The 117,396-nt window shown below is 43.2% G+C and overlaps 6 protein-coding genes, 1 long non-coding RNA gene and 2 pseudogenes across 13 annotated transcripts; 5 read left to right on the plus strand and 4 right to left on the minus strand.

Annotated features, from left to right (window-relative positions):
• Positions 1–1,392: 1,392 nt before the first annotated feature.
• LOC144377116 (uncharacterized) lies at positions 1,393–54,255 on the minus strand. Its single transcript, XR_013437777.1, has 2 exons — positions 54,143–54,255; positions 1,393–2,401 (listed from the first exon to the last, which is right to left on the minus strand). It is a non-coding gene; the product is annotated as an uncharacterized LOC144377116 (long non-coding RNA).
• Mrpl17 (mitochondrial ribosomal protein L17) lies at positions 1,797–3,251 on the plus strand. The gene is made up of 3 exons (XM_040283749.2): positions 1,797–1,970; positions 2,275–2,343; positions 2,673–3,251. Exons 1-3 carry the CDS (start codon positions 1,797–1,799, stop codon positions 2,958–2,960), a joined length of 531 nt encoding a protein of 176 aa, XP_040139683.2. The 3' UTR covers positions 2,961–3,251.
• Positions 31,281–65,978, plus strand: Dchs1 (dachsous cadherin-related 1). The gene is made up of 23 exons (XM_078046565.1): positions 31,281–31,542; positions 45,036–46,919; positions 51,771–51,959; positions 52,053–52,284; positions 52,413–52,649; positions 52,948–53,973; positions 54,202–54,395; positions 54,679–54,775; positions 54,871–55,028; positions 55,229–56,093; positions 56,187–56,426; positions 56,516–56,641; positions 57,270–57,479; positions 58,373–59,251; positions 59,375–59,488; positions 59,644–59,855; positions 59,945–60,099; positions 60,296–60,426; positions 60,543–60,826; positions 61,113–61,251; positions 61,569–65,383; positions 65,500–65,571; positions 65,838–65,978. The coding sequence occupies exons 2-21, from the start codon at positions 45,132–45,134 to the stop codon at positions 64,172–64,174; spliced, it is 9,882 nt and encodes a 3,293-aa protein (XP_077902691.1). The 5' UTR covers positions 31,281–31,542; positions 45,036–45,131; the 3' UTR covers positions 64,175–65,383; positions 65,500–65,571; positions 65,838–65,978.
• Tpp1 (tripeptidyl peptidase 1) lies at positions 65,259–71,417 on the plus strand. Its single transcript, XM_005341119.5, has 13 exons — positions 65,259–65,383; positions 65,500–65,571; positions 65,838–65,977; positions 67,271–67,421; positions 67,612–67,739; positions 67,877–68,055; positions 68,158–68,356; positions 68,507–68,695; positions 68,954–69,023; positions 69,485–69,605; positions 69,709–69,867; positions 70,037–70,162; positions 70,329–71,417. Exons 1-13 carry the CDS (start codon positions 65,340–65,342, stop codon positions 70,467–70,469), a joined length of 1,719 nt encoding a protein of 572 aa, XP_005341176.1. The 5' UTR covers positions 65,259–65,339; the 3' UTR covers positions 70,470–71,417.
• An 8,634-nt stretch (positions 71,418–80,051) lies between these two features.
• Positions 80,052–81,457, plus strand: Taf10 (TATA-box binding protein associated factor 10). The gene is made up of 5 exons (XM_005341113.4): positions 80,052–80,332; positions 80,471–80,625; positions 80,845–80,909; positions 80,995–81,109; positions 81,292–81,457. Exons 1-5 carry the CDS (start codon positions 80,101–80,103, stop codon positions 81,379–81,381), a joined length of 657 nt encoding a protein of 218 aa, XP_005341170.1. The 5' UTR covers positions 80,052–80,100; the 3' UTR covers positions 81,382–81,457.
• On the minus strand, positions 81,430–87,511 carry Ilk (integrin linked kinase). 6 transcript variants are annotated; one of them, XM_005341114.5, is made up of 13 exons: positions 87,354–87,511; positions 86,813–86,933; positions 84,001–84,166; positions 83,753–83,848; positions 83,500–83,596; positions 83,325–83,408; positions 83,135–83,220; positions 82,886–82,995; positions 82,647–82,774; positions 82,436–82,557; positions 82,247–82,346; positions 82,008–82,138; positions 81,430–81,840 (listed from the first exon to the last, which is right to left on the minus strand). In XM_005341114.5, the coding sequence occupies exons 2-13, from the start codon at positions 86,899–86,901 to the stop codon at positions 81,691–81,693; spliced, it is 1,359 nt and encodes a 452-aa protein (XP_005341171.1). In that variant the 5' UTR covers positions 86,902–86,933; positions 87,354–87,511; the 3' UTR covers positions 81,430–81,690. The 6 variants fall into 6 exon arrangements, with proteins under 6 accessions (XP_005341171.1, XP_005341172.1, XP_005341173.1 ...); XM_005341115.4 differs by having other exon boundaries at positions 86,813–86,981; positions 87,354–87,490; XM_005341116.5 differs by having other exon boundaries at positions 87,231–87,458.
• A 22-nt stretch (positions 87,512–87,533) lies between these two features.
• Positions 87,534–91,599, plus strand: Rrp8 (ribosomal RNA processing 8). 2 transcript variants are annotated; one of them, XR_013437776.1, is made up of 7 exons: positions 87,534–87,764; positions 89,040–89,400; positions 89,574–90,027; positions 90,113–90,242; positions 90,369–90,461; positions 90,558–90,654; positions 90,863–91,599. XR_013437776.1 is itself a non-coding variant. In XM_005341112.5 (7 exons), exons 1-7 carry the CDS (start codon positions 87,666–87,668, stop codon positions 90,980–90,982), a joined length of 1,368 nt encoding a protein of 455 aa, XP_005341169.1. In that variant the 5' UTR covers positions 87,534–87,665; the 3' UTR covers positions 90,983–91,599. The 2 variants fall into 2 exon arrangements, 1 of the variants encoding a protein (XP_005341169.1); XM_005341112.5 differs by having other exon boundaries at positions 90,369–90,475.
• Positions 91,600–100,606: 9,007 nt separating this feature from the next.
• On the minus strand, positions 100,607–102,780 carry LOC110597100 (Krueppel-like factor 9 pseudogene; annotated as a pseudogene).
• A 6,119-nt stretch (positions 102,781–108,899) lies between these two features.
• Positions 108,900–109,851, minus strand: LOC101964078 (proteasome subunit alpha type-6 pseudogene; annotated as a pseudogene).
• Positions 109,852–117,396: the final 7,545 nt, after the last annotated feature.

The following is a 117,396-nucleotide window of genomic DNA, read 5'->3' on the forward strand; positions in this document are numbered from 1 at the left end:
CACTAGTATCTATCCCAGTACTACATCCTTTCCCCCACACACACAAAAAAAGGAAAAAAAGAAGCAACCAAATAACTCAAGTGTCATTGTTCATTGTCTGATTTTTGAAGAAAATGTTCACGATGCATTTTCTGATTAAATTTATGGTGCATTTTCTGATGAAAAGATCTTAGTAAAATGTTTTAATTGTGAAAATAATTGAAAATTGACAGAATTGTTCTCAAAGAAACAAGATTATTAATGGTATTCTAAATTCTGGAATTTATTATCAAGTGATTGTGATTTGTATAAACCTCTGCCAATACACCCATATATATACAACTTTTCCTATTTGTATATTTCTTGCTTTGTATGAAACTTTTATCAAAATTAAAATTAAAAGTTTTCTTTTTAAAATTTTTATTGGTACATTATAATCATACATAACGGTGGGATTCATTGTTACCTCTTTGTACATGCACATAACAATATAATTTGACCAATTGCATCCCCCAGTGCTCCACCTTTTTCTCCCCCCTTTCTCCTGCCCCCCTCTTCCAGTACCCTTCCTCTATTCTACTGTTTTCATGAGATCTGCCCCCACCTTTCCCCCGCCCCTCTCTCTACATGAAGTGATTTTTGGTCACTTATAAGTGAAGAAAGAGTGACAAATCTATCTCAGTACTGTCTACCGCATGTGAGAGGAGTGTGTTCTTTCCTAGAGCTGCCATAACAAGTATCACAAACTGTGAGGCTTACTTAAAGCAACAAAAATGTATTGTTTCTTAGCTCTGGAAGTTTGGAAGGGAGAAACCAATGTATCAGGAGGGGCCTATTTTCTGTAAGGATCTAGGGAAGAATCTGCTCTATGTCTTAGTCTTAGCTTCCACTGTTTCCCAGCAATGCTTGGTACTTCTTTATTGAGTTGCAACTGCACAATTACAATTTCCACTTCTGTGGTCACAAGGCCACTTGTAAGTCTGTCTTACCTGGCCATCTTCACCTTGAGTGAAGATTTCTTTATATAAAAGTACTAATCATTTTGGATTAAATGCCCACCCTATTCCAGTATGACTTCATTTGAACTGATTTTATCTGCAACGACTAAGGTCACATTCTGAGAACTGCAGGTTAGAACTTAACACATGGAAGCGGAGGGGGAACACATAATTCAATCCATAAAAGGGGCAATTTTGACAATCATTGTAAATGTGCAAACAAGAAGTCTCAAAAATATGCTATTTTGTTATTGTTTTACTTTAATACATAAATGTAAAGTATGATCTTCCCGCTTTTTGTTAAAAAAAAGACGTCATTTAAAAGCACTAATACATTATTTTTCCTTTTAGGTCTATTTTTCTTTAACTGATATTTTGACCCACGTCAATACAAAAAATGTTCATTATGTGTGTATTTTCTGAAAATTGTGTTTAAAAAGGACGCCCGGGCCGCAGCCCGCAGGCGCCAACGCAGCAGATACTCAGGGAGCTGAGCAGCATCGCTAGGAACGTCTCAAGGAGGCTGACGCAGCTCAGGAGACCCAATGGCCTAATAGCCTCGCTAGGGGGCGCTGGCTCCCTGGCCCTCTATGAAGCGCTAGCTGCGCCAGAAACCCGCCCAGCTCATCCCGTCCGGAAAAGGTTCCCACCCCTTCTCCTTCTCCGCCCTCTTCACACTGCCAACGAGGCAGGCGGTGATACTCATGCGCAAACACGTCCACCACGCTCCGACCCACAGCGCATGCGTAGCCTGAAATTGCTGCTTTCGCCTGGGGAGTTACCAGTTCCGGCCTCCAAGGGGCGGGGAGAAGGGTGAAAATGCGGCTGTCTGTATCCGCCGCTATCTCCCATGGCCGCGTATTTCGCCGCCTGGGCCTCGGCCCAGAGTCCCGCATCCACCTTTTGCGGAACTTGCTCACCGGACTAGTGCGACACGAACGAATCGAGGCGTCATGGGCGCGTGTGGACGAGATGAGGGGCTACGCTGAGAAGGTGAGGCACTGGAGCGCCGTTCGCCGCGCGTTCTGGCCCGAGGGGAAGAGGTCCTAGTGGGTTTGGGAAGGGAGTGGGATCCCACCCCGACCCCCGGCAACTCCTTCCCAAACTCTGATCCCCTAGTACTCTGAGCCGAGCTCAGTCCTTCCTCGCCTGAAATGGGTGAGAGCTGTGGATTTAAGAGCGGCTTCAATTAGTTGCTTTGCCTGTGGAGTAAATGGATCGAGGTCCGGCTTGAGAAGAATAAGATGGGCCCCTCAATTCTTTCACGGGTTGGATGCATGATGTTTTGTCCTCACAGCTCATCGACTATGGGAAGCTGGGAGACACCAACGAACGAGCTATGCGCATGGCTGACTTCTGGCTCACGGTGAGTGCACTTGGTCGGCAGCCCAGTTCTCACTCTGCTCACCGTGGGGGAGGGATCACTGCAGGAAGAAAGACCGGGTGTGTGTAAGTTTAAGTCAGTCACTTATGGGACAGTGTTACGTGAATTAAATTTAGAACCGTGTTTAAGTTAGCTGAACTTCATGCATACGTGCATCTGCACAACTGGTTTAAAACTGACTTTACTAGATCAGAGAGTGGAGAAGATCTATGTGCGTAGATTTAGCCCGCACCTTTAGAATAGTAGAAAAGTTAAATGTCTCTACAGTTATGCCTGACTTTGCTGTCTTTGGGTAAACTCACTCTCTCTAGGAAAAGGACTTGATTCCAAAGCTGTTTCAAGTACTGGCCCCTCGGTTCCAAGATCAGAATGGGGGCTACACAAGAATGCTGCAGATCCCAAACAACAGTCAACAGGATCGGGCCAAGATGGCAGTAATCGAATATAAAGGGAACTGCCTCCCACCCCTGCCTTTGCCTCGCAGAGACAGCAATCTTACACTCCTAAACCAGTTGCTGCAGGGTCTGCGGCAGGACCTCCACCAGAACCAGGAAGCAAGCCTCAGTAGCTCCCACACAGCTCAACCACCAAGGATCTAACTGGAACAGGAAGGTCTGTGACTCTTTTCAGTGCCTGTGATCACAGGCCTTTGGAGCTCTTTTAATGTCTGAGAAGAACTGAAACTAGAATTGTAAAATGGGCAGTCTTAATGGGGCCCAGAACCTTCTGGAGAGCCATATGGCCCTCTTCTTTGCACAGTATATAAAATTCTTTACATGAATATATGTAAATTGATCTTTTTGTCTTTCCCTAGGATTTCTAGAAAATAATAACTATCAAAATGGTCAATCATCTAGGATAATAAATCATGGATATGTTTCTGGCTTGTAGTTGGTTGGTACAGTTTTGTTTTTCTTAATACTAATTTAGATGGGGACATGTAATTCCAAGCTGGATTCCTGAGATGATTGTGTTTCAACATCTAGCACAGGGACCAAACCCACCACCGCCACTCCTTCCTAGGCACACCTCACCTACTTCAGATTTCTCGGAAAAAGTTTGCTTCCTGATGGATGAGGTAGAATGAGCATCTACAAGTAAAACTTCTTTAAAAAAAAAAAAAAAAACTAGTACCATAGGAACTTTTAGGGGAACTTTTCAAGGCCAGGTCACACAATACCCTCATGTTTTCTCCTCAACACTAAATAGGTTTTGGTTTTTTGTTTGTTTGTTTGTTTTAAAGAGAGAGAGAGAGAATTTTAATATTTATTTTTTAGTTTTCAGCAGACACAACATCTTTGTTTGTATGTGGTGCTGAGGATCAAACCCGGGCCGCACGCATGCCAGGCGAGCGCGCTACCACTTGAGCCATATCCCCAGCCCCCTTAAATGGGTTTTGGAGAAGGACCTAAAAGAATATCAACATCGTACCACCCTGACAAAAGGGGTAGAGACATCAAACAGAGAATGTTGAAGATCAGTATAAGCTCCTTCCTCTTGATGTAGGAAGGGGTAAAGGAGAAGGTTTAAGTGAGAGAAGCATTAGAACGTTAAACCTGCTGGGAATTTCCTGGAAGTTTTCATTGTTGTCAAAACTGGGCCTCTGTGAGAACTCAGAGATGGGAAATCCGGTTTCAGAATGGCCAGGATATGTGAGAAACAGGGACTTCTTTATTTTGTCCGCTATTTACTGTGAAGTCAGGCATAGCCCAGCAGCTTGCCACCGCCTTAGACTCAGACTGGACTAGATTGGTAGAGAGCCTTGAAAAGCTATCACCCTTGGCCTGAATGATTGATAACAGGACCTGATAGTTACAGCATCCCTAGTAGAGTGGGAAAAAGAGATTTTATTTTAGGCTGTAGCTTCAGGGTATATTTGGCCCACTGAACCCCTCCATTGTCTGAGATGGTATACATAAGGTTGCAGGGGTCACTGGCTTAGCAACTAGACGTAAGCTTCAGGGACAGTACTGTTCTACTCCTATTTTGTCACAACTACCCAACAGAGCTTTCCATCTCTTTCCCACTACTCTGTTTGTCCTTCACAGTAGTGCCAAAAGCTCTTATCTTTTGAGTGCTCTTAATAGACCTGCAAAACATTTTTCAAATAAAACTGCAGTTCGAATATTTCTCCCCCAAATTTTTTCCCTCTTTCTGTCTTAGCATGATCATTGACCCAACTAGGTATCTCAGAGTTATCCCTGACACCTAGAAAGCACTTCCTTTAAAACTACATCTTCTGTGTTTATATCTTTCTGAGTTTATATTGTCATCCGTCTGTGTGTGATTTAGAAAATAATTAAGAATATGAAGAATTAAAAAAAAAAAAACTACATTGGTGATTTGTCACTAAGTTTTCCTCTTAGCTCCCAGAAATATATCTCTGGGGCTCTCAACAGTTCCATGAGTACTTATTAAGCATATGCCAATGCCCAACAGCATTTTAAGTACTAGAGATATATTTATCAAATATCCTCTCTAAGTCAAGCCCTGGAATGGATCCTAGTAATATAAAATGAGAAGAAACAATCTTTGCTAATAAGTAGCTCACAGTCTAGAGGGCTACTGCCACAGTGGCTTTAAAGGGATACTGTACCTCTTTTAACATTTTGGCCCAAAGAAGAGTACACAAGTCCTATAACATTGCTCAAAGATAACTCCGGGAAAATACAGTATAAGTTTTTACTAATCTGGCCTCTAAATTACCTTGGTCAGTAGAATGTGTTCTAGGTTCAACTAGGTACTGCTTTAATAAATTCCAAACCCAAGAGAGGCCCAGAATAACTGAATTCCCTCACCACTTTCAGAGGTTCTTTGTCTTGTACTCCCATTCTTTACAATAAGGTAACAAAGTAATGCCCTACAACTACCTAAAAGACAAATTAACCTTAACAGGTAATAAAGCAAATCCATTATTTACAATTAGAAAAGGGATTATTCTTACATCTGTCTTCAGAGGAAGTAAGTCATTTTTCAAATATGTAGTTACCCTTCAGAAATCTCAAAAATAACCTATCCTGGATTGCCACAATAACTTGATTCATTTCACACTGCAACTTTTGCAATGAAAACCTGATCATCTTAATTCCCTGGTGCTCACTAATGGCTCATTTCCTACAGATCAGAGTCCTGATTCCTTACTATGACTATATGCCATGACCAGGCATCTGCTCAATACTCCAGGTATATCCCTTCTAATTTTATGCTACAGAAGCATAGAAGTCCTCACTTTGGTTGTTACCCTGTATCCAACTCTTGATGTTCGTGCAATACTTACCATCTAGAGACCACACCAACTTTTACCTACTTAACCTGTACACAGAATTTTGGGTGGTTCCTCTGACCATCCCCTCCCCAAACCTAAGTTTTGTTACTTTGTCAAACTAGATGCCTCAACTGGGCAGAGTAGCACATACCTGTAATTAAAGCAACTTGGGAGACTGATGCAGGAGGACCCCAACTTCAAAGCAAGCCTCAGCAACTTAGTGAGGCCCTAAGAAACTTAGTGAGACCCCCTGTCTTAAAAAATAAAAAGGGCCGGATGTGGCTCAGTGCTTAGGAACCCTTGGGTTCAATCCCTGGTACCAAAAACAAAACACTAGATCTATCTATACTGTTTCTGTAATATACCAAAATCACATTGCATTAGTGTCCTATAATGATTGGTCCTAAACAGCCACCCCAAATTTGTATAAAGCAGTCATATACTTCCATCCCTTGCTGTTGATGGGTTCAGAATGAACAGATCTTAATTAAAATTTGAGTCAGTGAAAATAAAGGCTCTGTTCTGCTGGGAGAATACGTTGGCATGTTACTCAAGAGTGCCATTGGAGGAACTAGAATTAGGCTAAAGATGACACTGAGAATGGCAAAAACTAAAAGAAGCTGGGAATGTAACTCAGTGGTTGAGCATTTGCCTAGCATGTGCAAGGCCCTAAGTTCCATCCCCACTACCAAAAAAAGAAAGAAAATGAAAAAAAAAAATCCCCTAACTGGAATCCTAGTTATATTTAAATAATCTCTAATGATTGTTGCCATTTAAGTGCAGGTTTTCTGTTGATTTTCTGTTAATTGCTAGCAAAAGGAATCTGATACATCAACTTGTGTACCACTGAACCTTCAGTGTTTTCAGAAAAAGTTTTACTATGACTCACACACCAAAAAACATTTTACATCAGAACACAATAATTACAAATATATATAAATGATACAGTTGCATGTGCTTCTCAAAATATTTACCTTTATAAATAACTACACTAATATTTTCTCATTTTTTTTCTAGTTCCTTTTTTTAAAATGCTGCTCCCAATTCATTAAATTGATTTGACAACCCACTAATGGTTTATCACTTGCCTTACTGGTCTTAATCAGTATTTCAATGACTAAGCATCACCTTCACTAGATAAAATCCAGAATTTTCATAATACAAAGGCCTTCTATCGCCTCACCCCAGCTACTTTCAACCTCTTTTTACCATTTGCTACCATCCTTCATAGGAAACTTAGTATCTCATAATTTTGTGCACATTTCCTGTATATAATATTTACCTTCTTTGAAGTCAACACCTCATTCAAATCTACATTCAGAAGTCACTTTTTTGAAGCCTTCTCAGAACTAGAAGACTTTGTGTCATACCTCAAATGGGAGCAGGTGCCCTCCCATATGCGGTTATTTTCCTATGGCCATACACCTATTAAAGCACTCACCACACTATACTACAGTGTCCTGTCTACTTGCCTGATTTCCTAATTCAACCAAGCTTCTGAAGTCAGGGACTATAACTCGTTTTCTTGACAACATTACTGATACACAGTAGGTTCTTAGTATATGTTAATTAAATGAAGAGTGAGCTATAACCCATGTGTGTTAGTTTTTCATCACTCTGACCAAAATACCTAACGTAAACAACTTAAAGGAGGGAAGGCTTCTTTTGGCTCAGTTTCAGAGATTCAGTCCATGTTCAGCTGGCTCCAGTACTTTGGGCCTGAGGTGAGGCAGAGGAAAGCTGCTTATCTCATGGCAGGCAAGAAGCAGAGAGAGGAGAACAGACTAGGGACAAGATATAGTCCCCAAGGGCATGCCCCCAATGACATACTCCACCCATGTTTCATCTGTTTATACTTCATACCACCTTCCAGTTCCATTCAAATGGATTAATACACTGATGAGGTTAGAACCCTCATGATTCAATCATTTCCTAAAAACCCCACCTCTATGTGTTACTGCATCCAGGACCAGGTCTTCAACACAAGAGCTTTTGGGAGACATTCCAGATCCAAACCATAACATATTCAACTCTATCTGCAACTTACAAAACAGTAAACACAGTACTATGTGCAGAGATAGGGCTAAGCTACACTGCTGCATATCCAAGACAAAAGAAATGATCTCCTTGCTCTTCAGGGATTTGAATGCTGATAATGATTGTCAAAAATGTAAGCATATGTATAATTCATCCCCCCACACATTTCATATTCCAATTTCCTGGAATATTTCTAACTAAAGCACAGGCAGAAAACACCTGTACATTTTCCAAAATAGCCAAAAGCTAAAATGATGCCTCTTTTCTAAAGTAAGTATTCACTAAATTCTTCAGGCAAAGCTAAGCCTTATTCTAGTGATCCAATTTTTTTGACGTACCCATCAATGCTCACACTTATTATATGCCGTATATTAGATCCCCAGACTTGTTCATGTTATAACTGAAAGTTGGACCCAGGGTTGAGTAGTCTAGCACAGTGGTAAAGCATGTGCTTAGCACGTGTGAAAACCTGGCACCAAAAAGGAAATAAAAGTTTGAACGCTTTAATTGACTTTGCCCTATTTCTCCCACCCTTCAACCCCTGAATTACTGTACTATTTTGTTTCTATGAGTTTGGCTTCTTTTTAGAAGTATTTGTCTTTCTGTGTCTGACTTATTTCACTCAGCATAATATCCTTCATGTCCATCCATTTTGTCATATATGAGATTTCCTTTTTTATGGCTGAATAAAATTCTATCGTGTGTGTGTGTGTGTGTGTGTGTGTGTGTGTGTGTGTGTGTGGTGTGCATCCTTCTCTTTATCCATTTATGTGTTGAGAGACATTTTTTTTATCTTGGCTATTGTGAATAATGTTGCAATGAACATAGGAGTACAAAATACTGGTTTCTTTACTTTAGATATATGCCCAAAAGTGGGATTTCTGGATCATATATGGTAGTTCTATTTTTAACTTTTTAAAGAACTTCCATACTGTTTTCCATAATGGTTGTCTACATTCTCATCAACAATGTACAAGAGTACCCCTTTCTCCATACTTCATCAACATGTTATCTCTTGTCTTTTTGATAATAGCCATTCTAACAGGTAGGAGATGCCTCATGGTTTTGATTTGCATTTCTTTGATGATTAGTGAATATTTAACACTTTTTCATATACTTCTTTTTGTATGTCTTCTATTTGTATGTCTTCTTTGGGAAAATATCTATTCATATTCTTTTGCTCATTTTTCAGACATGTTATTTTGTTTGCTTGTTTGTTTATTGATTTTGGTGAGTTCCTTATATGTGTTAGATATGAGTCTCCTATCAAATACATGGTTTGCAAGTATTTTCTCCCTTCTGTAGATTATCTTTTATTTTATTATTTCCTTTGATGTTTAGAAAAACCCTTTTTTGTTGGATGTACTCCAACCTGTTATTTTTACTTTTGGGGTACAGCTATGTTTTGGGTGTCATACCCAAAAAAATCATTGCAAAGGTCAATGTTGAGGAGAATTTCTCTGTTTTCTTCTAGGAGTTCTATGGTTTCACATCTAACATTTAAATCTTTAATCCATTTCAACTTAATCTTTATAGATAGTGTAAGACAGTTCCGGTTTCATTCTTTAGCATGAAAAATCCAGTTTTCACAACACCATTTAATGAAGAGACTTTCCTTTCACCCATTATGTGTTCTTTTTCATTCCTATCAAAACTTCATTGACTACGTATGCATTCATTTATTTGTGGGCTCTCCAACCTGTTCCATTGGCCTCTGTGTGTGTTTTTATGTCAACACTGTACTGTTTTGATTACTTTAGCCTTGTAATGTAGTTTGAAGTCAGGGAAGATGACACTTCCACCTTTGTTCTTCACAAAATTGTCTTGGCTACTCGGGTGTTTTGTGGTTGCATTCTATTTTTTTTTTTTTTAAAAAAGCACATCTAGAATTTTGATAGCGATTACACTGAATCTTTAGATCATTTTGGGTAGTGTGAACATTTTAACAATATTCTTCCTATCCATGATCAAAGGACATCTTTCCAGTTATTTATGTCTTCTACAGTTCTTTCTCTAGTGTCTTACAGTTTTCAGTACAAATATCTTTCAGCTCCTCCCTTATATCTATTCCTATGTGTTCTATTCCTTTTAATGCTATTGTAAATTGGAATTTTCTGTATTTTCTTTTCCAGTGGTCTGATTTTCACAACATATAGCCTTTATTACAGCAATGACATAATTATACTATTCACTACCCATCATTAAATAGTGAAATCCTCAAGGGTAGAGAACACATCTAATTCACCTCCCCCATAACCCAGTGAAGAAAGTGAGACAAAGAGGCATCTATAAATGTCTATCAACTAATCAATGTGTTGTAGCAATTGCTTTAGCCTAGATCTGCATTTTGTATTCAATAACACTTCCTCCTCCTGTTTTCTTCTGCTTTATCTTAAAAAGAACTTCCTACAAAGCCAGTTCCCCATTTCATGCCTCCATAATGCCTGTACCTTGCAGGCATTCATTTCCATGCTTTTAAATGCATGGGTATAGTATATATCTCTTCTGACTCTCAAGCATAAATTTGGTAGTTGAATCTTATATGACCTAGTATTAGAAATTGTGTGCTTATATTTTGAGGAAAAGAGTTTCAACTTTTCTGACATTTGCCTTTCACTCCACAATATAGCTGTTTAATATAAAAATAATATATTTAGTTCTTTTAAGTTAAATATTGTACATTATACCTATATAAAACCATCTATCAAAATTGATGTTCTGGAGAGTCAAGATTTGTTTACGATGTAGCTTCCCATATGCCTTGGTACACCACTATTTTGTTCAGTATATGAAACACAGCATTAAAGGAGTTTCATTGCTATTCACTCCAAGAAGATGAAAATACAAACACTGCATTTAGGGATGTCATTGAAAGCTTAATGACATTGTCCTGGCTTAATTTCTAACTGTTTTTCCTTAAAATGGTTGTAGAAGCTTTCCTACAATTATCTTCTCCTTTTATCCCATGAATAATAAAAGACAAGGGAGATAGTTCAGTTTTGTACGTGCTCAGTTTGAGATGCCTGGGACCATCTGGAACTTGGGAATGAGGTCTTTGCTGGGAGAACAGATTTGGGATTTGTCAGCAATTAAAGCTAAGGAAATGGATGGAGTGACTCAGAATGTACATGCAGAAGGAAAGGAGGCTGAGGTCAGACATTAGAAGACAAATAAGATACACAGCCTGTGAAGGAGACTGAGAAATTGTCTTTAATCAAGAAATGGGAACTTACAAAATTCATCATAGTATCTAGCACACTGTTCTCTTTGTACATGGGAGACACTCAAAATATAATTATCAAATAAATTTAGTTGGCATATTTCTTGTCTCTTCAAAACACTGTGGTAGGGAAGGAGAATATAGAAATAATACCCCAGAGGTCCAAAGGACCAGTTGGAAAGACAGAACATAAGTACAACATAATAAGACAGAAGCTATGAATGTGGTCTCACATAAGGCATACTGGAGTACCAAGAAAGGAGGAAGTCATTGTGCAGAATTTCTCAGAAGAAACAATGCTAGCTGACTCTTGAAAAATGAGTAGAGGAATTCATCAAGCATGGAGGAGAGGAAGCAGTTTGGAAGGCTATCCAAAGAGCAAGATCTGCAGGTATAAATGCCCTGAATAATGATACAGTATAGGGTGGTTGAGAAATTTCAAGTAAGTAATTTGATACAGCTGGGATTAGTATTTGAAGGGGAAAAAATGGAATAAAGGAAGAAGGAAAAGTCAGGCAAGATCAGGTTACAAAGGACCCTGTAAGACATGATGAAGTATTTGGATTTTTATTCTAAAGACTAGAGGAAGCCACAGAAGCACTTTTTAAATATAGAAAAAAGGGATCATATTTACATTTCAGAAAGAATATTCTTGCATTATACTGGAAGATAGGTTATAGGGATAAGACTAGAAGTGAGGACACCAAATAGGGCTAGGTAAGGAATCTAAGCAGGATTGTTTGAAAACCAGACTAGGCCAGAGGCCAGGTAGGTGGAGAGAAAGTGATCAGACAGCCATAGAAAAGGTAGAATCCTTTAGACATTGCATGTGATTAAATGGGGTGGAAAAATAAATTAAGATTTCAGGATGATACCAAGTTTCTGCTTACGCAGCTGGAAAGAGAAATTCTATTCACAGAGAATGAGGATAGCAGAGTAGATGCAGATCTGGAGTTACTGTGATAAACTTTCACTAGTTATTCCAGAGCTCAGAGAATATACATAAGCTAGCAATTCAAATTTGAGAGTCACACACATATACATGGAAATTGAAGTAATTGGCCTAGATGAGACTTCCCAGTATAAAAGTAAATGAGAAAAAAAAAAGGAAGACATAGGATAGAGCCAATATATAGGACAGAGCCAATATATAACAGCCAAACAGAAAGAAAAAAGAACCCTCTTAGGAGTCTGAAAAAAGAAGTCTACAACTAGAACACCAATGTCTCAAATCCAAGGGAAGGGTGAGTTCAAAATGTCTATTTGTGTAGATTGTGAGTTCTTTGAGCAGACCAGTTTTTTAAACCCTCAGAACCAGAAGTTGATCAGGCTCTGAAGTAGTAGTTAAATGAATTTCTTTGGCCATTGGACTTAGAAGTTAGGACATTAGGGCTGGGTTTGTGACTCAGTGGTACAGCACTTGCCTAGCATGTGTGAGGCACTAGGTTTGATTTTCAGCACCACATATAAATAAAATAAATGGTCCATTAACAACTAAAAAAAAATTTTTTTTTTTTAAGAAGTTAGGACATTAACTGTTGACCTCTGACTGAGCAGCCTCTTAAAAAGGACAAAATCAGCTGGGCGTGGTGGTGCATGCCTGTCATTCCAGAGATTCAAGAGGCTGAAGCAGGAGGATTACTGGTTAGAAGCTAGCTTCAGCAATTTAGTGAGGCTGTAAGCAACCTAGTGAAACCCTTTTTCAAAATAAATAAAGAAATAAATAAAGAACTGGGGATGTGGCTCAGTGGATCAACACCCTTGGGTTCAATCCCTGGTACCAAAAAAAGAAAGGCAAAATCAGAAACCATAAAGGCAACTCAAGAAGTCTGATGACAATGAAAAAGGAAGACAGGACATAAATACAGCAGCAACTTGAAAGGGAGATACATTTAAAAAGTGTATTTGTAAGAATAATGTATTCATTTATAATGAATACTTTTGCCAGGCCTTAATTGTGCAGACAGACACTTATGCTTGTGTGTTAGGTTCAGGGAACAGTTAAATTCTTGGGTTGAGGGCAAAGGTGGAGGAGGGAGCTTTCTCCTCATTCCTCATTGTAGCTTCTATAGCAACTCCAGCTTTGTGTGAAGCCTCTTCTCTTTTAGGACTCAAGATATTTGTGGTACCACCTCCTGATGGTATTGGCCTTAAGTTCCTAGGAAGGAGGAATCTACAGCCCCTTCTGGCCCAACTCCCAGGATGTCAGTTGGCAAGCTTAACCTAGTTTGTAAACTGCAGATAGTCACAAAATGACTCACTAAACTCAAGTTAATCAAAGACCTAATAGGATAGGCTATAGCAGACAGACAATCATGGACTCGAAACACAACAGAGAAGTGAACATGGGCTAGCAGAGATAGAAGCAAACACAAGAAGGTTAAAGGCCTCTCTGGAGGTAAACACTGAGTATTATACCTTCCCTTTTTAATAAAAGGCTGGACCACACATGCAGAGCTGGGGGTGTTGGGAGTGGGAGAAGACGGCTCCTGATCACTCACAAATTCAGTAGTCTTAGGCTCAGAATCTTGTTCACCATCCCAAGACCTGATATCATTCCATCATGTACTTACCCCACACATGTAGATGCCCCATCTAAGACTCTGGTCCCACAGTTCCATATGATCCTAACCTCCAGTAACTAATCAGCACCTCTTTACCAGGCCTCTGACCCTTTCATGACCAAATCTGATTTAGTCCTCAAATTTTACCCTCCAGAATCTCACTGTGGAAACCCATCCTCTCTCTTCTTGTTCCTCTTGCCTTTCCATGTAAATATCCAATCTTTAACCTCTTATGACTTCAGTTCTTTGGACCATCTCTTTTTTTTTTTTTCTTGTATGTACCAGGTCTTCTTTTCTTTTAAACCCAACATGGATATCATCATCCAGCACTTCAACATTCTCATGCCAGCCTCCATTCAATCCCTTGTTTTTCTTTCCCACCCACTTACTAATCACCAGATTCCTCTATTCCTGTGCTCTCATAGCCAAGCACTCTAAGGAACAACAAGAAAAACTAATAAACAAACAAAAATCCCATGATACAAGTACCGGAACTGGTACCAACAGCACTAGATACTGAGCACAAGACTGGGTTACTCAATCCTGTCACCTCACTGACTCCTGCAATCTTTCTCCACTTTTCTTAGACTCTTTATATGACCTTAACTTCTATCACCACTCCACTTAGCCTTACCAGCTATGTCTCAGAGTAGGAAAAAATGGGAGGCTTGAGGCATAGTCTTTTCAATTTGCTATCCTCTGGACTCCTATCTGCACTTACGAAATAGGCAATTAATTGAAAATGTATTTATTAAAACAATTCATCTACTGATCAAGTTAAACAAAGGCCAACTCACTACATTTTTCAAAATTATCAACTTTTAAAAATTGATAAACCTATAAATTAAAAACAGTTAAAATGAACATTTTCCAACTCATTCTATAAGGCAAGTGTCACCCTGACAGTAAAACCAGATGAAGACATCATAAGGAAATAAAAACACCTCCTAGAAATAATCAAGCAAAATTCTTCAACAAAACACTAGTAAACCAAATATTAGAGCATATAAAAAGAATTACACACAACCGCAAGTGGGATTTATCCTAGGAATTAAAGGTTGGTTTGCTATACTAAAATCAATTAGTATAATACACCATATCATATCAAAATAATAAAGAATAAAACCATGTGATCAGTCTAGGGTGTAGCTCAGTGGTAGAGCACTTTTCTAACACATGTGAGGCACTGAGTTCAATCCTCAGTACCATGTGAAACATAAACAATAAAAATAAAGGCATTATGTCCAACTACAACTATAAAAAATTTTTTTTAAAAACAGCATGTAATCATTTTAGTACACACAAAAAAATTTGACAAAATCTGACACCCTCTCATTATAAAATACTCAATAAACTAGGAATAAAAGGAAATGTTCCAACCTATTAAAAGGTATATATGATAAAAAAAAAACCCTAATATCACACTTAATGTTAAAAGACAGGATATTTTCCTCCTAAAATCAGGAACAAAACAGGATGTTCAATATTGCTACTTTTGTTCAATATTGTAATAGAGTTTCCATCAGGACAGTTAGATAAAAAACACAAATAAAATAAATTTATATTGGAAAGAAAGGAATAGAACTATCCCTAGTCACAAATGACATGATCTTGTATATAGAAAATCCTAATGAATCTACCCCTCAAAAGCTATTAAAATGAATAAACGAGAAAAATGAGTTCAGCAAGGTTAAAGAGTACAAGATTGGTATACTAAAATCAATTGTAGATAAAAATGAATTTTATCTCTACCTAGTAGCAAGGAACAACTAAAACAATTCAACTTATAATAGCAGCAAACAATACAATGCTTGGGAAAAAAATTAGCAAGACACTACAAAATGTATGCACTAAAAACTATAATTTTTTTTTTTTTTTTTTTGGTACTGGGGATTAAACCCAGGTTCACTTTATCACTGAACCATACCCCCAGCCTTTTTTTTTTTTTTTTGAGATTGACTCTCACTAAGTTTCTTAGGGCCTTGCTAAAGTGCTTGAATTTGTGATCCTCCTGCCTCAGCCTCCCAAGTCTGTGGGATTACAGGTATGCATCACCACATTTGGCTACAAAGCATTTTGGAGAGAAATCTTTAAAGGCCTAAATAAATGAAAAGTTATCATATATCCATAGATTGGAAAACTTAACATTATTAAAATACTACTACTCTCCAAATTGATTTATAGATTCAACACAGTCTCCCTATCAAAATCACAGTTAACCTTTTTCCAAAAATTGCAAAACCAGTTATGACATGTATATGGAAATTCAAGGGATTCAGAATTTCCAAACTAAACTTGAGGCCTGGTACACTGGCACAGGCCTATAATCCCAATGGTTTGAGAGGCTGAGGCAGGAGGATTGTGGGTTCAAAGCCAGACTCAGCAACTTAGAGAGGCCCTAAGCAACTCAGGGAGACCCTGTCTCTAAGTAAAATATAGATGTGGCTCAGGGGTTAAGCACCCCTGGGTTTAATCTGTGATGCCTAAATAAGTAAATAAATAAATAAACTTGAAAAATAAGAATAAAGTTGGAAGACTCATGCTTCCCAATTTCAAAACTTACATAAAGTAATCAAGACTGTGTGGTACTAACATAAGGGTAGACATAAATCAATGAAATAGAATTTACAGTCCAGAAATAAACTCCTACATTTATGGTCAATTGATTTTTGACAAGTATGACAAGAAAATTAAACAGAGAAAGAGAAGTGTTTTTCAACAAATGATGCTGGGGCAACTAGATAGCCATAAGCAAAAGAGCAAATTTAGGCCTTGTATTAGTCAGATTCATGTTACTACAACAAAATATCTGAGGCAGTTAGAAAAGTTTTATTGAGCTCACAGTTTTGGAGGTTCAAAGTTCAAATGGCAAAACACAGACTTGGCTTGGGCTGCTCTTGACTGCATCCCCTCAAACCACAGATGGAAATGATGGGGAGCACTTGTTGGAGAAAAATGTTCACATCTCTAACTGGAGCAGAGAGACAGAAGGAATACAGGTGGTATCTTGTAATCACTTTTGAGAGCATGTCCCAAGCCCTAAGGCATCCCACAAGGCTCCACCTCTCTGAGGTCCACCGCACCTCTGATTACCACTTCCATAGGAGCCAACACTTTACATAGGTAAACACTCACCACAACCATGGCAGACCTTGACCTCACACCACATACAACAGTAACTCAAATGGATTACTGACCTAACTCTGTAAGAGTTAAAGTTATTAAAACTTTGAAAATACATAGAAGCGAAACTTCTTGATCTTGCTTTAGACAACTATTTCTTAAACATGACACCAAGAGCATGAAAAAAATTAGATAAACTGAAATTCATCAAAATTAGAAATGTTGTGTTTCGGGCAGGGGTTGTGGCTCAGAAGTAGAGCACTCGCCTAGCGTGTGTGAGGCCCTGGGTTCGATCCTAAGCACCACATTAAAATAAAATAAATATATTGTGTCAACCTATAACTAAAAAATAAATATTAAAAAAATGTTGTGTTTCAATGCACACTAACAAGAAATGAAAAGACAATTCACAGAATTGGAAAAAAATCATTGCAAATCACATATTTGATAAGAAACTAATATCCAGAATATAAGAATTCTTACAACTCAACAATAGAAAGTAACTCAGGTTTTAAATGGGCAAAGGATTTAAATAAACAAAGAAGATGTGTATCTCCAAAGAAGATGTACAACCAATTTCTGGTTTGACAAGAACTGGGAGCCCCAACAGGTTTTCCCATTTCTCATATGTTTCCAGCAGGGGGACAAAAAATAACAAATTCAAAATATATCCAAGGTTTTCTGTTTTGGTTTTGGGGTACCAGGGATTGAACCAGAGCATTTAACCACTGAGCCACATCCCCAGCCCTTTTTATTTTTTGCTTTGAGACAGGGCCTCATTAAGTTGCTTAGGGCCTTGCTAAATTGCGGAGGCTGGCTCTGAACTTTTGATCCTCCGTCTCAGTCTTCTGAGTCACTGGGATTACAGGCATTTGCCTGGCAGCTTTCTGTTCTTATAAGGCCTGCCCTCAGTGGAAAAATTTTTACTAAAACCTAACTGATTTGGGTTTTACCAAAGGCTAAACAAAATTAAGAAAGAGAAATGCCCATCTTCAGTTCCATTTAGTATTTCTATCTCTTTAATATGTGCCTGTGGAGGTGGGATGGCTGAGAAGTACTTTTGAAGATCAGAGCCCAGGGACACAGGCTCATTAAAGACTCAGATCTAATCAAAACACTGTAGCATTCTTCCCTTATCCTTCACACCTTTTCACCACATTAATGGGGCTCCAGCTAAATAACAGGCTATAGTTAAGAGAACTGCAAGTCTCACACACTATTTACTGAGTCTCAAGGAAAACCCAAAGACAACACATAAGACAAAAAGGTGAAGATTTTAAACTCAGCTAAAACCAACAGTAAACCTAGCTTGACTCTTAACCCACTAAACACAAAGCCCATCTCTCTCAGTTCCTTTTACATGATACATCACATCAATTTTCAACAATATATTATAAGTCATGTTAAAAGGCAAAAAATATAATCTGAAAAGGCAAAGCAAGTACCAAAACCAGACTTAGATGTGACAGAGATTTGGAATTATCAGGCTGAAAATTTAAGATAACTATGATTTTATGCTAAGGGCCCAAATAAAAGAATGGACAGCATTTAAGAAGAGATGGGTAATGTAAGCAGAGAAAAGGAAAAGTAGACAATCAAGAGGCAATGTTAGAAAATAAAACCCTATAATGAAAATAACACATTTGATGGGCTTATCAGTAGACTGGACTTGACTGAGGGAAGAAAAAGTGAACTTTTGTCAGTAGAAACTTTTGAAACTGAAAATCAAAGAGAAAAAAATTATTAAAAATTGAGTGGGATATCCAAGAACTGAGAAGCAATAACAAAAGGTGTCATGTATATGTATAATGAAGTACCAGAACAGAAGAAAGAAAAAAACAATGATGTAATAATGGCTGAGAGTTTTCTGAAATTAATAACAGTAACCAAATCACAAATCCTCACAGTTTAGAGAATGTCAAACATGATAAATATTGGGGAAAAAAAATCTATGTTTCGGCATATCATATTTAAACTACAGAAAAATAAAAACAAAGAGAAAATCCTGAAAGAGGTTAGAAAAGATATACAAATGACCAATAAGCATATAAAAAGTTCAATATTATTAATCATTAGAGAAATGCAAATTGAAATGACGGTGAAATACCACTTTACACCCACTAGGATAACTATAATCAAAATATGACCAATTATAAGTGTTGATAAGGATAGGGAGAAATTGGAACCCTCATACACTGCAGTGGGAATGTGAAACAATGGAGCTGCTTTAGTAACAGTTTGAAAATTTTCTTCAAATATTTCTTCAAAAAGTTAAGCATTAAGTTATAACAGGTACACCAGTAATTCTGCACCTAAGAAAATTGTAAAGATATGGCCACACAAAAATTTATTTATTATTATTTTTTTTAAAAGAGAGAGAGAGAGAGGTAGAGAGAGAATTTTTAATATTTATTTTTTAGTTATCGGCGGGCACAACATCTTTGTTTGTATGTGGTGCTGAGGATCGAACCCGGGCCACACGCATGCCAGGTGAGTGCGCTACCGCTTGAGCCACATCCCCAGCCCCCACACAAAAATTTATATACAAAAATCCTTAACAGGACATGCCCCAAAGTGGAAATTGAAATGTCCATAATTATATAAAGAAAATGTATTATATCCATACAATGGAATATCATTTAGTCATACAAAAGAAATTACATACTGATACATGCTACAACATGTATGAGTACTGGAAACATGAAATAAAAGAAGCCAGGTGCAAAAAGTGCTATGTTGTAGGACTCAATTTATGTAAAATGTCTGGAAGAGGCAAATCCATAGAGTCAGAAAGGAGATTATTGATGCCAGGAGGATGGAGGAGAAGAGGGAGTGGAACAACTGCTGATGGGAATAACATTTTGGGTGTGAGTTTGAGGGCATTGGTTTCTTTTTGGATGATGAACCATCCTAGAATTTGTAGTGATGGATGCACAAACTCTGTAAAATCTACTAAAAACCATTGTGAATTGTAGACCTTTAAATAATTAATTTTAAGATGTATATGTTGTGTGTCAAAAAAGCTATTGCTTAAAAAAATAAAGCCAAAGTAAAAACTATTTTGAAGTAGTAGCAACTACATAATCTACAATAAGGATAAGTAGAGATCTTCCTAAATTATAATCTTCCTATTGTTGTAAAAATGGAACTGGCAGCAAAAATATTCTTCAAATGTTTCTCAGATGTCACTATGATAGAAGACCCATTTAGCAATAGCCATCTTTATATCTTAGAAAATTTGTCTTGAAGTAATAAGTTTATAGCAGGATTTATTATAATTAATTCTATACTTTATTGAAGTAACTATTAAACAGTTTTCCAACCAGCATGTAAATATATTATACTCATATTTTAGCCCACACTTACCCATCTATTAAAATTTCAAATGTACAAATAAAGTTAAAGAAAAAGGCAAATTATTGAATTGAAAATACATTGGAAGAGAGAATCTCCCCCCTCCCCAGGATTGTTTATAAAATTTTTGACATTTGAGTCATTGCAAAACACTTAGAGTAAAATGCACAAGAAAATCCCATTCCCAAAAGTCATAATTTCAAAGTAAGGAAAAACTTAGAATACACTGAAATTGGCCAACCATGGCAAAATGACTTCAGTGAAACAGCTGCAAATAAATTAAAACTAAAACAAAGCTAAGCTAAACTTTAAACTGGTAAACTAATACTTTGTAGAAATCTTCAGAAGTAGTTTAAATGCAGATTGTTACAAGCTTTACACATAATTGAAAGAAACAAAAATTTTGGTAAATCAACAAAATTGGTAAACTCCAAAAAAACTGATCACTGTATAAACTGAAATTCAGAAAACTGGCTTTCCTTATTTCTCTTCCCAGAAGATAGGCGTCCTTCCTCTTCACATTTAATCTCTCTACCCTTTTTCTAGATTCCACCTCTTGCTTTCTCAGACTCTTCTCTGCTCTTGGGAAAGAATCAGAAGTTTCCTTTCTTTCCTAGAGTCTCTATAGGGATTTGAAATCCTTCAGATCCTGGAAAACATTCTTACTCTTAAAAGATCCCAAATGTAACAGTGCTGAGTCCAGGCCATTTTTTAATGCTTTTGCTTTGTTCCTCCAGAGTTGGACTCTACCAAGGAGCTCTAATGACATGAGACTTCTCATGACTACTTTGAACAGAGAGGTTAACACTTCCAGCAGTCTAAAACCAAGCCCTGATGCTACCTAGTGTCCCCTTTTTTACTAAGAAGGAACAAAAGAATAAGGGAGCCACCATAAATTTTCTGCCTGCCATCCTGTCTGTTGGGATCATCATTCACAAGGCAGGCCTTTTTGTCATCTTTCATTCGACATTTGAATTTCCCCACACTGATCTGCCTTTCCTTACCCTTGGGATATTTTGCCCTCTTACTGCTTCCCTAACATTTAGCCCATCCCATTGGGTACCTGACCCTCAGTTCTCCCTGTTCTGAAACTGCCATATCACGATGGAAAAACCTTAAATTCTCAGTCGTCTCTATACCCCTGAGCCTCCACTTCATAGAGAGAGATCTGACCTTCACTTTTACACCTCCTTCCACTTATCTGCAGATGAGATACTATACTCTTCCCGCTCTCCAAGGCCCATTATAGAGACAATAGCTTTTCCACCTGTACACCCCAAACTTTGAGATCATATTATATAAACTTCTACCTACTCAGTGTGGTGATAAAATGGCCCTCTCCTTTGTCATCAAGGACTTCAATATAGATGTAGATGTGTCTATATCCTTAGTTTTCTCACTAGCTTCACTAGCTTTGTTTTCTCACTAATCCCTTGGTCCTTTAGTCCTGTAAGAGCATTAGCCAATCTCATGTAATAGTGTCTGCTTTTGCACTGCTGTGATCAACAGACCTGACAAGGACAAATAGACAATGAAAAGTTTATTTGGAAAAAAAAAAAAAAAGAAAAGTTTATTTGGGGGCTCATGATTTCAGAGGTATCAGACCATAGACATCTGGCTCCATTCCTCAGGGTTCAAGGTGAGGCAAAACATCACGGTGGAAGGGTGTGACAGAGGAAAGTGGCTCAGAACAGGAAGCGTGGGGGATCTTACCACAACAAAATATAAACCCCAAGGACCCACCTCTTCTAGCCACACTCTGCTTTCAGTTATCACTGTTACACAATCCCTATCAAGATTGGATTAAGGTTCTCATAAGGTTCTCATTTCAGCTCTAACCTTCTTGCATTGTCTCACACATGGCTTTTGGAGGACACCACATATCTAAACCATAACATGCTGCTCCTGGACCCCCAAAACTCATGCAAAATACATTCAGTCAATTTCCAAGAGTCCCCATAGTCTCAACAGTTCCAGAATTGTCCAAAGTCCAAGTCCAAAGTCTTTTTTTGAGACTCAAGGCAAACCTCTCAGTGTGAGCTCCTGTAAAGATTAAAAGCAAATTTATATATTTATCCAATATATTTATATATTTATCCAATATATAAAGGCACAGAGTAAACATTTCCATTCCAAAAAGAAACAGGGGCAGGGGCTGGGGATGTGGCTCAAGCGGTAGCGCGCTCGCCTGGCATGCGTGCGGCCCGGGTTCGATCCTCAGCACCACATACCAACAAAGATGTTGTGTCCGCCGAGAACTAAAAAATAAATATTAAAAATTCTCTCTCTCTCTCTCTCTCTCTCTCTCTCTCTCTCTCTCTCTCTCTCTCTCTCTCTCTTCTCTCTCACTTTCTCTTTAAAAAAAAAAAAAAAAAACAAGGGCATAAAAAGAAAGGTTGGGACCAAAGCAAGACCAAATCCTAGCTGGTCAAACAGTCCTGTAGCTCTATTTCCAGCATCTGAAGCACAAGGCATTGGTGATGTGCTCTCCTAAGGGCTTGTGTAGCTCCACCCCTAAGGCTTTGCTGGTTGCACCTCTCTTGACTTATGTCTGATCAAGTCCTGTGGCTTTTCTTGTAAGATATTCCACAGTACTGGCATTTCTTAATATTGAGGAGTCTCCACTGCAGCATTGGCTTCCTCCTCACATCTACACACATTGCCCTCTCAGGGCCTGCCTACAAGGACTCTGATCCTGGGGCACTTTGCCTGGCCTCCCAGGCCTTCCTTTAAAATCTTGGTGGAAACCTCCAAGCAATCCTGAAATCCTGCAAAACAAGCACCATGTGGTCTGCCACCATCTAAAGCAGCAGACATACCCCCATGGACCATGGCCATGTTACTGGCAGGAGTTGGGATCAGGTTCAGGTTCCATGGAATCAAAAACTGAACACCACGAACTCCCAAGTAAGCAAGCAAGCAAGCAAGCAAGCAGGAATTTTATTAAAGAGGAAAGTGAGAGAAAGTCTCAGAACTCATGGCGCAACACACCTGGGAGGTGCAAGGGTTCCCTTTAAGTCTTACAGGGTTCCTTCTCTTTTTTTAATATTTATTTTTTAGTTTTAGGTGGACACATATCTTTATTTTTATGTGGTGCTGAGAATCAAACCCAGTGCCTCAGGAATGCCAAGCAAGCACCCTGCCACTTGAATCACATCCTCTGCCCCCAGGGTTCTTTCTTTAAAAAACATGTAAGGAGAAGTTGATAAGCTCCTCTTGATTGGTTTTGGATATTTCAATTGTCCCTCAGTGGGTGCAGGCTGGATTATGGATTATGCAGTTGCTTTCTGAAAGCTGGAAATTTATACTTTCCTGAGAAACAGTAAGTAACTGCTTCATAATATGCCCCGGCATGGTAAGATGGCTATTCTCATACTTGCCCTCCTTTTGTCCTTTACTATCCCTTTCCCTACTTTCCATAGCCTATCCTATCTCAGCTGCAGCAGCCTCTGAATGCCTAAGTAGCTGAGCATGGTAAAACAACTTTCTAGGACCCATGTGTAAGCAGGGTGCCCCACTGGTCTCTTCTCAAAGGAATTTTTACTTTTACACCCTTCAGTCTGAGATGGGTGTGGTCTTGCCAATTCCTGAGATGCCTGCAAATCATCTTTCCTATTGTCTCTGGTCAATGTCTTTAGCATTTTTTTTTTTTTTTTTTTTTTTTTTTTTTTTTTTAGTGGTTGCAATGCCTTTAACAACCACATCTTCTTTAGCCCCAGTTTTACTCAGTTTTTTGGTCAAACTACAAGTTTTTCAAATCTTTCTGAATTGCTTTCTGCTCCTGATTATCACAATAAATTTGGCTAAAAGCTTCCAGCAATATCAATGACACCGCCTAAATGCTTTGCTGCCTAGAAATTTCTTCCAACAGATTAAGAAGTCCATCATCTTTATTTTTTTTTGAAAGAGAGAGAGAGAGAAAATTTTTAATATTTATTTTTTAGTTTTCGGCAGACACAACATCTTTGTTTGTATGTGGTGCTGAGGATCGAACCCAGGCCGCATGCATGCCAGGCAGCACGCTACCACTTGAGCCATATCCCCAGCCCCAAGAAGTCCATCATCTTTAAATTCATCCTCACAGAAAGTCTCAGGACACGGGCAAAATGTAGACAACTTCTTAGCCACAATGTCCAAGTTCCAATAGAGTTCCCCTTCTCCTCTGAAACCTCATGACTCCAGTCTTTGCTGTCCACAGTCTTATTGGCATTCTGGTCTTCTGAACTCCCACCAGAATTGCCTATGAAGGTCCACTCACAACATTTTAAAGCTTTTCCAGATTGAATCATTAAACTTTCCAAAATTAAACCTAACATTGTCTCACACATAAGCTTTTGAGGGATACCACATATCTAAACCTTAAGTGTTTCTTGAAAACTTTTCTCAAGATTTCAAATATAGTGCCTACCTTGTATGTCATTTAACACAAAATCCCAACTCCTCTCCAGAGAGAATGATATCATCAGGTGTGGTGGCCCGAGATTCCCGCCTCATTCCCTCCCCCACTGCCACATAGCTTCATGCATGGTCTTATTTGTATCCTTACCATTTCCCTTTCAGCCTTGAAGAAGCAGTACTTCTCTTTTGTTTAAAACAATCAAACAAACAACCTCTCCTTATTGTCATATCTGATTCCTCAGTTCTTTTTCTCTCCGATGGGACCTGGTTCCACTAGCCACAACCTATCCAATTAGTTCCTTACCTGTGGTATTAAACATGCCCCTATGGCTTTTCTCCAAACAATGTTCCTTAGCCCTTCCCCTCTCCACTTTTCCTTTCAACCCCATTGCCTATATTCTCTCTCCTCACTCACCCCTTTATCTCTCTCTCTTTCTATACTCACTGATTAGCCTTTGATCCTGTGGTCTCATTAATATCCTTTCTTTCTTCTGGAACAACAACCCCCTTAGGCCAGTCATGCAGTTAACAAATACTAACTGAACATCGCCTATATGCAAACACAGTGCACACACCAGGTTTACGGTTTAACAAAGTCTATATACATTTGGTCAAATATCCCCACACCTGAAGATTTGTAATCTCGAAACTGTGATAACTGTCATAAGGGAGAACTACTAAGAACTATGAGAGCCCACAACATGGAGATTCAATCCAGTCAGACAGATCAGGGAAGACATCTGTGAAGGAGTGATACTTCAGCTGAGAACTGAAGGTTAAATGAAATATCCCTTAGAAGGAACCAGAGCTTAACAAAAAGGGAAGTGTACGTCACAGCACTTTTAATAATTAGTCTGAATGGGAGCTGCCATCTTACAAGTGACCCTCACACCTGTTCCCAAGATTGATCTGAATGGGCAGGACAGCCTATTCAGGCCACCCAGTCTTTCCCTAGGATTTATAAACTTATTCTAGGAACCATTTTTTTTAAAGCTAAGTATATTTATAGTACTGATTTGAAAACTAATTTTAAAAATCATGAGAAGAGACAAATGTTCCATACAGAAGAATTCCTAATGGCATAACTGTTATAATATGTATCATATGTGCCCTCTTTAGGAGGTGGAGTCTGTCCCTTCCTGAGTATGGGACTTAGTGACTCACTTCCAAAGAACAGAATATGGAAGAGGGAAAGGGAAAACACTGGGGAATGATATTGGCCAAATTATATTGTTATATTGTATGCATGAAAAAACATGTAACAATGAATACCACCATTATGTACAACTATCAAATACCAATAAAAATATGAAAAATACAGTATTTTTTAAAAATAAATGTCATCATTTATGAATAACTAAAAAAAAAAAAAACTATGGAAAGGAAAAAGGAAGTAGCTTTACAGTGGAGAGACCTGCCAGATACAACCTTAACCCAGTGACCAAGGATAGCTTCACTGGTAGAAATTATATCAGGGGGTGATATTATGCACTCCCTGATATTACATGGTAAGAAATGCACTTCATCTCACTGGGAATCTTTCTCCCTAGTCTAACCATAAGAAAAACATAAAAAAAAATCCAAATGGAGGAAAATTCTACAAAATTGCCTAGCCAGTACACTTTAATACTATTAAGATCATAAAAAGCAAGGAAAGGGCAAGGGTTGTGGCTCAGTGGTAGAGCGCCTGCCTCACATGTGTGAGGTACTGGGTTTGATTCTCAGCACCACATATAAATAAATGAATAAAATAAAGGTCCATCAACATCTAAAAAAATATTGTTTAAAAAAAAAGCAGGGAAAGATGGAGAAACTGTCACAGACCAGAGGAAACTAGCTAAGCCTGATGACTAAATGCAATGTGGTATCTTAAATTGAATCCTGGGATAGAAAAAGGCCATTAGTGGAAAAGCTGGTAAAATCAGAACAGAGCCTGTAATTTAACCATAATGTACCAATGTTTGCCCATGTTAATTAGAGAAAGCTGGATGAAGGGTATATGGGAATTCTCTTTGTACTATCTTGGTAACTTTTCTATAAATCTAAAATTACTCTGAAATAAATTTTCTAAGAAAATCAACAGGAGAAAATGAACCTAATAAGCAAAGTGAAATGAAAAGAAAAACATGAACTGGAGACACAGAGAAAGTCTTGATGGTATTTCAGTTTCTGTTTCCATTCAGGTATGGTTGACTTCTCTCCTAAACTAATTCAAATTGAGTTTCTTGTACATGTAATTAACTTTTCACTCTTACACACAAACACCACTGTTTTACTTCCCCCTCCTATCCTTATCTCCCTGTGGTCTAGTATCTTTTCCCTTCTCTCCTTCATCAGTGAGATCATCAGCTATATCTGATGCTAAAATCTAACAAGGACCTGTCAGTAATTTTACTCAATGACAACTCTTATTCTAGTAGCTTTTTCTTTCCTTGGCATCTATGATAACACATTGGACTCTACTGTCTTGTCTTGTTTTCTTCCTACTTCATTTACTGTTTCTGCTCAATTTCCTTCATGGCTCTTTTGTTACCCACCCCTCCAGAAACTGTGCACTCTCTATAGGTGACCTCATTGGATCTCACGGCTCCATTTACCCACTTACCACCTATATACCTTTTTTTTTGGTACTGGGGATTGAACTCAGGGCACACATACCTAGTCCTTACTTATTTTTGTTTTTTTTTAATCAGATTCTCACTAAGGGACCATGTCTGTCCTTGAACTTATCATCCTCTTGCCTCAGCCTCCCATGTCACTGTGATTATAGGCATGTGCTGCCATACTCAGGAACCACCTATATACTGATGGCTCCAAAATATCTATTCTCAGCTCTTTTCTAAGTTCCTAATTTTATACTTTACCACTCGAACTTCATTTTTCTATCTCATCTACATCTTAAGTTCATCATATCCAAAACCAAATCCATCACCTTACCTCTTCCCACAAACCTCCTCCTCCTTTTTTTCCCTCAACCTAAGTAACATCACTAATATCTAACCCAGGTTGTGGGAGCTATATCAGGATCCTCCTCCCTTGCCACACCTCTCACTACTAGTCAGCCACCAAGTATCATAGTTTTATCTCTGCAATTTTTCCCATATCTTACTCCTCTTTTCTAACCCTACTACCACCATCTTATAGTTTAGATTTCCATTATAAGTAGACAATTGAAACTCATTTCTATCTGGTCTCCTTTCATCCTCAGTATTATAGGACCACCACCACTGTTACCTCTATACCAGCCTACATGTGCAGAACTATTTCCTTTCAGCCCCTGTGATTTTGAACATGGTGCTGTTTATTCCACCTGAAAGTCTTTTCTCCAACTTCTCCCTTCTGTTTTGCTTCTACTCATCCTTCAAGAGCCAGTTCCACTACTATCTTTGTGATGCTATTTGATGATGTCCCATCCCTGGTCCGCATTAAGATTTCCTTCTATGTCAACAACCTCATGACTTCCTCTATTGTATTTCTGGTGCCAGTTTTCTTTTCTTTTTTTTTTTTTGAATTTTTAATATTTATTTTTTAGTTCTCGGCAGACACAACATCTTTGTTGGTATGTGGTGCTGAGGATCGAACCCGGGCCGCACGCATGCCAGGTGAGCGCGCTACCGCTTGAGCCACATCCCCAGCCCTCTGGTGCCAGTTTTCAAGTCTGTCTTTCCAGCTTACTGTGAACTCCTTAGTCCTGTCTTAATTACCTATGCGTCCTTTGTATAAAGCTACACATTCAGTAGGTACCCGAATGTGTCTTCAACAAGTGAAAGATGCAAGAAAATAAATACGTGTAGGTTGCCCTATTTAAAAACACTCTTTTATGCCTAAAACCCCTGTCTCCTGTACCCAACAAGTCTCTCTCCTTCCCTGGAGTCAAGTCCTTATAGAACAAGTTCTGCTCCAAATCTTTACCTCCTCTCTTCCCACCCACTCCTTTATTACTGAGTGCTGGCCGGCTTTCATCCCTACCACTGTATCTACCCTGTTGTCTCCAAGGTCAGCAGCGCCCCCCCCCCCAAAGCCCCTGAACAAATTCAGAGGATACTTTTTAGTCCTCACCTCCTGGCTTCTTCTGTGTCAGTCAACCCTGATGACTACTCCCTACATCATGGTTCTTTTAGGCCTTTCTTCCCTGGTACCACTCACCTCCCTGTCTTTTCTCTCTCTTCCAGGCAATGCTGTCTCACTTTCCTTTTAGAGCTGTTTCTCCTCTTCCCAACCTTTTAGTGTTGGAACTTCTCAGGGTCTGTCCTAGACTTTCTTCTTTTTCTAATGTGCTTGCTCTCCCTGAGCAATCTCATTCACTCCCTTAGTTTCCCTTATCATATCACATTTACCATATAAGGCAACCCAAACCCAAGGAGATTGCTCATTTTCCCAATGAGAAAATCTAGAAAGATTTTGACCAGCCTGAAAATGTACACAAGATGAAGATGAAGCAATCATGGGTTAAATTTTATATGTTTACATTCATATATGTTTCATATGTTTAAATTCATATATCATATGAAATAATAGAAGTTACTAAACAATATTAGTAACGTTACTCTTAAAATACACCCTAAAAAGTAGTGTCTTTCTCATCAGTAGGTCACTTTTTCATCTATCTTATACCTTTCCCCATGTCAGATGACTTTCTCTTCAGTCTAAGTGAAGGATATGGGAGAGGACACAGCAGAGTTTGAATCCAGAGATGATGCAGTCATTGGAAACTTTATCCCAAGTCACAAGTCCCATTTGCATCACACTAGAGTAGTTAGCTTTTGGCATGCATCTGCAAGAGTATGTTCACAGAATCACATGATGTATTGTGTTTCTAAGATCGTTTTTTTAATTGTTAACTTTTATACCGAAGTACAACATTTATACAGAAAAGGGCACAAGTCATATACAGTTCAATGAACTGTCATAAAGTGAAACATCCATAAAACATCACTCAGGTCAAGAAATAGAACATTTCTAGTATTTCAGAAGCCCCTCCCAAGTACTCTGAACTGCTTTTTAAAGTAATCTTTTAAAATATATTTAGAGACATCCAACACATGCAGTTGTGTGAGGTCATACTACCGGGAATAGTTAACAAAGCTGTGTTAAATTTCTTTGACCAGGGATTCTGTGGCAAATGACCTCTACAAGTATCCAAATAGCATTGTTGAGGACATTTCAGGCTAATAGGTCTTGCCCAAACTAGCAAATGTACTTAGCATTTACTGGGTACTAACTGTGTGCCAGATACATTGTGCTTTGCCTATATTAAATAATTTAATCTTTGGCCCCATTTTAGAGATGAGAAAACTGAGGCAGAAACAGGTTAAATAACTTTTCCAAAGGCACACAACTCAAAAATGGCAGCATCTGGACCCCGAGCCAGGCAGTCTGGCTCCAGAGTCCACAAGCTTAGTCACCATACCATACTGCCCTCTTCAGTGGTTTGTTGTTCAAAATAAAGTAAATGAGAGCAAACCCTGTAATATGAGAGACTTTGTAAGGACTCAAATATAAGGTTACTCCCTCTTTCCTGAGGAATGATTTTGGAAAAACAAAAAAGCAAAAACCTCACCCTATATTCAAGCTTATTCGGTATTTGCAGATGACTCCCAAATATTTATGTCCATCCTAGACCGCTCCTCTAAGCTGCAAACCTACCTACTCAACAGGCACTTCAAAGTCAGCAGCCCCAAATCACAAGTCATCATCTTTTTATACCAACCCCCTTTCAATCCACTCCTGCTCTTTTTTTGTGTAGAACAATGATTGTCACCGCCATCCACCCTGCTGCCCAAGTTAGAAATTTGGATGCCATCAAAGACCCCAGCGTCTCCCTCACTCTTCCAAAATTGCACTCCCTTCCTCTGTTTCAGAGACCTTTTGTTCTCTCTCCCTAGAAGTTCCTCATTTCTTTGTGCCACTTGTGCATGTCTCAAATCCAGAGTTTAATTTTTTTTTCACAGCCTACTCAAAGTCATAAGGAAGACAGAGGGAGAAGTCAAGTCTTTTAAGATCGTTTATGCTCCACTTCTATCTAACTTCACCTCTCCCTATTTTTTCTCTCCCAAATGGTCCCTTCTCTAATTTCCTTCACACTTTATTTTACTGGAGATTATACTCTGATTATACTCCACACTTTATTTTACTGGAGATTGGACTCTTAGGTCCAATACTTCCGAGTCTCAAGCTTTAAATTTGGGATGAGAGAGGAAGTGAGGGGAAAGAGTCTCCAAGGATAGAGGAGAGGGAAGGGATGAAGACCATGGGGGGTAATGAGAAGTGTCTAGCAGGAGAGAATGGGGACATTAAGAAGGAAGGAAGAGGAGGGAAGGAAAAAGAGGTGTGAGATAAGAGAATGGAAAGGTGTGAGGAAAAGCGGTAAGGAGTAGATGGGGAGAGCGAGCCAGGGAGAATGGGTAAGAAGAACAGAAGAGACAGGAGAAGGGGTGAGAGAGGGGTTTCCAAAGAGATGGAGAATTTAGTGTAGAGGCTGACAGGAGAGAATCCAGCAAAAGGCATGGAGAGAGGGGATGGGGGGCGCAGAGGAACGACGGGGAGAAAGGGAAGGGAGAATGAAGATCAAGGTTGGGAGGGAGAAGAGGCGAGAGCCAGAACAGGGCAGTGAGGGGGAAGAGGGAAAGCTAGGGAATAGGGTCAGAAGGGAAGGAGGTGAGCTGTAGGGAATGGAGAGAAGGGGAAGAGCGGAGAGGATGTAGAGGACCGGACGGGAGAGGACCGGGAGAAGTGACAGGCAGAAAGGAAGAGAACCAGGACTAGGGGACGGCTCGGCGCAGGGGCCGGATCCGGCGCTCGGGACTGGGGCCGGGAAGTGGAGGGGCGGAGGGAGGGCGGGAGGGAGGTGGGGGAGTCGCGGCGAGCGCGGGTGGGGGCGGGGGCGGGGGCTCCGCGGGTGGAGGGGCGGGGGCTCGGGTTACCGCGCGGAGGGCGGGGGAGGGGAGGGGAGGGGAGGGGGCTCCGGGCCGCGGCGGCGAATCTCGCATCCTCCGCGGGGCGGCTGTGGAGGAGGCGGCGCCCCGGCGGTGGCGGACCGACCGATCGACGGCCAAGGGAGAGAGGACCGACGGCCGGCCTCCCGGAGGGGATTGCGGCTGGAGGCAGCGGCGGCGGACGATGCGCGGCCCCAGGGCCCGCGCGGGCGGGCGCTGCCCCGGGGGCTGACCGCAGCCGGACGGCGCCCCAGCACCGGGCGAAGGAGCCCGCGTCGCGCGAAGGTCAGTGCCCGCAGCCACCCTGCCCGTCTGGCCGCGCCGGCCGGGTCCGCGGGCCTCCCCCGGGCAGCAGCGGCGGCGGCGGAGCCGGGGGCTTTGTTCTGAGCCGGAGACAATGGGGGAGGGGGGGCCTGGGCCTGCGGGACGAGGGCGAGCGTGAACGTGAGCGTGGGGGCAGGGCCTGGGGGTCTTTGTGTGCGTGTGTCATCGAGTCAGAGTGTGTGGCGGCGTGAAGAGAGTGCCTGGGGTGTGGGTAAGGGCAGGGCTGTGTGTGCTACTCCGAGTGTGAGCGCATCGTCTGAGTGTGAGTCAGTGCGTGTCCTCTGGAGGTTGTGTGTTCGCGTGTGTCTGTGTAGTTGTGTGTGCATGTGTGTGTCTCTCCAAGGCGGTGTGGGTCAGAATGGGTGTGTGCTATGGTGAGCAAGTCTCTCTGAGGGTGTATGTTTGTGTGCATGTGTGTGTGTTGTGTTCTGCGATGTGGGAGCCATGTGTCAGAATGTGGAGGATGGGTGTGTGACAGAGACAAACTGAGAGACAAAGAAACTGAGGGAGGAGAAGTAAAGAGAAGCAAAGGAGAGGCAGGCAAAGCCTGAAGTGGGGGTAGGTCATCCAAACTGGTGTTCTAAGTGAGAGCCAGTGTGGAAGCCAGTGGGAGTTTGTGTCCAGGATGCTTAGATCAGAATACTGTGCAGGGGACAGAGGGAGGTCACTGGAGGCCTGGGTCCCACATGGAGGGGGTGGGGAGAGGGAGATCTAGAAGCACAATGAACTCAGTGTGGCATGGGCTGGGCCTATAGCCACAAGGTCATAGGCCAGAAAAATATTGTCACTATGTCAACTCTTCAAATACCCACAAGGGACATAATCATAGCCCTCCTCAACTCACAGGGGCGACACAGTCCCAGCCAACATACATCCTTGAGAAATAGCCTCACAGACATCAAACACATCCGAGAAGCACAATGAGAATCAATACGATGCACTGTAGACTCTGTCAAGCCAGTGTACACCTATGGGATATGCTCTCAGGACAGTGCACACCCACAGCAGAAATGTTGCAACCAGAAAAATTCCCATAGGATCACTATCACAACCAATAAATACAATGGAAGACAATGTTATTGAAAACACCCCACAGGAGATACTGTCACAGCAATACACTTTCAATACAACCCATCATATAGGTTACATATACTTTATCAAAGCTGCACACATCCAGCAGGTATGCCTGACACCAACAGAAAGCTGTATTGTGATTGATCTTACCTCACAGCCACTTGCACACCCCTTAGGAGATGGTCATGAATGTTATATGCACACTATGGGGAGAACTATCCTAACTGCTGAATAAACTCTTTAATTTATAATGCTGATACCATTACTCTTTCTCATCCATAGACCCCTGAGCTCACTTTCTTGTTCCCTGTTGTCTTCTGTTCACCCTATATCCTGCCATAATCCTAAGTGTCTCTTTAATACCAGCTTCGCCGATTCTTTGCCTCCTTAACCTCTGCTACCTTCTTCTTTCATCCCAGGAGCACTCTATAGACTTATTTGATCTCTAAAATTCTAAATTCCTACATTCCACTCTCTGCCCACAGCCTCCTTTATCTTCCCATCTTTCAGATGCCCTACCTCCTATTAGGTTTTTTTTAAACTTCTAATAACCTCTTACCCTTGACCTCTTTGATTTTTTTTTTTTTCTAATCTGATCCTTCCTGGCTTTGTGTGGTCTTTCCAGCTCATATGCCAAGGACCATCCCTTCACTCCTTACCACTTTGTTTCATTGTCCTTGAGCCCTCCCATCCAACATATTCTCAACCCTAGCTAGCATGATTTTTCAGCCATACCAAGTGATAGGTCTATAAATTCTTGCTTCTGTAAATTCTCCCCTCACCTGGGCCCCCCATAAATAAATAAATAGATGATTTTTTTCTATTTTTCACACTTTTTTTCTTTACCCCATATTCCTCCTCCATTGTTTTCAGTATATTTATTAATCAATCCACTGGTTTATTCATTCAGCAAACACATACTAAACACCTACTCTGACGGGCATTGTGATAGGAACTGGCATTACAAGAATAAACAAAATGGGCACGGTCCTTGCCCTCATGGAGCTTACAGGGTATAGGGTGAGTGTCATAACAGCAGCACAGAACAGAGAAAACTATGCTCATGTAGGGAAATCAAAAGAGGTTTTCTGGAGAAAATGGCATTTAAACTTGTGGATAAATAGGGAGTCAACCAAGCACAGGAAAAGTGGAGGTGAGAGGGAATTGGTAGAGAACATCTCAAGTCCTAGCAGCAGCATATGAACATCCATATGTGCAAGAAAGTATCATGTGCCTGAAAGACAGCAGTGAGTGAGTAGAGCACTTGTAGCATTAGGTGAAGAGAAGTGAGGGAGTCCATGGGGGAGGTAGGCAGAGGCTTAGATCATGCAGGGGTCTTGCAGAACACATGAAAAAGTTAAATTTAACTCATAAATAATGGAGAGTCATCAAATCATTTGAAGCTGTGGAGTGATGTTACCAGCTTTGTTTTAGAAATACCACGCTGATTGGACTTGTGGAGACTGGAGGAGGAGTCTGACAAGGAGGAGGCTAGTGGGTGTTATAGGAACCTTGGTGGGAGGTGGGTAATGCTGGCCTGAACTGGAAAAATGGCAAGAGGGCGAAAGTGGATGCAGGAGCTCTTTATAAACAGAGAGGTCAGCAGGACTTGGTGACAAAATGGATATGGAGTTTGGAAGAGAGAGAGGAATTAGGAGTAGAAAATCTGTTCTACTCATTTGCTGAAAAAAAAATTGAGGCTGTCTTGTTTGAATTCCCTCAGCTTTCTGCTTCCTCCCTCAAATTTTTACCTGCATCCTTTTCAATATTTTCTCCTCTCTTCCCATAATAACGAATAGGTATTCTTCTATTGAGGTCAGTTCTCCATCTGAACTTCCATCTCCTCCATGGATACTTCTTTTAACTGATTATTCCATGTCTTCCTCATATTTCCAGTTCCTTCTTTCCTATTACTCCTGGGAGCACATCAAGATCCTCCAGTCCCTCTTATCCTTCTTAAACCCTATAATACCCCTTTAGTTAAGAGGCTTTCTTACTTTACTTTGCTCCCATATTTTGTGAAAAATCCCCTGCTAATAGCTGTTCCCACTTCTTCACTTCTCATTTACTCCTGCCTCTCCTGTGTAACTGCTCTCCCTAAGAGAAAGGTACCTCTCTTCTGTCAAAACTGGGGCATTTTTTTTTTCAAAAGTCCTCAACTGCTTGATCTCTTGGCAGAAGCTGACATTGTTGAGTTTTCTTTTCTTATTGAATTGTTCTTGATTTTGGCTTCTGAACCACTGTTTTATTCTATTAACATGTAATGAGCATCCACGTGCTAGCCACACTGCTAGGTGATGGGAATGGGATAAAGTCTTAGCAAACACTGTTCCTACTCTCAGGAGTTGCCACTTTACTTGGGGAGAGAGAGAGAAATAAGCAGATGATTTCTATCACTGTGTTGCCATGATTACAGTATGATGACATTGTGCATCTCTCTCCAAGAGCTCCCTCTGGATATTCTGTCTCAGTATGCTTTAAGAGATCCTTTGCGGGGCCCCTATATGTTACTGTTGTTTAAGGTTCTGGCTTGGACTTTCTTATTATCTCAGAGGTGTACAGCCCTCTGGGTCATGCGTCCCATTCATTTCCAGGATTTGACTTGTCTTCTATAGGCTGAAGACTCCCAAATATCTCTCTTCTGAGTTCTAGACCTGCAAATCTGCTGCATACTTGATCTTTACTGCATAGCTCACAGGCCCCTTATTATGTGCAAACCTAAACTCATTTCTTTTCCAAATGACTATCTCATGATAGCCATATGACTTAGTTTGTAAGCTGAAAACCCAGAAATTAACAGTAGCATTCTCTTCTTCACATGTACCATAATCCAGAAGGTTCTTGGAACTTATTGATTCTACGTCCTCTCTGGCAGTCTCCAAAGCCCCATCCCTTTTCTCCATCACTTCTGCTGTTGCCCTTACCTTACCATCATTTAGAAGATCTTCTAAATGATCTTCCTATACTTTGCTCTTCCCTCTTCTAATCAATTCTTCTCACTATAGCAAGAGAGACTTTCTTAAAGTGTAAATCCAGTCACATCACTGTCATTCTTCAGTGTTTCATTCTTTTTTTTTTTTCAATTAAAATCTCTACTTTTTGATGAGGCTCATGAGATCATGCTCTGACTCCTCAATCTCCCTAGCCACATGGCTTGTCCCATTTTCTTATATTTTGAGTTTCAGACATTTTTAATTCCTTGTGGTTCCCCCAAAGACATGGCATTCTTTGTTCCTGGCTCTTTGCATATACTGTTCTGTCTAAAAGGCCCTTCCACTCCTTTCTTCTCCTAGCTAATCCTTTCTCATATTCAGATCTGATTCCATCAGGACCTCCTTTTGTTTTCACTCTTGTTATTGCCTCAACCCTGTTCTGTCTCCTTAACAAGGCTGGGATCCCCCTGATGCAAGGTTGCACATCACTTATTCTTTGTGACCCAGGGTCCCAAACACATGGTTGGCAATGAACAAATGAATGATTACTTGAGACACCTCAGCACACCCTTCACCCTCACTCTTCAGAAGACTCTTGTTCTCAGATGGCCACATGATCAGGGAATTTTCACATGACACATTTGCCCCACTGCAGACATTTCCTTTCTCCTCTCTGATGCACTGTACCTGTTAGCAAAAGCCACTCTCAGAGGTTCATGCTGCTTGATCCCAGCTTCTCACCAGCTTCTTTCAACCTGTCCCTTCCTTCAGCTCCATTGTCCCTATTCCCTATGTTACCCTCTGAGACCAGGGCATTTTCAACCACTGTTTCTTGGAAGGGGCTTCCAGGTGCCAATGCCCTTCTTTGGGTGGTCCACTTGGAGTCAAAAGCCTGAGTCAGGATGCTCCTCTCTGTTCACTTAGCACACTGAAATGTCCTTGTTTTTATTTCTCTAAGTTGCTCAATGGAAGGAGCTTATTATCACTCAGAGCCTAGAACCTGCCTCCCATATGGCTGCTGGGAAAGGAAGAAGACAAAGAGGAAAGGTGGGAGGGAGAAGGATGGCTACACTTCAGACCTTCTAGCCACATCATTTATGATCTGGGTGACTTGCTTCTCTGAGTTTCCTTTCCTCAGGTAAGAATGGGGATAGTGATATTGCTTTAAGAAAGTTGTTTTGGAGGTTTAGGAAAAAAAAGTATTAAGTGCTCAACTAATAACTTAATATCAGTTTATTTATTTATTTTTGCAATGCTGAGGGTCAAACCCAGAAATTATATGTCTAAGATCTTAGTCCTCATTTCTTCTGATCCTCAATTTATTACTTCTTCAAATTTATTCTTCCTTCTTTATACCTTTTCAATATTTTAAATTTATTTTTATTATAGAGGATTTTAAACATATGCAAAACAAATGTAATGGGAAAATGAGCCCCCATGTAGTCATTACCCAGCTTCAACCACCCGAAATATATATATCCTTGTTTCATCTTTACCTTACCCACTCCCCACTTTCTTCACTTGTAAAGTTTTTAAAGTAGATAAGTCTGAAGTGCTCAGTCTTAACAAATGAACATTCCAGTGTAACTCATACCCCTATGAACAGATACTGAGCCTTTCCATCATCTCAGAAAGTCCACCCCCTGGTTGTTGCTGCTGCCTCCAGTGTATTTCTTCCTTAAAGCAATCTTTCTTTATGTTTGCCTTCTGCATATTTCTACCTGTTACTAAGTCTTCAGCTGAATGATAAAAGTTTCAGGTTTTGAAATGTAGTCTTCATAATGGAATGATAAGGATTCAGTGGTCTTAGTTGGCTAACTTCACTGCTCTGGGCCCAAGGTGGGATACAACCTCATGGCAGAAGAAAGCAGCCCAGGACATGGCAATCAGGAAGCAGAGTCCTTTATATCTTTTGATTGCTATGTCTTCACCTTTCCTTCCAGCTCTGGCCTTACTGGCCTCCTCTATAACCTGCACTCTGATTGTCCAGGTCCAGTTTGGGGACCAGACCCTTGCTGCTCATCACCACCACCTCCAGTTCCCTCTGTCTACATGGCCTATGCCTACCTTGGTCTCCCTATTTGTGAACACAATGAAGGCAGATACTTGAGCTTTCTGGTCACTGTTCTATTTTATACTTGGTAAGACCTTTAGCACATGGTAAGTCTTAGTATATATTTGTTGAATAAATCTATCAGTCACTTCACACACATGACTTTGGTCCTCCACTTCCTTTCCCCATATTTTTCTTTCATTCCTAGAGGCCTCCAAGCATCCTCCATGTTCTTTCCCTCCTCTGACCACCTGACCCCATGCTTACCTGATCCTCTACCTGGATTGACAGTTACCTCAGTATTGATCTTCTCTTCCTTTAACCTATCCTGTGCATACTGTTAGATATATTGTTTTCAAGCAAAATGTTGATCATTCTCCTTCCCTGTTCTGTTGCCTAGCCAGCCATATGACTCTTTATCTGAGCATACAAAGCTCCCCACCAGTAATTTAGTCTAACAGAAAGCACTAGCTCTGGAATCCATCAGAACTGCATTCTAATGTCTCTCTACTGCTTTCTTTCGGCTTCAGTTTCCTAATCATCAAGTAACACTTACCCAGTATTATTGTGGTGTGTGTGTTGCAAAACAGTAGCAGCTAACATTTATTGAGGCTTCCCTATGTGTCAGATATTGTACTAAGTGTTTTGTGAGAATTGTCCAATTTAATTCTCATATCAGCTATGTAAGGTCAGCACTTTAATCCCTGTATTACAGATTAGGAAATGAAGGTTTAGGAAGGTAAATAACTTATTCAGGGAAATGCTGTAAGTGTCCAAGTGAGGATTTGAACTCAAGTCTGACAGCAGAGCCTGTCTTCTCAGCCACTGTAATAGTAGCTCAAGCTTGCATATTTACTGCTGTGTGCCAGTCACTGTTCTAACTACTGAGTATGAAATAGTAGGTATTATTATCATACCCATTTTATAAATGAGGAGATGAATGCACTGAGAAATTAAATGGCTTGTCCAGGGTCACAGGGTCAGTAAGTGTGAAGCTGGGAGTCAAATCCAGTGGTTAGTGTTTTAATCACAATCCTGTCCTACCTTGTTATGGTACATTGTCTCCCTATATTAGGAAAGCAGTAAATATGTATTGGTGAATGAATCTATGCTGAATCTAATTTGGTCTCTGCCCAGATCTGAGTCAATATGTTCTCCCATTTCCCACTGCAGGAACCCTGCACTCTCACCACTCTCCTGACATGATTCTCTCCAGCATCACCAGTGACTTCCTTACTATTAGTTCAGCGACCCCTTCTCAGCCCCCATCTTACTTAGACTCTCAGCAGCATTGGAAACGATCGATCTCTCCTTCCTTTTTCAAATGATTCATCCTTCACTTCTGTGATGCTGCCTCCAGGAAGAATAAAGTTCTCCTCAACTGCCTCTTCTGTGTGCCTGTTTCCCAGGGTTTTGAACTAGATTCTTTTCTCATGCTATACATCCTATCTGATAGGGGTCTCCACACCCATGACTTTCAGTTACCCTCTGATTTGTCCAAATATTTCCAAACCAGGCCTCTTTCTTAAGCTCTGGGCCTGCAAATCCAACTGTCTGGGACATGTCCATGAGAAGATTCCAATAGGCACCCCTCAAAATGACTTCTTCTCTTCAGTATCCTAGTGGCACCACAATGATATCCACACTGGGACTTTGGGAGGCAGTTTAGAGCCCAAGAGCCCTCATCCACTTCACCTCCCCACCTCTTTGTGTCTTCTAAGAGCCACGACTGATAACCTGGACTATTACAGGTTAGCTACACCCTTGGTCTTTCTCTTGCTTCAGATTCTCTTCCTTCTTCAGGCCTCCAATATCTTCCTAGGACCCTCCCTTCACCCTCTGCATAATTTCTTCCTCTCCATCTTTTTCCTTCTCCCTAAATCTCAGACAACATGAAAGCATAGTCCTGGGAGCAAATTAAGGCTGCATTAACTCAGGAAAATTGTTTCATTCTAAGCCTCAATTTCCTCACTGGAAAATGGAAGCTGGAATTCCTTTCTCACAGGGTTGTTATGATGATTAAATGAGATACTGTCTGTGAATTGCCTGGCATGGGGCCCAGTATGCTGTAAAAGCTCAGAAAAAAACAACTCTGCTACTCAGGTCTATCCTTAGTCTCTCCCTAGAGTGCCTTCTGAGACCTGTCCTCAAGAGAGACAGAGGCAGGCCCTGGCACTGCCCTGGCCACTGTCCCAGGGATATCCAGGGAAGCTAGTCTTCTTTCTCCTCCCATAACCTCCTCTCTCCCCCTCCCCGTCTTCTAACTGTGCTCCTGCCCCTCTCCAAACCTTTGGCTGTTCTTGTCTCTGCTCACTCTTTCCTCTGCAGTGCATATTCACTCTCCCTCAGTCTTGCTACCTCTCACCCTCCCACCCCGAACTCTTGCTTCTCTTTCCATTTTCTTTATGTCTAGCTCTGTATCCCCACCTCCCTTTGCTCACTGGGGCTACCCTCTTCTTCCTCCATTTCTAGCTCCTCTGCCTTTCACAGCCCCCACCACCACCCCTGTTGTCCTCTGGTCCTGCCCCTTGCTGGCCCTGGGACAGGAAGTTGAGGGAGGAGGCCTAAGCTGTGCCAGCTCCCCCAGCCTGCTTTCCTTTCTCTACCTTAGCCACTCCTATGCTTCCTCCTGGAGAGCACCCCCTCCCTGTGGTCCCCTGCTCCTCCCCCCAGCCCACCTCTCTTTCCTCTCCCATGTTCCCTGTTCTCCCAGGTCCTACAGACACACAGGCCAGGGATGGGGTTTGCGGGGAGGCTCTGTTAGCTAGGAAGGGTGAATTGACATCACGTTTCAGGCCCCAATGAACAGTCTTGCCCCTCCCCCTCCTAATGAGAACCAGCTGTGTTTCCAGAGGCCCAGATGTGGGGATAGAGGGGGAGAGTAGGATAGAGTCAGAGGACCAACAGGACTGAGAACAGAACAAGGGCATATAGTAAGGCAGAAATGAGTAAGAGAAAAGATGTAACAGATTGGGTGACAAGACAAGATGGACAGGTTAGGCCAGCCCTGAGACAGGATAGGACATATGTGGAGAGGAAGAGAAAAGAATGGGGAGGGAGAGAAGTCTTAGGGAAGAGGCAGTGAGAAACACTGGACAGATGGGAGAGATGGTGCTGAGAACAGGCAGGAGAGAGGATGAGACGGTCTCGGGAGAGAGTCTGGAGTTCGAGTTTGGAACTGGAAGCTGTGGAGCAGGAAGTGATGAGGCATAGTCCAGACAGAGGCCCCCAGGGACCTAGAGGTCACAGCTGCAGCCGCAGAGCTGACCACGAGTGCCCCGGCAGCATGTGTGAGAGCACGCCTGCCTGTGGGTGGGTCCGCAGGCGTGTGCGCGTGTGCCTGCCTTGTCAGTCTGTACATACATGACAGCAGTCTTGCCCATGGTATGTGTATGTGCCTCTTTATATAGGGGGGATTTCCAAGGGTGCAAATGTGCCTCTCCATGTGAGGTCCATGAGAAAGTGTCTTCATTTGTGTGCATAAGTATGCCTGCATATATTGCTGGGGGGGCTTCGTGTAAATGAACAGGCAGTCTGTGTGTGAAAATGGGCTTCTGAACACATGTAAGGAGGGTGTCTGTGTATGTGCCGTGGCTGTGTGTGAAAATGCATCTGTGTAAGTCTTTCATCTGTGTCTGGCAGTGTGTGGGTCTGTGACTTTGAGCATGTGCCTTTGTGTAGGAGTGCATTGGGGGGAGTTTATATTGAACAGGGACCCAGGTTGGGTAATGAAGAGAGCATGGAGATCTGCAGAGTTTGGGAGAACGGGCTGCTTTTACACAGAACATCTGCCTGGGCCCGAGTCCTTCCTCTTCAAAGCTGATCATTCATCTGAGCTTTAATCTCATACTATTGATACATCCTTTCTTCCAGAAAATGTATTGACTGTGAACTATGTGCTATGCTTCATGCTACACATAAAAGTGACTAAGATATACCCTTGGCCCTTAAACAGCTCATTGTCTGGGTAGGGAGAGAAATAGTTATAATACAAAGAGTGATATATACATTGACCTCATTGTCCATTACCTTCTCTTCCCCCAAACCACTACTGCTTTCTCTCATTGACTGATTAAATGAATAGGACTAACCTTCAACCCTTGACCCCTAATCCAATCTCTGATTGGATTCAAGTGTTTTACAGATAAGGAAATAACACTAATACTGGACTCAAATCCAGCCCAAACTCCAAAGCCCCTGCTTTTTTAGTGGCCTTGCACAGATGGGAGAGATGAAAGTTTGAAGCTTAAGTGGAGGTCAGAAACGCACTTCCCTTCAGAGGACAGGAAGTCCTAGAGCAGAACAAATTTATAAAGACTCAAGGACAAACTTCTGTAGCTACATATTGACCAAAATGTCTCAGGGTCGTGGGCTTACCTGTTTGTGTGTATGTCATCTGAGTTGGCATAACTGTGGACATTTCTTTCTGAGTGGTTAGTATGTGAGTGTGGTGATGTAAAAGCATGAAGCTCCAACCACTGATTCAGCACTGATTGTCTGCTCATGCTATTGCTCTACTAAATGCCAGAGAAGCAGAAACCAGCTAACACCTGCTACTACCCTCAAGGAGCCTCCAGTCCTGTGCAGGAGGCTCATGGATCACCAGGGCTGCAGTGCAGTTTATTGCTGATGTGTTGCAAAAGCAGTGGGAGCCCAGCAAAACACAATGGGCTCTGCTTGGGATGGCAGAGGGGGTATGTCAGAGAACAACTCATAGAAGACACGACATTTAAACTGGGTCTTAAAATTCAAATAGGAGATGGCCACATGGAGAGGATTTTTAGAAGCTATCTCAGGATGAGATCATACCACGTACAAGGCAAGGAGGAGTTAGGAAGGAGCATGCGACATTTAGTCTTAGAATGCAAGGCATGGTGGGGAAGATAAAGGTAGGAAACACAAGAGAGGTTGACAGGGCTCAGATTGCAAAGACGCACTAAGAGGTTGGGTTTTATGTTGAAATCAGAAGTTCTATACCTAGTATCTATGAATCCTTTGAAACTTCAGGCACAAGTTTGTATCTGTGTCTATCTGCATTTCTTTTTCTGTGGAGAAGCAGTTTTCTGCTTTTAGTAATGGGGAAGTATTGAGAACCTTTAACCAGGAGTGGTTTGGTAAGAGTTTTGTGGCTCTCTGGCCTAGTGGAGATATCAGAGGGTCTGAGCCAGGAGGCAAGGGGACCAGTAAGGAGTTGTAGGAATGCAAGAAGATGACAATGGTTGGCTTGGAAGAGCAGCATTGTGGAAAGGGAGGAAAGGTCAAAACTGAGACATGTTTAGTTAAAATGGTCAGGTTTTAATGACAAAATGGAAATCAGATTGAAGAAAAGCAAGAAAGCAAAGACAGCTTCCAGATTTCTGGCTTGGATACCTGGATGGTGTCCACCTGGACAACTGTTGTTCATGGGAAAGGGAAGGGAGGAGGAAAATCAGTTTGAGGTGAAGTTTGGGAATATGTTGTGAAGTCCGGTATTTTGCTAGACATGGGTCTCCAGAGCTCGCCAGAGCTGGAGATGGAGATTGGAAAGTCATTGGCAAATAGATGGCACATAAAAAGTGGTTGATACATTTTAACCGAGGCATGAGAGTAAATAAGATCACCCAGGCAGAGTGCAGAGAATGGGAAGAGAGAAACCTGAAGAGCCTCAAAGGTGAAGGGGTGGGCAGAGGATGAATTTGTGAGGGAGATTGCGTAGTGGACAGGGAAGCATGTGGAAGCAAGGCAGGGGGTGGGGTATTACAGTATGAAGCCAAGAGGTGTTCCAGAATGATCCAGCAAGAAGATTTAAAAATGACCATTGGATGTAGAACATGGAAATGGGTGGAAGCTTAGTGATACCAATGTCACAAGAGAGGATGCCTCACTCACTGCATGCAGCAGGAGGTGTGAAAAGGGAGAAAATGGGGGGAAATGAAACCACCTTTCATAAAGGGCAGTGGCTTCCAAATGTCTCTGTTTCTTCCTGCAGCTGCTTTCTTTCAGCCTCTGTTTCCATCTCTCCACTGATTCTACTCTTACTAGTCACCAAATGCCTCCTCTGGGTCTTTAGGCCTCTTCCTTGAAATTTAGCAGCATTTGAAACCTGTTTCTCCTTAGAGCCAAGGCACACTCCTCTTGGGCTGGCTGTTCATCCCTCCCTTCCTCCCTCCCTTTCTTTCTTCCTTTCTCTCTCTCTGACCAATTAACTCTTTGTCCATCTGATAGTTAAGGCCAGAAAAGAGGCTCACTCCTCACTGCCTGCTTCCAAGCAGTCATTAAACCCTGCCTGTCTCCTCTACCTTCTAATCCCCCTCATATATCATATCCACTATTCACCACTTTCATTTCTAACACTCATCCAAGTCACTGTCAAAGCAATATCATCCCCTAGACTCCTACAGGTACCTCACCATCTTATCTGAATGCCATTGTTTTCCAAAGGGCAGTGATAAAGATGCTCAGACAATGTAAGTCATATCATGGCACTTCTTTAATACTTTAGTGGCTTCATTTGCAATTAGGATCATGTTAAAATCTTTAGTAAGCTTCTGAGTCCTGCCTTGTTTCATACTCGAAGTCCCTAGCTCTACACCTTATGTGCATCACCTACCAGCCCACCCCCAATACTTTTACCCTTTCTAAATCTTGTTCACTGTCTCAGAATGCTTTCCTTCTGATATCCCTCCACCTCTGCCCAACATTGCATAACTAGCACCAACATCTACTCACTATTTATCTCTAAACTTGAATGTCACTTCCTCAGAAAATCTCTTGCTGACTCCCTGTGTTAAGCTCTTTACATGTTATCCTGATTCCTGTACTTCTCCTTCACAGCCTTGATCATATTTATAACTACTTGCCTAACTCCTGACCTGTAGCTTCATGAAGTCAAGGCCTGTTTCCTTTATTCACTGTTGTGTTACCAGTGCCTCCATGTAGGAAGTGCTCAATGTCTTGTTGAATAGAGAAGGAAGCAAGGCTAAGACTAGAGCATACGTAAATACTGGTAGAAGATTCTAGCAGAGAGGAAAAGGTTGACAATTCATGCAGGGCTACCAACTACATGGTTATTGAGCCTGAAAAAGGTATTAGTTCTGGATGACAGAAAATAAGAAAGGATTGACTAAATTTTTAAGTCTAGAGATAGAAGAGAATTTGTGGGCATCAGACCTGAAAAATGGGAAGCAGAGTAATCTGAGAGGGGTCAAGGTAGGATGAAGACTTGTGAGGGCAAAGACTGGAGAGACCTTGAGGAATCCCAAAGCACAGGTTCCTGAGACTGGAGATGGGTATGTGGCAGCATGAGAGTCCTGCTGGAGAATGTCTGCTTTTTGGTATGACCAAAATGACCCACATCCCATTCTCTCTGGACTGTTGATTCCTTCTCTAATGACCATTTTTGTTCTTCTCCTCAGTCAGGGAGCCTGAGGCATAAGTTCCACCTGAGATCAAGCTGGGCCCAGAATCTGGCCTGGAGCAGGAGCCTCAGGCACAGCTGGACTGCCCCTGTCATGCAGAAGGAACTGGGCATTGTGCCCTCCTGCCCTGGCATGAAGAGTCCCAGGCCCCTCCTCCTCCTACCACTGTTGCTGCTGTTGTTGGGAAGTGGTGTGCCAGGCATCTGGGGTCAGGCTGGGAGCCTGGACCTGCAGATTGATGAGGAACAGCCAGCAGGCACACTGATTGGGGACATCAGTGCAGGGCTTCCAGCAGGCACAGCAGCTCCTCCCATGTTCTTCATCTCTGCCCAGGAGGGCAGTGGTGTGGGAACTGACCTGGCTATAGATGAACACAGTGGGGTCGTCCGTACAGCTCGTGTCTTAGACCGTGAGCGGCGGGACCGCTACCGCTTCACTGCAGTCACTCCTGACGGTGCCACTGTAGAAGTTACAGTACGAGTGGCTGACATCAATGATCATGCTCCAGCCTTCCCACAGGCTCGAGCTGCTCTGCAGATACCTGAACATACAGCTCTTGGCACCAGGTACCCTCTGGAGCCTGCCCGTGATGCTGATGCTGGCCGCCTGGGAACCCAGGGCTATGCACTATCTGGTGATGGGGCTGGAGAGACCTTCCGACTGGAGACACGCCCTGGTCCAGATGGCGCTCCCGTGCCAGAGCTAGTAATTACTGGGGAGCTGGACCGAGAGAACCGCTCACACTATATGTTGCAGCTAGAGGCCTACGATGGTGGTTCACCACCCCGGAGGGCCCAGGCCCTGCTTGACATAACACTATTGGACATCAATGACCATGCTCCGGCTTTCAATCAGAGCCGCTACCATGCTATGGTTTCAGAGAGCCTGGCCCCTGGCAGTCCTGTCTTGCAGGTATTTGCTTCTGATGCTGATGCTGGTGCCAATGGGGCTGTGACTTATGAGATCAACCGAAGGCAGAGTGAAGGTGATGGGCCCTTCTCCATCGACGCACACACAGGATTGCTGCGGCTGGAGCGACCACTGGACTTTGAGCAGCGGCGGGTCCATGAACTGGTGGTGCAGGCACGGGATGGTGGGGCTCACCCAGAACTGGGCTCAGCCTTTGTGACTGTGCATGTGCGAGATGCCAATGATAATCAACCCTCCATGACTGTCATCTTTCTAAGTGCAGATGGATCTCCCCGAGTGTCTGAGGCTGCCCCACCTGGACAGCTTGTTGCTCGCATTTCTGTGTCAGATCCCGATGATGGTGACTTTGCCCATGTCAACGTGTCCCTGGAGGGTGGAGAGGGCCACTTTGCTCTAAGTACCCAAGACAGTGTCATCTATCTGGTATGTGTGGCTCGGCGGCTGGACCGAGAAGAAAGGGATGCCTATAACTTGCGAGTTACAGCCACAGACTCAGGCTCACCCCCACTGCGGGCTGAAGCTGCCTTTGTGCTACATGTCACTGATGTCAACGACAATGCACCTGCCTTTGACCGCCAGCTCTACAAGCCTGAGCCATTGCCTGAGGTTGCACTACCTGGTAGCTTCGTAGTGCGGGTGACAGCCCGGGATCCTGATCAAGGCACCAATGGTCAGGTCACCTATAGTCTGGTTCCTGGGGCTCACACCCACTGGTTCTCCATTGATCCCACCTCAGGCATCATCACCACAACTGCCTCCCTGGACTATGAGTCGGAACCCCAGCCAGAGCTGATTGTGGTAGCCACAGATGGGGGCCTGCCCCCTCTAGCTTCTTCTGCCACAGTTAGTGTGTCCCTGCAAGATGTGAATGATAATGAGCCCCAGTTCCAAAGGACTTTCTATAATGCCTCACTGCCTGAGGGTACCCAGCCTGGAACCTGTTTCCTGCAGGTAGGTAGGCCCTGAACACTGTACTGTGGGCAAGGGGGATCTGAGCAACATAGGGGACCTCAGAGTAGGAACCAAGCCTTGCAGGTGCATATGTTGGTGATGACTTATGTCAGAGGGTTCAATCCTATCCTTTGAGCCCCAGAGCCTGTGCTAAGGGTGAGGGATTGTTGAGAAGATAAGAAAGTAAGTTGCAAAAGCTAAGGCTAGTAATTTGGTAGTTGAAGAAATGTAGATTATATCTAAAGGAAAAGTTTCTCGCAGGGTCAAGAAGTAAAAGAAATAATCTCAAAGCTGTTCTGAAGGGCTGAGATGGAGATTCTGTAGTTCCTGTCCCCTCAGGGAGTTGCCAGCATTTATGAAGCCCTTCATGCCTAGTCCAGTGCTGGGCTATGCTGGAAGAAATCTCTGTTCCTGCCTATGGAACTGTGCCTTGATGGGACACGTGGGCTCAGAGATGAGGATGAGAGGTAGCAAGAACTATCTAGTGAGATCCTGATGTCCAGAGCAGGAAGGCCTCTCTGGGGAAGAGACAAGAGACCTGGACAGACTGAAGGAAGCACAGGCTGGCATTAAGTCAGGCCTGGAAGACACAGAAGGAACATGAACCTTGAGAGGCAGTCTGAGGCTACAATACAGAAATCCTTGGATACCACACTGTGAGTCACTAGGTCCTTACTTGGAAAGCAAAGGAAGTCACTGAACTTCCTTGAGATGGAACGGTCATGGTTACACACACACAAACATACACACACACACACACTTATTTATTCATTTTAAATAACTGACTTTTAATGGATCAGTGGGTGAGTGATAAATCATTCCTCGGCACTACAAACCTAGCACTGTGTTGGATCCAGAAAACAGGTCCTAGGCAGGTTCTATCTAGACAGGGAGATAGACCACCAGCTAGTGTTGTAGCAGATGGTATATGATGTGTTCTGGAAGCCCAGAGGCAGGGTTTTGAAGAACTAATGAGATTTCGCCAAATAGATAATGTGGGGGTATATGGACAGAGATGCCAATCCTACAGAAAAAAAGGACTGATGAATAAATATCATGACATGTTGAGACTTAACAGGTTGTCCTTGACTGTACTAATGAGAAAGGACTGGGTTGAAATGAAACAAAATAGTAGATGGGGCCAGATTGCCATCTTTGGCTTAGGACTCACAGGAAACCAATGAGGGGCTCTGAATAAATCTAATGTCTTTTGGAAATATTGCTTTGGCTGCATCTTAAGTATAGCTGGAGAAGAGAATATTCCTCTTAAAAGACTTGTGCTTAAAGTCTGCTGGACCCCTGAGTATCTCCTCAGTGGCTGCTTTTGGCCTAGACTTCCAGGCTAGTGCCTGGACCTGGCTGACCCTTTGGCATCCAGCCAGGCTGGATTTTTGCCTGCCTGCTGCTGTCTGGCTCCCACCACCCACTCTCCCATGTGTTTACTCTTCCTCTTGGCCAGGACCAATGGGTTATTGCTTCCAAACGTATTCTCTCACCATTAGTTCCTAAAGCAAAAGGGCAACTCTCCAGATGGTTTCCCAGAGTTTTTACTATTAGTAACCATGAAGAAGAGGTACAAATGACTATTGGGGGTTTATAACCATACAAGGTCTTGATGTTTGACTTATTCAATATACACTTATAGAATCTGTACCATTTGCCAATCACTGTACTAGAAATGCAGTGTACAGTAATGAACAAATCAACCCTCATCTCACATAGATTGTGTGTAGAGCAGAGATTCATTTGCAAAGAAATAGATTATTATAATAAGAAAACCTCCAGGGTGGGGATATAGGCAGTATGAGTGTTTCCCAAGGAAAAGAACCCTTAAATGAACACCTGAAGAATGAATAGGAGTTTATGAGGGGACCAGACAGGGGAAAGGTTCCAACCTAGGTGACATACACATAGAAGTGGGAGAGTCTGACTTGTTCAAGGGGCTACAAGTGGTTCAGTATCTCTGGAGTTTAAGATATGAGATGGAAGAGTGCAAAAATGAGATTGTGCAGGTAGGTCAGACAATGAGCAGCCAAACCAAGCAATGTGGGCTTTTTCTAAAGGGAACACTGAAGATTTTTTAGTATAGGAGTGAAATAATCAGATTTGTTTTCTCAAATGGTAAGTCAGTTGTTCACGATTTCGGGTAATTTTGCCCTCAGAAGAGATATTTGGCGATGTCTAGAGACAGAGATTGTCATAGCTGGTGGGATGTTACTGGCGTGTGGGGGATAGGATGCTGTTAACCATCCAATAATGCGCACAACATCCCCAACAATAAAAAATCATCTGGTTTAAAATGTCAGTAGTAGTACCAACATTGAGAAACTCTGTGTAGGGTAGAGGTTGGAGGGTAGGCCACCTATGAGAAGGGAATTACAATAGTCCAGGGAGTGTTGACTTAGGCCTAATCAGGACAGTGATAATGGCAATGGGTAGGAGTAGAAAAATAGTAGAAATGAGGACTTACTGAGTCCCTGGCTGATTGATATACCAGGTGAGGAAAAAGGAAAAACTGATTTCTGGCTTGAGCAACTGTGTAAATGGAAGAGTCATTAGGGCAGGTTTGGAATGATCACGAGTTTAGTTTTGGATATGCTGGATTTAAGGTGGCTGTGGGACATCCAAGTGGAGATGTTGAACAGGCATCTGGTTATACACATTTGCAGTTTAGGGTAGTTGTCCAGACCAGAGAGAAAGGATCAATGATGACTGAAGCCAGGCAAGTGAAAGAGAAAACTGAAGAGAGTATGTAGGATGAGAAAAGGCCAAGGAGCAATTTCAGGGAGCATCAGTTTATGACAGCAAGCAGAGTAAGAGGAGATGAAGAAGGAATGGAGGATGGTGAAACAGTGAGAAAAGGAGGAGGAGAATATAGTGTCCAGAAATCAAAGTAGGAAATGCACCTAGAAAGGAGGTCAGGATGGACAGATGCAGTGAGTTAAGAATCTAGTAGGAATTTGAGAGAGTTCACATATAAGGGTCTTTCTTCTTGAAACAGTGCATCTGGTAAAGAGCCAGGGATTGGGTGGAGACAGAGGAGAGGAGTGAGGTTTATTACAGCAATTGGGGCAGCATGGGAGAGGGAGCTGACCAAGGTTGGACTGAGAAGCTGAGCTGAGAACCCACTGTAAAAGGAGATTGTGTTTGCTGTGAAACCTCCAAGCAGGAACTGTACAGGTCAGGAAATTCACTTTTGCCTTGGTCATTTCCAGTCAATGCCCCTGTGCCTTTGGGGGTCACTTCCTGACAACTTCCCCTGACCACTGTTTATTGCTTTCTTCCTGCTGCGAGTCAGAGGGCAAAGGTCTTTAACAGCTTCTAAAGATGGTGCCACAGCTGTCCTGCTGCCCACAGGGATTGATGCAGGGGGAAGTCTGTCTCCTGGGATATCCGGGCCCACAGCCACAGTTAGAGTAGGAACTGTTTCCAGGGTTCAGCTGTAGCAGGGTCTTAGTGTCTCCAGGAAAGTAAACAATGGCACAGATCACTTCTTTCGGGGCCTGGGCAACAATCAGTAATCCTTGGCCAGCTTTCTCTCTGAGCACATTTTCTGGCTGAGAAAGGGAACGCTCCATCTTCCTTTTGCAGCATATCATGACCCTGAGGTCCTTCTACTCACAAAGAGCACTTTGTCATAGCCTGCAGCAGTCAGCACCAGCTAACTCACTATTGAGGGCCTAATGTGGACCCAGTGTAAAAAACTTAGTATGAAAGGAGGTTTTGTTACAATGCAGTCTATCAGAATGTCCATTTTCTCAATCAACGAATACACATAGGGCACCTATTGTGTATTTGGCCCTATCATAGGCAAAAGGTGCATGAGCCACATGGATAAATCCATGGAGCAGACCCTATAGTGACATCAGATCTCATTGTGTAATGATCAACTCAATAAAGATTAGACTCATAATTTCAATCTTAATAATTATATGGGTTGGTCAGTTCTCCGTTCAGGGAGATTAGGACATTTGGTGAGGGTTATTAATTTCTGTGTGAAATTTGAGGTTCCAGCCCTCAGCACTTATCTTTGTAGGTACAGTTGGTCCTTGTTATTTGCAAACTCACATTCTCTAAAATATATTTGTAACTCCAAAAATCAATACTTGGAGCCCTTTTGCAGTCATTCTCAGACATGTGCAGAACAATGAAAAATTTGAGTCACCCAATATGCACATACCCAGCTGAGTTTGAAAAAGTGATGCTTTGCCTTTTGTTTTAGCTCCTGTATAAGTTAGACCTCAAAAACACATCTACTTTTTGATTTCTAATTAATGCTACTTTGTGTGTGTGTGTGTGTGTGTGTGTGTGGTTGTGTGTATGAGAGAGAGAGAGAGAGTGTGTGTGGGTGTTTGCTATTCCAAATGCTCTCTAGGCATAGTGCTGGAGTACTATCTAGTATTCCTAGGCATAAGAAAGCTTTGATGTGCCTTACAGAGAAAATGCATGTGTTAGATAAGTTTATTCAGGCAGGGGCTGGGATTGTGGCTCAGCGGTAGAGCACTCGCCTAGCACGTGTGGAGCCCTGGGTTTGATCCTCAGCACCACATAAAACTAAATGAATGGAATAAAGCTATTGTGTCCAACTACAACTAGAAAAGTTAATTTAAAAAAAAGTTTATTCAGGTATAGTTATAGTGTTAATGGCTGTGAGTTTAATGTTAATAAATTGTTTTTAAACAGAAACACACATAAAACAAGGTTATATATTGACCATTTAACAAAAGAGTTGTGACCAGAGACTCTCAGGAACCTACCAAGTGGTGAGGTCTGGGCTGGGAACAGGTTTTGGTCCACTTACCTTCTTCTGGTCAAAAAAATGGGGCCTCACTCACCCTATCCTCTCCTCAGGTGACAGCCACCGATGTTGACAGCGGCCCATTTGGCCTCCTCTCCTATTCTTTGGGTGCTGGACTTGGGGCCTCTGGGCCTCCCCCGTTCCGCATTGATGCCCATAGTGGTGATGTGTGCACAACCCGGACCCTGGACCGTGATCAGGGGCCCTCAAGCTTTGACTTCACAGTGACAGCTGTGGATGGGGTGAGTAGGCAGACCTTAGGAAGGGAAAGTGGAGTAGAGCACTCACCAGGGCCAGGCAGGGCCCACCTGACCTATGGTTGCATGTCCCACCAGGGAGGCCTCAAGTCCATGGTATATGTGAAGGTGTTTGTGTCAGACGAGAACGACAACCCACCTCAGTTTTATCCATGGGAGTATGCTGCCAGTCTGAGTGCTCAGAGTACACCAGGCACAGCTGTGCTAAGAGTGCGTGCCCACGACCCTGACCAGGGACCCCATGGGCGACTTTCCTATCACATCTTGGCTGGTAATAGCCCCCCACTTTTTGCCTTGGATGAGCACTCAGGTAAGGATCCTCCCATTACCAGGACCTGGCCCCAGGCTCCTCTCCCCAGTAAATGTTGTATTGCTTTCCCTTCCAAAACACTTCCCTATTCTTTCCCTTATATATCTCTGATTCTATCCCTTCTTTAGGGTTGTTGACAGTAGCCTGGCCTTTGGCCAGACGGGCTAATTCTGTGGTACAACTGGAGATTGGAGCCCAGGATGGAGGTGGCCTACAGGCAGAACCCAGTGCCCGAGTCAACATCAGCATTGTGCCTGGAACCCCCACACCACCAATATTTGAGCAACTACAGTATGTTTTTTCTGTGCCAGAGGATGTGGCACCAGGTACCAGTGTGGGCATAGTCCAGGCACACAACCCACCAGGTATGATTTAGCATTATACGCACTTGGTGCCACATTCAGATATCCCAGTATAGACCTCTAACACCATCTCAAGGTGCCCTACAGTATCATACTATAGATAGCCCCAATAATAAACATTATGGAACATGAATACCACCTTAGTGCCAATCAACTTCTCTGCCAGTGCCTGCCTCTCTTTTAATACTTTGAAAAATATACGTGTGGGTACCACTCAACTCTTCTTGGGATTAGAGTCTGGGAGCTGACTCAACAGGTGCCCCCCTGATCTCTTTCCTGACCCTTCTCTCCTCCTCCTTAGGTCGCTTGGGGCCTGTGACCCTTGCCTTATCAGGCGGGGATCCCCGGGGACTCTTCTCCCTAGATTCGGCCTCAGGGCTGTTACAAACACTTCGCCCTCTGGACCGGGAGCTTCTGGGACCAGTGTTGGAGCTGGAAGTACGAGCAGGCAGTGGAGTGCCCCCAGCTTTCACAGTAGCTCGGGTACGGGTACTACTGGATGATGTGAATGACAACTCCCCTGCCTTTCCTACACCTGAAGACACGGTATTGCTGCCACCAAACACTGCCCTAGGGACTCCCATCTATACCCTGCGGGCTCTGGATCCTGATTCAGGTGTTAACAGTAGAGTCACCTTTACCTTGCTTGCTGGAGGTGATGGGGCCTTCACCGTGGACCCTACCACAGGTCATGTACGGCTTATAGGACCTCTGGGGCCCCCAGGGGGGCCAGCCCATGAGCTGGAACTAGAGGCCCGGGATGGGGGCTCCCCACCACGCAATAGCCACTTTCGACTTAGGGTGGTGGTACAGGACTTGGGGACCCGTGGTGTGGCTCCCCGATTTGACAGCTCTGTCTACCGTGTGGACCTGCCCTCTGGCACCGCCCCTGGAACACAGGTCTTACAAGTGCAGGCTCAGGCACCAGATGGAAGCCCTATCACCTATCACCTTGCAGCAGATGGAACAAGTAGTCCCTTTGGCCTGGAGCCACAGAGTGGGTGGCTGTGGGTACGGGCAGCACTGGACCCTGAAACCCAGGAGTTATACACACTGAAGGTAATGGCAGTATCTGGATCCAAAGCTGAGCTGGGGCAACAGACAGGCACAGCCACCGTGAGGGTCAGCATACTCAACCAGAATGATCACAGTCCCCGCTTGTCTGAAGAGCCCACCTTCCTGGCTGTGGCTGAGAACCAGTCCCCAGGGACCAGTGTGGGCCGGGTTTTTGCCACTGACCGAGACTCCGGACCTAATGGACGTCTGACCTACAGCCTGCGACAGCTGTCAGAGGACAGCAAGGCCTTCCGTATCCACCCCCAGACTGGTAAGCACTGGGACTCAAATTCTGAGACTCCTCAGCCTCATCCCCAGACTGATAAACACCCAGAAAGGATCCTCAATTCCCAACCTAGATCCTGGCCATTCAGACCAGGAGTCAGCCTGGAATTTAGTCCCTGCCTTCCCTCCCACACGCCCCAACCCCAGGGTCTTACCTGTAGTCCTCAGGCTACATATCACTGTCTCATATGTGATCTCCATCCTGCATTCCCAGGAGAAGTGACCACACTCCAAACTCTGGACCGGGAGCAGCAGAGCAGCTACCAGCTCCTGGTGCAGGTGCAGGATGGGGGGAGTCCACCCCGTAGCACCACAGGCACCGTGCACATTGCAGTGCTTGACCTCAATGACAACAGTCCCACCTTCCTGCAGGCTTCAGGGGCTGCTGGTGGGGGCCTCCCTATACAGGTATGTGTAGTGTCAGGACCCTGTCCTGAAGAAGTGTGAGAGGGAGTGGGGTGCTGTCATCACTGTGATTGTACAAATTCTCAATATCGTCACAGCTCTGCCCTCTAGGCCTCCCTCAGATTATACTGCAGCCACATAATCCATAGAACTGTAGGGTAAGAGAGATTGCCTCCTGCAACAGGCATGAGAGCAAAAGAGGGGCTCTGCCTACACACTGGTGAGGGGAACTTGATTCTGAGTTTTCTCAAAAACAGGAAGGAGATAATAAGTTTTGTCTCTGTAGGTTCCAGACCGAGTGCCTCCAGGAACACTTGTAACAACTCTGCAGGCCAAGGATCCCGATGAGGGGGAGAATGGGACCATCTTGTACACCCTAACTGGTATGGGGTGGGGTGGGGTGGGGTAAAGGGAGTTGATGAGTGATGGCATATGCTCATGGCCCCAAACCCTCATTCTTGCTCTGCCTTGTCTCCAGGTCCTGGCTCAGAGCTCTTCTCTCTGCACCCTCACTCAGGGGAGCTGCTCACTGCAGCTTCCCTGATCCGAGCAGAACGGCCCCACTATGTGTTAACGTTGACTGCTCATGACCAAGGCAGCCCTCCTCGGAGTGCCAGCCTCCAACTGCTTGTGCAGGTATGGCTCCCCTTCCCTACTGTCTACCGGCTTCCCCATACCTGCTCTGTGGGCCCCTCTTCGGTAGTTCTAGCTTCTTGGGGGTCCTTGGGCCCTCTTGTAAAGCTATTCTAACCATCCTAACCTACTACCAAGGAGCCAGTGCAGACTTTCTTTAATATGAGCCCTTCTGATTCCATCTCCCCTCTGTTACACAACAGGTGCTTTCCTCTGTTCGTGTTGCCGAGCCGCCCCCGGATCTTGCAGAGCCTGACCCAACAGTGCCAGTGCCTGTGGTGCTGACGGTGACGGCGGCTGAGGGGCTTCTCCCGGGATCCCTGTTGGGCTCAGTAGCGCCCTCAGAGTCAGCTGGTGTAGGCGCACTCACCTACACGCTGGTAGGCGGCGCCGATCCTGAGGGCACGTTCGCGTTGGACGCAGCCTCGGGACGTTTGTACCTGGCGCGGCCTTTGGACTTCGAGGCGGGCCCAGCTTGGCGTGCGCTCACAGTGCGCGCGGAGGGGCCGGGAGGCGCGGGCGCGCGGCTGCTGAGAGTTCAGGTGCGCGTGCAGGACGAGAACGAACACGCCCCCGCCTTTGCCCGGGATCCTTTGGCTTTGGCGCTGCCGGAGAACCCAGAGCCCGGGGCGGCGCTGTACACTTTCCGCGCATCCGACGCCGACGGCCCGGGCCCCAACAGCGAAGTGCGCTACCGCCTGCTACGCCAGGAGCCGCCAGTGCCGCCTCTTCGCCTGGATGCGCGCACCGGAGCGCTCACCGCTCCGCGCGGCCTGGACCGGGAGACCACACCTGCGATCCTACTGCTGGTAGAGGCCACCGACCGGCCAACCAACGCCAGCCGCCGCCGAGCAGCGCGCGTTTCTGCGCGCGTCTTTGTCACAGATGAAAATGACAACGCTCCAGTCTTCGCTTCGCCCTCACGTGTGCGCCTACCAGAGGATCAGCCTCCCGGACCCGCAGCACTACATGTGGTAGCCAGGGATCCAGACCTAGGAGAGGCGGCACGCGTATCCTATCGCCTGGCAGCTGGTGGGGATGGCCACTTCCGGCTACACTCCAGCACTGGTGAGAGTTGTGCCTAGGGGGTGAGGACGAGAAGGGTTCTAGTGTGGAGGGAATGTTGAGGTTGCTACCAAACCTGTCTTACTGCCTACCTAGGAGCGCTGTCTGTGGTACGACCTCTCGACCGGGAGCAGAGAGCTGAGCACATTCTGACTGTGGTGGCTTCAGATCACGGCTCCCCTCCACGCTCCTCCACTCAGCTCCTGACTGTCAGTGTCGTTGATGTCAATGATGAGGCACCTATTTTTGAGCAGCAGGAGTACAGCGTTCTCTTGCGTGAGAATAGCCCAGCTGGCACATCTCTGCTAACTCTGCGAGCAACCGACCCTGATCTAGGTAAGAACTGGGCTGATGAATTGTGAGAGGGATGGAGGGAATGAAGAGTATATTTACCCTCTGATCACCCTCCATGCTGTCTTCCTCAGGGGCCAATGGCCAAGTGACTTATGGAGGCATTTCTGGTGAAAGCTTCTCTCTGGACCCAAACACTGGCGTGCTCACTACCCTTCGGGCCCTGGATCGAGAGGAGCAGGAGGAGATCAACCTGACAGGTACACTTTAACAGGACCCCAAGAGCCAGAGGTGCTGTAAACATGGACAAAACACCCAAAGTACTTTAGAGATTTCTGTGTTACAGCACAGCTTGTTATAGTTTGGGACTTTTCTGAGGAGTCTGGAGTTAGGAAATTTACATGGTAAACTGACTACTAGGCTGTCATCACTGTGATCATATAAATTCTCAAATGCATATTGTCACAGCTCTGCCTTCTAGGCCTCCCTCAAATTATACTGCATCCATTTAACAGCTTGAAGCATATTGATATTGAGTATTAGAGTGGTCAGGTGACTTGCTTAAGCTAACATATCTTGGAAATGGCAGGACTGGAACTTGAGTCTGGATCTTTCAATACCTCAGTGTCTTTTCTGTCGCAGCACCACTAATTCAAGATACATCTTGTATGTATCAAACTTGGGAGTTGGGAAGGAAAAGAACATATTCTTGCACATGTATGCTATGCATGTATATATGTGGGCCTAGTGTGTGTATAGAAATAGATGATTTCTGGTTTGTGTGTGTAATTTATGTGTGTATTGGTAAACATGTATGAACACTGTGTGGTATTGATTTCACCACAGGATGGGGACAGACTAGACCTCATTAATTTTGCTTGCCCACAGTATATGCTCGGGATAGGGGTTCGCCCCCTCTGTTAACTCATGTCACAGTAAGAGTGGCTGTAGAGGATGAGAATGACCATGCTCCAACCTTTGGGAATGTCCACCTGTACTTGGAAATACCTGAGGGCCAAGACCCCCAGACTCTTACCATGCTGAGGGCCTCCGATCCAGATGTAGGAGCCAATGGGCAGCTGCAGTACCGGATCCTTGGTGAGAATTATCCTATATGCACTGACTCGGCACTCACTAGCCTGATTCTTGCTCCTTGCTAGCCACTGACAGTTTCAGTCAGTTTTTCTGTGTCTCCTTTCTTCTCTGTCTCCCACTTTTTCTTTCATGCTTATATCAGTGTATCTGGGTATCTCTATGCCTTTCTAGCTCCTTAGCTCCCTTTTTGTCTCTGTGTTTATCTTTCTGTTTGTCTCTTATAACAGTGGTTCTCAAGTTTTTGGTCCCAGGAATTAATTTTTGAGAACCTTAAAGGATTTTTATGTGGATCATATCAATATTTATTGTGTTAGATGTTAAAACTTACACAATTTTTAGGTATCCTTGAGAAAAAAGCCACTGAAGTGTACTGAAGTGCACAACGGAATGTTACAATTTTAAATAGCAATTTGTTGGACAATGATGAAGTTGCAGAGGTTATAGGTAGAACTTCAGAAGGTAGCCATATAAACTGAATCTCTAAAAATACACATATTCATACCCTAAACTTTCTCCCTATTCTATAAGTTATGTACAACAATACATAAGCACACATTTCATTAACCAAGTGATGATGTCATTATGCCATGTAGCATCTGTAGACTCCTGTATGTATATCTGTGAGATGAGAATGAAAAAGGCATGTAATTTTTATGAAAGTAGTTTGACCTTATGTATATGAAGGAGCCTCAGGGGATTCCTAGGAATTCCAAGACCACACTGTAAGTGATAACAACTGCTTGATAGTATCTTGCTTTACTGTTTTTATTTCTGATCTTTGTCTTTCTCCCATCCCATTTCCAACCCCTGTATTTCCTTCTGCTGTTGCTTATAAACCACCACCATCCCCATGAAATGAGACATGCATGATTATGTGTATATACCCTTCTCTGCAGATGGGGACCCATCAGGAGCCTTTACCCTAGATGTTGCCTCTGGGGAATTTGGCACCTTGAGGCCACTAGACCGGGAGGTGGAGCCAGTGTTCCAGCTGCGGATAGAGGCCCGGGATGGAGGCCAGCCAGCTCTCAGTGCCACTGTACTTGTGACAGTAACAGTGCTGGATGCCAATGACCATGCCCCAGCCTTTCCTGTGCCTGCCTACTCTGTAGAGGTGCCTGAGGATGCACCTGCAGGGACCCTGTTGCTGCAACTACAAGCTCATGACCCTGATGCTGGGGCCAATGGTCATGTGACCTACTACTTGGGTTCAGGTACAGCAGGAGCTTTCCTGCTGGAGCCTACTTCTGGGGAACTTCGCACAGCCACAGCCCTGGACAGAGAACACTGTCCCAGCTATGCCTTTTCTGTGAGTGCAGTGGATGGTGCAGCTGCTGGGCCCTTGAGCACAACAGTGCCTATCACCATCACAGTGCGTGATGTCAATGATCATGCACCCACTTTCCCCACTAGCCCTCTGCGTCTGCGCCTACCTCGCCCAGGCCCTAGCCTTAATACTCCAACTCTGGCTCTGGCCACACTACGAGCTGAAGATCGTGATGCTGGTGCCAATGCCTCCATTCTGTACCGGCTGTCAGGCACACCGCCTCCTGGTACTACTGTGGACTCTTACACTGGTGAAATCCGGGTAGCCCGTTCTCCTGTATCTCTGAGTCCCCAAGATCGTGTCCTCTTCATTGTGGCTACTGACCTTGGTCGTCCAGCTCGCTCTGCCACTGGTGTGGTCGTTGTTGGACTGCAGGGGGAGTCTGAGCGTGGACCCCGCTTTCCCCGGGCTAGTAGTGAAGCTACACTTCGTGAGAATGCACCCATAGGTAGGTGCCTAGCCATGTGTCCCAGATTTGTATCCTTGGATGGTTTACTCATTGAAAATGTCTCCCAAACCCCCCTAGTACTCACAGTCCAACTGATACTATCCTCTCTCATCCTCTCTACAGGGACTCCTATTATTTCCCCCAAGGCTGTCCATGCAGGGGGCTCAAATGGACCCATCACCTATAGCATTCTCAGTGGGAATGAGAAAGGAATATTCTCTATCCAGCCTAGTACAGGTAAGGAGGGGAGCAAGGGCTCTAAGGGAACAGCCTCCTGAGAAATAGGTTCTTTGGGCCAGAGAAGGCTTTAATGTGAAAGGAGTTGCCCTGGATTAAGGGTGAGGCTCCAGGCAAGGAAAGTGGCTGTGACTGATGCAGTTTCCTCCCAACAGGAGCCATCACAGTTCGCTCAGCAGAAGGATTGGACTTTGAGACAAATCCACGACTGCGATTAGTCCTACAGGCAGAGAGTGGAGGAGCCTTTGCCTTCTCTGTGCTGACCCTGACCCTTCAAGATGCCAATGACAATGCTCCCCGTTTCCTGAGGCCCCATTATGTGGCTTTCCTGCCAGAGTCCCGGCCTTTGGAGGGGCCCTTGCTGCAGGTGTGGAGAGTGATAGGAAGTTAGGGGGCAAGGGCTGGTCATATTTGTTTGTGGCCAAGCCAATGCCAGCAACCTCCTACACTCACCAGGTGGAGGCAGATGATCTGGATCAAGGCTCTGGAGGACAGATCTCCTATAGTCTGGCTGCATCCCAGCCAGCACGGGGTTTATTCCATGTAGACCCAGCCACAGGCACTATTACTACCACAGCCATCCTGGACCGTGAGATCTGGGCTGAAGCACGGTAAGGCCTGGCCCCTATGGACCCAAGACCCCATCCTAGGTCTGTCTAGTTTCCAATTCCTGCCTTGAATCCCTCTCTGTCCCTAGGCCACCCCATGAATTCCCCCAGAACCCAGCTCTTTCCTGAGTTCTCCTAGCCCTTTGCAGGGTCCCCTTCTATACCCAGACCCTGCTCCTTGATTGTGCTCTGTGTCCAGGCTTGTACTGATGGCCACAGACAGAGGAAGCCCTGCCCTTGTGGGTTCAGCTACCCTGACGGTGATGGTCATCGATTCCAATGACAATCGCCCCACTATCCCCCAGCCTTGGGAGCTCCGAGTGTCTGAAGGTAAGGGCTGGTAAAACAAGAGGTATAAAGGGGTGGCTGAGAGGCATTAATTCTCATCCTGCAGTTCCAGGGTTGCTTGGAACCCTGTCAAAACAACCTCGTCCCATATATTGCAGATGCACTATTGGGCTCAGAGATTGCACAGGTAACAGGGAATGATGTGGATTCTGGACCAGTGCTGTGGTATGTGTTAAGTCCATCTGGGCCTCAGGATCCTTTCAGTATTGGCCGCTATGGAGGCCGTGTCTCCCTCACGGGTCCCTTGGACTTTGAGCAGTGTGACTACTACCATCTTCAGCTGCTGGCTCATGATGGACCTCACGAGGGCCATGCCAACCTCACAGTGCTTGTGGAGGATGTCAATGACAATGCACCTACCTTCTCACAGAGCCTCTACCAGGTACCAACTCCCCTGGATGTACCCACAACTGGGCCAGAAATTGTTCCTGTTGGAGGGATGTGACGGAGCTAGAAGTGGTTGGAGTGGGCTGGATGTTGGAGTTACCTTGGAATGGGAGGGTCCCATCTCAGAAAAGCCTTCCAGGTTGTGTGAACTTCTACATCCTGTGGCCAGAAAGGGGAGAAGGTGGGCAGTTCTCATTCAAATATTAAGGAGTATGGGCTCCAAGCCATAATGGACATCAAGCATGGCAGCTTGGCCATGAACACGTTTTCTCACACCCCAGGTAATGCTGCTTGAGCACACTCCCCCAGGCAGTGCCATTCTCTCTGTTTCTGCCACTGACCGTGACTCCGGTGCCAATGGTCACATCTCCTACCATCTGGCTTCCCCTGCTGAAGGCTTCAGTGTTGATCCCAACAATGGTGCGTGTCTTCCCCAGAATGTAACTCCTTTATCTTTGACAATATTGGGCCACATTTGGACCTCACTCCTAGAACTTATTACTCAAAATCTTGATTCCTAGATCTCTGACCTAGGGAGAATATTTCTTCCTTCTGTCTTTAATATGATAAGCCCTGCCCTGACTGCTTGTCTAGAAGCCATTCCCTGAGCTTTGAATCCATGAGGCCATTCCATACTCTCCCAGCACACAGGCCATTGCCTGGAGTCTGACTTCCCAAGCTGATCACACACAGCCACTGCTGAATGACTATTTCTTTTCCCTCCCTTCTCATCTCAGGAACTTTGTTCACAACAGTAGGAACAGTGGCTTTGGGCCATGAGGGGCCAGGAGTGGTGGATGTGGTTCTGGAAGCCCGAGACCATGGGACTCCAGGCCGAGCAGCACGAGCCACAGTACATGTGCAGCTACAGGACCAAAATGACCATGCCCCAAGCTTCACATTGCCACATTACCGTGTGGCTGTGACTGAAGATCTACCCCCTGGTTCCACACTGCTCACCCTGGAGGCCACAGATGCTGACAGAAGCCGCACTCATGCCACTGTGGACTATAGCATCATTAGTGGAAACCGGGGCCGAGTATTTCATCTGGAATCCCGGCTGGCCGAGGCTGGAGAGGGCATTGGACCAGGCCCCCAGGCACTAGGCTGCCTAGTGTTGCTTGAGCCTCTAGACTTTGAAAGCCTCACACAGTACAATCTAACTGTGACTGCAGCTGACCGGGGGCAGCCACCACGCAGTTCAGTTGTGCCAGTGACCGTTACTGTGCTGGATGTCAATGATAACCCACCTGTCTTTACCCGAGCATCCTACCACGTGACAGTACCTGAGGACATACCTGTTGGAGCTGAGCTGCTGCACATGGAGGCTTCTGATGCTGACCCTGGCCCTCATGGCCTTGTGCATTTTACCCTCAGTTCAGGTGACCCTTTGGGGCTCTTTGAACTGGATGAGAGCTCTGGCACCTTGCGATTGGCCCTCCCCCTGGACTGTGAGACCCAGGCTCGCCATCAGCTTGTAGTGCAGGCTGCTGACCCTGCTGGAGCACACTTTGCTTTGGCACCAGTGACAATTGAGGTCCAGGATGTGAATGACCATGGCCCATCCTTCCCACTGAACTTGCTCAGCACCAGCCTGGCTGAGAACCAGCCTCCAGGCACTCTCGTGACCACTCTGCATGCAATTGATGGGGATGCTGGGGCTTTTGGGAAGCTCCGCTATAGCCTGCTAGAGGCTGGGCCTGGGGGTCGTGAGGCTTTTGCGCTCAACAGCTCTACAGGGGAATTGCGGGCACGAGTGCCCTTTGACTATGAGCACACAGGAAGTTTCCGGCTGCTGGTGGGTGCTGCTGATGCTGGGAATCTCTCAGCTTCTGTCACTGTGTCAGTGCTAGTGACTGGAGAGGATGAGTATGACCCAGTATTCTTGGCTCCAGCTTTCCACTTCCAAGTGCCAGAAGGTGCCCAGCGTGGTCACAGCCTGGGTCATGTGCAGGCCACAGATGAGGACGGGGGTGCTGATGGCCTGGTGCTGTATTCCCTTGCCACCTCTTCCCCCTATTTTGGTATCAACCAGACTACAGGTGCCCTGTACCTGCGGGTGGACAGTCAGGCACCAGGCAGTGGAACAACCACCTCTGGGGGTGGGGGCCGGACCCGGCGTGAAGCACCACGGGAGCTAAGGCTGGAGGTAGTTGCACGGGGGCCTCTGCCTGGTTCCAGAAGTGCCACTGTACCTGTGACTGTAGATATCACTCACACTGCACTAGGCCTGGCACCTGACCTTAACCTACTATTGGTGGGGGCTGTGGCAGCCTCCTTGGGAGTTGTGGTGGTGCTTGCACTGGCAGCCCTGGTCCTAGGACTTGTTCGGGCCCGCAGCCGGAAGGCTGATGCGGCCCCTGGTCCAATGTCACAGGCAGCACCCCTAGCCAGTGGCTCCCTGCAGAAGCTGGGCCGGGATCCTCCCAGCCCACCACCATCAGAGCACCTGTATCACCAGACTCTCCCCAGCTATGGTGGGCCAGGAGCTGGTGGACCTTACCCTCGTGGTGGCTCCCTGGATCCTTCACACTCAAGTGGCCGAGGTTCAGCAGAGGCTGCAGAAGATGATGAGATACGCATGATCAACGAGTTTCCCCGTGTGGCCAGTGTAGCCTCCTCCCTGGCTGCCCGGGGCCCTGACTCAGGCATCCAGCAGGATGCAGATGGACTGAGTGACACATCCTGTGAGCCACCTGCCCCTGATACCTGGTATAAGGGTCGAAAGGCAGGGCTGCTGCTGCCAGGTGCAGGAGCCACTTTGTACCGAGAGGAGGGACCCCCAGCCACTGCCACAGCCTTTCTGGGGGGCTGTGGCCTGAGCCCCGCACCCACTGGGGACTATGGCTTCCCAGCAGATGGCAAACCATGTGTGGCAGGTGCACTGACCGCCATTGTGGCTGGCGAGGAGGAGCTTCGTGGCAGCTATAACTGGGACTACCTGCTGAGCTGGTGCCCTCAGTTCCAACCACTGGCCAGTGTCTTCACAGAGATTGCTCGGCTCAAGGATGAAGCACGGCCATGTCCCCCTGCTCCCCGTATTGACCCACCACCCCTCATCACTGCTGTGGCCCACCCAGGAGCCAAGTCTGTGCCCCCCAAACCTGCAAGCACAGCTGCAGCACGGGCCATCTTCCCACCGTCCTCTCACCGCTCTCCCATCAGCCACGAAGGCTCTTTGTCTTCAGCTGCCATGTCCCCCAGCTTCTCACCCTCGCTGTCTCCTCTGGCTGCTCGCTCACCTGTTGTCTCCCCATTTGGGGTGGCCCAGGGCCCCTCAGCTTCAGCACTCAGCACAGAGTCTGGCCTGGAGCCACCTGATGACACGGAGCTGCACATCTAGCTGTGGCCCAGGCTGGGCCCCGACCTGGGATGCGCACAGTGTCCCCAATGCAGGCCCCACACTGAGCCTGCCATGGGCAGCCTCGGACCATGACTGGCCACAGGGAGGCCACTGTCAAGCCCCAGCTCTCCATCCCAAATTCTTCAGTAGGGGCAGGTCCCACATTCATCCCAGTCAGGTCCAGTGTGGGGAGGAATATGAAGGAGGCAGCAGCCCTTGGTTCTCCTCAATGAGGACTTCCTGCCCTGTGCCAGCACCCTGAGATGGAGCAAGACTTTTATTTATTGGGGGGGTAGGGAAATGGGGAAGGTCCCTCTAACCTGTTTGGGCCCAGCTCCTTTGGGTTTCTTTGACACCCCTGCCCCTACCCAGAACAAGTGCCAATTCTCACTCTGGAGCCTTAATAAACTGCAGTTTGTATCCAGCCTCTGGCTCTGTTCTGTGGGGATGATTGGAAGGCACCTATTATGGATATGTGGATATCTAGGATGGGGATTATACCAGGAGCTCAAGAGCCTAGCCTGAGACTGACAATCATATCTGTCTACAGTGCTTTCCCTCTAATGTGGGCAAGAGGCCAACCAAGATAGGAGGAATGCAAGTTTGAGGCCAGCTTTAGCAACTTAGCAAGACACTGTTAAAAAAATAAATAAATAAAAAGACTGGGGATGTAGCTCAGCGGTAAAGCAGCCCTAGGTTCCCCAGTATCCACCCCATAAAAAAAGGAGTAGCCAAGTGAAGTGATTCCTTCTTGGAGCTTAAGACCTCACATCTGTTGAGTCAGGCTCTGCTTGGCAATTTGCTGTTTTATCTCAGAATAAATTTTCACTGTAACCCTACAAGGCAAATCACTTTTTATGATAGTCTCTATTGTAAATGTAGAAACCTAAGTTCTAAGGAGTTATTTCTCTTAATCAAATAGCTGGGAATAACCCATGTCTGTACGCCTCCAGAACCACTCCCTGGTGATGATTCCTTGGAGGCGGGGCGGACTTAGGCAGCAGGTGGGGAGCTGTGCTAAACTATGCAGAGAGAGGAAATCTTAATGGTAGCTCCACCCCTTCCCAGCATTCAGGACCATTTGAGAGGAAGAAGCCTTCATCGTCACTAGTTACTAGGCAGGGAGGTGGTGGCCCTGGAAGATGGGGCCCATGTGATCTGTCACATGACAGCATATCTGCAGAAAGGCGGAATGGGACTCAGAACCTGGTGAGAAATTAGGGGGGCCGGAGTGAAGGGGATCATGTTGGAAAGAGTACGTGTTGGAGGGTGGGAATATAATGACAGTAAAGCTACCACTGAAACCCACCTGCCGTCCCCCGCAGCCTCCTAGGGCTCCTTGCCCTCATCGTCGCCAGCAAAGGTAGTTACAGCCCGGAGCCTGACCAGCGAAGGACGTGAGTTGACCTAACACTGATTGTCTCCTTCTGAATGCCCTGTTCTGCACCCACTGTCCTGGTCTTAGCATCCCTCACTCTCAAACCAGCTCCTTCTACCTCTATAGCCTCCATACCCCAGTTTCCCAGGCTTAGTTTGTCATTCATCTTCTGTGATCCTTATCCACTTCTGAGATCATACCCAAAGTCTCAGCCCCTAATCCAGAACCTTCCCCAACCCACCCATATATCCCCTCCACATCCTAACCTGTCCCCTGACCTTGCAGGTTGCCCCCAGGCTGGGTGTCCCTGGGCCCTGTGGACCCTGAGGAAGAGCTGAGTCTCACCTTTGCTTTGAGACAGCAGAATCTGGAGAGACTCTCGGAGTTGGTACAGGCTGTGTCGGATCCTGGCTCTCCTCGCTACGGTGCATGTTGGGAACCAGGGCACAAAGTGGAATGCAGTGAAAGACACAGGGCTGGGCAGGGCATGAGATGGTATAAATCACATCAGGGTCATGCTCCTTGTGCCTGACAGGGGAGTGATATAGGGCAGATGAATGGCAGTGACTATCATTCAGGAGTTTTTTTTTTTTTTTTTTTTTTTTTTTTTTTTTTTTAATATTTATTTTTTAGTTATTGGCAGACACAACATCTTTGCTTGTATGTGGTGCTGAGAATCGAACCCGGGCCGCACATATGCCAGGCAAGCGCGCTACCGCTTGAGCCACATCCCCAGCCCAGTTCAGGAGTTTTTTATAAAAAAGTGAATTAGAACTTAACTGTACTACCAAAGTAACATTCTTCCCCCACGTTCCACCTGTTTTCCTCAGTCTAAAGACAAAAAAAATGGATAAGGTTAAAGGTACAGACTTTATGATCAGCTCTAGATTTAAATTCTGTTACTTACCAGATAAATGAAATAGAACCCATTATCCGTAAGTGCTCATCAACTCAAGTTCCTCTCCCCTTGCTTAAATCCACTCCCATTTCCTCCTCAGACACCAAGGCTGCCAATTTCAACTCTTAAATTATCTTTAAGTTAATCCACATTTGGTCATCTCTCATTGCTTCCAACTCTATTGTTTATTCTTTCTTCTGGACAACTGCCCAGCCCCATGATTGGTCTGCAGTCTTTTTTCCCCTCTACCTCAGTCCCACTGTACTACCTATTGTACTCACACACACAAAAAAAGTCTTTCCAACCACTGGATTGTATCCTTTTCTCTAGTTAAAGTCTTTGATGGCAAGGGGACAATGTGTATGTGTGAAGAGTGGAAGTGAGAGGGGGGGTCTCAGATCACCTGAGAGGGGAGTACTAATGTGTGTGGCTTTATGTAGGAAATAGTGGTTTCCATCATGTTAAGCTTAAAATCAACAAGTATGGTGACAAGAGGTAAATTAGATGTTATGATTGGCTCCAAAAGTTTTGGAAACTTTTATTGGAGATAAAATAGAAAACTTATATTAATCTCATTTGCTTTTCATGATCATGGATATACATGCTGTGGTGCATCATTTGCAACCTACTGGTCTTTAGGGTAAATCTGTATTTTGTGACCATAGCATTACAAGTCTTTCCAGACATTTCTTCCCCTGGCCCCTAAATATACCCAGCACCTGCACAGCCCTCCCTGGAAAGTCCTGGTGTTTATTGTTTGGGGTTCAAAAAGACAGCTTGGAAAATCCATGAAAGCAAGCCCCTCTTTGAATATCTGCAGGAAAATATCTAACCATAGAAGATGTGGCTGAGCTGGTCCGGCCATCACCACTTACCCTCCACACAGTCAAAAAATGGCTTTTGGCAGCTGGAGCCCGGAACTGCAATTCAGTGACCACACAGGACTTTCTGACTTGCTGGCTAAGTGTCCGGTGAGAGAGAATGATTGCCCCTTGGAAAGCATCAGTTGTCCCAGGGAGACTAGAAACTCCAAAGGGAGGGAGTTGAGAGTTTCTTAGAGCTTGTGAGTAGTGGTTAATGCATGAGGAAATAATGACTGATTGCCCAGTGGTGCTCTGTTCTGTGTTTTCTGACTTCTGTTTTCTGATCTCTGACCTCCAGACAGGCAGAGCTGCTGCTCCCTGGGGCTGAGTTTCATCGTTATGTGGGGGGACCAGCAAAGATCCATGTTGTAAGGTCCCTACGTCCCTACCAGCTCCCTCAGGCCTTGGCCTCTCATGTGGATTTTGGTAAACCCAGTGGCGTTGGTGGGGTTGGGGCAAGCAGATCCAGGGGCTGAGAAGTTTAGATGGGGTTTGAGTGGAGGTGCTCAGGGACAAAATGAGTATTGAAGTCTATAAGATCTCAACCTGACCCCTTTCCACAGTGGGGGGACTACACCGCTTTCCCCCTACATCATCCCTGAGGCAACGCCCCAAGCCGCAAGTGGCAGGAAGCGTTGGCTTGCACTTTGGAGTGACTCCATCCGTGATTCGTGAGCGATACAACCTGACAGCACAAGATGTGGGCTCTGGCACCACCAACAACAGCCAGGCCTGTGCCCAGGTGAGCCAAGCAGAGAGCCCAGGGTTCCCCCAGCCTCCCCAAGGTGTCTTCAGTGTCTTACCACTTTCTAACTCATGATTCCTGCTATGACTCCTTCCATAGTTTCTGGAGCAGTACTTCCATGACTCAGATCTTGCTGAGTTCATGCACCTCTTTGGTGGCAACTTTGCACACCAGACATCAGTAGCCCGAGTGGTTGGCAAACAGGGCCGAGGCCGGGCAGGGATCGAGGCCAGTCTGGATGTTCAATACCTGATGAGTGCTGGTGCCAATATCTCCACATGGGTCTACAGTAGCCCTGGTACTGCTAAGAGGACCACCTGGTGGGGAAGTGGGTTGGAGGTGGTTGTTGATCCCTGCTTTGACAAGGGAATGCCATGAGCTAAAGAGATCCTGACAAACCCCCAATGACTACCTTTGTGCCCACCTCTCAAAAAAAAAAAAAATCCAGGACGGCATGAGGCACAGGAGCCCTTCTTGCAGTGGCTCCTCCTGCTCAGTAATGAGTCATCCTTGCCACATGTGCATACTGTAAGCTATGGTGATGATGAAGACTCCCTCAGCAGTGCCTACATCCAGAGGGTCAACACCGAGCTCATGAAGGCTGCCAGCCGGGGTCTTACCCTGCTCTTTGCTTCAGGTGAACTCCTACACTAAACTTAGACATTCTATCCCAACCCACCAAACTTGGGAGCTTTGATCCCCCACCCCTATGACCACTGAACCTGATCTCTGACTCATAATCTGAACTCAGAACCTCAACAGAGACCAATGACATAACCTCTAAATTCTGACCTTTTGCAGTAAGAGCTGATAAATAGATTTCCTCCCTAGCACCTGAACCTACATACCAAGCTCTGACCAACTAATATAGGTTCCAAATTTGTCTATCTGTTAGGTGACAGTGGAGCTGGGTGTTGGTCTGTCTCTGGAAGACACCAGTTTCGTCCTAGTTTCCCGGCCTCCAGGTAACTACTCCAAACTACCATTTACCTGTGATCACATATCTTTCACCTGTGACCTTGTGATTTAGCACCTTTACCTTAATTCCATCAGGTGTTCCTATCGCTCAGCCTTCAGTTTAACCTGTCCTGATTGCTGCACTCCCTCTCTTCTTCCTATAGGTTCTAGGCCTCAAGTCTCCTGAGTGGGACACAGCTCCCAGTGGTTCCTCTTCCTCAGTCCCTAGGCATTTTAGTGGCAGATTAAGTTGAGTGTTCTCTAGAGAAAAGTGTGTGTGTGTATGTGTGTGTGTGTGTGTGTGTGTGTGTGTGTATATATATATATATCTTGTCAGCTCAGACCATGCCTTGAGGCATGTGTACATGCTTCCCATAGAGTCTAGTCTCTCCAACAAGATTTAGGCCATGCTTACTCATCCACACAACTTGGAGGTCCTGTATTATCTGAATGCTGTCTTCTCCCTTAGCCCCTATGTTACCACAGTAGGAGGCACTTCCTTCCAGAATCCTTTCCGTGTCACAAATGAGATAGTTGACTATATCAGTGGTGGTGGCTTCAGCAACGTGTTCCCACGGCCTTCATACCAGGTACATGCATGTTTGTGTGGAGAGATAAGAGGTTGGGAGATCCTCAGTTCAGCAGACTGATGGGCAAGCTACAGGTAAGTACTTACTCAGAAGTGCTTTTCAGGAGGAAGCTGTAGTCCAGTTCCTGAACTCTAGCCCTCACCTGCCACCATCCAGTTACTTCAATGGTAGTGGCCGTGCCTACCCAGATGTTGCTGCACTTTCTGATGGCTACTGGGTGGTCAGCAACAGTGTGCCTATTCCATGGGTTTCTGGAACCTCGGTGAGAATCAGCCTTACTCCAAATGCCCTCTCAGTAACTACCTCCTACCTCTAGCACCTTGCCCCTAGAGCCCCTGATTCATCAGAGACCACTAATCCTTTCAAATATTCATCCCCAAAGGTCCAATCATTCAGAAACCCTGACCACTACTTGCACCTTCACCTTGCAGGCCTCTACTCCAGTGTTTGGGGGACTCATATCCTTGATAAATGAACACAGAATCCTTAGTGGCCACCCCCCTCTTGGCTTTCTCAACCCAAGGCTCTATCAGCAGCATGGAGCAGGACTCTTCGATGTGAGTGTGGATGGGAAGGGTATCTAGATGTCATATGAGTATGGGATTGGCCAAGATGAACTTGGGGGTAATTGTGAGTTGGTGATATCTGAACACAGGGTAAGGAGGTTCAGTCTGTCGGTACTTGTACCAGCAGACCCAGATCTAATGCCCACTTCCTCCCTAGGTAACCCACGGCTGCCATGAGTCCTGTCTGAATGAAGAAGTGGAAGGTCAGGGGTTCTGCTCTGGCCCTGGCTGGGATCCTGTGACAGGCTGGGGAACACCCAACTTTCCAGCTTTACTGAAGACATTACTCAATCCTTGACTCTTTCCTGCCAGGAAAGCTGACTTGTCTTCTGTCCTATGATTGGTGAATCAGTTCCTTATTCTGCCTTTTTGGAAGCCCTACTGAATCCTCAAAAATTGCAAACAGCTCATCTCCCTAACTCTGAAATGCTGTGTGAGCTTGGCTTCACTCCCCACCCTACCCTGTACCTTCATACTCAGGTGTCCTTACTCCTGCCTCGGGATTCCTCAACAAGATGATATAACCAGAAATTTTTGTCTGCCCTTCCCTTCACCTCTTCCTCTTTTCAACCAGAGATGTGAATACAGGGTGAGGACGTGGTCTGTCATTACTGGTTACAGCAGGCTCAGATCTGATGACCACCACTTCATGTTTGCTCCTCAATTCACTGCAATAAGACCTCTGCTCTCATCTTTTATTCTTTCCTCCCCTGATGCTAAAAAACAATGGCCTACTTGCTTCTTCATCCAGTGCAAACTACTCAATCTTTCCTTGATGGTTTTTCCATTATAGTTGCCCACTTATTCCCTTTCTTTAACTTCTAGTGCATAACTTCTCTTACCACTCTTGTCTTCCTCCTTCACAGCTTCACCTGCTCTGCTTCCTCTTGGAATACTGGTATTCTTCATTGTTCCATTCTTAGTCTTTGGCTCTTATCATTTTAATCATTGTCTCCTGGAACAAATTACTAGCATCTATAGCTATCCCCATCTCACTAAATAAGATTTTCTATCCAGTAATGATTGATACTCAAATGTAAGATATGCAATACTTGAAACTTCATCTCCTTTCACGCAACCTCAAACTAGTCCATCTTTTGTTTCTTCTTGGTAAATGATACTATACTTTTTCCAATCAAGCCAGAAACCCATGTCTCTTGACTCTCATTTTCTTCATCCCCCAACTACCTTAAATCAACATGTCCTACTGATATTACCTCTTAAATATATCTTTATCGATGCAAAAGTCCTTCCAATTATATTTCTTAAGAACATCTGAATTTATTTTTCTCTTTCCATCCCCACTGCTAATATATTAGCTTGAAGCCATATTCTTTCTCCTCTAAATTACAGAAAACCCTTGTAAAAATAGTTTCCTTACTTTTGTACATCCCTATTCCACCTTCTAGAGTGAAAAACAAATCCCATGAAGCCATTTACCTGATAGAAATGCTTTGAAGATTACTGGATGATGTTAAGGTAGTGGGCGGTGGGCAATGAAGAAAATGAGAGTCAAGGGACTTAGGTTTCTGGCTTGATTGGAAAAAGATTTGATCCTTGCTAGGAGCCACTGCAAAGTATTACATTCATATGGAAATTGGGCTCCTACTGTTCACTTAGGCCCATTTGGGGACTCAAGTTACAAGACTCCTGGAGAGTTCCCATTGGTTGGGGAAGGATGGTAGGAGGGTGTTCCGGGGGAAGTGGAGCCCCCCGGGTCCGGTAGGGACACACGTGTGTGGGTGTGTGGACCGGCTTGTTAGGGGGACGCACACGGCCTCTCACAAAATAAAACTTTGTTTCAGTTCCATCTGGCTTGTGTTTTTGTGCTCAGCCGGATTGCAGCATCGCAAGCCGGCGTGCACTGACAGCGACCCGCGAAAGCGCCCAGCAGGAAGGCAGCAGGTGAAAACAGCAGCGGGCAGAAGCGGAGCCAAGGCTCACGCGGGCCCCGCCGTCCAGCCTGCAGCATTTTGGTGGCCCTTGTACGGGGAACGCCCAAAATTTATAGGTGAGTGATATCGCTCGCCCCTAAGGAAAGGCGACAGAATGGGTATTTTTGTTTTGATTTATTCTGCTTTTATTTCAGGCTCTCTAGCCTTACAATTTTTTCAGGCGAATTGGGAAAAATGGTTGGCTCAAGGTTTTAAGTTATTCGGCCCTGAGAAAGAAAAAATTGATATAATCATTTTTCTCCTCTCCGTTTCTGTTTCATTCTGTTTTGGCTTTCTTCTATCCTACCTTATTGGGTTACGTTACCTTTATAGTAGATTAGAATCTAGTAAAAAACAAACCGAAAGACTGTTAAGTAAATTGTTAGAGGTCCAGGCTATGGCAGAAAACTTATTAGGTCAAGCAAAACAAAAGGTCCCTCAAGCTAGTCAGACAGAAGAAAAATTGAAGAAGGCAAGCTTAGGGAAAAAACGACCCTCAGATAGGGAGGCTAGTACTAACTCCGTTCCATCACCAGAGGGCGTAATTCAACCAACAGCTTCACCTGTAGCTGAGCAGCCCTCAGTTTCCATAGGTGATGAACAGAATCCTGAGGCAGGACCCCAAAAGTTAGCATGCCCTGTAGTTGAGCGGGGAGAAGAAAGGGAACGAGTTTACCGTGCCTTAGATTTCAAAATAGTAAAGCAATTAAAGGAAGCTGTACAAACCTACGGGCCTGCGGCTCCCTTTACTGTCAGAATGGTCGAATCTATTACCAGCTGGGACTTAACACCAGAAGATTGGGCTAGCGTGTGTCACTCTGTGCTAAATGGAGGACAATATTTATTATGGAAAATTGCCAATGAGGAATTTTGCAGGGAGACAGCTAGGCGAAATGCAGCAGCAGGTTATCCTGAAAGAGATTCTCAAATGCTATTGGGGAAAGGACCTTATGAGGGTCAGAGGCAACAGATTAGATATGATCCTGGCGTATACGCTCAGATCACTATGAATGCAATTAAGGCATGGAAAACTTTGAAGGGACAAGGGGATTTACAAGGTCAACTATCTAAGATAACACAAGGAGTTAATGAGCCCTACGCTGACTTTGTAGCTAGACTTATTGAAACAGCCTCTAAGACATTTGAAAATACAGAACAGGCAATGCCATTTATAAAACAACTGGCTTATGACCAAGCAAATCGTTGCTGCAAAGAGGTCATTAGACCGTGGAAACATGGAGATTTAAACACATATATTAAATTATGTAGCGACATTGATGAACAAGGACAAGTCATGGCAGCTGAAGTAAAACAGGCTTTAGATACCAAACCAAAAACATGCTATAATTGCAATCAGAAAGGACATTTTAAAAGAAATTGCCCCATAGGAGGAGGGTTTAACAAAGCTAGGTATCAAAGGAGTAGAATCCCGGGTATTTGCCCACGATGCCATAGAGGGAGACATTGGGCTAATGAATGCCGTTCTCAAACCACCATAGAGGGTATTCCGTTATCAAAAAATGGACAAAGACCAAGTGTCTACCCACAATATCGTGGAGAAAGGTATCAGGCCCCGTTGTCAAAAAACGAATTGGAGGGCCCAATGCCCCGGGGCCCAAAGCCACAAATATACGGGGCAATGGAGGAACCCAGCAGCACCATCAAGGTAGTGCCCAGGACGCACTATCCATCAGATCCCTCATCAGACAAACTAGAGGGAGCGCAGGGTTGGACATCTGTGCCTCTGCCAGAGCAGTATTAACTCCAGAGATGGGAGTTCAAATCATTCCCACAGGAATAAAAGGACCTCTTCCCCAAGGAACAGTAGGCTTATTATTAGGACGCAGTTCTTCTACACTAAAAGGACTTATGATAAGTCCTGGGGTAATTGATCCCGATTATGAGGGTGAAATAAAAATTATAGCCAGTTCTCCAAGAGGTATATCCGTAATTTCATCAGGAGATAGAATAGCACAGTTATTAATAATACCCAGCCTACATGATGAATTTTCCAGTTGTAATGTAGAAAGAGGTTCCAAGGGATTAGGCTCCACAGGTGTAGATTGGGCTATGCTTTCTTTAAATTTAGATTCTCGCCCAATGCTAAAATTAAATATTCAAGGACATGATTTTAATGGGCTGCTGGACACAGGTGCTGACCTCAGCATCATATCTCGTCAGGAATGGCCAAAGCACTGGCCATTGCAACAAGCCACTCAAACGCTTCGAGGCCTAGGAGTGGCAACTAACCCCCATAGAAGTGCTATGGTATTAGATTGGAGGGATCCTGAAGGATGTGAAGGAACTATACAGCCTTATGTATTGGACCATCTTCCCATAAATTTATGGGGACGGGATGTCCTAGATCAATTAGGATTGACATTAACAAATAACGTCAATTCTAACGCGCCCACTAGTAGGGCTAAACAAGGCTTTAGAAAAGAAAAAGGATTAAGGAAACAAGATCAAGATATGATAGCACCAATTCAAATAGATCAAGAAATAAATAAACATGGATTGGGTTTTCAAAAAGGGCCACTGAGACAATCAAAATTACATGGAAATCAGAAAGACCAGTGTGGGTTCCTCAGTGGCCCCTGACTAAAGAAAAGATACAAGTAGCCCACGATCTGGTCAAACAACAATTAGCGGAAGGACATTTACAACCTTCCGTATCTCCCCATAATACTCCCATTTTTGTCATTAAAAAGAAATCTGGTAAATGGAGATTATTACAAGATTTAAGAGCCATTAATAATGAGATGGTTATTATGGGACCTGCTCAATCAGGGATTCCCCAATTGTCTGCTTTACCAAAAACCTGGCATGTGTTAACTATAGATATTAAGGATTGTTTCTTTTCAATTCCAATTCATCCCGAGGATAGTCCACATTTTGCATTTACTATCCCTGCACTAAATCATGAAGGTCCTGATCAGAGATATGAGTGGAAAGTTTTACCCCAGGGGATGGCGAACAGCCCGACTATGTGTCAAATTTATGTTAATAAAGCAATCCAGCCACTTAGAAATCAAAATCCTGAACTACAAATATTTCACTATATGGATGATGTGTTATTAGCACATAAAGATAAGAACACATTGCTAGAATGTTATGCCACACTTACAAACTTACTAAAAAATTATAATCTAGACGTAGCAATAGATAAAGTACAATTAAATTTTCCAATTAATTATTTAGGAGTTTTATTATCCTCAACCATGGTCCGTCCACCAAAAATTCAAATACGAGTAGATCAACTCAAATCACTTAATGACTTTCAAAAATTATTGGGAGACATAAACTGGATAAGGCCTTACCTAGGCATACCAACAGGAGAATTAGGACCTTTATTTGATATCCTAAAAGGTCCATCAGATCCAAATTCACCCCGCATGTTAACGCCTGAAGCAAGAAAGGCATTAAAAATCATTGAAACATATATGGAAAATATGCATTTGGATAGAATTGATATAAGTTTGCCTTTATTATTTATTGTACTACCAACAAAAAATATTCCTACAGGAGTATTTTGGCAAGAAGGTCCATTATTGTGGATACATTTATCGTATTCCCCTAATACTATTCTTACTAGATATCCTGAGGCTGTAGGACAATTAATACTCAAAGGGATAAAAGCAGCGAAGGGAGTGTTTGGGATTTCTCCCAATAAAATTATTACTCCATATACTATGGATCAAATTGATGAGTTAGCTAATGAGTTAAATACTTGGGCAATAATCATGTGTAAATCTAGTGTCTCATTTGATAATCACTTGCCATCTAATCCCTTGTTGTCCTTTTGGTCTAAGCATCCTGTAGTTTTTCCTAAAATGACAAAAAAAAACCCTATCATGAATGCTCCAAATATATTCACTGATGGGTCAAACAATGGTACAGCAGCGGTAGTTACCCCTGATCAAACTTTTACATTTTTAGTACCCAAACAATCAGCTCAAAAGGTAGAGCTCAATGCAGTATTACAAGCTTTTATGATGTTCAAAGATTCTGTATTTAATTTATTCTCTGATAGCCAGTATGTAGTTAATGCTATAGCATCCCTTGAAGATGCTGGTAGGATTTCTCCTTCCTCTACTGTTTTCTCTTTGTTTTCTGCTATACAAACTCTAATCTGGGACAGAAAAGATCCATTCTTTATTGGACATATCAGGGCACATACAGGGTTGCCTGGAGCCCTTAGTTTGGGTAATGAACTAGCAGATAAATCTACACATGACATACATATTTTCTCCACAATAGAAGAAGCTATAAATTTTCATAAAAGGTTCCATGTCAATGCTAATACCTTACAAAAACGTTTTAAAATAACTAAGGAACAAGCCAGACATATAATAAAACAATGTCAAAATTGTGTGACATTTTTACCACAAGTTAATCTTGGAGTCAATCCTAGAGGACTGATACCTAACCATATTTGGCAGATGGACGTTACACACTTGCCAGAATTTGGAAAATTAAAATATTTACATGTTACAGTTGATACTTCTTCTGGATTTTTAATGGGCTCCCTTCATGCCGGAGAAAAAACTAAAGATGTTATAGCTCATTGCTTACAAAATTTTGCCACTGTGGGTGTTCCTAAACAGTTAAAAACTGATAACGCTCCTGGTTATACGTCTAACTCTTTTAAACAATTTTGCTCATCATTTGGCATTACTCATATAACAGGAATCCCATACAATCCACAGGGTCAAGGCATAGTTGAAAGAGCTCATCAAACTATTAAAATGTACTTATTAAAACAAAAGGAAGGAATTGGAAAAGGGTATATATCCCCCAAAGATAAACTTAAAATAACCCTTTTTACTCTAAACTTTCTAAATTTGGATTCATCAGGACTTAGTGCTGCGGAAAGACATATGTATCCGAAAAATGTACATAAGCCTAAGGTACTTTGGAAAGATATTCTAACAGGACAATGGAAAGGTCCGGACCCAGTAATAGTCTGGAGTCGGGGCTCCGTCTGTGTTTTTCCACAGGAGGAACAGCAACCAATTTGGATTCCAGAGAGATTAACTAAAACAATTTCTACAGAAAAAGAAGATGATTTGACTCAAATCCATAACAGCTGATATCCAGAGCTCCAGCTTGGCTATTCTTACATCTACAACAGTGATTTACCACGGTGCCTTTTTCAATATCTATTTTATTATTACATTTTTCCCACATCATAAGGTTCTATTTTATTTATTTATTTATTTTCTCTTTCTTTTTGAGCTCATACAAACCTAGGTTAATGTTTTTCTGATCAGTTTTATTTTTTGACTGTGTTTTATTTTTTTTTTAACTGTAAAGTTTTTAAACATTGCAATGGAGATTTCACCTAGGTATAGCTACAAGGCCTTTATTTACTATTGTCCTATATGTTCTATGTTATGTATGCACTGTTTTGTGTTGTATGTCTGTATGTGTGTATGTCCATATTTCATTTATAAGGAGCGCTCATGTATAAATAGATATAAATGGATCCAAAAAAAAAAAAAAAAAAAAAAAAAAAAAAAATCACGTGACTTATATGGTTTAATTTAAATTAGGTAAACAGCTGTTATAAATTTTGCTTTTAAAGGTGGTTAACAGATCTGTTTGTTTACTTTCACCTTTCCTTTTCATTATATTTAACAATTCTGTTCAAGATAATGTCTCTTTAGCACCATGGCCAGAATTCCCATCTCCATCCCAATGCCGGTGAAGACTAAGATAAAACCAAACTACAACTTCTATGATAGCTATCACAGTAAACTATATAAACTGATACATCAATCAATATAACTCAATAAGTATCCTCAATCAAGGACTTAATTTACTTTGGGAGAAAATGGACATATTGACAGACTCCTCCACTTTGAACTGCTCAATCAAGGACTTAATTTACTTTGGGAGGAAATGGACATATTGATAGACTCCTCCACTTTGAACTGCTTACACAACTTGCCTGGACTATGTATCACCTGTATGCATTGTGCTCTATTTGTTGATACAGTGAATTATGGTAGTGCTGAAATATCTTAGCTGCTGTGTCACCAGTGTTACTGTTCTTCCTAAGGAGCCGTCAATTGGCTTGGTGTCGTGGCATTTCTGTATCTTCCTCCCTTCTACTAGTGATGGTCTAAAACTTGGGGGCCAACAGAGGTGAGGCAAGAACCTCACCCCCCCACTGGCACCAAAGTTAAATTTGGGGGCCAACAGAGGTGAGGCAAGAACCTCACCCCCCCACTGGTGCTTAGGCCTATCCACAAGCATGGCTATGCTAGACCGGTAGTCAGTGACGGGTTGATCTGATTACAGTGGATTCAACCTAAGACAGGAAACTGACGTGTAAAAGTCAGTTCTCCCATGACGGGTAAGAACCACATGTTAAATTGGACAACCTACCAGGCACGGTCCCTAGCCACATTGCCATTGCTTAATTAAACAGAAGGGGGCAGATGCTAGGAGCCACTGCAAAGTATTACATTCATATGGAAATTGGGCTCCTACTGTTCACTTAGGCCCATTTGGGGACTCAAGTTACAAGACTCCTGGAGAGTTCCCATTGGTTGGGGAAGGATGGTAGGAGGGTGTTCCGGGGGAAGTGGAGCCCCCCGGGTCCGGTAGGGACACACGTGTGTGGGTGTGTGGACCGGCTTGTTAGGGGGACGCACACGGCCTCTCACAAAATAAAACTTTGTTTCAGTTCCATCTGGCTTGTGTTTTTGTGCTCAGCCGGATTGCAGCATCGCAAGCCGGCGTGCACTGACAGCGACCCGCGAAAGCGCCCAGCAGGAAGGCAGCAGGTGAAAACAGCAGCGGGCAGAAGCGGAGCCAAGGCTCACGCGGGCCCCGCCGTCCAGCCTGCAGCAGATCCTGAGTAGCAAATCATTGTTCCTCTATTTGCCCCAAGGGCCAAGAAACTCTTACCTTAGCTGAAGCTCTCCAGTGCCCAGAACACCACCCCCTGATACAAATGCCTCCATGATTTACATGATTCTTTCAAGACTCAGCTCAGAAATCACTTTGATTCCCCGAGGCTAGCTGATTTTGGTATGGCAGAAAAAATCATAAACTTTCAAAACCAAACCTGGTTGAATCTTGGTTTTGTAGGAGAGAAACTTGGACAAGTAAATTTATCTGAGACTGTTTCCTCATGTAAGTGGGGATATTACTACCTGCCTTTCATAATCAGGGAATAAAATTAAGTGGAATCATGTTGATAGAGTGCCTGGCACCTGGAGGTGGGTAGCATATGTTCTCTTCCTCCCTTGCACTGCTCACCTGTGTCTACCTCTAGCATTGTTAACTACCGCAGAGTATTGAAATTGCCAGTGTGTTAGTTTCCAAGACCGTTGTTGCCTAGAGGACTAGAATTTTGTCCTATTTAACTTTGTATTTTCAGGCTCTAGCTTAAGAGTTGACAAATAAGAATTAAATAAATGTTGTTGACAACCTCACGTTTACACTCGTTGTGATTTGTCTGTTATCTCCTTAGGCTGAAATATCTCCCCTTTCCATCTACAGCAGCGCGACATGCTGCTTTTCTCTCTCAAAGCAATTGGCGGGGCGGGGAGCTTTCTAACTCCATTACGACACTTAAAAGGCTGAATAAGGTAACTACTAAGTATGCAGATTGCCAAGAAGCTCGTAGTCAAGGAGGGTCGGACCGACGGCCCCAAAGCAAGGTCTAAGCGTCCATCTGAATGAAGTGTCCCAGACCCGCACTGTGTCCCGGATATACAGTGTCTCCCATCCGGGCAGAACTGCCATGGAGTGTTGCGGGGTGGAAGGTGGAATGTCTACAGCAGCAAAGCTCCCCACTGTTTTTTTTCCCTTTGGTTATTTACCTAACCCGCCCACAAGCCATGGGAGGAGGTGGGACCCACAGAAGAGCTGACACGGTGACAGGCGGGGCGAGTCGCAGAACGTGTGACGTCACCCCGGGTGTGCGTAGCGTGAGCGGAAGCGGAAGCGCCTCTGTTCGCCGCCTCTCCCACCGGCCCGATGAGCTGCAGCGGCTCCGGCGCGGACCCCGAGGCGGCGCCAGCCTCCGCCGCCTCGGCCCCGGGCCCGACGCCCCCGGTCTCGGCTCCCGCTGCGCTGCCCGTCAGCACCGCCGCGGAGAACAAGGCCAGCCCCGCGGGAACTGCAGGGGGGCCTGGGGCTGGAGCCGCGGCTGGGGTCACGGGACCTGTGGCGGCGCGGGCCGGGGAGCCGGCCGAGCGGCGCGGGGCGGGTGAGGGCCGGGACGGGTGAGGGTGAGGGAAACGTCTTGGACTGGGCCCAGCGGCGGGTGAGGGCAGAGGGTACCAGGCAGACCTAGCTGGGACCCTGCGCCCCACCTCTGAGTCTCAGTTTGCTGGTTCTCCTCCAGCTCCGGTGTCTGCGGGCGGCGCGGCGCCCCCGGAGGGGGCTATGTCTAACGGGGTTTACGTACTGCCGAGCGCGGCCAACGGAGACGTAAAGCCGGTGGTGTCCAGCACGCCTCTGGTGGACTTCTTGATGCAGCTGGAGGATTACACGCCTACGGTGGGCTTCCTGCCTGAACACGGCTATTAGGCCCACTGTCATAACAATTTTCAGCTACACCTGCGTGCTTTCCAGCGTCTTCTATTGTTTATTCCCTCTGCCCACCCAAACTACGATCTTCCATCTGATATGAAGACCAAATCTTTTCCCTTACCCTCTTCCCACTTAGCCCATCAGGGCACAGGGCTAACACTGACAGTTGTCTAATTGATTTCTCAGATCCCAGATGCAGTGACTGGTTATTATCTGAACCGGGCTGGCTTTGAGGCCTCAGATCCACGCATGTGAGTAAACCCAGGGCAGGACAGAGCTTTGGGTGCTTTGTATGGTTTGTTGTCCATCTCCTCATACCAGTTTTTTTTTCTCTAGAATTCGGCTCATCTCCCTAGCTGCCCAGAAATTCATCTCAGATATTGCCAACGATGCCCTACAGCACTGCAAAATGAAGGGCACAGCCTCTGGCAGCTCCCGGAGCAAAAGCAAGGTGTGAAGGGAAGCTCACTGAGTCAGTAACTACTCTCCACAACAGTAGAGGCTTAATTTATCCAGCAAACCCCTTTGGGGAACTGCATCCTAGGGGAGGTATAAGTCATACCCAGGGTCACCCACATGGGATTGGAATCTGGGATTCCTGTGCTCAGCTGGTACTCTTCCCTCTTCCCTCAGGACCGCAAGTACACTCTAACCATGGAGGACTTGACCCCTGCCCTCAGCGAATATGGCATCAATGTGAAGAAGCCGCACTATTTCACCTGAGCCACCCAACCCAATGTACTTGTCTGTTCCCATGTCCCCACACCAGCCTGTTTTCATAATAAACTTTATTGTGACAGGCGGGGCTGATCCCTCCCATGCTGGGAGACACCTTGTGGCAAGTGACAAAGCTCTGAGCTCAACCCCTTTTGGGGCCACAGTGGTAGGGATGGGAGCAGGGGTTGGCCCCATATCTGGGGTAGTACCATGACTGGAGGCAGGGGAGGCAACCAGAGGCCTGCTTCTCTGGGGAGGTGTACTCCCCCAACCATGTCTTGACACCTCTGGAGTTCAGGCAGGGACCTTCCAGTCCTATTTGTCCTGCATCTTTTCCAGAATAGGCACAATCATGTCAAACTTGGGCCGCTTGGCAGGGTCTTCATTCATGCAAATCTTCATGAGCTTACACACATGGGGGGAAATACCTGGTGGAATGGTAGGCCGAAGGCCTTCTAGTGCCACCTGCAAACGAAAGGAAAAACAAGGTGAGTCTCAGAATTTGAGTCCATCACGTGAGCAGAGGCCTCTGGTTCTTGAACAGAATGACTGAACAAATTTGGGAAGAGCCTAGGCTACTACGATGATCATTACCACCTTTGCAACACAAGTATATACAGTTCTACACTCACCTTCATTCCAATCTCCATATTGGAGAGGTCAGCAAAGGGTACCTCTCGTGTCACCAGTTCCCATAGAAGTACTGCAAAACTCCACATGTCTGCTGAACGTCTGTTTGTGTCTTCAGGCTTCTTCTGCAGAGCTGGGGGAATAGCCATTGTTTGTTTCACCTGTCTAGCCTATCCTGTCTCTGCCCCCTCTATTATTGAGCTGGTCCGCCTCTACCTCCCAACGTGATGCCCTCACCCACCTTCAGGGGCCACCCAGGCAGGTGCATACATGCGCCCAGGGCATTGGAAAGAAAACTTGACATCGGCCATGCTGATTCGGGCAGTCATGTCCTCGTCAATCTGAGAAGATACGTGGAAGCAGGTGAGTCCCATTTTAGATAGGCAAAGGCTTTTGGGGCCTGGGACAGTAATGAACTTGATGGCCTCACCATTACACTTCGACTGTTGAGTGCATGTCGTGGGATGAGGGGCTCTAGTGTGTGCAGGAAAGCCATGCCTCTTGCCATATCTAAAGCAAACTTCACAGCTTGGCTCTGGTCCACGACAAAATCTAAGGGGAGGCAAGAGTTAAAACAATTTGAAGAAGACGTGTACCCCTTCCCCCAGGCCCTCCCTGACAAGTTCAGCATTCCTACTCACTGGTGCCTTCATGTAGTACATTGTAGAGGGATCCATATGGCATCCAGTGTGTGATGAGTGTAGGGTGAGGAGCAGGTGGAGACTGGCAGGCACCTAACACTGGGAGCACGTTCGGGTGTGAGAAAATCCTGGGAGAGGGAAGATTGTCCCTGGCTGAGAATTATGATAAAAGATCTCCCCTTTCTGTACCATTCAGAGTTCCTGGGAACCAGCAACTTCCAGTTTAGACCTTGCCCCACCTGAGCCGGGGACACTCCTCATTGAAGTCCCTGCTTTTCCTTGTACTCCAGTCTCGAACCTTCAGCACCTTCACGACAATGTCATTTCCCTGCCAGCGGCCCTTCCATAGCTGAAGGACAAGTACAGGTTAGGAGGCTTTAAAGCCACCACTTCTTTGTCCATTAACTGGGAGGAAATCTTAAAAGCAGGTGCAAAGCAGGTAATTTGTGGGAGTTTTGGAAGGGAGGGACAAGAAGGGGAAGAGTCACCTCTCCAGAGTGATTCTCATTGAGCTTCGCCAGAAAGTTGAGCTGTTTAAAGTCAATGCCCGAGTGTTTGTTCAGGGTCCCGTTTCCTAAGAATATGGGCAGGTCAGGCACCCAGCGTTGCTCTAATGCAGCCCAAGGAGCCCAGGATAACACTATTTCAACCCCCCCCCCCTCCACAACAGTGACTCACGGGGCCGAGTACGGGTGGTCCCCTTCCAGAATGTGTCCTTGTATGGAATACGGTTGAGATTCTGACCCATCTTCTCTGCCCGTTCTGGGGAAGAAAAACAGCCTGAGTTGTGGTAAAGAGGAAGGACACAGGCAGGGAAGGACAAATCAAAAGAACCAAGGGGTAAGGGATGGACCTCGGAGAAGCTCTCTCAAGGGTGCCTTGGCTTTGTCTACAGGCATCTCGCCATACTTGTTACAGATGCTGACAAGGGCTCCATTAGCCACCAGATCCTGGAATGAAAAGGTGGTTTTGATGAATACCCCTGCTACTTCCCTGGCAGTCAACAATCCTTTTGAGTGTCACATGATAGTACCAATAGGATAGGTTGAGGTTTTAGGCTCACTTTGCTTCTTACTCGTCCCAGGACTTGGGGCCTGAGTACTCACCTCTGCCACTTGATCCTGGCCCCAAAAACAGGCATAGTGCAGAGGCACATTCCCATGTTCATTCACTGCATTGATGTCAGCCTTATACTGCAACAGCTGGGCCCCATGGCCAGACAAAAAGAAGAGATAGAAGGTAGTCAGTCCCAAATGTGTTCCAGCATGGAAAATGGGAAGGCACCTTAGATTATAAGTGCCTGCTGACCTCATGGTATGTCTGTGATATGGGTGATGGAGGGTTTTGTGCCTACCTTTTGTACAATATCACGATGTCCGTGACTAGCTGCCAGATGCAGGGGGGTGTCGTCCCCACGGTTCATCACATTGATCCGTGCCCCCCTCATGATCAGCATCTCAACCACTGCAGAGCGGCCCTCTCGGCAGGCCCAGTGCAAGGGAGAAAAGCCATGATCATCCCTTAGAAAAAGGGCAAGAGTCACTGAGCTGAAGGTGGTCTGGGAAAAAGCTTTGATTCATGAAAAACGGATGGTTGTTCTGTACACTCTCTGGTAAGGCTCCCTTCTCTAGGACTTCTCATTCATGCCAGCAACTTCCAATTGTCCAATTCACTTTCCCCTGAGCTTGACACCCAACCAACCATCTAGAAAACTTAACTTCATGGGAAAGGAAACAGTGTTTAACTCTGATATTGAAACTAATATCTAAAAAGGAATGGAATTAAAAATGATGTTTTGGAGGGATTTACAAAGAAAAGGGGAAATGCTTTTGATTACTATGAGAAAACACCACATAAAACATGATTCTCCTACTTAGCAGTAATGGACAGAAAGTATGAGAATGGTTGTTTAGAGTGAAAACCATCCCTGTTTTTTTCTTTTCCCAGGGCATATGTTTTATAAAGTAAAAGAAGTGTACAAGCAAAACAATTGGGTGGGAGCTAGGTTGGCCTGACAGCTTGGAGCCATAAAAGGAAATTCCCTCTTGTCCTGGGCTTTTGATCTGAGGGGCGGAGCAGGGGGGCGGTCCCAAGCCCTGGCCACAGCCTCCGGATGCCTTACTGCTGTGGTCACTTCCTGCGGGGGCTCTAGACGGGGAGCCTGGAACAGATCAAGGGTCTGGCCACCCAGGTGCCCCAACGAGTTGAAGAGTGTGTGTGTGTGGGGGGGATGGCGGGGCAGGGGGGTTGCTTTTAACGAAATAATTTCCCTTCCACAGTCTGTCCTCTTCTACTCACAAATAGCCAAAGTTTTCCCAGGAGGTGGGTATCTCTGGAAGCTTCACCCTCATCCCCCCAGCTTTGCCTCCCAAACCTTCAATTTATACTGTTATCAGCTTCCAGCAGTCTGTGACCCCAAATTTGACGGCATAGGTATGGGCAAAAGGATTCTGTCCACTGTCAGGCTGCTTGTTACTTCAAAGTCTGGACTATTATCTCAAGTAGGCCTGCAGGGAATTAACCACCACCTCATATCCAGCATATAGACAGATTGGGCTCCAACACTCTAGTACCTCAAACCAGCAATGAAATCTTCCGATATCACCAATGCTACCTCTTCACCTTTTGGCAGTGAGGAATCTTCAAATATGTGTGTCACACTGGGCAGCTCTGCCTAAACCTCTAAATTTCCTCAGAACAGAATAATTACTGTACCCACTCTCTTATCAGAGTACCCTTTATGAATTATATGGGAAATGAAACTAGTGATTTTGCAAATTATTAAAGAAAAACAGCATAAGACTATTGGAACCAGTGCAGCCTGGACTAAGATGATAGATGATCCTGATCTCTCAAACCTAAAGAATTAATCCCACACTTTTAAAAAAAAAAAGCTAAAAAATTAAAATCCACTATCCTGAATTGCCAACACTACTGCTTGTCTTGGTTTCTTGCGTCAGGCAACATTGAAAACTAATCCACATTTATTTTCTCTTATTTCCTCACCTCCCATTTACTTTCCACCTGCCGGAGTCACCACCTTGAGGACAAAGATTATCTATGGTTGTGGGACTAGCACCCACCACAGGAGGTATTCAGTACAGTTCCTCAATTGAAGGAACCCTATGTAGTTTGTGATCTCTTCACCAATTAATCATCTGAAACAGCACTCGGAGGTCATAAAATATATTCTAATTGTAAATGCAACAGTAACTTCAAAACGTTTAGGTTCTTTGACTTCTCAGTAGCCTATACTATTATTCACCATTCCCTCTGTTAATACATGTATTCTCTAACCTTTATTTTGTATTTCTTCAACTTCTGATTGTATCTTTTCAGTCGGCCAGGCTTTTCATCTCCTACTGAGACAATCTTCACTATCATGTACATGCTACTGTATCTCCAATCTGCTTACAAGTCAGATCGATCTCCTGAACTCCAAATCTATGTTAACCTACTTAACATTTCCAAGTTGCTGTACAGTCACCTTAAGTTTATATGTACAGAACAGAAAGCCTCAACCTTCAGTTTTCTCCATCTCAGTAAAAGCAACCACTAGATCTGTTCAAGTGCCCAAGTCAAAGCCATCCTTCATTTTCCACACCAAGCCCATTAATTTTTCATCCTTAAGATTTCTGGAAGCTGATCACATCTCATTTTTCACCTTCCCAAATGTGATCCAAAACATCACTTCTAGGATGAACTAGGAAATTGCATGCTTTTCACAAAGCATCTAAGATGATACTCATGGAACATCTTATCACTACACAACCTTAAAACCAAGCTCTTAGAATAGAAGCATGACTCCTGCAGGTCTCTCCAGCCCTTTCTCTCGTTCTTTTTCACTTATACCCAATGCTCCATCCCACAGAGCTCTTCTATCCTCCAGCAACATGTAACTCCAGACAATATCCTGGCATTCTGTGCTGTCTTGCCTCCTAACGTTTGCCCATGTAGTTCATTAAGGCTATGAAGCTCTTTGCACCTCTGCTTGTGAAACGTAACAGTTAAGATTCGGCGCAAACACTGCTTCCTCTGTGGAGACCCTTTGCCCACGACAGGCTGTGCTTAGCGCTCATTACATTGGATGGCTAAGTCAGCAGTCCCCCACTGGATGTGAGCACCCCACATAGTGGAGAAAGAGACTTCCAACCGCTTCAGCTCACCCCTGGTTGAGATCGTTCTCCGTGTTGTCCAGCCACAGGCGTACGGCAACCGCGTTGCCCTCCCGGCACTGAGTGAAAATGTCGTCCATAGCAGCGTCCCGGCGAGGGGGAAGCCTGGGGACTGTGGGGGTTGAGCCCAGGGAAGGGGGATGAGCCCGAGCTTTATCCGCTAGAGGGAAAAGTGTTGGTGCTGAGGAGGGGGCTGGGCGTTGTGCCCTGGATAATAGTGGTCTGTGAGAGAGTTCAGGGAGAGTGGATAATCCCCTGGGCGCGAGGGAAGGAAGGTCCAGGAGGGGTAGGAGTGATCACGAGGCTATCTCCAGAATCCAAGTCGCACAGCAGGCGCGGAGACCCTACCCTCGAACAGCGCTCTGAGTGGGGGGGTGGGGGATGGGGAAGTGGCTCTGGCTCCGTTTACCCTGGGAGACCGGATGGGGGTCCTTCCCGAGGATCGCTCTGGTTCCCTACTCAGAACTCAGGCTGAGTGAGGAGTAACGGGTTGGCAGTCTTGGTCAGCGGGCGCCGGTCCTCCCGCACTCACCGGGTCTCGGGCTGGAGGCGCCTTCTTCGGGGAACTCCCGTCCGGCCGCGCCCGCCGCCCGGCCCCGCCCCACCCTGGCCCTCTACGGCCACCGCGGGCGGCCTTCCCTCCCGTCCTATAACCTCCCTTGCCCTTCTAGCCCACGAGAGCCTACACTCGATGGTTTCTGCGTCACACAGGCCGCTCTAGCACCGCTGTCCTTACTCTTTGGTTTCCGGCTGTGTCCTGGGGCGTCAGGACGTTTTGACTTCCGAGACGCTCTAGGCACGTGGAGAGTAGGGTGGGCTTTGCCACTCTGCCCTCGCAGCCCACATGTTCGAGGAGCCTGAATGGGCCGGGGCGGCCCCAGTAGCCGCAGGCCTTCGGCTGGTAACCCCACAGACTCGGCCAGCGGCAGCCTCGCAAATCGAGGTAAGGGACTCCATAGCGGTAGCGGGATTGCATCAGGCCGCGAATCAGACCCTAATGGATCGCGGTGATGGGGCATGCCTTGCCTGTACGTTTGGGAGAGCGGGTATTTACAGCACAGTAGGTGATCTGAAGATCTGGATCCGAAGTAGTTGGTTGAGTAGAATTTGTTGAAGAGAAGGAGTTTCCTAGGATAGGAAAGGGGCAAGGAGCATTTGCTGTTCTGTTAAAATCCATGGATTGGAACACCGAGTAAATGAAAGGGGGTGCTGTTGAAGAAGTAGAAGTTTTGCATATGTTGAGGCTACAGAAGTCAATGAAGTGTGTTTGGCAGGGGGGTGATTTTTTTCAGATTTGAATTTTGAAAAGGAGTTCTCTTCCTCCCTTCCTCTTCCCTCTCCATTCTCTTCCATCTCTCTTCTCTCGAGGTTTTGGGAATAATCCAGGACCTTGGGCATTTTGGGCAAGCACACTACCACTGAGCTACATCCCCAGCCTTGAAAAGGTTATTATTGGTTGCAGTGTGGAGAATAGATAATTGAGTGGAGAGAGTAAGAGTGGGTGACAGGGAAGAGTTGTCAGTATTGCTATTCAAGGGGGTGTGGGGTTGATTGAGAACCTTCAAGGTAAATACTTAGCCTAGGAGCACTCATTAGGACTTTTAATCCTGAATCAGCTTTCCTTTTCCTTTAACAGTAGACCTTTTCTTTTCAGGCTCAGTAGATGTGAGGACTGCTGTACTTCACAGGCTTTTTCTATCCTTCAGTCAGTCTCCAACATGGACTGCCTACTTTGTTTTCATCCCCATAGCTCATCAGCCTAATCCAGGCCACTGGTCTCTCTGTGTAGCTTCTTCCTTTCAGGATGTTCTGTATACTGCAACTATCACATTTACTACATGTAATCCTGTTCCTCCTGTGTTGAAGAAACCTCCCTACTTCTAAAGGTATCAGCTGGAGGTAAAAGCCTGAAACGAGGGACTGGAATGGTCTCACTTTGGTTCCCTTGCTTGTGGCCTTACCACACTCCTCTGGGGAACCTCAATTACTAATCATTTACACATTGAACAGAATAGGGTAGGAGGTTTTTCCGGCTCTCTGGCCTTCCAAAGGTTGGGGTGGTGACATGAAAGTTCTGGATCTGGAAAACTTCACAATTCTCAATTGAAGTTGAGTTGGAAAATCCAGATGCCTCTGCCAATATCTGAACCAAGTCCCTATCTCTCCTTTCTTGTCCTCACCCAGTCTCACCCTATTCTCATCCTTTGTTTTCTTCCAGGGTTCCAAGCGCCGCCAGCTTTTGGCCACATTACGGATCCTAGAAGCAGCATCTCTTTCCCAGCAACCCCCTGGTAGCCCACCTGGCAGTGACTATGAGGAGGAGGAAGTTGTAGAACAGAAGAAACAACTGCCAAAGGCCTTGTTTGCCAATTCCTCTGCTAAAGGAGGGGGAAAAAGGAAGAAAAAACGTCCAAAACAGGGCCCACCTTGCAGTGATTCTGAGGACAAGGAAGTAGAAAGGAAGAAGTGTCACAAACAAGTTTTTGACAAAGATTCTGCTGAAGAGAAGAGAAAGAAGAAACACCAAAAACAGACTTCTTCAAACTCAACCCAACACCTGGACAGTGTTGACCAAACAGGTACATTGGATATGTATATGTACATGTAGTGGAGGGATCATTCAGATGATTGCACAGAGGATATCCACCAAAGGCAATGAGTACTTTTATCCAGGCCAGTCTGTCTTCAAGACTATGGCCAGAATTTAGGGGACCTTGCCTCAAATAATACCTTCCTTTCTGCCTCCCTGCAGACCACGAAGCCTGGAAGAGTACTGCTACAAATAACCTGCCCAAGCCAAGCCTTGGATCTCCTTCTCCTAAACACCCGAGTACCTTGAGCCGCAAGCAGTGGCGGAATCGGCAAAAGAATAAGCGGAGACACAAGAACAAATTTCGTCCACCTCCAGCACCAGACGAGCTTCCTGCCAAGGACTCCACAGAGGACACAGAGGTGCCTCCTGCCCCCACACCAAACAGCCAAGAGACTCGGGCAGGAGCCCTACGAGCCCGCATGGCCCAGCGGCTGGATGGTGCCCGATTTCGCTACCTCAATGAACAGTTGTACTCGGGGCCCAGCAGTGCTGCACAGCGTCTCTTTCAGGAAGACCCTGAGGCTTTCTTTCTCTACCATCGCGGCTTCCAAAGCCAAGTGAAGAAGTGGCCACTGCAGCCAGTAGACCGCATTGCCAGGGATCTTCGCCAGCGGTGAGGGTGGGGTCTTTGAGAAATGATTTGGGTCATTCAAGGGCTCAGATCAGACCAATGTGTGACCGTTCTCTTCCATTCCCAGGCCTGCATCCCTAGTGGTGGCTGACTTTGGATGTGGAGATTGCCGTCTGGCTTCCAGTATCCGGAACCCTGTGCACTGCTTTGACTTGGCCTCTCTAGATCCCAGGGTCACTGTGTGTGACATGGCCCAGGTAAACCCTTGTATGTATCTGGCCTGTACTCTTTAGTCCCTCTTCCCCCCATTCTAGTATCCAATCCAGTACTGAATATCTCTTTCAAGCACTATATGCTTCATTCAATATTTCCACTCTCCACAGGTGCCTCTGGAGGATAAATCTGTGGATGTGGCTGTATTTTGCCTTTCACTGATGGGAACCAACATTAGGGACTTCCTGGAGGAGGCAAATCGGGTATTGAAGCCAGGGTAGGAGCCCCTAGGATTTAGATACATATATATGTGTATGCATGTATCTACACATTTACACAGAACTTCCTCCTCTTCTCAGGGGTCTTCTGAAAGTGGCTGAGGTTAGCAGCCGCTTTGAGGATGTTCGGGCCTTTCTGGGGGCTGTGACCAAACTGGGCTTCAAGGTCATCTCCAAGGTGAGAACCTCAAGAAGTTTGTTTCTATTTTTGTCTTATGTATAGTGTTCAGGAAGGAGGCATAGACATGTGAAATAGACATTTTTCTCTCTAGAGGCACAACTCTCAGGAAGCCCTATGAAGCTGTCTTATTAGCGGAAGGATTTAGAGGGAGGTGTTTTGAAGAGTTGTGTGCATTTGGAGCTCACTGGGTCTTTTCTTCCCCTAGGACCTGAGGAACAGTCACTTCTTCTTGTTTGATTTTGAAAAGACTGGGCCCCCTCGGGTAGGGCCCAAGGCTCAACTTTTAGGCCTGAAACTTCAGCCATGCCTCTACAAGCGCAGGTGACCTTTGGACACTCCCTGAAAGGGGAGGCAGGTTCAGAACTCTCAAGACTGAATCCAGCCAAGCTGTGGGCCATGACCTAGTATTGCCTTCCCTCTGTCCCAAGAACAAAGTATGATAAAACCCCTGTCACAGCTCTAAGTGAAGTCTTCTCAGTTACAAGGAGCATAACATCCCTTGTGCAAGCTAAAGAATAAGAAATTTGCTGTGAGAAAAGGAAGATATCTGAGGAATATAGATCTTTAGACCTCATGAAAACTAGTTGGTTTGGAATTGAAGGTTCTCTGGATTTGGCTCTTCTTTCCATCTCTCAGAAGACACATGGGCTTTTTGTCCTGATCTCTCCACTGTGCTCTTTTCTGATCTGTACTGACCAGCCTCTGCTCACTTCTGTCTGCCAAGGCCTTCAAGACTGCAGACAGGTAGCTTGTCTGTCATGGCAATTACAATCTTGGCCTACTATTTACAGCTGGAAGTCATGTAATCTCTGATTATCACATTTCTCTCTTGGAAAATGCTAAAATTTCTGTCTTATAGCATTGTTGTCTGGGTTAACTGAGGAGGTCTATAGCCAGGACTGGAAACATAGAAGGTGCTCAATAAACTAACTCTGTCTATTATATGTTGTCTTATTGTTCTTTGAAGACCTTTCTTGGAGCTGGTAGAAGGCTGAAGTGAATAGATTTGTTGACTGAGAAAGACTCTGGGAGACTTAAGGTAAAGACTTTCAAGAGACTCATTTCATGAGATGCTTAGAGACTCAATGTATTTTGAACTGTCCTTGGAAAGAGGTAGTCCAGGAGTTGAGTTTCTATTCATACACAGCTAGTTGATATCACACTTGTATAGGCAATTGTGCTGCTTATGGTCAAATCGTCTGTCCATTGTTTTTGCCTTGTAGTAGGCCCAGATCAGCATGTCCTCAGAGGCTATAGGCAAGCAAGTCTAGTGCTAGGGAAATTTGAGATAGGATGACAGATCCTAAGCCTCCCCTAGAAGGTAGCTGCCTTGGGCCCAGGTGTAAAGATACAGCCTCTTCTGTCTAAGAACAAATCTGAGAGTGCCTACTAGAAAAACATAGGTAACAGGGCTCTGAGCCATTTGGATGAGCTGTGAACCATTCAACATAAGTAACACAGTGCCTTTGCATGTTTTGTTCTCTACTGACTTTAGCAAAGTTTTTCTCATCTGACTTTAGGAAAGTTTGTCATCCTAAATATAGTCGTTTCATATTCTCCCACTCCCAAAGCAGAATTATTTTTCATCTGTGTTCTCAAAGTATTACACAAAGAGTTAGCATTTAAATACTGTGTGTTGTAGTTACTCTGTTGATTAGGCTTCAGTCTTCTGAGCCATATTTGTGTTTCCACAGCTTATCACCTGAGGTATAGCCAATGTACTCATTTACCTAGGGAAGGCTAAGAAATGACAAGATATATTCGAGTTGAGATTGATGAGAGTAGCAGTACTGTAAAAGTCTAGGTTTGTAGCATAAGACCAAAGTGTTGTGGACTAGTGATGAAAGAAGTAGGAGAACTTCATTAGATAGAATTGGTGGGATGTCAAGGGTGATTGAAAGAATGGAATCTGCAGTAAGTTCCAGGTTTCTGGCTTGAGCAACTGGGTGGGCTGATGATACCTGTTAAAAGTGTTCAGGTACTCATCAGATGTCATTTGAAAGTGAGACAAGCTAGGGGTAATGGTGCATGCCTATAGTCCTAACTACTGCAAGGCTTAAGCAATAGCTAGAACTGGGTTGTATTTGCTCATTTGAGTCCAAGAGTTTGAAATTAGCCTAAGCAACATAGTGAGACCTGTCTCAAAAAAAGAAAAAGAAAGGAAAGAAAAGTATGAGACATGGGTGAAATTGTGCTAGGGATTTGGGGATGTAACCTAGAGGTGGTAAAGTTGATGGAATAGATAAAGTATTATTGATAGGGAAAAAAAAAAAAAAGAGAAAGTGGCTCAGAATTGAATTCTGAAGTGCATTTAATAGATGGACAAAGGAAAATTAACCAGTAAAGGTGACAAGATGAGAAGGTTGAACCATAGAGGAGTAAAATCAGAAAAGTAGTTTTTTTAATACAGGAGGAATGGGCACATTGTCAACTATCATATGCTGTTGAGAGGTCTATTAAAATGAGAGAGAAGTCAGATTGCAATTGAGTGAAGATTGCTGCACAATGGTGAGGGCGGTTTGAATTTGTCATATTCTTGAATTTACAGTTTTACCAGTCCATCTAATGATGTGGTTGTCCTTATCTACTCAGGAATCTGGATATAACTGTGAAAGATGTGAGTATTATGGGATCATCCAGAGTTGATGTCATGCAACTGAAATGAACAGATAATGAGGAAAGGAGTTTTAGGCTATCACATGTAAGTGATGGCTATGCTCAATTGTGGAGTTTTGTAGAACAGGTAAGAGAGTGGAGATCGGAGTAGGTTTTTGTATGGCAAGTTGTACGATAATCAGACAAGTGACCTGGGAAGATGGGAAACTTTCAGAAATCAGAAGCCTGAATTATTAATTTTAGAAACAGCAGCTCCAGGTGAGGGTAGTCTAGGGTGTGTCCAGTGGGGTAAGTGCCTAAGAGGCGTGAAAGGGAGGTTGCCTGGAGATTGAATAATGAACTGAGGGTCAGGTATTATGGGGAGGGGGTTGTCTGTGTAGATTTGAATTTCTCCAGAATGATAGTAAAGTTGACAGTGGAGCAGGTACCAACTTCTTAACGGGAGGAGATGCTCCAGAAGATCTATGGACAAAGAAAGGGAGGGAGAGGGCAGGATGGCATTTATTTCAAAAGAGCAGAATTTATACAACCTACTAGAAAGACTTCCATGTTAGGGGTAATGTGAGCTGGTGAGTGGAGCTGGCTGCCAGGCAGCCAACATAAAATGCTCTGACAGTTCTCTCCAGTTTCATGGAACTTATTGGGAGACTATTGTGGCATGAAGTAGGAGCTTCCTGTAATAACCAAGTGGGAGGCAATCCATAAAGATTAATAAATGTGTTTTGAGTATCAAAAGTATCTCACTGTAGGATACACAATCATCTTTCATAGCTAGCTCCACATTTGCCTTTTTTCCCAAATGTTACTAACATTCATAGCTCTGGAGTATTTCCTATGTTTTCTCATTAAACTCAGCAGGCCAGCTGAGGTCTGCCTTATAATTTGGATACTCCCTTTGCCTATTCTGATTGCAGCCACCTGAATAAACATCTCTCTGAATCTGACTCAGGCCCTACTGTCATCACATCAGTCATCCTGATTCTAAAAGCAGGACTCTCTCAAGCCTGATCTGGGTCCTGCCTTCTCTGTCATCAGCTTCAGGACAAACTTGTTCAAGTCCATTCTTGGGCTTCAATGTCTTTTGTTGAGAGTCCATACTAATAGAAAAATAATGTATATTTCATTAAGGAATAATAGCTTGCTCACTGATTAAGGAACTGGAAATCTGTGTGGCTAAAACTGATTGAAGGAGGGACAAGAGTAGTAAGAGATAGATTGAATTAGAAGGGTATTACTGCTAGAATATGAAAGGCAGTGGTTCTCAAACTTTAGAGTTCATTAGAATCACCTACAAGGCTCATTATTGTGCAGATTTCTAGCCTTTTCCCTGAGTTTCTGGGTCAGTAAATTAAGATCAGTCCCCACAAATTCTTTTCTGGTTTGAATTTTTTCAGTGAAACAGGAAGCAAATTGAGGTTTAAAGGAAAAGAGAAGTAAATATTATTTCTAGGAGAATGGATGAAGGAATGATTGAACTAGTGCTGGCAGCATTTATAGCATACTAGAAGTTCAAGTCATAAGTAAAAAGGATGGGATAGGAGCAGATTGGTACACAATTGTTTTTCAGAAAGTTTGTTTCTCAGTGAAACCGTGGGTCTGTCAGAACCTAACCCCTTCTTTAGGGAGGGGCAGGATTTTGCCCTCCTACTTCAAGTCCCTTGGAAACTTCATTGGGACTATTTAGGGAGCATGAGGTACTTATTCCTACAGCCGAGGAATGATGAGTTTGGAGTCTGATCCCTACCCTGGAAATGTACAGGGCAAGTAAAGGCTCACAAACTCTTTCAGTGGTGGGGTCAAGAGATTGCTGCTGCTTTGACATTGGTCTCCATTTCCAGAATTTCCTCTGGCAAGTGCTGCATGTGTGTATCCTCTTTCCTTGCAGGAAAGAGGGAACTGTGGGGTTGGGTCTTCGGTCTTGTCCAATAGGACCATTTTGAAGAGGCTAGGAGACTTGGCACAGATAAGTGAGGAGTGTGCCATGTGGGCTGGGGAGGGAGTTGCAGGGTTCCACCCAGAATATATATGTATCTACCAAGGTCTCTAGATGACAGCAGGGATTTACCTATGAAATATCTGTCAGGCACATAGGACACATAACCTCCCAGTCAAGCCAGACTGTTTTACCCCCTTACTCTCTCTCTCTCTCTCTCTCTCTCTCTCTCTCTCTCTCTCTCTCTCTCTCTCTCTCTCGACTTGGGCACACAATAAATAGCAGCAATTAGTTGGAGATGAAGTATGGGAAGAAAGAGCACTCCTCCATTCCCCAAAGCAGGCTCCTTGACTTTTAAGCGGGGCAGAGCTGAGAGGGGAAAAGATTTAAAGCCATGACAGGTACAAATTATTTATTGTTAGACATATTTAGATATTATTTGAAATTATGTTTTGTCTTTAAACTGGTCATAGAACTACAGGCTTGGTGGTTCACACCTGTAATCCCTGCAACTCGAGTGGCTAGGGCAGGAGGCTTGCGAGTGCATAGCCAGCCTCAGCAAAAGTGAGGCACTAAACAACTCATAGAGATACTGTCTCTAAATAAATACAAAATAGGGCTGTAGATGTGGCTCATTGGCAAGTCCCCCTGAGTTTAATCCCTAGTACAAAAAAAAAAAAAAAAAACAAGAAGAAGGAGAACAAGAAGAAGAACTGTTAACTAAGAATCTCACAGACTTGCTGCGGCTTTTCTCCATAGCAAGGAAAGAGTCCTCTCCAATGAATACAGTTTGCAGAGATGGTAAGAGAAAAGAATAAAGTTGGTTTGGATGTCTATCAGTCTGGGCGTGGTCTTGTTCAGCATCCCTTTTAGAGGTCTGCGAGTAAATAGGTCTTGCTTCCACAGTTGTGTGCTCCTGCTTTTGCTTCCATAATACAGTCCTAAGCGAACACATCTCCAAAAGAAACAACATGATTTTGGCAGAGACAACAGTTCAGCTTCAAACACTAACCCATTATGTAATTGCACAAAGCCCTCTATAACTTCTACAGACAGAAACTAGTAATTAGAGCCTTTCATTTCCAGATCATTCTCTTTCCAGGTGACTTCTCTGACCAGCCACCTGGTTCCAGGACATTTTACCGCTGCATTAACTACCTTACTGGTCTAATTGCTTCTGCTTCCCAAAGCAATTCATTGTGCACATAGCCAAGTGATCTTTTTAAAATGTAAATGAGATTATGTCATTTCTCTGCTTAAAATCCTTCAATGGATTCTCATTGCCTCCAGAACAAAAAACAGACTTCTTCCCAGGCCCTGTGTGATCTTGCCCAAGCCTTGCTGTCCAACTGTGCCTTAACCCACTCCTCCCCCTCTCTCAGAACTCCAGCTACACAGGCTTTCCATTCGTTTCTCATGCATCCCAAGTTGTTTCTACTTTAGGGTCTTTTACACATGTTGCTTCATCTACCTAGAACTCTTTCCCAGGTGAGTTCATTTTCATCTTCCAGTGATTTTTTAGGATGCACACACACAGACCCACACCTCAGATAGAACCCCTTTTGGTTCAATGTATTGCATTTATCTTCTCCCACTCTGGTTTGTCTTTTTACTCTCATTACGGGTGCTTATTGATGAACAGATTTTTTTGTTTGTTTGGAAGAGAGAGAGTTGCAGTGTTTTGCACAGACTGGCCTCAACAGCTTGGGCTCAAGCAAATCTCCTGCCTCAGCCTCCTGAGTAGTTGGAACCACAAGTATTCATGGTATGCCCTGAGCAGAAGTTTATAATTTTATTATATATTTTTAATTTCGGGGGTTTTTTTGTTATGCTTTTTAGATATATATGACAGTAGAGCATATTTTGACATACATCCATGGAGTATAATTTATTCTAATTAGGATCCCATTCTTACAGTTATACATCATGTGAAGTTTTACTGGTCGTGTATTCATAAAGACATACGAAAGTTATGTAGATACATTCTATCATCTTTCCTATTCCTGTCTTCCCTCCCTTCCTTTCTTTTTTTTTTTTTTTTTTGGTACTTAAGGATCGAACCCAGGGGCACTTAACCATTGAGCCATATCCCTCAGCCGTTCTTTATATTTTACTTAGAGACAAGGTTTTGCTAAGTTGCTGAGCCTGGCTTTGAACTCATGGTCCTCCTACCTCAGCCTTGCCAGCCAGTAGGATTACAGGCGTGCTCCATTGCGCCTAGCTCTCTCCATGTTCTTGATTGTTTCCTTTGATGTGAAGAAGCTTTTTAGTTTGATAAAATCCCATTTATTTATTCTTGATTATACTTCTTGTGCCTTAAATGTACTGTTGAGGAAGTCAGCTCCTAAGCTGACGTGATAGAGAGTTGGGCCTATTTTTTCTTCTAGTAGTCATAGGGTCTGTGGTCTAATGCCTAGGCCCTTGATCTACTTTGAGTTGATTTTTGTGCAGGGTGAGACATAGAGGTTAAATTTCATTCTACTACATATGGATTTCCAGTTCCCCCAGCGCCATTTGTTGAAGAAGCTATCTTTAGTGTATGTTTATGGAGCCTTTGTCTAGGATGAGATACCTGTATTTATGTGAGTTTGTCTCTGTCTTCTGTTCCACTGGTCTTCATGTCTATTTTTGACTGTAGTTCTATAGTATAATTTAAGTTCTGGTATAGTGATGCCTCCTGCTTCACTTTTCTTTTTTTTTCTCATTTTTTTATTGTTTTATTTTTTAAATACATGACAGCGGAATGCATCACAATTCTTATTACACATATAGAAAATATTTTCATACTTCTGTTTATATATAAAGGATGTTCACATCAATTCATGTCTTCATACATGTACTTTGGATAATGATGTCTATCACATTCCACCATCCTTGCTAATCCCCTGCCCCTCCCTTTCCCTCCCACCCTTCTTCCCTATCTAGAATTTATCTATTCCTCCTATGATCTCCCTCTACTACCCCACTATGAGTCAGCCTCCTTATATCAGAGAAAACATTCGGCATTTGTTTTTTTTGGATTGGCTAACTTCACTTTGCATTATCCTCTCCAACGCCATCCATTTACCTGCAGATACCATGTTTTTATTCTCTTTTATTGCTGAGTAAAATTCCTTTGTATATGTATGCCACATTTTTTTTTAATCTGTTCATTCACTGAAGGGCATCTGGGTTGGCTCCACAGTTTAGCTATTGTGAATTGTGCTGCTATAAACATTGTTGTGGCTGTGTCCCTATAGTATGCTGTTTTTAAGTCCTTTGGGTATAGTTGGAAGAGAGGGATAGCTGGGACAAATGGTGGTTCTATTCCCAGATTTCAAGGAATCTCCATACTGCTTTCCATATTGGCTGCACCAATTTTCCTGCTTCACTTTTTTCGCTAAGGATTGCTTTGGGTATTCTGGGCCTCTTTTATTTTTCCAAATGAATTTCATGACTGCTTTTTCTATACCTATGAGCAGCATCATTGGAATTTTAATAGGAATTGCATCAAATCTGTATAGCACTTTCAGTAGTATGGTCATTTTGACAATATTAATTCTGCCTATCCAAGGACATGGGAGATCTTTTCATTTTCTAAGGTCTTCAATTTCTTTCTTTAATGTTCTGTCATTTTCATCGTAGAGGTCTTTTACCTCTTGTTAGATTGATTCCCAAGGTTTTTTTGTTTTTTGTTTTTTTTTTTGACACTTCTGTGAATGGGATAGTTTTCCTGATTTCTCTTTCAACTGATTCATCATTGATGTGTAGGAACTCAATTTATTGGTGTTAATTTTATGTCTTGCTATCTCTCTGAATTCATTTATGAGTTCTAGAAGCTTTCTGGTGGAGTTTTTTTGGTCTTCTAAATATAAAATCATGTCTTCAGCAAATAGAGATAACTTGAGCTCTTCTTTTCCTATTCATATCACTTTAATTTCTTTCTTTTGTCTAATTGTTCTGTCAAGGGTTTCAGGGACTATATTGAATAGAAGTTGTGAAAGAGGGCATTCCTGTCTTGTTCCAGTTTTTAGAGGGAATGCTTTCAATTTTTCTCCATTTAGAATGATGTTGGTCTTGGGTTTGGCATAGATAGCTTTTACAATGTGGAGGTATGTTCCTACTATCTCTAGATTTTCTTGTGTTTTGAATATGAATGGATGGTGAAATTTTTCAAATCCTTTTTTCTGTACCTATTGAGATAATCATGTGAATCTTCTTTTCATAAATTTTCATAAGCAATGCCAGTATTTTATTAAGAATTTTTGTATCTATGTTCATCACGAATATTGATCTTAAGTTTTCATTTCTTGATGTATCTTTGTCTGGTTTCAGTATCAAGGCGATGCTAGCTTCATAGAATGAGTTTGGAAGGGTTCCCTCCTTTTCTATTTCATGGACTAATTTGAGGAGTATTGGTATAAGTTCGTCTTTGAAAGTCTGGTAGAACTTGGCAAAGAATCTGTCTGGTCCTGGGCTTTTCTTTTTTGGTGGACTTTTGATGTCATTTTCAATATCATTGCTTGAAATTGATCTGTTTAAATTTTCTATATCCACCTGATTCAATTTGGGTAGTTCATCTCTCTCTAGAAATTTGTCCATATCTTTGTGATTTTTCCATTTTATTGTAATTTCTGATTACTCTTTGTATTTCAGTAGTTTCTATCATATTTCCTTTTTCATCCAAATTTTAGTAATTTGAGTTTTTTTCTCTATTAGTTTGACTAAGGGTTTATCAATTTTGTTTATTTTTTCCAAAGAACCAACTTGTTTCATTTAGTTTTTTGAAGCTTTTTTGTTTGTTTCAATTTCATTGATTTCAACTCTGATTTTAATTATTTCTTGTCTTTTACTGCTTTTGGTGTTGATTTATTCTTTTTCTAGGGCTTTGAGATGTAATGTTATTTGTTGACTTTCTATTCTTTTAACAAATGAACTCAATGCAATGGACTTTCCTCTTAGAACTGTGTTCATATTGTCCAAGAATTTTGATATTTTGTGTTGCTATTCTCATTTACCTCTAAGTATTTTTTTTCTTTCTTTTTTTTTTGAATTTTCTTTTAAGCTTTCCCTGTGAGCTCAAAAGTTATTCAAGAAAGGTTTTGCTAAACAAAATGAAGCACGCTTGTCATTACATTAAAAGGTAAGAAAACAATTTAAGGAGACAGCCAGCATCAAGGGCCCAGAAACACTGTGGTGCCATAGGTCAACTCACTCAGTCAGACATATGTATACCAGTGTGAATCTTTAAAATTCTACCCCAGTCTTGGCCTTGCCCCCACCCCCACCCCCCACCCAAAAAAAACTAAAACAGAAAAAAAGAAAAGCATCTGCCTCCTTCCAGCACCCAGAGACAGTTCCCAGAGTTGTCTCTGAAAAGGAAAAAGTATTCATTATGATTTTAGGCTACCATGTGTTTTTTTAAGACAATATAAGGAAAGGAAAAATCAGAATATTGACCAAAGAACAGTGACCTCCTGCTGTCAGCAAGCCTCTTCAGGGCTTGGTTTTCATGTGTCCATCTGTGCCCTGGGAGTCATCTTGTCCTCTAGGGTCCATCCCTCCCTGGTTGCCAGGGTACCACCTCACAGGGGGTTGGCCAGCACCTTTTTCCATGGATTTATCATGCTGGGGTGGAACTCGGTGTGATTCAGGGTTTGCATTGTTAGGGGATCACTCCTCATGAAGTGCTTCTCACACAGTGTGGGTCCTGCAGTGGCCAGTCAGCTCATATGAGCTGGAGAACTTTAAGGCAATCTGGCCACGTGTGGGGAAAGGGCCGTTCATTCTGTAATGGACTTTGAGATGAGAGCATTTTCCATAGACTTTCTCACAGCCAGTGTAGGGCCATTTCAGGCAGGAGGAGGGAAACTGGCTAGGGGTACTGCTAGGACCCTGTGGAAAGGACTCTACCCTGATTCAGTGGTCACTTCGCTGTTGGATCCCATTTCCTTGTCAGGACTCTCCAGACTGTGGCTTTGTACACGGATGGGGTCTGGATCGGTCCATATTTTTAAATTTTATCCCTGATTTCTTCTGCTATTCTTTGGTCATTTAATAGTGTTATTATTTAGTCTCTAGGTATTAGAGTAGTTTCTAGTATTTTATCCTTGATTTCTAATTTCATTTATTTATGATCTGATATAATGCAAGGTATTTTCTCTCTGTCCCTCTTTTTTTTTTTTTTTTGTATTTGCCAAGAGTTACTTTGTGGCCTAAATATGGTCTATTTTAGAGAAGGATCTATGTGCTCCTGAGAAGAAAGTGTATTCAATCATTGATGGATGTAATGTTTTATATGTCTGTTAAGTGTAAATTATTATTTGTACTTTTTTAGTTCTGTAGCTACTTTATTTAGTTTTTGTTAGGAGGATCTATCCAGTAGTAAGAGAGGTGTGTTAAAGTCACCCAGAATTATTGTGTTGTGGTCTGTTTGATTCTTGAAATTGAGAAGAGTTTGTTATATATGTAGATGCTCCATTATTTGAGGCATAAATATTTATGTATATCTTGTTGAAGTATAATTCCGTTAAGCAATATGAAATATCCTTCTTTGTCCCTTCTGATTAACTTTGGCTTGAAGTGCACTTTATCTGATGTGAGAATAGAAATCCCTGCTTGTTTATGAAGTCCATGTGAATGATATGTTTTTTTCCCATCCTTTCACCTTTATTCTGTGGATATCTTTGCTTATGAGGAGAGCTTCTTGGAGATAGCATAATTTGGTTCTTGTTTTTTAATCCTGTCTACCCAGTCTTTATCTTTTGATTGATGAATTTAGGCCATTTACATTCAATGTGATTATTGGAAAATGATTTTTATTCCCTGTTTCTGGTTTTTAATTTGAATTAGTTTCTCTTTGATTGACTGTTCTTCTAGTGTAATTCTTTCTTTTGCTAGTTCTCAATTTTATTTTTCATTTCTTCTGTATGAAATATTTTGTTGAGTATGTTTTATAGTGCAAGCTTTCTAGTTGTGAATTCTTTTGACTTTTATTTATCATGGAAGGTTTTTATTTTATTGTCAATTCTGAAGCTTAATTTTGTAGGATATCATATTCTTGGTTGGCACTGATTTTCTTTCAGAACTTGCTGTATATCATTCCATGTGCTCTTAGCTTTAGGGGTCTAGGTTGAAAAATCAACTGATACCTGGATCGCTTTTCCCTCTCATTTTTCTCTGGTAGACTTTAAATTGTATTCTTATTCTGTACATTAAATATTTTCTTCTTCCTCCTCCTCCTTCTTTTCCTCCTCCTCCTCCTCTTCCTCCTCTTCTTCTTCTTCTAGTTGAAAGTGGACACAGCTGAGGATAGAACCCAGGGCCTAACATGCTAGGCAAGCACTCTACCACTGAGCCACAATTCCAACCCTAGGTATTTTCTTAATAATGAGTCTTGGCATGAGTCTGTTGCAATTTTCTATATTTGAGGTCTTGTAAACCTCCTATATTTGATTTTGCATTTAATTTTTATTAGGTTTGGGAAATTCCCACATATTATCTCATTGAAAAGATTTTGCATTCCTTTGGTTTTTATTTCTGAACCTTCATCTATCCCAATAAATCTTAAGTTTGCTCTTTTCATGTTACCCCATATTTCTTGAAAGTTCTGTTAATGGTCTCTTTTTACTATGATCAACTTTATTTTCAAGATTATATATTTTTTATCATTGCCTGAAACTCGGTCTTCCAAGTGCTCTAATCTTTTGTTCATCCTTTCCATTGAATTTTTTTTTTAGAACTTTTTTTTTTTTTAGTTGTAGATGGATACCTTTATTTTAGTATTTTTTAATGTGGTAAAATAAAAATAAAGATAAAAGAATACAAGAACCAATCCTATATGAACTAATCAAATATCTTAGTCCTCAAAGTACTGGTCCATGAAAAGTAACTGCCTTCAAAAATTGCTAGAAATATGAGAACCCAATGCCTCATGCATGTGAGGCAAGCACTCTACCACTGAGCCACAACTTCAGCTCTCCACTGAATGTTTAGTTTGTTTTATTGATTTCTTCATTTTGAGGATTTCTGCCTGAGGTGGGTTTTTTTTTTTTTCCAGAATCACTCTCTTTATTAAAGTGCTCTTTCACTTCCTCTATTTTTTCCCTTAAATCATCCTTTACCTTGCAATCAATTTAATTATGAACATTCTAAACTCATTCTCTGACAATTCTTCCACTGTGGTGTTGATGGATTCTGTTATTGAAATATTTTGGTTTGCTTTGGGTGATTTGTTTCCTTGCTTTTTTATGTTGTTTTTGTGTCTACCTAACAGTTGGTTTTGAGGGAGCAGAGTTTCTACCCAGTGGACGTTTAGTGTCCCTGAAGGTTTCCAGTGCCTCACAGTTTAGGGGGAGACAGATAATAACAACAACCAAAGCAATCAGTTTACAGCATTAAACCAAATAGATCCTACTATAGCATCTAGAATGTTAATTGTCATAATAATCAGAAATGATATGATCAGTTATTGCCCACAGTAAAAACAGTAAGTTTATAAAAGAGTTTATGATTTCAAGTGGTGAACAGGGATAGAACAGTAGTGATGTAGATGTGATGATTATTAGGGAGGGGAGAGAAAATAGAAGTAAAAAATTAAAGAAAGAATGAAGGGGAGCTGGGTACAGTGGTGTAGACCTGTAATTCCAGCAGCTCTGGAGGCTGAGACAGGAGGATCAGGAGTTCAAAGCTTACCTCAGCAATGGCGAGAGCTAAGAACTCAGTGAGACCCTGTCTCTAACACATCTAGCTGGGGATGTGGCTCAGTGGTCGAGTCCCTCTGAGTTCAATCCCTGGAACCCACCAAAAAACTTCACTCTTTTGAGTGAAGGAGCAATAAGTAGAGATTGGCTGTTAGCAGAGGAAAAGAGAGAGAGAGAGTTGAGGGAAAAAGATAAGTGAGAGGAAAAAAAATGTGTAAAATAAAATTAAAAAATAAAGATAAAGGAATACAAGAACCAATCCTAAATGTACTAATCAAATATCTTAGTCCTCAAAGTACTGGTCCATGAAAAGTAACTGCTTTCAAAAATTGCTAGAAATGAGAAAAAAAGAAACAGTTATGTATATGTATCTAGTTAAAGATAAGAGTTCATTAAGAGTAAAGAAGAGAGATGGGGGGGTGGGTAGAAAAGAGTTTGTAGATTCAAGGACAAAGAGGCAAGGTAGGATATGTTTATGAAGGAGAAGAAGAAAAACATAGAAACAAAATAATTAAAGGAAGAGTGAAAGAATACTAGAGTTTGGCTGTTAGCAAGAAAAAAAGGAGAAATAGAAACAAAGGGAAACAGATTTGTAACAACAGAAAATCAATTCAAAATTTACTAATCAAAATCTTGAATCCTCAACAGCAGGGAACAATAACTACCTTCAAGAAATGCTAGAAATGAAAAAGCAGAAACAAATATGTATGTGTACAAATGTATAAATGTCCATCATTTATCATCAGCATACATTCAAAAACAAAATAACAAAATAGTCAATAGTAGTATGTGCCAAACCATCTTTCCATTACTCAGCTCCCCTTATCTGGATGGTGTTGAGAGCTGTGGAAGATGCTTTCAGCTTCACTTACAGGGTATAGTTGCCATTGGGTTCTATGAGATGAATTTCTGTAAGTGAAGCTCCCTGGGGTACAGATTAGGTCTGGAATTGCTGTGTTAATTATAATAACTTTCAAATAAATATTAATATACAGTACAGTAACCCCCACATTTTTCTTTCCTAAAAGGACTCTTGTTATCTTTTGCATTTCCATAATAGTCAGGTTCCTTAAACACTGATGGAATATTCTAAAGCTGGCTCAGTTTGAGGAAAATCAATATATTTATTATACTCAATCTTATAATTCTGTAGTCTATATGTCCATTTCTTTAATTGCTCTCAGTAATGTTTTACATTTATGTATAAATTTCCTGCACATCTTTTGTTAGATTTGTTTCTAGGCATTTACTGTTTATTTTAATGAATTGCAAGTGAGAGCTTTCAAATTTTCATTTTCTGCTTACTCATATATGGAAATGAAGTAGACTTTTTTTTTTCCTGTGGTGACCATGAAGCAGTACCCTTGTTAACTTAATAATTTATCTGCAGCTTTAAGTTTTTCCTACATACATTATTTTTATATAGTCAGTTTTATTTCATTTTTTCCTTTCACATTTGATTTCACTGATTTTTTTTTTCTTTTTGGGGGGTGGGGTGGGGGTGGAGTGGGGGTTAAGCCCAGAAGTGCTTTACCATTGAGCTACATCCCCAGGCCTTTTTATTTTTTTTTATTTTGATAGAGGGTCTTGCTAAGTTGCTGGCTTCAAACTTGCAATCCTCCTATCTCAGCTTCCCCAGCTGTTGCAATTACAAGTGTGTGCCACCATACTGGGCTCATTTATTTATTTATTTTTGTTTTACTCTACTGGCTAAGAAGTCAATTTCTATGTTCAGTAGAAGTGTTGGAGCCCAGTGTGGTGATGTAAGCCTATGATTTTCCAGTGACTCAGGAGGCTGATGCAAGCCTGGGCAATTTATTGAGACCCTTTTTCAAAATAAAATTAAAAACTGGTGGTGTAACTTGGATGTAGAGTGCCACTGGACTCAGTTCTCAGCTCAGTAACAGGGGAGGGGAAAAAAAACTGAAAAAAAAAGTGTTGGTGGAAGTCCTTGTCTCATTCTCAAAATCGAAGGAAAGCTTTCAGCATTTCATTACTAGGCATGAATTTTGCAACAAGGTTCTTGAAGTACTCCTAGATTAATGACTTGTTGTTCTAGTGTTTTTTTTTTTTAAATCATGAATTGTACTTTGTATTCTGTCAAATGCTTCTAAATTGAGATAATCACATAATTTTTTTAATCAGTTAATAAAGCAATTAGTAGATTAATTTTCTTACATCAAATCAACCTCAAATTCTTGGAATAATATCAGTTTGATCGATCCTTTTATATATTAAAATAAGCTTATGAGTGCATGTAAATATTTCACCATAAAGCATTCTCCTTTCAACATAGTGCTTTTATGATTGATTCATGTTGCTACATGTATGTGGAAATCTATAGCTTATTTTTCCTTCTTCTCCAAATGTTCTAATGACTTCCCATCTCATTCAATACCAAAGTTCTTATTGTGACCTACAAGGCCCTGCATTATTTAGATTCCAATTACTTCTCTGACTTTATCTCTTTACTATTCACCTCCTTGGGACAATATTAATTGATCCAACATATGTGTATGGAGTACTAGGAGAGAAAGGGGCAGGAAAATATATGAAGACGTGGTGACTAAAATCTCAACATTATTGAATAACGTGAACTTAAAGATTCAAGAATCTGTGAATCCTGAACAAATAAATATAAAGAAAAACCACACCTGGGAATATTATAATCAAATTGCTAAGAGCCAAAGAAAACAGAGAAAAGCGTAGGAGACAAGGATGTGATTAAAAACAGACGTCTCATCAAAAGCAATGGAGTACAGATGACACTGGAATGACATAGTCAACGTGCTTTTTAAAAAAGAAGTTAAACAAGAATTTGATATTCAGGCAGTTTAGTAGCCTGTACTCAAATAAAAACAATTCAAGGTGGTAAGGGTGAGGGTAAAAAAAAATTCAAGAATTTATTACTAACAGACCAACATAAAAATTTAGTTCTTTGGGCCAAGGAAAAATGATGCTAGTTGGCAATCTACAGAAAAAAATAAAAAACACCAGAAATGTTAAATATGTGGATAAATACACAAGCATTTGTATATTTTATTATTCTTTAAAAGACATATGACTTTAAAAATGTATACCATGTATTGATTTTAGAACATATATTGCTACATATGGCAATAGCTCAAAGGGTAGAGTAGGGATACTAGTGGAGCCATAATTGTTACAATTTTACCTGAAGTAAACTATATGACCCTTAACTGAACTGGACTAATTAAAGTTTTGTAGTGTAATCCCTAACATAACCACTAAAATATAATGCAAGCAGATCATACATTTAAAAAAAGAAGAAAATGAGTTAAAATGAATACTAAAAACTATTTTAATAATACTGAGAAATATTGTCATTTGTCTTAAACTGTAGTCAAGTTCCACTGAGTTAAGTTCCACAACCTTGGCCTCTGCTCCATCCTAGTGGAATCCAGTTTGAGAAAAAGTTATACCAAGTCGTTTTAGGGAAAATCTCTGCTATCTGATTACCTTCTGCTGTTTTGTCACAGTGGTCTACCTTAAACAGGAACTGTACCCAAGTCATTTTAGTTAAAAACCCCTTATCCTTGATGTTTCCTTTTAATAATTTTCCACCCCCTGACCTCTATCATCCTCCATGGTTATAAATCCCCATGTGTTCTTGTTGAAGTCAAAAGTTGAATCTGTTCTCTGTCCCCCACTGCAAGACCCCCATGCAGTAAAGCCTGTATGTACCTTTTGCCATGGCCTCCTTTGAAAGACTTCTGCCCTACTTATTTTTCCTCCAGTACTGGGGATCAAACTCAGCAACTTACACATTCTAGACAAGTACTCCACCACTACATTCCCAGTCCTTTCTTAAATTTTGAGACAGAGTCTTGCTGAGTGGCCAAGACTGGCTTCAAACTTGCAATCCTTCTTCAGCCTCCTGAGTAGCTGGGATTATATGGATATGCCACTGTGCCTGATTACCTTACCATCTTTAACAAGTATTTAGATTTTTTTTTTATTAAAAGCACATAGGAAAGCAAGAAAGGAAAAAAATAAATGGGTCAAATAGAAAGCAAATAGCAAAATGACAGACCTAAAATTCAACCAAAACATTCAATTTAAAGTAAATAAACATTCTAATTAAAGGCAGTGATTATGAAACTGATTTTAAAAAGCAAGGTACAACTATATACTTAGACTTCAGATACAAAGACAGAGATGACTTCTGGACTAGATGAACTTTTCCCTATTCCTCCTGTTAAGTATATCTGAAGATACTGTATATTATATAAAACACGCATTTAAAAACACTGCTGAAGCTGGTTGTGGTGGTGCATGCAAGCTACTTAGAAGGCTGAGGCAAGAGAATAGGAAGCTTGGAGGCAGCCTGGGCAACTTAGCAAAACCCTGTCTCAAAATTCAACAAAAAACGCTGGGGGTTTGCATTTTTGATTGGTGTCCTATGCATATGTCCTGGGAACAAGGGTCTGATTTCCCATTCCAGTGCAGGAGTTGAATGGATTGCTGTAGTGACCCTGTAGCTGGAACCACTGTAATTGGTTACCTAGCTTACAAAATAGTCTATGCTAAAGATCTTCACAATAAAGCAATGGCAAACCTTCACAGCCAGAAAGACAACCCCAAGATAGTACATGCTTTTGACATGGAAGAGCTGGGAGATAACACTGTGTACTGTCATTGCTGGAGGTCTAATCTCTGTTGCTTCTCACATAAAACATAAAACAAGAGTCTGGAGACAACACGGGACCTCTAATTGTCAAGAAAAAAAAAAAAAGGACAGTTTTGATTCAGCAAACCAACTTGTTATAAGGTTATCTGATTGTTTAACTAGAATGACTATCTCCTGTCTAATTCACCTCTCCTGAGTTCTAAATGTGGTATATTGCAGACATCAGTTTTCACATTCATGGTATTTGCCTTATTGTTGAAACACTGGTGCATATTTGTTTAAACAAAAAAAAAAAAAAGAAAGAAAAAACAGCATATAGCCTATGGGCTATTTATATCTTGTAAGGATCTATTTCTTTAAATTTATTTATTTTTTTTTCCCAAAAGCACTGTTTTTATTTATACAGAGTCCTAACTACTTCAGTAGTAGGAGTGGGAGAGGTTCCTTTTTCAATCCAGGGCTTCCATAATGTTGGTTTGTTGTTACCAAACACACAGACAAGTGGCATCATGGATTTGGTAAACTAATGACAATGTCTAGTCTCTCTCTGCTAGTGCAACAAGCAATCAATCTCTGCTTCTGTAAGAATACTGAATTTAGGATTTTCAACTGTAACTACACCAACTTCTATTTCTGAAGGTTTGAAATCAATTGGTAGAACAGTAGACAGGCATGTGATTGCAGTTTCTACTGTCTGTTCAAATGTCCAGTCAAATTTCTTCACTTTTTTTTCAAGGAAGCTGGTTGACTCAGTTTAACTCCTGCTGCAGTGGCTTTAAACCCACAGTAGTAACCTGCAGGATCACACTTGTACACCTGAGGGCCTTGTTCTTCATCTATACCAATTAAAATCACACAACAACCAAGTGGCCTCATTTCAGCATTCTGTGTGTAGACCTGAGAAATATCAGCAATTCTTTTACACAGCATGTTCACAGGAATCTCATAGCCATACTTGTATTTCCAATTAGCTGCTTCATAGCGTGCCCTTTGTACCTGGGATCTGCTGTCAGCTGTCATTTCAGTCATCACACAGCCAACATTTTCAGTTATCTTGAATAAGTGAGTCACTGTGCTGGAATCCAATAATTTGTCAGGTACTTTCTTCTGTGTGACAATTACTGCACAGTCTTTCCCTCTGACAGCTACTGATGTCAGACCACCCTGGTTTATAGCCTTAAAAGCATATTCTACTTGGTAAAGCCGGCCTTCGGGCGAAAAAATGGTAATGTGGCGGTCAAAACCAGCGCTGGAACCACGGGACATGTTGGTACACCCACTACTTCAAACACAGTCCTATTTCTTTAAATTTAAAATGATGATTTTAGAATATGGTTTTATCTTGAGGTTAATGTATTCAGTTATTCTAAAATCACGTGTTTGTAAGTTTCAAAGAAAATTTATCACCATTTCATTTTGCTTAATTAACCTAGAAAGTAAAAAGGGTGTGATTAAGCTACATTAATTCTTAGTACAATCTACAAAGAATCTGTTATGACCTTGATTTTCTTCTTGACAGTGATAATGACCCTAAGAAAAATAAAGCTTCTGTTTTTTTCAATCAGAATGAACCATGAATGTTATTCTACTTAATTATAAGTCAGCCAACTTAATAGTAAAAGACAAGCAATTTCAAAAAATAAAAAAAGGCTGGGGCTGTAGTTCAGTGATAAAGTACTTGCCTAACACATGTGAGGTCCTGGGTTCAACCCCCAGTACCAAAACCAAAACAAAATTTAAAATAAACAAACAAAAAACCCTTTGAAAGGTGGAGAGACAGATCACCTAGCAATCTCAGGACACAAAGAATGACATTGTGGTATGTTCTCTGGGTTATCTTTTTTCCCCCTCATATAAATCAGGCTTGGAACTAAGAAATCAGTAATGCAGAAATGTCAAGAGGTAAATCCAAGCAAAAAACCCCAAACAAAGACTGCACTCTCTATAGAAAGACCTGGAAAGGACAGCCTAGCAAAACCAAAATCAAACAAACCACACACAGAGACACTATATAGATGTCTTTAAGCTAGGCTCAATCCATAGAAGAATTTATGATCGCATTTTCTCTACACCAGGAAAAGCAGAGGAAGGTAAACTTGACTTTCATCCATATGGGGCTGTAAAGTGCCTCAGTATCCACTACTGCAGTAGTGGTCAGAGAAGGTCAAGTAGGGATCCAGACCTTGAAATCTTCTGGCCAATAATGAGCTCTCTATCATTTCACTGGTATCAGTGGAGACCACAGGGTAGCTTCTATCCTTAACCAGCAGTAAAGAGGAGCCCCTTCCTTTCTTTAATGGGATGATATCAGAGGAAGATAGAAGTAACAAGACCACTACCATTGTGTCAGTGGAGATCATGTGAAGAACCCAAGCTAGAACTCCAGTCTTCACCCAGAAGTAATGTCATCTCCCACAGGTGTCAACAGAGGCTGAATTGGAAACTTGAATATCTACTTCCTCCTAGCAGTAACTAAACAGAATCCTTTCTTCTGCTAAGTAGTATCCAAGGAAACTCTTAAGATGGGTTTAAATATAATCCATAGTTGCTTAACACAAAAATATTCAGAGCTAGGTATGGAAACATACCAGCTGCTCAGGAGGCTTAGGCAAGAGAATTGCTTGAACTTAGTACTGTTTGAAGTCAGCCTGGGAAAAAGTAGCAAGACTGTCTCAAAAAGAAACAAGAAAGTGAAGTTTAAATTGAAAATCATTTGTCATACCAAAATCCAGGAAGATTTCAAACTGAATGAAAAAAAGACAACTGATGCCAAACTAAGGCAATAAGATGTTAGCATTGTCAGGCAAGCATTTTAAACAACCATGGAAAAACATCCCAAAGCTATTCTGAATGCATTTATTTGCAACAAGGAAAAAGGTAAAAAGCCTCAGCAAAAAATGATAGAAGAAAAACTAAATATAGAGATTTTAAAATTGAAAAATAATGACTAAATTTAAAAGCTCTGTGGGTAACTGAACAGCAGAATGGAGGGAACAGAGGAAAGAATCAATACAAGATAGAACAATACAAATTACTCAATTTGAGCGACAGAGAGAGAATAAACTGAAAGAAATACACAGAAACTTAGGAATCCATAAGGGCTGTAACAAAAGCTCTAACATGTTATCAAACTCCTAGAGGGAGATGAGAAAGAGAGTGAGGTTAAGAAGACACTCCAAAAATGACTGAAAAGCCTCAAGTTAGCTGAGACAAAAACTGTAGATACAAAAAGCAGAGTTAGCATCAAACAGTAAAAACATTAGAAATACATACCAAAATATGTGACCATTAAACTTCTGAAAACTAAGTACAAAGAATACTGAAAGCAGCTAAATTAAAAATGACATCTTACCTATAAAGGAAAAACTATTTGAATGATAGCACATTCCTTGTCAGAAACCATGAAGGCTATAGAAAAATGGCATCAAGTTTTATGTTTGAAAGAAAAGAACTGCCAACCCTGACTTTTATGTGAAATGAAGAAGAAATTTGAATATTCTCAGATGAAGAAAAACTAGGTAAATTTGTTGCCAGAAGACCTAAACTAAAAAGGCATGGCTAAAAGAAACTCTCCAACAGAAAGGAAATGACAATTCAGAATGCCAGGAAGGAAGGGAAAGCATGGTAAGCAAAAATATGTATAAATATAACTAGCTTTCCTTTTCCTATTTTTTAAAAAAAATAACTGATAATACATTTGTTAAAATAATTGACCTCAGCATCTGCAGTGGTGACTTCAGCCTCCACTCCTGGCTCAGTGCTGATGAAAGTAATCTTAGTCTCAGAAGGACTAAGCAAGTGAGTGAGTCACCTATGGGTTCTCATCTGGAAACAATCCCATGTCTTAGAACAGTTACCATGAGGAGTTTTTTTGTTTTGTTTTGTTTTGTTTCTTGTAGTGGTTTTCCGAGAGTCTTGCTAGGCATGCAAATGTTTCTTTAAAACTTTCAGGGGGCTGGGGATATAGCTCAGTTTGCAGAGTGCTTGTCTCGCATTCACAAAGCCCTGGATTCAATCCCTAGCCCCACAAAAAATAAAAAAACAAAACTTTTAGGTTCTTTCCCTTTGTACCTTGGATTGTCAATATGCACCTTCTCCAGTGATTTTATGTTATAGCTAGTGAGGGTAATTTAATTTGATGTATTGCTACCGTCTGATTCTCTGGGTGTCTTTACAGTATCTTTAAAAGTCATCCATGGCTGCAGAGAGGCTTCCTGACCAACTTGTTTCTGATCATGAGTCGGGAGCAGGAGCCCATCGATTAAACCTCCAGAGCTCTGTGGCACCCACAATTATGTGACCCTCAGAAAGATTTTCCGTTTTCTCTTGAGTTTTCTGAATTATGTATATAATAGTTGAAGAAAAATTGTAACACTATCTGATGTGGTTCAAAGTGTATGTAGAGGAAATACTTAAAAACAATTACATTTTAAACTGGGAAGAGTGAAAGGAGGTAAGGTTTCAAACATCACTTGAACTGGTAAAATAATGACACCAGTAGATCATGTTAAAGTGTATGTATATAATGTAATATTTAGAGTAAACACTAAAAAGCTATACAAAGATATAAACTTAAAAACAGTATCTATAGTGGGCTGGGGTTGTAGCTCAGTGGTAGAGCACTTACCTTGCGTATGTGAGGCACTGGATTTGATCCTCAGCCCCACATAAAAATAAATAAAATAAAGGTATTGTGTCCATTTACAACTAAAAAATTTTTAAAAACCTATGAATATCCCAGAATGGAATTCTAAAAGTATTCAATTAATCCACAGGAAGGTAGTAAAAAAGCAAACAGAAACAAAAAATGAGAGAATAAACAGAAAACAATAAAATGAAAGACTTTTCAAAAATTACATTATATGTTAATTATCTAAATACATCAGTTAAGGAACAGCATTGATGGGCAAAGACATCTACAAGAAACTTACTTATTCAAAGTAAATTTAAAATAAAAGGCTGATACAGATTGGAGAAAATCTTTGCCACCTGCACCTCACACAGACCATTAATCTCCAGGATATATAAAGGACTCAAAAAACTTAACACCCCCAAAACAATAAACCAATTGTCATGGTTTGAATGTGAGGTATCCCCAAAAACTCGTGAGACAATGCAAGAAGGTTCAGAGAAGAAATGATTGGGTTACAAGAGCCTTAATGCAGTAAGCGAATTAATCATCTGATGGGATTAATTGAGCGCTGGCTGAAGCCAGGTGGAGTGTGGTTGGAAGAGTTGGGGCTTTGGGGTATATATTTGTATCTGGCTAGTGGAGATGTCTCTCTCCCCCGCCCCCCGCCTTGCTGATCATCATGTAAGCTGCTTCTTTCCATGACACTCTTTCTCCATTATGTTCTGCCTCATCTCATGCTCCAAGGAATGGAGCCTACTGCCTGTGGCTTGAGACCTCTGAAAATGTGAACCCTCAAATAAATTTTTCCTCCTCTGCAGTTGCTCTGGTTGGGTCTTGTAGTCACAGCAGTAAAAAAGCTGACTAAAACACCAATCAATAAATAGACAAAGGAACTAAACAGACACTTCACAGAAGAAATATGATCCATCAACAAATCTATGAAAAAATGTTCAACATCTCTAGCAATCAGAGAAGTTTAAATTAAAACTGCATTGAGATTTCATCTCACTCTAGTCAGAATGATAATTATCAAGAATACAAGTAACAATAAGTTTTGGTGAGGATGTAACAAAAAAAGGTGCATTCATACATTACTGATAGAACTGCAAATTAGTGCAACCAGTCTGGAAAGCAGTATGGAGATTCTTCAGAAAATTTGGAATGGAACCACCATTTGACCCAGTTATCCCACTCCTAGTATATACCCAAAGAATTTTAAATAAGCATATTACAATGATGCAGCCACATCAATGTTAATAGCAGCTCAGTTCACAATAGCTAAACTATGGAACCAACCTAGATGCCCTTCAACAGATGAATGCATAAAGAAAATGTGGTACATAGGCACAACGTAATATTACTCAGTCATAAAAAAGAGTGAAATTATGGCATTTGCTGGTAAATGGGTGGAACCAGACACTATCATCCTAAGTGAAATAAGCCAATTCTCAAAAACCAAGGCGGAATGTTCTCTCTGATATGAGGATGCTAACTCACAATAAGTGGAGGGGCGGGGAAGAATGGATGTTCACTGGATTAGACAAAGGGGAATGAAGGGAAGGGTGGGGGGATGGAAATAGGAAAAACAGTAGAATGAATCAGGCATAGCTTTCCTATGTTCATTTATGAATACACGACTCCCCATCATGTTCAACCATAAAAATGGATAGTTATACTCCACGGATGTTTGATATGTCAAAATACATTCTACTGTCATGTTAACTAAAAAACAAACAAAAAATTAAAATAGGGGCTGGGGATGTGGCTCAAGTGGTAGCGCGCTCTCCTGGCATGCGTGCGGCCCGGGTTCGATCCTCAGCACCACATACCAACAAAGATGTTGTGTCTGCCGAGAACTAAAAAATAAAAATTCTCTCTCTCTCCCCTCTCTCTCTTTTAAAAAAATTAAAATAGGAGACTGAAAAATATGCAACCAATCAAAGGAAAGCAAAAGTGGCTCTATTAATATCAGATAGATTTCAGAGGAAAGAAATTTGAGAGAGACAAAGAGGGACATTTTTATAACGTTAAAAGGGTCAATCCACCAAGAAGACAGTAATCTTAAATTGTGTATACCAGACAACAGAGTGTGCAATGTGAAACAATTATAGTTGAAGACTTTAGCACCCCTCTCTCAGCAATTGATAAAACAACTAGAAAACCAGCAAGTATATAGAACTAAACACCATCACCAACCCACAAGATCTAATCATCATTTATAAAAACCTCGAAGCAACACAACACCATTCTTTCCAAATACTATGGAATATCTACCAAGATAGATTATAGCATGGCCCACAAAACCAATCTTAATGGTTTTAAAAGAATTGAAATCAAATAGAGCATGTTCTCTGATCACAATGAAATCAAATTATAGAAAATTTCCAAATACTTAGAAGCTAAATCATATACTTCTCTTAAAAAATTCAACAAGAAGAAAACAAATAACCCAATCAACAAATGGGCCAAAGACCTGAACAGACACTTCTCAGAGGAGGACATACAATCAATCAACAAGTACATGAAAAAATGCTCACCATCTCTAGCAGTCAGAGAAATGCAAATCAAAACCACCCTAAGATACCATCTCACTCCAGTAAGACTGGCAGCCATTATGAAGTCAAACAACAACAAGTGCTGGCGAGGATGTGGGGAAAAGGGTACTCTTGTACATTGCTGGTGGGACTGCAAATTGGTGCGGCCAATATGGAAAGCAGTATGGAGATTCCTGGGAAAGTTGGGAATGGAACCACCATTTGACCCAGCTATTGCCCTTCTCGGACTATTCCCTGAAGACCTTAAAAAAGCGTACTACAGGGATACTGCCACATCGATGTTCATAGCAGCACAATTCATAATAGCTAGATTGTGGAACCAACCCCGATGCCCCTCAATAGATGAATGGATAAAAAAATGTGGCATTTATAAACAATGGAGTACTACGCAGCACTAAGAAATGACAAAATCATGGAATTTGCAGGGAAATGGATGGCATTAGAGCAGATTATGCTAAGTGAAGCTAGCCAATCCCTAAAAAACAAATGCCAAATGTCTTCCTTGATATAATGAGAACAACTAAGAACAGAGCAGGGAGGAAGAGCAGGAGGAAAAGATTAACATTAAACAGAGTCATGAGGTGGGAGGGAAAGGGAGAGAAAAGGGAAATCGAATGGACATGGTAGGAGACCCTCATTGTTATACAAAATTACATATAAGAGGTTGTGAGGGGAATGGGAAAAAATAAGGAGAGAAATGAATTACAGTAGATGGGGTTAGAGAGAGAAGATGGGAGGGGAGGGGAGGGGGAATAGTAGAGGATAGGAAAGGTAGCAGAATACAACAGTTACTATTATGGCATTATGTAAAAATGTGGATGTGTAACCGATGTGATTCTGCAATCTTTGTAATGTTTTGAATAACCTATGTGTGTGTGTGTATATATATATATAAAAGGAAATGGGTTTCTGAAAAAAAGTGGGAGCATTTGCCTCTCTGCCTATGGTTTATTAAAGGACATTACTTGCACCTCAGTCAACTGTGAGATACTTTGTTTGTACTTATGCTTGCATTTCCTCCCACCCTGGAGTTGAAACCTAGCAATGAATTGAGGAAGCTAAGTTGCACATATTAAATTTTGGTGTCTGGGTTCAAGGAGAGAAAGTCATGTAAGCCTTTAGCTCTGCCATACTCTACGGTAAGGCTTACCAGACAGGCTTGCCCTGGGATAGCATGCAATTACACAACTAATACTGATCAAAGATCTTGGACTCTTGATTCCTTATCTCCAACTTCTTGCTCAGTCAAATTTTCTATCTTGGCTAATAATACCATGATCAACCCAGTTGCTTGTTTACCTCAAATCTGGGAGTCATCCCAGATTCTTCTTCTCCCTTTACTATCTGCATCTGATCCATCAGTCCTACGGATTTCCTTCAGAGTTTTGTTGGGTTTTGGTAGTGGAAATTGAACCCAGGGATGCTTTACTGCTGGCCTACATCCCCAGCCCTTATTTTTTGAGACAGGGTGTAAATTGCTGAGGTTGGCTTCCAACTTGCAATCCTCCTACCTCAACCTCCAGAGTCACTAGAATTATCCTACCTCAGCCTCCAGAGTCACTAGAATTATCCTACCTCAGCCTCCAGAGTCACTAGAATTACAAGTATATGCCACCACCCACACTTGGCCAGAATATGTCTTAAATCTGTTAATTCTCCCATCTCCGCTT

This window comes from Ictidomys tridecemlineatus, chromosome 4 (genome assembly GCF_052094955.1).
Source record: "Ictidomys tridecemlineatus isolate mIctTri1 chromosome 4, mIctTri1.hap1, whole genome shotgun sequence".
NCBI lineage: Eukaryota > Metazoa > Chordata > Mammalia > Rodentia > Sciuridae > Ictidomys > Ictidomys tridecemlineatus.

Excerpts from the sequence above, each read along its gene's own strand:
- Mrpl17 (XM_040283749.2), top strand. The coding sequence starts at position 1,797 with ATGCGGCTGTCTGTATCCGCCGCTATCTCCCATGGCCGCGTATTTCGC. Across the intron at positions 1,971-2,274 it reads TGAGGGGCTACGCTGAGAAG|CTCATCGACTATGGGAAGCT; the intron begins GTGAGGCACTGG and ends TTGTCCTCACAG. Across the intron at positions 2,344-2,672 it reads TGGCTGACTTCTGGCTCACG|GAAAAGGACTTGATTCCAAA; the intron begins GTGAGTGCACTT and ends CACTCTCTCTAG.
- Dchs1 (XM_078046565.1), top strand. The coding sequence starts at position 45,132 with ATGCAGAAGGAACTGGGCATTGTGCCCTCCTGCCCTGGCATGAAGAGT. Across the intron at positions 59,252-59,374 it reads TCGTGAGAATGCACCCATAG|GGACTCCTATTATTTCCCCC; the intron begins GTAGGTGCCTAG and ends TCCTCTCTACAG. Across the intron at positions 59,856-59,944 it reads TGGAGGGGCCCTTGCTGCAG|GTGGAGGCAGATGATCTGGA; the intron begins GTGTGGAGAGTG and ends TACACTCACCAG.
- Tpp1 (XM_005341119.5), top strand. The coding sequence starts at position 65,340 with ATGACAGCATATCTGCAGAAAGGCGGAATGGGACTCAGAACCTG. Across the intron at positions 65,978-67,270 it reads TCCTGGCTCTCCTCGCTACG|GAAAATATCTAACCATAGAA; the intron begins GTGCATGTTGGG and ends GAATATCTGCAG. Across the intron at positions 69,868-70,036 it reads CATGGGTTTCTGGAACCTCG|GCCTCTACTCCAGTGTTTGG; the intron begins GTGAGAATCAGC and ends TTCACCTTGCAG.
- Taf10 (XM_005341113.4), top strand. The coding sequence starts at position 80,101 with ATGAGCTGCAGCGGCTCCGGCGCGGACCCCGAGGCGGCGCCAGCCTCC. Across the intron at positions 80,626-80,844 it reads TGGAGGATTACACGCCTACG|ATCCCAGATGCAGTGACTGG; the intron begins GTGGGCTTCCTG and ends TTGATTTCTCAG. Across the intron at positions 80,910-80,994 it reads GAGGCCTCAGATCCACGCAT|AATTCGGCTCATCTCCCTAG; the intron begins GTGAGTAAACCC and ends TTTTTTCTCTAG.
- Ilk (XM_005341114.5), bottom strand. The coding sequence starts at position 86,901 with ATGGACGACATTTTCACTCAGTGCCGGGAGGGCAACGCGGTTGCCGTA. Across the intron at positions 83,221-83,324 it reads GACCACCCGTACTCGGCCCC|GAAACGGGACCCTGAACAAA; the intron begins GTGAGTCACTGT and ends CCATATTCTTAG. Across the intron at positions 82,996-83,134 it reads ATGAGAATCACTCTGGAGAG|CTATGGAAGGGCCGCTGGCA; the intron begins GTGACTCTTCCC and ends CTTGTCCTTCAG.
- Rrp8 (XM_005341112.5), top strand. The coding sequence starts at position 87,666 with ATGTTCGAGGAGCCTGAATGGGCCGGGGCGGCCCCAGTAGCCGCAGGC. Across the intron at positions 87,765-89,039 it reads CGGCAGCCTCGCAAATCGAG|GGTTCCAAGCGCCGCCAGCT; the intron begins GTAAGGGACTCC and ends GTTTTCTTCCAG. Across the intron at positions 89,401-89,573 it reads GGACAGTGTTGACCAAACAG|ACCACGAAGCCTGGAAGAGT; the intron begins GTACATTGGATA and ends GCCTCCCTGCAG.